General features: G+C 41.6%; 1 protein-coding gene across 2 annotated transcripts; it reads left to right on the forward strand.

Annotated features, from left to right (window-relative positions):
* Positions 1–57,935: 57,935 nt before the first annotated feature.
* On the forward strand, positions 57,936–121,183 carry Ccdc80 (coiled-coil domain containing 80). 2 transcript variants are annotated; one of them, XM_036203756.1, is made up of 9 exons: positions 57,936–58,201; positions 85,878–86,364; positions 86,783–88,668; positions 95,999–96,155; positions 108,979–109,115; positions 111,341–111,489; positions 116,467–116,570; positions 119,280–119,360; positions 120,309–121,183. In XM_036203756.1, exons 3-9 carry the CDS (start codon positions 86,794–86,796, stop codon positions 120,653–120,655), a joined length of 2,850 nt encoding a protein of 949 aa, XP_036059649.1. In that variant the 5' UTR covers positions 57,936–58,201; positions 85,878–86,364; positions 86,783–86,793; the 3' UTR covers positions 120,656–121,183. The 2 variants fall into 2 exon arrangements, with proteins under 2 accessions (XP_036059649.1, XP_036059651.1); XM_036203758.1 differs by lacking the exon at positions 57,936–58,201 and having other exon boundaries at positions 85,868–86,364.
* Positions 121,184–121,896: the final 713 nt, after the last annotated feature.

Genomic DNA, 121,896 nt, shown 5'->3' on the forward strand with positions numbered 1-121,896 from the left:
ATGTAGGAGTGAACATAGTTCATCCATAGTTAATTCTGTGGCTACATGGGTTTCAAGGTATAATTCAACAGGACATTTTTTAATGAGAAACGCCCAGTGACTACATGAAGTTATCTTCCCTCCCCTCCCTTCACCTCACCTCTGCTATCCTCTCCTCTTCTTCACACTCCCTTTGTGCTCATGACACAGCCAGAGATGGAGGGCTAGTAAGACAGGAGCACCTCCATCTGCTCAACTCTCAACTTCAGACTATTGACTTCTTACTAGCAGGCAGCCCAGACCTCAGACCAAGAGCAGATCATCTTCATAACTAATAGAATCAAACAATGTACACCAGAACTTTAAAAATCAGTTTCTTAATTTAAAAATTCCGTATAATAACATAATGGGATTCTGTTAATGATTCATGAATTGGGCAGCCTCATGTCCATAAAATACAAAAGCTCTCTAATGATCTGGCAGAACAGTTGGGTTTTTTGAGGGAGCCTGAATAATGATATTAAACAGCAGTAGATTGGTTAACATTAATTTGCCTTATGTAACTTTCCTTGTCAGGGTTGGAGCAAAGGGAACTTCCTTCTGCTGGCTTGTTTAGGGAGTTGGCAACGGCCTCTCTTCTAACTGCCCACAAATCTTATAAACATGTAGCCCAGGCTTCAGCCTGTGATCAGCATCTTAGATGCTGATTTTGAGTTAATCCATTTAAGGGCTGAGTTCAGGAGCTCAGTCCCAATCAATGATAATATGCCTTAGTTTTCTGTTGCTGTACCTAAATACTACACGATAGAATAAAGGGTCTGCCTGCTCATGTATCTGAAGGTTGAGTTGGTCAGTGTTGAGAGACAATACTCACTGAGGTCTTTTCTTGCTGTTGGAGACTCTGCAGGGTAGTGAGGTGTCACAGGACATCATATGAACAGGTGAGCACATCTACAAGAAATGGGGACAAACTGGCTTTTGTACCAATCTTGAGGTTCAGTCTCAAGGTAACTTATTAATTCATGAATGGACTCATCCATTCATGAGAGCAGAACCCTTATAGCCTAATGATGTCTTAAAGATTTCAACCTGCCCCATCTCTTAATACCTTGTAATGCAAATAAGATTTGTGCATGATCTTTGGATAGAGCATTCAAACCATAGCGGTCTTCTGCAAATTTAATTTGATAGCAGTGTTAAGGAGTATTATTTACTGTGTGCCAATTACATACATGTGTGCTTACCATGTGTCAACCACAGTGATAAATGATTTCTGTGTCTTCTCTCATTAGAAAACTACTTGTACATTTTTAGATAAACAGGTGACATTCAAATGGACCAAGGCCACACAGCCATAAAGCTGCATAACTTAAGATTCAAATTAGAGTTGACCTGGCCCAAGTTGGTTCCCTGAACATTCATATCATTGAGAAGATTCAGCCTTTGCATTAGCCTTTGGCCTGTGGTGGGAGCCCCACACCTATCTAGGACAGGGAGTCCACTAATCCTTGTTCCTTGATTGACTGGTCAATTTCTGAGTAACAAGTTCAAAAGAGCACATTCAAGGGGAGTGGTCTTTTGCAGCTTGTTCTGTGATGGGCTACAATCAGGCTTTTTTCTTTGAGAGATCTTTGCTGTCTCAAGCAGACCAATTCCTGTTCCTCCTTTCTCATGACCTTCCTACAGGCCCACTGCAGCTGTTTCCTGCTGGATTTGACCCTGTGCACTGCAAGGATGCACAGTGAGTAACCGATTCCTTGTGTGGCCCTGAACAGGGTGAACAGGGTGGAGAAGTGACTTCATGAATCCAACCTGGTGCCTGATAAGCAGAGAAAACATGAGGAGGGCTCTCTGAAACTGGGTAGGGATCCAGGCTGAAAAAGAAGAGGAAATTAAAAGTAATGATTTGTCATGATACAAAATGATTTTTTATTCCTACTGTACCAAGAGAGACACAAAGATCTGACCCTAGGCTTCCTGTAATGCAAACCACACACCAAACCACATGGGCGGAAGCAGGAAGCTCCTTGTAAATCCATTTCATAGTCACCTTGCTCATTACATGTTTGCAGAAAGAGTCCTTATGATATTAAGAAGGCCAGTGCAAGAAGGTCCATTTTATAGTTACATGAACTGAGCCTGAGGAGCCAATGGTTTGTCAACATTTAATCAGCCATTTAGGATAGCTGACCAGTGAGCAGAATTTGAGCCTGGAAATTTCATATATTTCATTACCTTATTGCTGGACTTTTCCATTTCTACAAAAAGGTTCATTAATATTGAAATCAAATGTCCTATGATAATTTTTTAGGTACTAGCCATGTTTTTTGCTCCTAGTTTGGGGGCAGATGAAAAAAATAGCTTTCAGGAAATAGATGAGAGTAAAGATGGGAGTATTTAAAATCTTTTTATTTAAAATTATTATTTAAAATCTGTCTTGAAATATGACAGAGCAGAAATCCTAAATATTCAGCTCAATGGACTTTCACAAAGAAAATAACAACATGAATCTTCTAGATCAGGAAACATGATTATTTGCATCTTGGCAGCCACTTTTATGCTAGCAACTAAGTGTGTTATAAAACAGACCAATGTTAAGATTAATAGCTACAAAATAAAGTTTTCAAGGGTAATAGAAGAAGGTTCATTGAGGGGAGCCCTTAGGTGAAGTAATGCAAATATGGCCTGGTACATGAAAATATTTAGGACAGTGTTGTGGCTGGGGAGGGGCTCAAGGGAGCAGGAAGGTGGCCCAAAGAACAAGGCAGAGTCTGCTGTTAGCTCCATAGGAGGGGAGGGGAGGAAATCTGGGGAGGGGATAGGAAGACCCATCGTCAGAAGGGCCCCTTAAGACTGTTGCTGCTTCTTACCAAATCTGCCTCTGAGCTGACAGTGGTGTCTCATTGTGAGGTTTCCCAAGTTATCCCCACATACACTATTGAGTTTTCTCCTACACTTTGTAAAGTTCCAATAGTGATGAGGAATGAGAGCATAGCAGATTACCCAGATGAGGGGAGTTAGAAGAGAATTCTATGGCTTTAGCTCAGCTATCCAACTCCAATCTGGCTGAGAGCGAAGCGGGTGAAGGAACCACGTACTCATTCCTTGCTCAATTTCAAGAGAACTGAGAAGTGGATGTGGTTGGAACAGAGCCTTCTTCTTTTTTCTTTTGTTGAAAATAGATTTTTTTCACATATAACATATCCTTAGTACAGTTTCCCCTCCCTCTGCTCCTCCCCATCTCCCCTCACATCTGGATCCACTCCCTTTCTGTCTCTCATTAGAAAAGAACAGGCTTCCAAGAGATAACAACCAAACATAACAAAATAAAATGTAATAAGATGAGACAAAAAGCATCACATCAAGGCTAGACAAAGCAACCCAACAGAAAGAAGAACCCCAAGAGAAGGCACAAGAATCAGAGACCCACTTGTCCACACACTCAGGAGTCCCATAAAAATACTAAGCTGAAAGCTACGATATATACACAGAGGACCTGGTGTAGACCCCTGCAGGCTCTGCACTTGCTGCTTCAGACTCTATGAGCACCTATGAGGCTTGCTTCATTGATTCAAAGGGTCTTGTTCTCCTGGTGTTCTCTCTCCTCTCTGGCTCTTACACTCTTTCCACCTCCTCTTTCATGGGGTTCCTTGAGCTCTGACAGGAGGGATTTGATGGAGGCATTCCATTTATAGATGTGTATTCCAAGGACACTCGCTCTGAATAATGTCTGGCTGTGAGGAAATAGACCCTTCTTTAAGAAATGTTGGTGTATTATTTGTAGTCAATGAGATATGGGTGGTATCAAAGCTGAAACTTCAACTTTCCTCATGTTTTAAATATCACTGCTTATTTAACTGAAAACTGAAGGTTTTGTCTATGTAAGATAGCCTTATTAAGATAAATATTTCAAAGCAGAAACTCTAAAAATATGAAGTTGTGCTACTAATGGGTAGATTAATTACCTTCTCATTAACTAGTAATTTAAGCCCAAGAAAGAAACTGAGGTCTTAGTTATCTGAACTGATGTTCCCCAAGGAGGTTCTTTCAGAACAAGGGAGCAGTCCATGACCATTAAACCAGAGGAAGCAATTGGGAAAATTTCAGTGGCAGGCAAATCCATATATAGGGTGCCGTGTGGTGGTAATGGTAGTGGTGGTGTGTACGAAAGTTTGACAGAGCTATGAAGAGAACTAGTCTGCCTTTGGTAATCACCAAACACCCATCTTGTCCATCATGGCCCTACTCTTCCCTCCCTGGCTCCTTCAAACCTCAAGTACCATCTAGTTCTTGCCTTGGGTCCAAATTCTTAACACAAAGATTGTCTTAGCCTTCCCAGGCAAATAAAATAAGGCACATTAGACTATGTCATTTTAAAGCAACAAAAATGTATTGTTCACAGGCATGGAAATTGAGCCATCCAAATAAAGGGGACCATGGATTGTTAAATGTTTGGTTGAGGTTGTCCTGCAAAGACGGCACCTTCTTTGTGATCTCTCTCAAAAGCTGTCTATCCTCTTTTTGTCTTTTTGTTATGAACCTAGCCTTTAATGGCTGATCCATCACTCTAGCCTCTCTTGGTTTTTAAGGACAACTATTCTATTCATGAGATTCGGTCTCTCATTATCTAATCATCTCTAAAGATCCCACCCTCTTAAACCATTGCATTCAGGCTTAGAGGTGGTCAACCGGTGAATTGGTTGCGGAACACAGATAATTCATGTTGTACTACAGTTGTTTCTTCATTCTTCTCCTTCTTCAGCTTCCTCTCCTCTCCCTTCCCATCCTCTTCCTTGTTTTTTTTTTTTTAATAATTTTGAAAAGATTTATTTATTTGTGTTTACTTGTATGAGTGTTTTGCCTGCATGTATGCATGCATATGAACCACATGTGCATGCCTGGTGCAAGCAGAGGTCAGAAGAGGATATCAGATTCCCTGCAACTAGAGTGAGAAATAGTTGTGAGATGCCAAGTAGGTGCTGGGAACCAAACCCAGGTCCTTTAGAAGAGCAGTCCATGCTCTTAGGTACACACTACAATTTTAAAACACATTTAAATCATTATTTAAGGAGATATTTTGCCTTGTGGTTATTTTAAAGTCTGTGAAGCAATATCCACCTGTACTGAAGCCAGTGCAAAGTCTAAGTAAGCCTAAATTGCTTTCACTTACCTGCTTTCTCACCAACTTCAGAGGTCCCATGGATAACAATATATTCTCATTAGTTCTGTTGTAGATATTGAGATGACCTAAGTTTTTCAAGAACTTCATCAGACTTAAAACCAGTTGAAAACACTCAGCCTTCATCTGGGTTCTATAAGAGTCTAATGGGTGACCATTTTGATATCTGTGGCCCCAGACTGTAGCTTCAGAGTGCAGTTACAGTGCTTTGAGGTGTCGTATAAACAGCCATATAAAGAACACTGGAATTTGATTGTTTCAGCACATACTGCTCCAGTTACCTTTCCTCATACCTCAGGTCACCAGACTCTACTTCCATTAATAGCCCTTTCCTCCAGCTTGACCCTCCCTCTTTCTCACTTTTGGCTGCCTTGTGAATAATGCTTTGGAGGCTGTGTGTGTGTGTGTGTGTGTGTGTGTGTGTGTGTGTGTGTGTGTGTTACCTTTTGCTGTTAAATCATTTTTCTGACTCCAAGAGCTAAGAGGTAGGGCTTGTGAACATAGGAATGATTTGCCCTCTTTCAAGATGGAGAGTGAGGCACTACAGGAATGGCAGAGGCCCAAAAAGGAGGTCTGTGAAGGAAAGTCTGGAACTACAACACAGAGAGTTGGAAGTCTGAATGGGAGAGCAAAATGAGAGACCCAGAAGTGTAAAGTTCACTCAGCCCATACCATCAAAAAGTACCAAAATATCATTAAAGATAAGCATTGACCCACAGCCCAGGAGCTATATGGAAAGCATCAGTGAATACTCTTCCAATTACTCTAAGATGTGAAAGTTATTAGATTTGTTGTTCCCATTTGGTAAGCATATAATCAAATTTAACAGTGTTGTACATGGTCACACACTTAGAATTGTACTTGAATCTAGCTCTCCTTCACTCAAATGGCCCCGTTCTTGTCACAAAATTCTACTAACTCCTAAAATTGTTTCCAAACCACCAGGACTCTAGCTAGGTGTGTTGCAATGGGATGTGAGTTCTTTAGCGCTATTTGGATGTCAACCACAAAGAGGCAAGCTGTAGCTCCTTTCCTGCCAGGAACTGAGAACTTCACATGCTGGTGCCCTCTGCTCTGAGCATTCTAGCTTTTTAAGTGCCAGTCTCCTAGAAACTATCAGTTTGTGTTACAGCTCTGAACTTAGAATGTCTGGACCCTCAACTCAGCATTGTATTTCCTTGGATGGCAGAACTAGTCATTTTGATGGCTTTCTAGTATACTCTTAGGGTTTGTAGCATTTCTGCCATCTCAGCTCTTAGTAATTTTTTTACTTTGTGAATCCTAAACTCTCCTCTGTATTTTCCCTTCTTGGCCTTAATTTGAGGTTCCCACAGTCTCTGCTCTTCAGCCATCTTCTAGCTATTGTTGGTTGTACTTGTGTGACTTTTAACCTAGGGGGCTGTCTGTTCTTCATGCTACCAGCTCAATCTGCTCCAGTAACAATATGGAACACAGTAGGCAATAAAGCCATTTGGGTGTGACATTATTGAGATATAATACTACAGCAGCACAGGAGGGTAATGTACAGGAGGGAGGTCTATAGGAATGACCACCTGGGGAAGAGAGAGCAAGGCTGATTATATAGACAGTCACACATACACATAGCCTCTCTCTTGCTGGCCATTTGTTTCTACTTCGTCACTCTGGTATGCAAGCACACTAGGCCCGCTGCCCTGGTGATCGATCACAAGCAGAGGAGGAATTGTTCCCTCACCGTATTGACACCTGTAGAAATCTTAAATGAGCAGTGAGTATGGTCATGTGGAGTAGTTACGGCTAAGGTAATATGGGAGCATTCTGAAACTTTAATGTGTGTGGAACTTATTAATTCTCCAAAGCTGTTGCAAGATGTCTGGGTGGTCACAACTGAAAAGCCACCCAAATGAGAGATGCTTGAGTAGCCTTGAGGGGTTTAAAGCAGCCATAGCTACCACGATGACAACTAGAATCCACCTGCTTGATTGACAGTTCTTATAGTCTGATGACAAAGAGTGTCACACAGCTCCAGGAAAGAGAGAGAAAACATATGCCTTCTTTGTTCTATCCACCCACACTGGAAGATCTTCTTACTTTGTGTCCTGACCCACACACCAGCATCCTTCGGAAACACACTCAATAGATCCTCCCACCAAGAAACACATTGCCAGTGCTTAGATATTCCTTAATCCACCCAAGTTTATTGCTTAAACATAACCATCAAAAGAGCCAAACTTTATAGCTTATTTAGATGTATTGCTATAAATTCTCCAGAGGAAGGAAATGACTAAAATGAAGGGGTCTTAATCATGGAGGTTAAACAATGGTCATCAAAACAGCAACTGAAGATCTGTGTACCAGAAGTACTGTAGCAATAAGATCTAAGAAAGTTCAGGGAGAAAAGGCTGCAAACACAGGGAAGCCAGGCTTAACGTCAGAACTCCCCTTCTTGGTCTTCTTTTCAACTGGCCTCAGTTCTTGGCTGTTTTCTTCATTCCTACCCTCTTTATATATGAATCGAAGTCACCGTCATCTTGTTCCAACCTTTGGCTGGGTGAGTCTTGAGCGACTGTGACTTCATGTTGGTCACATCTAAAGGTTAGCTAAGAAAAAAACTCCTCTGGATGCTCTAAAACTTACATTTTGAGTCAGACTCACTGATATGAAAATACTGGTATTGGGTAAAGCAAATGATACCAGGCTGGCACACATGAGCATGCTAATTTTGTTGTTGTTGTTCTGTGACAGAATTTCTCTGTGTAGCCCTGGCTGTCCTGGAACTCACTTTGTAGACCAGGCTGGCCCTGAACACAGAAATCCACCTGCCTCTGTCTCTCCAGTGCTGGGATTAAAGGAGTGCACCACCACTGCCTGGCCTGAGCACACTAAGTTTTGATGATCCAGTTCTATCCATACTATTCACACCGCCAACTTCTACCATTTTCTACTGTTCCACCAATGTTATATTTTATAGGTTGTCTTCAAATAATTTTATTCTGCCTGTGCTAGTTTGGCCTCCAATGTGCACTAGGTAAGGAAGTGATGACAGTCCCATTCTAGTATTTTGCTGAATGGTTCCTGCTATCATGAAGGAATGGCAATGGAGAGGATCATTTTGCCGTGATGCTCACTCGTTCTTCTAAAATTAAAGAGATCAAATGTAAAATCCTTATTCAGGTCAGGTCTAATGAAGGTGAAATTATTAAATCCAAGGAAAATATACAGAGTATCCTGACAATGCACAATGCTTGAGAATGTGTTGCCAAACTTTGTTAAGTAAATGTCAAATCTCCATGTCATCCACACAAGGAATACTGCTATAGTTTCAGGAGCAATGGAGATGTCTGGTGCATGCCTTACAGGGTATTTCTGACCTGGGTAAATAGCTCATGTTTTCCTGACCTTGAAGAAAAACAGTCCTAAGTAATGACTCTACAGGTGGTACCTTGGAAGCCTTCTGAGGTATGAAAGAAGGCCGAAGTAGAATGATTGGGATTAAGGAAGACTCAAGAAACTTACTTTAGAGACAAGAAGCGTTGCTTTAGAAATGAACACCACAATGGTAGCTTCCCCTCTGGACAATACAAGAATGAAAATCCCATGGAAGGAGGGATTCTTATGGAAAGGTATTTTGAGCTGGCAGAATTTGTGACCTAGAGATCAAATGCAGCTGACCAATTAAATGAGGAAGAGAACTGGAGGAATTTCGGTCCTGACAGCAGTAGGGGAAGCAAAGGAGAGGGCATCTTCCTGCAGCCTGGCATACAAGTTTAAGTCAGTTTCTGAACCAAGGCTGTAAACTGGTCTCACCCTTTGGTCCCTCCACCCTTATTCCACTCTTTGCAACCTATGGCCTTGACTTCTGCTGCAACTGAATTAGGCTGACACCAAGCTATCAGGTTCTCACTTCCTCACTTCATTTCCCTTCCCCTCTCTTTCCTTTTCTTTTTCTTCTTTTTCCTGCTGGGAATTCCCAAAGAGCAAGCCCTTGGCCTTGACCTAATTTTTTCCCCTGTGCCAGTAGCACAGCAGTAGAACCCCATTTCTCTTAAGCCTTGCTTTCAAGCTCTGTTCTTCTGGAAACACATGTAGTAAATCTATCCTGGTGTTTCTTGCAAAATTGGGGACCATGAAATTTTTTAATGAACAGCTTTCTTCTCCTTCTTTGTTCACCCCTTGGCTTTCAGAGGACACAGCACTGAGCCTGCATTGGACAGAATCTATTTATAAAATGGCTGCTAAAGGTTCAGAAAAATAGAGGAAAAACGCACAGGTGCAGCACCTGGAGAAAAAAATGAAGTATGGGGTGAGGGAGGGGATTTGAGGCATTTAAAAACCCCTCCTCTTAGGCACGGTTCATTTGGTGACTTTGATTTTTGTGAATCTGGGGAGTGTAAAGGTCTTGTTTTAGTGAATTATCCACTAAATTCACATTGGCAGAAAAAGGAGGCAAAATGTAGTGGCTTCTTCAGGTTAGAAGGTGGTGCTCTCAGGGAACTTGCAGGTATTTCTGGAGTAGGAACAGTGAGTGTTTGCTCAAGGCAGCACATTTCCCATCTTTGATCCTTCATTGCCTTTCAGGAAGCCTTGGGTTGCTGATTGCTCGCTACAGTGAAAGGCTTGTTTTGAGTTTCACATTCACTTCCCAGTGTCTGGCCACAGGAATCAAAGGGAGGTGGAAGCAGCCAAAACTCTGCTACATACCACATGGAATCATTTCAAAGAGTTAGGGTTGGCACTCCTTAACTCCTGTCAGCTTCCTGGACTGTCATCTTTCATACACTGAATTCACACCAAAGGCAAAGGAAATGATGGCATTTCCTTTAACTGTGGGATTTGCGGAAAGACTTTTTGTTGATGTTACAATTACTCATCTATGCTAAACACGTGAGTGTCCAACATCACGACAACATAAAGCCTGCTGCTGCACTGGTGCCTTTGATCAGTTGCTTATGAGCCAGCTATTAGATTCCAGTTTGGAGAGCAGCGCTGTAGCTCATCTGTTCTGATATCACTGGCTCCTGGCTGGGTTCCGGCATTATGACAGAAACTCAAATTTTCCCTAAATTTGTGATTAACTCCACCATTTTACTTAATTCTAGCATGTAACAAGTCTAAATCCAAACAAAGAAATTCAAGGGAGGTCCATGGTGTGGTGAGTAGTGCTCCTCCTTCCCCCAAAGATGTGTCCATGTCTCAAGGTCTGAACTTACAGATGTGCCTTTGTTTGGAAAAGTATCTTAGATATTATTAGGTTAGGATTTCTGAGGGCATCCTGTGTTATCCTTGGGCTCCAAAATTCAATAACACAAAGAGGAAGACAGAGGCTAGGCTGCAAATGATGATGCCTCTATACCATGACTGCCCCCACTGTCAAACAGATGCCTGGCACCAATTCCCCCTAGGACTTCCAGAAGAAACCAATATTGCTCATGTTTTAGTTTCAAAATTGTAGCTTTCAGAATGAATGGTGAAATAATGGATTTCTGTTGCTTCACATCATGGAGTTTGTGGTAATTAATTTTTCAAACCCCAGAATCAGGTATAAGATCTCTCTAAAAAAAAATATCCAGCAAAAGTAATTCTCAGTCCACCTTGTGTGGAGGACTAGGTGTATGGGGCAGGTGAAACATGGACCATAGCTAATGCGGAGTGATGCATTGTCCTGGAAGTTCACTGGACCAGGAATTCCTGCTTCAAATTCCAATAAAAGTCAGTATGGGTGAGTCCCTCTTTCTCCCCGGACTTCTGTTTTTCCATTATAAAAGAAAGATGTCCCCATATCCCTGCAGACAGAGTTGGAGGTAGTGAGCTTGGAGGAAGGTGAATGTGAGAGAGAATAACAGGAGTACGACAATGTAAAGTCTGACTGGTAGAGCAGGGTATAGCACAGGACTTAGAGATTCCGTGAGTCTGCAGTCCCTGTGTAGTTTAGAGTTGTGACACTCATATTCCAGATAGAATCAGACCAAAGCTTGTATGTCGTTAGATTTTTTTTTTTTTTTATGAGTACTTAACAATCTTCAGATGGTGACATAGCTGTGTGAGCTGAGTGGCTATAGATGAATCAGTATAAAATGTGACCGAGAACATTGTTAAGCTGGGAAGAAAAAAAAAAAAAAAAAAGATGTGTGCTGAAAGATAACAGCCCCAAGATGTGTGCTTATATGGAACCCAGACCTTTGCTATCAGCTCCATAAACTGAGTCATCCTTGGCATTCCACAGCTAGTTCTGGTCCACACAGCAGCCTTAAGATGTGGCTATAATGCTATATACAGTCCCTTTACCTCATTATAAAAGCTTATGTCAGAGGTGGCTCTGTCTGTTCAGTGTTGTGGATCAGCTGTTGAGATGGGATTCCCAACAGGGACACAGACTTATAAATGTCTAATACCCAGAGCAGACAATTCTGAGTCCCCAGGAGGGCTTTTTCCTAGTCTTGTCTGCGTGCCAGAAAGTTGTTCATTCTTCAGATAGCCTATGAAGATTCTGTTAGTAGATTTGATCCATGAGCAGACATTGCAAATGCACCAAAGCCCAAGAAGCAAGTGAGAATTATTTCGTAGTGCCCTTCCCTAGCTGAGGATCTAGTGTCTCTTTATCTGGGTTGGAATATGAGAACTGTCCTTACTTGCTGTGGAACTCTTTTTTTTAAAGTCTCAGACTTGAAAATTCTAAAATGAGTCTCAGTTTTCTCACTTGTTAAATGGATGTTAGGTTACATACAGCATCCATGTAAATTTAACAATTATAAGAAACTTAAAATATTTAACAAGTATAAAGGATCAATGGACAAACCAACATATAGCAGAAATTTTCAACTCTTAATTCCTTATCTCTAGACAAAAGAAAGCTCAATTAATAGAAGATCAGAATAACACTATGAACCACTTACTTAAGTGACATATATGAAGCACTACTTACAGCTAGAATAGCCACATGATTCTCAAGTGCACATGCTACAATCTATTGTTTGACAAAATTTTCAGTTACAGTCAAAGATGAAAGTACAAGGGAAATCAGAAAATATATTGACCTGAACAGAAACAAGAGCATAGAAGAAAACTACACTTTCAAATGCTTACATTACAAAATATGCAACTTCTGAAGATAGTTGCACACTTTCCAAGCTAAGGGGTCTCAGAAAACAAGAGCAAAGCAAACACAAAGTAAATTGAAGGAAAAAACAAAGCAATACAAAAAATGATAAAAACAAATCTCAATAAAAATAGACCGTATTAACAAGTAGACCCCAAGAACATAGAGAAAGACCTACTAGAGCATGGCTGAGGAGTTTTTGTCCTGGGAATGCAACTCTGATTTGGTATTCAAAAATAGAAATCAGGATCCTTTGCTGAAGAGAATAATAACATTCTTTCAATGCCCGCAGGTAAAATATTTGAAAAATTCAATGCTGTTTCACACACAAAAGCTAGAAATAGCTGTTGTACAGAATATTATTTTGTTGTGTTACTTTTGTCTTTGTTGCATTTGTTTAACTCTGTGAAGTTGTTTACTTTGCCTGTCTAAAACAACTGATGATCTTATAAAGAGCTGAACAGCCAATAGCGAGGCAGGAGAAAGGATAGGTGGGGCTAACAGGCAGAGAGAGAATAAATAGAAGGAGAAATCTGGGAGAGGAGGGAGAGCAGGAGCCAGAAAAGGAGGAGGACATCAGGGGCCAGCCACCCAATTACACAGCAAGATATGGAATAAGAAATAATAAAAGGTATATAGAAATAGAGAAAGGTAAAAGCCCAAAGGCAAAAGTGAGAGGGGATAATTTAAGAAAGCTGTCAAGAAACAAGCCAAGCTAAGGCTGGGCATTTGTAATTAAGAATAAGCCTCTGTGTGTGATTTATTTGGGAGCTGGGTGGCAGGCCCCCCAAAAGAGCAAAGACAAACAACAACAAATAGCAATAAAGTTACTTAAACTGATATAGAATGTCTTTATAAAGCACCTTATAAGTTCTTGGCCACTGAGCAGTGCCAGGGATGGGTTACAGCTAGTGGGGTGGGCCTTACTTTCAATAAGAGAGTGGTTGGTGACTCCTAGAACCATTGCACCAGCATATCCTGTAGGCAGGTCACCATTGTAGATCACTGGTAGCTAGCAGTAGGTACCTTCCAGTACCATGAACACTAGTCACTAGGGGGTGAAGGCTCTAGTTAGTACTAGCTTGACTTCTCTGTGTTCAATGAGATATGTAGGTGTTGTCTTCAGCAATAAGGCCTTACTATCAGTTTGTATATGAATGAAACCAATAATCTTGGCAATACCCTAAGATGCTTAAGGATTTCCATGGGGCTCCTTTGGCCAACAACTTGATTAGATGTAGCTCATTCCTGGCCCTGGAGGTTTCACCATGGGCTCAGGGTAAAACCAAATACTACTGTTCTGATAAAGGAATATATCAATGAAATGACTCCTAATTATATTCTGCTATATCCATAGATATGCTTATACTCATCATATTTACCCATATATGCCCATACTTGACTCATCCATTACCAGGTAAGCTTCTTCTTGTAGTAGATGAAAACTAACCCAGAGTCCCACAGCTGGACAATGTGCATAGAGTGAGAGACCTTAATGGGATGTCTCCACCAAACTCCTCCCCTCAGGGATCAGAGAACTGTGTGGAAGGGGAGGTGGAAAGATTGTAAGAGCCAGTAGGGATGGATGACTACAAGAAAATTGTCTTTTCCAGACACAACAGGATCAATGCCCATATGAAGTCACAGAGACTGTGGCAGCATGCTCATGACCTGCACAGGTTCAAGCTAGACAGGGTCCCAGCACTGAGAGGGGGAAATGGACATGGGCTCCCACCCCTATCTGACATGGGTCGAATGGCTACCATTGCTGCTTGACAAAGTTCCAGCATTGTGACATTACCGATCACAATCCCCCAGCAACCTTTTAACATTCATTTTTAATGATTCTCACTCTGTGTTATAGGAGCTCTCTTATGCCTTTTTCTTTGGGAAATTTTGTGTGCACTTTGGTGGAGGATGAGGATGTATATAATGGCCATTTCTTTAAACAAAATATTTCTTTGGAAGAAAATACCCACTGCTGTGGAACCATATAGTGTGAGAACTCTGCACACAAGAATCCTTATTCTGCCCCCCTTGATTATACCAAGCACAGAAAACTTAACATTTACTGACTGGACACACCCGGTCCCAAGGATGAAAACACACTGTCAAGGGAAACAATGGACCCAAATCCAGAGTCTGATAGCATAGAGGAATCACAACGGTATGGCATAATGGAAAAAGAGTAAGAATCAGGACCTTCCCTTTGGGAGCATATGAGGGGAACAGGCCGGAACAGTAAGACTAAGACACAAAGGAACACAATCAGGGACCAGCTCAACACAAAGGCTGCATCGTGCCCCTTGAGGGATGAAAATCACTCTCAGGAATCAGTGTCTGACACCTCCTGACCACAGAGGCTGAGACCGTGCAGGAGGAAGTGTAAGAGGACACCTGGTGGGATTACTGAACCTGAGAGAACAAAGGACATTTAAATCCTCATTGAACTTCTTGCTTTTTACCTCAGGAGAAATGCTGAAATACAGCTGATGACCACTTCATCCAGGAATCATAAAGTCAGTTGGCATGCAATCTTGCTGGTGGCTAAACTATTGTGCAATCCTAGAGTATAAAAGGTGTGGACTTTTTAAAATAAGGCAGCAGCCATCCTGATTCAACCTCAGATCATGTGTGTCTCCCTCCTTCGCCACCTCCACATGTCCTCTTTGGGACTGAACCCCACTGGAGCTGGACTCTGGCATCTAAGCAAGAAGCTGTCTCCAACTGACATCTGCTTACAAAGGAAAAATTAGTTTTTCCAATGGCGTCTCACTGGGTGTATTAACAACACTTAAGGGCAGGCCCCATGCCCAGTGGTAAATGGTTAACACAAAATAAACTCAATGGTATTTTATAGACTTTTTGTCTTATGTTGCTTTGTGCATTTTTCTTGTCTTAATGGCCTTTTTGTCTATATACTATGGTTTCCAATTTTATGTTTTTATGCTTTTTTTGATGGATGTGTGTGCACATGCATGTACATGTGTATGAATATCCAAACAAAACTTCATCATAACAGGAAGCATGGCAGACAGACACAGTGCTGGAGAAGTAGCTGAGAGTTCTACATACAGATCTGAAGACAGCAGGACAGTGAAGACAGTGAGCCTCTAGGCCTGGCTTGAGCTTCTGAAACTTCAAAGTATACCCCCAGTGACACACTTCCTCCAACAAGGCCACACCTCCTAACAGTGCCACTCCCTATGGGCCTAAGGGTGCCATTTTTATTCAAACCACCACACCAGCGTTTGAGGGGGGTGTACAAACCCTCATAATCCTAGAGTGTAGATTTTATCTTATAGAATAGAATCAGTTACATTGCAGTTTTGCCATGCCATCATCAATAGGAAGGGGCATTGTTTCTATCTTTTTTCCTTTTGACAGGAGGGGACAGAATTTCTCCAGGCTGGCCTTGAACTCACTTCTTGCCTTAAGCTCTGGCTTTTGTGCTCCTGGGTTAGAGGCACGTGGTATACCATCCTGTCTTGCTATGTGTAGTCCCCAAGCATAGAACAGTGAGAGGCAAGGGCTAGCAGTGTGATTTTGTGGTGGAGTGCTTGCCTAGGTTGTGTAAACCCCTAGGTTTAATCAACAAAACCATGAGCAGAGTAGAGTAGGGTAGTGCAGGGCAGTGCCTAGCTGCTGTTCAATGTGTGTTCATTGAGCTAGCCAATGAAATAATTTGTATGAATTCCCTTCATAGCTTCAATCTGCTCTTCAATATACACATGTGTGACTGTGTAGGAGACTTTACCTAATGATGTATGAAGTCAGGTGCCCCTGGCAATGTGAAACCAGAGGAGAAGAAATGATATAGTGAAGACTTTTTTAACACTTTTTTTTAATTAAAACAAAACTTAAATTAATTCCTGAAAGTTTTTTGAGACCCAGCAATATGATTTGACTATTACCCTTGGCTGCACCAGGCTGCAGAGGAAGTACACCTGACTGCTTCTTACATGGGTGACAATCACATGAGAAGTCAAGGCAACCTCCCCCCCACATCTTATTTTAGGATCCTTTAAATGATTATCTTCTCTTGTCCTACCCTTTATCCCCCACAGGCTTCTGTGACTCAAACTCTGTAAACAGCAGCAGTTCTAAGTTTATAAAGCCACCCTTGACCTAAAGGAGCTAGCTGTCTTCAAAGGTGTCTTATATATACCCACATGTTTTTATTCTTTTTTATTTTTTTAGTGAAAACTCACAAAAGCCTGAAAGTCCATGACAATAAAGCATATTAAAGTCAGATTTTTTTTGTACGTGTGTGTGTGTGTATGTGTGTGTGTGTGTGTGTGTGTGTGTGTGTGTGTGTGTGTGTGTAACAGCTTTTGAGTTAATGGAGGAGCAAATCAGTCAGCCAGTTGGATGTGTGTTCAATAGACTTCCAGCTGAGAAACACAGAAGCCAGGCTGTGTTTGGTAGTTTGGAAGAAGGGTTGAATTTCTCTTGGAAAATCTTTCTACAAAGAAGGACTGAATGTTCAAAACAGATAAGCACCCTGTCAGGCTGAGAATGGGGAGATGACAGTCTTTGGAGGCCAAAAGAACTGCAGATTACATTGTGCTTCATGAAGCCAGAGTCCAGATGTTCAGCGTTCCAGAGGGCTGAGCTGGCCCAGCCCTCGACTCAGCCTCCACTCTGTTTTCCTCTCATAGAGGGAAGAAATTCCGTCCCCATCATGGAAGACACTGGTTTGACACTGGGCTCTCTATATATGCTGCCTTCGCTTACCTAGCTAGCCAGCTTCATGTGAATTCATCTTCATCCATGTTCTGCGAGCCTACATTTTCACATTTCACAAACACTCTCTCCAACAGCAGGAGAAGTGAAATGGCTTATGGCTGGCTGCTTTGCTCTGTTTCTTAGAATCACCTTCCTTGTTTGATTTCTTGGGGGTACAGAGGTGTGAACATCTGAGGAAGCCTTCCTTTTATATGTTCATTATCACTTTAGATGTCATGGCAGATTGCAGATATTCCCAGCTACTCAGTAAGGATGATGAAAAATAGAGTCTCCAAGTGTTATTTTTATCCAGTTCTAATTCTGCAAATTCAATTTAAATAAACAAGTGTTCCAAATTCCGTTCTGTTGCTTTCTTTTCCCTTTAGGATGGTTCCAGATCTAAGTTTTTTAAGGATGTGAGGAGCTCTTTTGCAGACAGCTAGCAGTGCTTCAGTGCATCTTCTTTCTACGTTAGACCCTCCTGTGTCCTTTGACTCTTTAGTGTGTGTGGAAGTGTGGGTCCCTTTGGCTTAATGGTGGCCATAGTTACCTAGAAATTGGTAAGTCTTGAGTCCTGACATTGCTTCATCCTCTTGTTCCCAAATACACGCAAACATAGCTCATGCTGGGAGAGAATGGCACCCAGGAACAGGGTGCTGGAGGAAGACAGAGTGCACAGAGCAGCTAGGTGGCTCTCTCTATCCATGTCTTCCTTAATGCAGGGCAATGGGGCTGGAACAGGCAATCATGAAGTCCAGGAAGCCTGGAGAATCCTAAGACAGACAAAGGTGGGGAAGACTGAATGCATAAACATTCAGTATCTCCTTTCTGGTTGCCAATAGAAGAAAAATCTCAGCAGCAGCTTGTAGACTACTGATACCAGTCCTCTGGTTTGGAAAAAAGCCAGGAAATAAAAGATAACTTAAGAAAATACTTGTTCAGAACTTCTCCTTTTAATGAACTCTAAAAATCCAAATAAAACAAGAAAAACTTTCCTTAAACATTTCTCCAGAAAGCAGAGATTTCTTGTTTCCCACATCCAGTTCTAAGATCTAAGTTCTCCATGTTGCCGAACATTTGTGAAAGTGTTTGACTGACTATATGAGATTAAAAGTGTTTATTTTAGGATATTTTCTTTATTTATATAAACATGAATTTGAGGTCATCTGTGCAGTTTATTTTTTGGAATTTATACTGTACAAAATAAATCAGTCTCCTACAAAGTGAACTCTGTGGTCTGTAAGTTTGATCTATTGGCATGTTCTCTCTTCTTTTTCCTGGAATCCACATTTAATTTCTGTGCCATGCTCATCCCCATTGTGACAAGCTGTATTCTCCATCCTCTGCCCCAGCAGGATATACACCAGGGTTAGGAGCAGCAGCTTCTAACTGTTGTCACCATCTACTGTCCTGGTAGAATTCCAATATAGCCTTCTTTATTTATACTATAACCCTTCATCCACTGACTGAGCTCTTTTTAAGACTATTTTACATGCTTTGCTAGGTTGTGATGATACAATCGTCTAAAAGATAGGGAGGAGGTCATGTTGTCAAAATGTCTTCTAATTGTTTATGCTTGTACCAATAGATTTGTGCTGCTCTCAACTTTGGCGAGAAAGGCTTCTTTTTGCAATGCTAGTGGCGAACAAAGAGACTCATAACTGGTCAAAGTAGTGAGAGTGAATGATGGTGAGTGTTCAGCTCTAAGTGGGTCATCTATAGCAACCTCTCCTCATCCAGGCTCAGAGAACATAGCAGAATAGTGGCTAGAAAGAGGACAGGGAAAAGAGCCATGACACACTGTCATCTGGACATGATGTGATGGTTGTGAACTCGAATTCACACCAGCTATGGTTATCTCTACAAGACCAGCACAAAATCAAGCCAGTCAAAATTCTCGCATGGATAGTAGAGGGGTTTTCAAGGCCTGACTCCTAGCTGAGGTGCTATTGCAGCTGATTGCTGCTTATGAAGGAGAGATTGTCACTTTTCTCAAAAAATGTCATACTGGTAGGTTTGTTGCCCAGCACCCTGGATGGCCTCACACTCATGCACATATGAACAGCATTAATTAAACCCATGGTTTGTGTGTGTGTGTGTGTGTGTGTGTGTGTGTGTGTGTGTGTGTGTGTGTAGACAGTGTCTAACTATATCACCCTGGCTGGCCTGGAACTCATTGTATAGACTAGGTTGACCTTGAACTCACAGAGATCAACTTGCTTCTACTTCTCTCTCTCTGAATACCTTGATTAAAGGTGTGCTCTACCCTGTGCTCAGCTAGGGATTTGTTGATTTGAAAAAGAGAGAAAACATGAAGTTAGGAGGAAGATGCAGATAGGGACCCAAGAGGCAGCAGGGAATGGATATGATAAAACTCCATTGTATGTATGTATAAACATTCATAGACTAAATAAACAATTATTTAATTAATAAGAAAAATGAAGAAGGACCCTGTTCAAGTACTGCATATCACAGTATGATAAGGAAAAGTAGATGTTAAATAAAAATTTATTCTTCCTTTACAATGAAAATTGTGCTATGCAAGAAAGTCAGAAGCATAAAATGGCCACTTTACTGAACTGAGAATATATTGATAAATCATTCATGTTGACATCCCAGAGAAAATGGTCATTTCTTAGACTAAAGGAAGGTGAGGTCAAGACCTCCAACTAAAGATAGTGATGTGGGTGTAAGAATGGAATTGACAACACGTCTCACAAGATCTCTCATCAATAGTCCACTATTCTTCAGCTTCCTGTTACTACCACAAAATACCTGAGACTCTGAGGGCAGAAAGGTTTATTTTGTTTTGTGGTTTTGATATCTTAGTTCATGCCCCAAGCTGTTCCTTTATTTTTGGCTGGGAGCAAACATATTTTAATGGGAATGTTGTAACTTGGTAAAGTTATTCACCACATGCCTGGGGACTGAAAGAGAGAGATCATAAAGTCCAGGGGCCCTACTATCAGCTTTAAGAACATGCCCCTAATAACCAGATGACTCCTAGTAGGCCTTATACACTTAATATTACCACCCTCTTCCAATGCCACTAATTTTGAAGTTAGCAAATGGGCCTTCAGAGGTAATTTCCAATCAAAACTGCAGCAAGGAATGAATTTAAGCACAGACCTTCAGTTTCTAATCCCTATCAGCAGCTCTTCCAAAACTCAAATCTCAGGACACACTATACAAGCTATCAAACACAACAGCCCTGGAGCATTCATACCGGGAAACCTCCCAAGTTAATAATAACTCTCTCTAGGGGTTCCTACTATGGATATTAGTTTTTCCATATTCTTTATAGTAATCACATATTATTTTTATAATGCAATGGAATATTTTCTAACAATGAATTTTATTTTTAAAACAGTCCAGAGAAGAATGATGTCTACACTGTGTGGCTGCCTTGTGTATACTGATTGGCATATGATAAGCTGGTTGGAGTAATGCCTGGTACAGTGTAGGCTCTTAAATGTTTATTCCATTCTCTCAAATTCATCTCCAAATCCGTAGGACTGGGCATGATGCCTAGAATATTGCTCAATAAATATTTGTTGAATGAATCCATATGCAAACTTCCAACTAAAATTACAGAATTAATTACAAGGCTGTTTACCATGGAAGTTACTACCATTAAGAAAGAGACATCTTTTAGGTTCTATTTGCTCTTACTCAACTAGGCAGTGATATGGAAATGAGAAAGGCCAATTTCCTGTCTCAGACCAAATTTTAACCATGCCTCAATTAATTCAGGATCCACCAAGGTAAATATACACTGATAACTATGATCTTTGAATACTTGGAAAATCTTCATTAGGAAACGTGTTGGTTATCTTATAGAAAGACTCCTGGTCATAATGTTTGTATTACAGACTGAAACCTAAGTTTGTATTACAGACTGTTATCTGGTATAAATAACATCACAATAAACGCAGAAAACCTTTTTGGGACTATAATTCATGGTTTCATACCATCATCAATGATGGTATGATAAATTTATTCTCAGTCTTGGCTATGGAGACTGTTATGCACATTTGAAGCATCAGAGGAAGGGAGAGTAGGGTTGACTGAAATCCCAAGTACTCACATCTTTCTGTTTCCAAACTAGCCCTGGACCTTCACCAACAGTGCACAAATCCTTTTGTACCATGATAATCAAGAGTTCATTGTATAATTCACAGCACGAAAGTTCAAGTTCAAGAAACCTGGTCTTGCTTCTTTTCTTTCTGGATTCTTTCCCTTGGCCTAGGAAATAGAAAATAAATCTCACACCATCTCCCTCCATGTTCTCTGCTGTAGTTAAGTGTATTTTCTTTTAGGCTAGTGACTGCCCACAAGATACCACTTCTGTGTAAGGTGCCTCACCAAGCAACTCACCACTTCCTCCTTCTCTCACCCTGCTAGTCATACATGTGGCAATGAGCATTCTCTCATGACCCCAGGACCTACAAACCTCTCCCCTTTTCACCCCATGTCACCTCTCCATGCAAGTAATTAAGATCAAATGGTGTGAAGACTAACACATCCAACTCCAGGGCTGGTAGCATCTGGGGTTTTTATTAAGTCCAGACACAGTTTTTTAGGTCTTCAAGTTGAAAGAAGACTAACACAAAAGGACAGCTAATACTTTTTAAAATTCCCTTAAAATTTAAGATTGTGGGTGGTAGAAAACTGTATGACAGCATGGACTTGGAGAAATCCCCCAAACACTGAGAGGTTGTCGATTTTCTTGTTTTGGAATATATCTAGTTTTATTTGGGGGTTGTTTTGTTCTGGTTTTCCTCTGTATGGGCACAGAAAATTTAGTGCTTATGAACGATTATTATTATTTTTTTAAATCTAAGCTCTGCAAAAAGTTTATATCAGGATAGAGGTTTGACTTAATAGGCTGCTCAAGGGTTTGCAATCTAGAAACTTTGGGTGTAACTATAAAATTTAAAACAGCCAATCTGAGGAAAATGAGCTATACCTGTACTCTCAGACATCAGGAAGCTGAAGCAGGAGAATTGTTGTGAGTTTGAGGCCAGCCTGAGGGAGCTACGTATAAAGACCTTGTCTCAACAACACAAAATGAAGTAAATAATAAATACACCAATAGCTTTTAATAGTATTTATGGTCCTAAATTTTAGCTATATGCAAAATAGAAAAAAAAAAAAGCCATTCTGTCCCAGTCTTATTGAGGTACCCTATAGGGTCAAATTGAGAACAAGTGTGATTGTTTTCATGAGAATGGTCCCCATAGGTTCATATAGTTGAATGATTGATCCTCAGTTGGTGGAACTGTTTGGGAAGGATTTGGAGGTGTGGCCTTGGTGAAGGATGTGTGTCTCTGGGGGTGGGCTTGGAAAAACACACACCATTCCCAGTGAGCCCGCTCTCTGCCTTGTGCTTACAGCTTAAGATGTAAGCTCTCAACTATGGCTCTAGTGCCATGGCTGCCTGCTGCCATGCTCTCTTCCATGATGGTCATGAAATCACTCTCTAAAACTGTGAGCTCCCAGTACACCCTTTCTTCTACAAATTACTTTGTCATAGTGTTTTGTCACAACAATAGAAAAGTAACTAAGATAGCAGGCTTGATAAATTCCTTTACCAGTGTTAGAGTTAGTGGGCCAATGTATTGTTACAAAATTATTATGTTAAACATCGAGACTAGCTGCTATAAAGTGCTATGAGAAAAGCAATTATTTGTAAGCCATGGCTTTAGGAGGCAATACAGATCTTGCAAATTGCACTGAGATGCAATTTCTTGATGATAATGTGGTGATAATTTTGTATTCTTATATTATCTAACACTATCTAATGAGTCATCTTGTACTGTGCCTCTCTAAAATGTATAACTCTACATTTAGACCTGTAGGAAAAATGAAATCAACCATAAATGCCCAATTAGATTAAAGAGATTTCTTCCCAAAACTTCCCATATTTTCTGTCTTCCTTTGCAATTCCTCCCAAGGACCCACAAAAAAATGTAGTTATAGCCAGATAAAGATCCTCCAACTTGATGAGAGAGGGAGAGAGAGAGAGAGAGAGAGAGAGAGAGAGAGAGAGAGAGAGAGAACCATCCCGAGGAAGAACTAGTAGAAGGACAGTAGTTTTGCTTCTTCAAACATCCTAAGCTTTATCAACACAAGGGCAAGGGGAATCCACCATGTAGAAGAGGTAATGAAATACTGTTACCGTCTCAATCCTTTGGCATTTTCATAAATGAACTGCATGCCCTACTTTCTCCATAATCTCAATATGGCTAACATTGAGCTTCTTATGTTGACCATTCCACCAAAAGGCATGTGCATCCACTTTGAATCATGGCTGGTTCTTGAGACCCTACCTTTTCAGAGCCCTCATTTACCAGAACGCCCATGTAGTGCCAGTTGCTATATCCAGACGACTTTTACAGGCCTCCATGTCTTGCCCAGCCCCTGAATTGAAGCTGCAGCATGTTCTTTCAAGGCCTTTTGCTCAAGAGGCTGCACCCTGCAGTGTTTTCAGAGGTCTGATTGCTGTAAATCAGAATCAGTAGATAATCAGGAGATTTGAAACTTCTTCATTGGTTTCTTGTGTTTTCCTGTCTCACAACATGAGGAAGGCTAGCCCTGGATGATCAGAACATCTACTAAACAACTAAAACCACATTACCTGACAGGAAATTCTGCATTTCTCTCCAAACGTGTGAAGAGCACAACTGGGTGGCTATGGAAAACCTGCTGCAGGTTGGACTTTCATGTTGATTCACCATCATCATTTTGTGGAGATTTTGATGGGAGATAGGTTCCTGAAAAGTTGAATGGTTGCTTTATGTTTTTTTTATTTTTTTATTTTTTTTTATTTTCTAATTTACCAAGTTCTTGTCAGCTAGCTCTGATCACTTTGCTTCACTGTGTTTCTGAGGCCAGCAGTCTTCCAATGCCTAAGAGAGAAAGAAACACGATATTAATACGGCCGCATAAGGAGATCAATAAATGATTCATAGTGAGGTTTGCAAAACCTATATAACTATGAGCCTGTAATTATGAGTCATACATGAGCACATGAAAGAGAAAAGAATGGTGAGAAGAAAAGGGACGTTTCAATCTAGGTCAGGTTCTCTGACTAGAGACATAGAATGAAGCAATTTCATCTAGTTTTTACCCTAGGCTTCATGGAACCCTAAGGGTCTAATAGGGTTATCTTAGGAGCCATTGTGTGGGAAAGGGGGAAGCTGAACTGGGAACCAGAACACAATTGACATCCACTGCTTTGAACAATGGAACTCCATATGAAAGTTTGTTCAGGGAAAATTCCGACTCAAGTGAATTTGAAAATGTGAGCAGCACAAAACTCTACTGTTGGATTCAGCCAAGGAGATCCTATGTAACAAGGTAGTAAGGATAGAATTGTTAAGGTTGTATTGTTATGGGTCCAGCTTCCATGTGCCTTCAAAATAACTTGGTACCTGTTCTTGTTCATTAATTCTGCTGGTAGTGTGTGTGTGCGTGTGTGTGTGTGTGTGTGTGTGTGTGTGTGTGTCTGTCCATCCATCCCTAGATAGACTTTTTTCCTTTTGGGAGACACCATTTACTTGTAGTTTTAATAGACGCCTTTAAATAAGACAGGTAAACATTTCTGAACACTTGCCCTATTTTCTTATTCATTTGTTTTACTAAGTGATCATTTACTTCAGTTAAGAAAAGTTATGCTCAAAGATAGTAAGCAATTTCTGCATAGCCATCCACCCAGTCACTAGCCATTCAGTTTGCTCCTGAGCCCCTCCAGGTTATCAGCTCATCTGTGAGCCTTCAGATCGGGTGAGCTACCTCTGAGCTCAGCTGAATTGCCTATACAATGTAAACGCTGACATTTCTACTGTGCATGAACCAAGATTAAAATGAGCTGATAGATGATCATGATTTTCAAGGTAAACACCAACATTATCTTGGTAACAGGTGATGTGAGCTCTAAGAGTTTGAACTTGGTCCCTCACAGCTAATCAGCAGGTCAGAATCGATCATTTCATCACACAGTCACAGATCAAGAGCAAGGGGCAGCGTGATGCCTCCCAAACTTCTTCAGTTAAGAGCAAGCTACTTTTAAGTTGCCAGTTCTACAATCAAAAAAATAATACACCACCCTTCTCTATGCAAAGCTTCCAGACACAGTTATTGTAACACCCAGCTGGAAAAAAAATTGTAAATACAATTCTCAACCCTGTGCAAGGTCTTTAAGTGAAATGTAAATGACCATGCCAGTGGCTTACAAATGCTGTTTTTAAGGCTGAATAAGGATGTCTGCATTAATCAGAATTCAGTTCGGAGTTGACTTTGAACTGAAATATGGTACAAATCTGTACCACCAGTGAGCACACGAAGGAAAGAGAATGGGTTAGAAGGGGAAGGTACTTCATACTGGAGATCAGGCTCACTGTTTAGAGATCCAGGGAGGGAAATTTTTATCCACCAGTTACCCATGCTTTATACAGCGGAAATGGCCCAACCAAGAAGACCATCAACTTATGTCCACTACATTACATTTAAGTTAATCAGAAAACCCCCTCTATGCTTTAAGTAAAGATGAGATTAAAGCTGCCTCTATTTCCCCTGCATTGTGTAGAAGGTTGTATTAATATATATATTTTTTGGTGATAATATCATGTGCTTTCAAGATGGAAGCTGTGATGGGGTCTGGGCACCCTTATAAGCCAGCAAAACACCTCTGGGTGGGGATGCAGGGCCTTTGAGCTGCCTAAGTTTGGTTGAGAAACCATTCTTGTAACTCTGTACATATCTTTGTTATTGTTTACAACTTCCTGTAATGACTCTGCAGTCTTAGTTCTCTGTCTTCCCCCTGATATTTTAGGTGTCTCATAGTCCATAGGTGGACTTCCCTACTTGGTCAAGAGGTGGTATGTGGACTCACGGGTGCTGAACAGCTTTCTGAGTGAGGTACTTCATGCTATCTACTACAAGCAGTTCACTGCCCCTCACAGGGAATGAAAGCTCTAAAATATTTAAATGAAACATGTATTTTTGGTTCCCTGTGTTGCTATACCAGAAAGTTACAGTCAGTAGGTTTTGGAAGCATCTTTTTGGTGCTTTCTAGAGTGGAAAATTTGAATGAGTCTAGCAAGTCTAGCAGCATTTTTTTTTTTTTTTTAAACGCTGGAGGCTTGATAAAGCCTTGCGAGGATGGTCCTTTTAGAAGTAAGAGAAGTTTCTCAGAGGCCACATCCTGCCTTTGAGAGGCAGACATTGCCTTCCACCAGAGAACAACTCCTTCCTGCACTGGGCATCAGCATCATGAGTTTGGTTTCTGCTATGGCTTCTGCTTCATCATCATGACATTCATTGAAACACATGTTTTCTCTGACTGTCAGTCCTCAGGGTTACATGATGATGCATTGACATGCTGGCCAAGCATCGAGCAGGAATAGAGACTGAAAAAGAATCAACAAATTCTTACAGGACATATACCTGCCAGTATGGGACTCACCTGTGTGGCCTAGCACAGTACTCTTTGTACCTTGAAGCCAGCATCTGTCTTGATTGGCTGGTGCGTATGGCATTGCAGTTGTTCAGGGTTTTGTGTATCTGATGTATGTGCAAAGTCACCCTCTGAAGCTAAGCTGGTGAGATGCAAGTGACCACTATGAACGGACTTCAGAAATAACCCAACAGGATTCTGTAAATGTGACCCCTATAAAAAGTATGAAACCAACCAAGTTCAAGATGTAAACGGAAGACAGTAAAGCTGAAATGAGATCAGAAACAAGAAAGGGCATACCTACGCAAGCATGTGTGTGCATATGCATGTGTGTTCTTCCTATTAGGAATTGTGCACGCTAGTTTTTTGTCAAGTTGACACAAACCAGAGTAACTGGAAAAGAGGAAAACTCAGCTGAGAAAAGGCTCCGTTAAATTATCCTCTGGGCAAGTCTGTGGGGGTATTTTCTTAGTTGGTGACTCATGTGAGAGAGACTCACTGTGGTCTGTGACATCCCTGGGCAGGTGGGTCTGGGATGTATAAGAAAGCAAGCCAGCTGAGCAAGACATGGAGAGCAAGTCAGTAAGCAATATGGCCTCTGTTTCAGTTCCTGCCATCCGGTTCCTGCCTTAAGGTCCTGCCCTGACTTCTCTTCAGGATATGCTGTAAAGAAACCCTTTCTTTCCCTAGGTTGCTTCTGGTCAATGTTTTAACACAGCAACAGAAAAGAAACTAACACAGGAACATTGTTTAGTTATTAGCATATAGTTCAATACTTGAAATCCCCAAGCTATATGTAGTGGTTCTGCTTAAAAATTAACATCAGAGGATCCAGGCTCAGTTCCCAGCACCCACATGGCAGCTCACAGTCATTTGTAACCAGTTCCAGAATATCAGATGGCTTCTCTCTTCCATGAGGACCAGGCACATACATGGTGCACAAACATGCACACAGGCAAAACACTTTTAATATAAAAATAAAAATGAACAAATCTTTAACAAAAAGAAAATTTAACATCTGAGTTATATAAACTGATATCTTAAGGTATTAAAATATCCAACTTATAAAAATTTGGAATTTTCATAAAAATTTGGGCACAGTAATGAAATGGTTGGGCATGTTACATGCATCTAATCTAAGCATTCAGGAGATTACAGCAAGATGATTAACATGAGAACTAATGAGACCACAATGTGAATGCAGTGCTAGCCTTTGCTACAGATCAAGACTTTGTCAAAAAAAAAAAAAAAAAAACAAAACAAAACCAAAACCCTCAAGATTTATATCCTTGAAAGTGATAAACACCCTTGCCAAAAAAGCAATTCTCTGCTGAATTTTTTTAAAACATGGTTGCTTTTATTTTCAAGCAATTGATTAGTGAGTATAAATGTTAAACAAGTGTATATTTTAAATGGTGTGTTTTAAAAAACATATATGTGTATAAGTGTTTGCCTGCCCACATCTATGTGCACCACATGTATGCCTGGTGCACGAAGAGGCAGAAGAGGACATGAGATACTCTGGAACTGGAGTTACAGATGGTTGTGAACCTCCATGTAGGTGCTGGGAACTGAATTTAGGTAATCTGTAAGAATAGCAAGTTCTCTTTACTGATGAGCCATCTGTCCAGCCCCAACTATATTTTAAAAGTTATTTTTAAATGAGAAAGGGGTCAGTGTGTGAGGACCTATGGAACAATCTTGTTACAGCCACCTCTCTCCAAAATTCATTTGGGAAACAAGCATGGGGGGCAAAACCAGAAATTCACGTTTGCTTCTCTGAGTTTTTACCCTAAATTGCGGTAGTGTGCCTTGGTAAGCCAGACTAAGCAAGCAGAGGCTCCTGCTTCTATTAATAAAGCCCCCCATTGCCTCTGACGTCACTGTTGCGTCATGCTGATGGCAAGGAAGGGAGACACAAAAGCCTGCCTGCCAAGGAAAGGGGAGAGCCACCCTGCACCGTCGTAAGGTCTAAAGGACATTATTGTGTCTAAATTGTCCACTCAATCTGTGCTTGATCAGGGGAAGATAGGCCTCCGACAGGGGCAACTCCTGGCCATCGATGGTGCCTTATGTGTAGAAGAAAGATTTGTTCAAGAAACAAACAAACAAACAACCACCAGGAAAGAGACCACAGTCTTTGTGAAAGCCCTTCTTGGAGTGCCTGAGTGCTTGCTTGCCCAGGCTTGTGTGCTTAGATGAAGGGCGTGGCCGCAATGAGAAGGAACCAGAGGCCTGGAGCTCCCCCTAGAGGCTAAATCTATTCTACCCTGACTGACCCAAACTTGCTTGAGGTAGAAAGCTGTGGCTCAAGCCTAAAATCAAGTCAGAACCCCCCAGTGTTCTGCCAGCATTGCCCAGGGCGGGGAAAAGAGAGAAAGAGACTGAATTCAGTGGACAAAGCTGGGTTCTTGAAAAGAGGTGTGGGTCCAGAATGCTTTAACAGCACCTGGACTCAAAAGGCTGGCTGCAGAAGCTGTTTTGAGATTCACTGGACAGCACAATATTTTAGATTTCAAAATGTAATTTAGTTTATTTGTGTGAATATGTGCTTGTGTGTATTCATGTGAGTGTGTGTGTGCACGTGTATGAGCACTGATGCTCAGAAGAAGAAGAGGACATCAGACCCTCAGAGATCAAGTTGCACGCCTTTGCGGGAAGCCAAGCTTGTTGCATGCGTGCAGGGAACCTGTCACCAATATTAGACAGCAAGCGTTTGTAGATTCTGAGTCATCTCTCCAGCCCCTCAAATGCCTTACCCTCTCATTGCAAATATATTCGTGCTTTAGAATCACAAGATAGAGCCCAGTTTAACAACCGAAGAGCGTTATAAAATACAGTAATGTAGGCAAGTCATGATGCACACTTCTTACTAGCAGTGACGTACATTACATGACCTGCTCATTTCTCCAAAATACTAAACTTCTGAACTCTGTGCCCTGGCCCCAATCAGATAAGGACCTGGGTGCCTGTGTTTCATGATGCTTCCTGCCACACAGACCTCAGTGATGGTGCAACTATTCCTGGGCCATGCAACACTGAATACGTGATCTATTATCTCAGAGCTTTGGTTGGTGCTGTAGTAAAATGGTCATATGACACATAAAGCAATGTTGATCTCACTTGACAACAGCTGGACCGGTGACAGCAGCTGGACCGGTGGATGGCCCTTAAGAGCCATCTAACCACCAGCTATCAGGCCCTTCGATGCAAGGAAGCTGCAAGGAAGCTGGGGTATTAGAAACTGAAAATTAGCTTTTATGTAGCTGATGATTCACTTTATACCTGCATCTGGGCATTTTTAAACCTACCCAATCCCTTGAGTACCTAAAACTAAAAAACAGAAACAAAAACAAAAAACAAAAAAAACCCAAAACAACAACAACAAAAACCAAAAAAAAAAAAAAAAAAAAAAAAACCAAACCAAAACAACAACAACAACAACAAAAACTGGAACAGCTTCACTTTCAAACAGAGCTGTATATCTACAACCCAACTGAATGCTCAGATTCTAGTCCCGGGCAACTAAGAGCATTTTGAAGTTGGAAAGTTACATCAAAAGAATTAAGACAATAAGTGTCTTTCCTGATATGACCCCTGTAATGTATGAGGGTCTTGGCTATTAATTTGTCAACAGTTTATAAGGATTCTAGCATTAGATTTTTCTAAAGAATATTTACATCCCAAACCGGCACCATGACGGATTTCGTAAATTAAATATCTCCTCTGTTTATTTTAAATTAAACCTTCCCTTCAGGGAACGTTTTTTTAAAACCACAAAACCATTGTTAGCTGGAGTATACCATGAAGAAATCATTCCAGCTCCTGGTGACTGATGTGTGGTTCTCAGATGCTGAGTGATTCCAAGGCCGTTAAAACCAACTTTTAAACGGCAAAACCAATGCACCCTTGTGACTCCAGTACTCCAGGAAACACAGGAGGATTTCTGCAAGTGTGAGGGTAACCTGGTCATACTAAGTTTTAGGCTAGTTTTAGGCATGGTCAATTGGCAATGCAGAAACTGGATACACTCATTTGTGCAGGACTGTTTTGTAGGTACCAGACAATGAAATGTAATAAAACCATCTTTTCTACAGTAAAATTCAAACAAACAATTTAATCCCTAAGCTGCTGAGCACGAGGGGATGTGGACCTCTGGACTCAAGTTTGACTCTCTGAGGACCGGGCTTAGGAATTTGTTGTTGTTAAATATGTTGTTTTTATTAATTCTTTAAGAATTCATACATTCATACAATGCATTTTGATCATACACACCCTCCCTTCTGACCTACCTCTTCCTAGGTACATACTCCACCCTCCTAACTTCACTTAAAAAAAATAAATAACCCACAGAGTTCAGTTTGTGCTCATGGGCCATCTACTCTAGTGTGGTCAACCCATCAAGGGCCACACCTTTAAAGAAAACTGACTATTTAAACGTGAAAAAAAAAATAAGGTTTTAAAGCTTAAAGATGGAATTAAGTTTACTAATCCATCGACCTCAAGATAAAATTTTCTTGGGTTATCCAGGAGGACCCAGTGTGAAGTATGGAAGTTTTGATTTCACTTTTTTCCCTCTGAGGTTTTGATAATTTGAGTCTGTAAGGTGATAAATGCATTAAGGAAGAACATACAAACTTATTATACACTAAACATGGGAGCCATGCAAGTTCAGTACAAGACCCAAGAAAGGAGGGGCACAATGGCTGAATCTGATGCTGAGCTAAGCTTAGGCCATAGGGCAGTGGAGATCACCTGAGACTGCAAGGGTGGAATGGAGTGTGCATGGAGAGCAGAGGGGTCTCCATCTACAGATGAAATCTCCCAGAGCCAAAGTGAGATCCCCAGTCTCCAAAGGTCTTCTCTGAACAGAAAGGAAACTTTAAAAAAATGCATCTATTACATCTCTGACTGTTTACTGGTATGCAGTTTCTCTGACTAGCCATCCTAATATAAGGCAAAGATATGTATATTGGGAGATATATTTAGGGATTTCATGATATCTATGAAGGCCTTTCAATATGGAAGATGGGTCAGAGGTGGCCTCAGATAGAGATAGGTAGATAAATGATAGATAGATAGATAGATAGATAGATGATAGATAGATAGATAGATAGATAGATAGACAGGTGATAGATTTATTGATTTGAGAGATTTGAACTTGTTGCACTTCTGGCTCTGGATATGGAGAAAGAGAACACAAGCCAAGAAATGCCAGTGGCCTCTAGAAGCAAGAAAATGGGTTTGCCCTACTTAATTTTAGCCTAAAAGACCCATTGTAGTAGACCTCTGTCATTCAGAGGTATAAGGCAATATATTTATGCTACTTCATTCTACTCTGTTTGCAATGTTAGGGCCTAGAAAACTCAGCACCAAGGTCCTTTGAACTAAAGGGAAATGGAAGGGCTTCAAGGTCACTCTGGCCTCTCTACCCCCAGGTCTGGCCATAAAGAAATTCTCTGAAATCCCCTTGAAAATAGGCCATTTGAAGCTCATTCCAGAGGGGTTCTTCCCTACATATTGGGAGGAAATAATATATTCAAGGGAGGGAAAATGGCTTCCTTACACCTTTCCACGTTTGTTGACCAGGGTACAAGCTAAATTGACAAGCGATCAGAGGAGAAAACCTTTTAGTTGCCTACATACATGCAAGAGACCTACAAAATATGGGATTTGAAGACATGTTGGATGATGGAAGCTGAGCTATAGAGAGAAGTAGTTTTGTGTGTTGGAGGAGGCTCTTCTGAGGATTGTGGTCATGAGTTATAAGAGAGTGGGGGAGGGGATGGGTAGTAGAAGAGTTATGCAGGATAAAAGATATTTTAGGTAATAACAGAATAGGTATTGTTATGGTATCAACCTCTAGTTTTTCTGCCTGCTACCCAAGTTCATCTTCACTGACAAGTGTGAAGGTTTGGACAGAGAATTCATGACAGTTGAGTGCATTTAGGGGGCAGTTCTCTCCAAGCAGATAAGAGGAGTTTGGAGAAAATTCTTTCTGTGTATGGTGTCCCCCAAAATAATCACTGTACCAGTGCCACAAAGTGTGGGGTGGCATCATCTGAACTCCTTCCCAATACAAAGAGGACAAGATTCACAGCAGTCTGGCTGAGTTTCCCTCAGTGTGTCACCATTTGTCACAGCCTGTCTTTGAATTACCCTTCTATACCGCTACCCATTCTTCAGTGAATCTAAGCACAGAAATTTATGAAAGGTGCTGTGCTCCTGAAGACTGGTTGGGGGATGGAGAGATGGTGGCTCTGCAGGTAAAAACACTTGCTCCTTTTGCAGAGGACCTGAGCTGGCTTCCCAGCACTCACTTGGGCAGCTCACAATCACCTGAAACACCAGTTCCAGGAGATTTGACATCCTTTTCTGTTCTACATGGAACACATACAGACACGTAGGAGCATACATACACACATATTTCTTTTACTCTTTTGATGAATTAAATTCATCATGCTTTTCTCTGACTAGCCTGCCTTTTGTTATAGGGATGTTGTGTGATAGGTGAGTAATAGCCCCACATCTCCTACATGTACAGTGATCATTTGCCACAGTAAGGCATGCTAGAAATTAGGGAGAATCAAGGCAACATGAGAAAAGAAAAGAGCCCATCTTGCCTCTAGATCGTAAGTCTTTTGTTGGCTAAGAGCCAAGAATTTCAACAGGGCTGATGAAATTTTCTGCAAAGTGCTATCCTCTTTTTCTCTGAGAAAGTTGCACAAACAAGGTTCTGGCTACGTTAGTTACCAAACATATGTCTTGACTCTTGGAAGATCTGTGAGTAGTAAGAACTCCTTTGACCTTTTGGAGTGAGGTTTTATCTTATCAGCCCTCCCCTCTTATCTGGAAATTTAAGCAATGCAGGCAATCAATTGCCTTTATAATCTCATTTATAAGAAAACCCCACCTTCCTTAGATAAGCATTTTTTTTTTTTTTACTTAATCCTTTATGTTTAGTTGTAGACTAGGTGTTTTTTTTTTTAAACAGTGCAACTCAAAAGCCAAACGTCCTATTGCAAAATACACACAACCATTGTTAAGACATAGCTCATTCTCTTTGCCTCTGCAGAAGCTATACCTACCCTTTGTGTGCACACTCTTGTCCTTTACTTTAAACATCTTGAACTGCTGGTGTGTGTGTGTGTGTGTATGTGTGTGTGTGTGTGTGTGTGTGTGTGTGTGTGTGTGTGTGTGAAGATCCTGGCCACACCTGAGTGGTAGTTCCAGAAGGAGCTGTGCAGGCTGCAGAGCTGGCAAAGTGGAGTTGTGTTTCCTGCTGCTGCTGACGACCGACTGAGGAGAAAATGAGCAGTGGCATGAAGTAACCTGCCTGACCATTTGAAAGTGTTTAACTCCCTGCTGCCCCATCCGAGAAAGTTCCAAATGTCATAAAGTAGCACATTTTACAAAAGTAAAGATGTAAAATCTATGTTTTCCTTTCAGTGTTTACAATTGATTACGTGTAATAGTTGATGTTCATAAAGGAACTTAAATTGTTCACAAATAAGGCAGTGGCAAGCTTAGAAAAGAGAAATATTAAAAATGCTTGAGTAAAGCCGTGAGAAAAATCTAGAAATTTCCTTGGACTCTAACAGTTGCAGGGGTTTATTGCTTTCACGGTGAACATTGTGATCATACCATAGATGCCTGAGGCCCAGGGCCAGATCCTGGGGTTAAGCTTATTGCTTAGACCAGGTCCCTAAGGAGTTTCTACGCTGAATTCTATTTTTTAATTTTTTCTGTCTATAAATCGGTAGGATTTTGGTTGTTACACAAGTTACCACCAAACTTCAGAAGCAGGTGAGGTTTTACCAGATGGGATTTCACTAGATGTGATTTACTGTAGGCCTTACTTAGCTTGCAAGTAATTGTCCTACCCATTGCTTGAGGCAGGGTTTTCCCTGCCTGGCTTTGTAATAAATAGTAGAGTCTCCCACAGGAAAGTGTCTCAAGTACTGATGGGACATATCCCTACTGTGTTCTTCCTTCCTGGGTGGCTTAGTTGGAAATGGTTGCTGCAGAGACAAGCCACCTCAGAAATCCCTAAATTCAAAGTTTGCTCTTGAGACACCTGCTTGACCTCCATTTCTTGTCCTGGTGTGGTGGTTTGAATAATAATGATCCCAATAGGCTCATATATTTGAATGCTTTGTCACCAGGGAGTGGAAGGAAATCTTTGAATGGATTAGAAGGGTTAAGAAGTGTAGCCTTGCTAGAGGAAGTGTGTCACTGAGAGTGGGGCCTCTCTCCCCCCCACTCCCTTGCACATCCCCTCCCACCATGGATCAGGATGTAGAACTCTCAGCTCCTTCTCCAGTACCATGTCTGCCTGCATGCCACCATTCTTCCCACCAGGATGATAACTCTGAAGCTGTAAGCAAACCTCTGGTTAAAGGCTTCCTTTTATAAGAGTTGTCTTGGTCATGGTGTCTCTTCACAGCAACAGAGCATTGACTAAGACACCTGGTGGGTGACAGGCATCAGGAGAAGGCTAAACAAGGAATGTTCTGCAGTAGACATGGAAACAGAACCTGTTGCTGCTGTGATCTGGGTACCCAGGTAGTCTCTGTTTTGAATGTAGAATTCTCTACGAGTGAAGATTTGAGAGGAAATGGTGGAGGAGGCATCTTTCTGCAAAGTTTGGGAAGTCAGAGCAGAAGATAAAGCAATATCCTTATGTGGATGAATGAGTGAATTTTCCTGGGCACAGCCCTAGGATGTCAACCACACCATTGGGCTGTGTGGAAACATAGCAGTTAGTCTTGTAGGACAGGAGCAATGATTTCCTATTTTGCCATATTTGATTTCCTTCAAAAGTTGGCAACTTAAGAAGCTTTGTATAATTCCCTTATGACACCAGAAAGCACTGATGTTAGTTTAGTGGGCAGTATACTTTTATTACTTAACTCTTAGATGCTCTCTAGCCAATCAAGCAGACAGAGAAACATAGAAGCATGCTCATTGGTTATTATGTGGGGTAAGATGCAGAAGTGGTTGCATATTTGTAGGACCAATTGCAGCCAAACTTTTAGGGAGAAAATTATCATATTCCAGTCAAGTTTTACTTGTAGTTTCCTTTTAAAAATACTTTTTAATTTATGGTTTGACAATCTCACACATGCGTGTATAGAACATTTTGATCACATCCATCATCTGTTACCTTTTCCTATCCCACTCTCACTTCCTCTGAATCCTTCTTTCCATCATATCACCTCCTACTTTCATATCTTTTATTTTCTTTCTTAATGACTCCCTGAGTTTTGTTAGCACTGTTTGCATATTCACAGGTGGGTGAGGGGTGATTTACTGAATCACAGGCGACTTGACTTACCCGGTGGGGTGGCTACACTGTTGAAGAAAACGACTCCTCCCCCAACAGCCATTGATGGCCAATAGCTCCTTCTTTAGGGGTGGGGCTTCATATGCCCCTCCCCCATCCATGCTAGACTATTGACAGGCTAGATCTTGGGCATTATCTGAAATTTTTAACATCTGATGAACATAATGAGCTCTTGAGCAATTCAGAGAGATAATGCAAGGCAGATGTGGACAAAGTAGGGGCTCTTTTCCTATGTCTAAGACTATTGATCCCTGATAGCATGGGGTGGAAAAGAAACATCTGTGTGGACTCACTTGATGGTATAATAACCTTGAACTTGATTTGATGAGAGTCAATCAATCAATTGATTGATAGGAATTAATTTTCTGCTGTCACCACAAATAAGGACTCAAAATCACAAAATTTATGCTAAGTTAAAGAACAAACTGTTTTCATACTCCTGAGTTAGGTGGCCAGGTGTGGTAGAGAAACTTCACACATGCTTCAACAACAAAAAAAAAAACAACCACCCAGGGAAGGAGTTTAAAAGAGAAATCCCAAGAAACAAAATGGAATAGAAGCCAATGTCAAGTTATTAATGTGTAGAGAAAGTGACTCAGAGGAAAGGGTGATGGAATCTTCTATAAAAGAAGCAACAACTGACTCCTCAAACCCACTAACTACTGGTTGTTTTGATGATCTCTTTGGGAATTAATAATACACCAGCCAAAGAAATCTGGAGAGCATTGCCAGTGGATTTGAAATCAGGCTACAAGTTGAAGGCTTTGGAAGAGCAAAGTGCACCAGGGAAGTGAACCATTAGCTGCAGAAATGGTATTAAAGTGTTTCAGATCATGACTTCTATGCCAAAACTTCAAAACTATGGCAAAGGAGAAGGTGTAGTCCATGAGAATAAACTGACAGAAGAATTCCTAACCTCTTCAAAAGGGGTTTAATCTGAAACATGAAAGAGAATAAGAGGGGGGAAATACAAAGATAAAGCTCTAAGGTAAGTTTGGTTAGTAACTGATGCAACATTGGGAAAAATTATTACAAAGAGAGGAAGCACCTAGTCCAATAAGAAAATATCAGGGAAGGAATGGGCATGCACATTCATGGCCCATCCTACTGTATGTCCTTTCACACAGAAGATGGGTACACAAGAACTGAACTTGACTTAAACATAGGTGGTAGCAGGGATTTGGTGAAAATCATTGTGAAAACAAAAGGATGAGGTTTATGGTGTGAAACAGAGAGTTAAAATAAGACTGCTTTGGCCTGTTCTAACATACTGGAGAGGAAAGTGACAACTCTCAGTTATGTTTGTTATGTGTGTGTCAACACCCAGAAATGAGGCTTTGGGGTATCTATCTCAGCGAGAGCAAAACACAATAGTTAGAACTAACATGGAAGTAGACATAACTTCATGTATGGGTGGAGCTGTAGATGATAGTGAAACATAACAAGCAAGACATTAGATGAAATATGGATAGTGTGAGATCAATTATATTCTTCTAAAAATGTATCCACATGGGAAATCACGCAGATTTGGAAAGTACACTTATTAATGCGTACTTAAATCCGCTAGGCATGTGAGAATATGAAATCTGTCCTATTCCATTCCTTAACATAGGACTCTTTTCTCTTGGATATCAGCTTGCTTGTTTTATTTGTAAGTACTAGTATAGTTTTTAGTGGCTTCAGTCAGCTCTGCATATGACTCTCTCTACCATACCCACAGGCTAGGCTAAACCACAGGGGAAAGCTGGGTTTTAATCAGAAGCATCTGGACCATGGAAGGGAGGGGCTGGCCAAAGCAACCCATTTCTCAGGTTCATTTTGTTTGCTCAGTGTTGGTTTGTTTGTGTCTCTGAAACAAGAAGAAAAAGAAAAAGAAATCCTCCTTTCAGGATTCCAAATTCAACAGAGGAAAGTGATTAAGTGACTGGATGGTGATTTGCTGCAGAGGGAGGTCTCTTTGTTGGCAGCCTCGGTCTGACAGCAATGTCTCTCAGTGTTGGCTCAGGACTTTGGGGAGGAAAACACCTCACTTCTGGGCTGAGGGAAGACAATCATTTGAGCATTTGTTAGGGGCTGGTTTGGCACCAGATTTGATGGATAGCAAAAGATGTAAAGCCTTATGTTTTCTCTCACTTAGGGTTCTAAATTTGCCATTGCATCATAAGTCAGAGGGCAGGCTTAATTTTGACAGCCTTATTACATTCCTCTTCAGATCTTTGTTTGTGTATTTATTTGTGTGTGCCTTGTGTGTATGTGTGTGCGCGTGTGTGTTGTGTGGGTGAAGATGCCCTTAGAGGCCAGAAAAGGGTACCAGATTTCTTGGAGCTACAGTTAAAGACTATGTGTTGCTTAATAGAGGTCTCGTGGAGGAGTAAGAAGTACTCTTAACCATTGCCTCCAGATTTTGTACTTAATTTTTTTATATCTGTTTATTTATTTTGTTTGTTATTTGTTATTTGTATGTGTGTATGAATGTGTATGGGCACATGTGGAGGTCAGGGGACAACTTGTGGAAGTCAGTTCTCTCCTTCCACCGTGTGGGTACTGGGGATCCAGCTCAGGTTGTCCGTCTTAGTGGCAAACACCTTCTCCCACTGAGCCATCACCAACACCCAGATTTGGGGGCTTTTAAAATTGTTCTTATTCCACATTTTGTAACTTGTCAGGAAGTGTCAAATCTTTCATCTCTTTCTCTCCTTCCCCTCCCCTCTACTCTCCCCCTCACCTCCCTTCATTTCCCCTATCCTCATCCTCCTCTTCCTCCTTCTCTCCCTCCTCCCGCTTCTCACCTCCCCCAACATCTCATTTCAATTACTTGTCTCCTGCATTTCAAGTTTGTTGAGGATGTGTTTTCTACTTTCTTACCTCTCTCGTCCTTCATCTGCCTTTGTAACAAGGTATTCTGCATACCACTTTTCTCAATAAAATTTGGTAAGTTGACACATACATCTGGATACATCTATTAGGCAGCCATGATCATTAATCTGTTTCTTGGTAAAATAGTAGAGAAAAGCCATTGCCTCAGTTGCCAAGAGAGGGGAACAATTAAATAGAACTACCCAGCTGCAACAATCATGAGCCATGACAATTACCAGCAAGGCAAGATATGCACCAAGTTGGAATAATTGGCACTTACACACTGGTGGCTACCAACAGCTGTCTAAGTGGATTGAAGATCTACTCAGCAGGAGGGAAATAGTGTCTGGTATTGGAAATCTAGCCAGCTTTCCAGGGCTAGTGAGGTCATGGGCCTTAGAAAACCATCTGCTATTACCACTTTGCTAGGCCAGCATAATTCTTTACTACATCCTAGATCCTATCTTATACCTACTGATAAGTGTAGCTACCATCCTTAACCAAAGAAGATTTACAGCAAATGGAGACATCACAGAAAACCACAACGGGACTCAAGACATCAAAAGACCATGCGGAGCCCAGCCTCCAGGGGTTACATCTACCTCACAGCTCCGGCATCTATGGCTCAAGGAACATCTCAGAAAAGGCAGGAAAAATAATGTAAGAGCCAGAATATCAGGAGGTCTGCTATGAAATAGTCTGTCCTAGAAATCACAGAATGAACAAGACCAGGAAAATGGCAATATCGATGGACGTATTATTACTATGAAAGTGGGAAATTTTTGAGGGCTCCCACCACTAGACAAAAAAAAATGTGTTAGGGTTCAAACCCTGTGCCTGTTTAACATACCAAAGCTGACCTGGCTGCCAGGTTCTCCCTGCATCCCTCAGCCCCTACTAGTTACAGGGTCCTCCTGGCTGGCATAACCTGCCCCTACCCTAAACTCTCCAGCCCAAGGGACTGGGATGCTCTTCCCTATATAATCCAACCATTTTGGTTACCAGCTGTCTTTGTATTTTGGGGCCTCCTTGCTGCTGCACCTGATTCCCTCTCTCCCCACATGGCCCTGCTCAGTCTGGTCATTACCACTCTGGACTTTCTCAGATGTCCCTGTCCCTGGCTATGCTCTCCCAAATATCTACCATAAACCTTCTATTCCGCCATACCTAGGAGCGGTCATATTTCCTTTGCATTTCTTTTTTTCATGCAAATAATGATTCCTTGGAAATAGACAAATAGCATTGCAGGGATGAAATCCCTTCCTTATTGGTTGTCCAACAGGCATCAGCCTGGTAATCATATGTGTACACAAAAGCAACAAAAATGGACTCAGCTGGTTATATGTGTGTGTGTACATCTTTATAACCTGTGCATACATGTACATATATATGTATATGTAACAGCAATAATGATGAAAAGAGACCAGCAACCTTGAGTGGTCAGGAGAAGGGTTCCCGGCAGAGTATCTGGGATTGGCTACAGAGAAAAGAGGGGAAAAGTGATACAATTCTATTTCAATTAAAAACACACTTTTTTAAAAAAGGCCATTGTCTCTGGTTATTGCATAGTTCGATATTATTTCATGATTGTTTTTTCCATTCTCTGAAAGATGTCTCTGAGATCTGTTATGTAAGGCTGAAAATTCTTTCTCCAATTGTGATAGATCAGAATGTCTTTTACTTAATTCATTTAACAAAATTATTTATTATGATGGGTTCTCACTATATAGCCCAGACTGGCCCCCACCTCAGCCTCAGGAATGTTGGGGTTATAGAGCTGTGTCTTCATGCCTGTCTTTTCTCCAAGAAGAACTTTATTCTTTCCCTCATCTTTTTTTTCTGATTTTTAAAAAAAATTTTGTGTGAGCTTCAGCTGTCTGTGTTTCAAAGAAATGAAATAGCTAATTTCAGTAAGATATATCCAGATTATCAGTAACTTTAATGTAATATGGGTCTTTCTCACTTATTTATTGGACCAACCATTTTTCTTTAGCAATGACTGTCTAGGCTAGATTTGATTTGTTTTTATTGGCACTGAGATAAAATGTTCTTCCCTTTTAATTAGGGTAGAAGTTGGATGGGGTGGGGCCAATTGTAGGGATGAGGGGAGCCAGCCTTGGCTCCAGGAGATGGGTTTGGTGCCAGTTGGTGGAAACTTGAGCAGTTTTAGTTCTGTTCAATGTGATTGCATAGTACGGAGAAAAATGTGTAAACTAGGTAGCAGAGAAATGCTTTCTTTCACACTATATAACAAAACAAACAAGACAAAAAGACTTCAAGAAGCATTTTGCCTTTTACCACAGAACTGAATACAACTTTCAAAGGTTTGGATACACTCATGGGAACTCACTGAAACTTAGATGATCCTTAAAAAATGTGCAAAATGGGTATGACCTCATGCATGTTCAGATACAAAAGTGCTTATGCTTCCAGTGAGAGTCTAGACAGCATCATTTATCAGACAAAATGTTTTTGCACTAACCTAGGAGCTATCTTTGAAACTATAACCAGTAAGTGGATGACAATTCCTATTCCTGTACTTTTTCTGGGTGTGAATCTCCTCAGCGCAGGCACATGTCTGTAGATTTCTCCAAAAGTGCATCTTGGTCTCCTTTGCATTCTAGGCTACACATTTCATAAATGTTCATCTTTTTGGAATGTGTTTGGGGCTGGACAGCCTCAAGGAATGCTCACTCATCCCAGTTTCATACTCACCCTGCATGTATTCAGCATTCTTGAAGGTCACCAGAACGTTTTGCATGCTTCTGGTTCTTGGCTAGCAAATTTCTCCACCTGGGACCATGGCATCTAACACTGTATAGCATTAACATTTTACTTTAGGAGGCCTGAATAGAGTGAGTAAGTTAGCTGTGAAGAAAGATGTTAGAATGGTGTGTTTCTGCCTCCAACAATATGTAGAATACCCTGCATGTTTCTACTGGACTTTCTTAAGTTTTTAGTATGATTTTGGGGGGGGGGACAGGGAGGAGAGCAACTATACCTCTTAGATTCCACATTGCCTATCTCCACTTATTAGACTTCATTTTCTTCCTGGACACATCACTGGATTTCATTTTCCAGCTCCTTCGTGTGGTGGTATTGTGTTCCCCAAAATATTGTGCACCCTAATAAATTCATCTGGGGTCAGAGAACAGACAGCCACTACATACAAAACCAAAAATAGTGGCTAGAAAATGGGTCAGAAGCTGGGCAGTGGTGGTACATGCCTTTAATCCCAGCACTTGGGAGGCAGATCCAGGTGGATCTCTATGTATTCAAGGATACAGCAAGCATGGTAACACACGCCTTTAATCCCAGGGAGTGGAGGCAGAAAGGAAAAGATTACATAAGACGTGAAGACCAGAAACTAGAAGCATTTGGCTGGTTTAGCATTTAGGCTTTGGAGCAACACAGTTCAGCTGAGACCCATTCTGGATGAGGACTCAGAAGCTTCCAGCCTGAGGAAAAAGGATCACCTGAGGAACAAGCAAGGTGAGGTAGCTGTGGCTTGTTCTGCTTCTCTGATCTTCCAGCATTCACCCCAATAACTGGCCTCAGGTTTGATTTCATTAATAAGAACTTTTAAGATTCCAAATACACCTTTGCCGTTACGTGTGACTATTTCATTGAATTCTGGCCCATAAAGTTGGGGTACAGTTATCTGATCACTCTTTATACTAGACTCTATGACCTTTGAAGTCTTCATTTGAACTAATGTTCTTAGATGCAGGGCAGTTTTGATATCCTCTCCCTTCCCATCCCCAGGAAATTATGACTGTCACAACTGGGAGATGGCTACTGGTATCTATTGAATGGAAACCAAGGTTACTGCTAAATATCTCATAGTGAAAATAAAGAATGATTCAGCCCCAAACATAAATGTTAGTCAAGTTTCTCCATGGAAATAGAGCTCCCATCAGATAGGCACAGATAGATGCAGGGAAGAGGAGATTTAAAGGGGAGTGGCTTACTTCGTCTAGACTGAGAAGTCTCACAAACACTAGGTGTTTCGTGGGAACTCAGCAATTGTGGGCATGACTCAGCCCAGCTCTGAAGACCTGAAAACCAGAACGGTTGCTGAAACACTGAGAATGAGGAAAGGGCTCAGACAGCAGAGGATGGGTGACTCAACTCAAAGAGGGAAGGGAGAGGAAAAGAGCGTGGAATGGTGGGGGAGCGAGGGAAGGAGAGGATGAATTTACATCTCTACCAAGTTGTCCTGTTTTGGGCCCTCAGGCATGTTGCAACCCTAGTTGGGTGGTTGTCTGAGGACCACCCACACTGAGGAGGGTGGATCTTCTTCACTCAGCCTGCAAATTCAAGAGCTAATCTTTCCCAGGAACATGCTCACTGGCACTCCCAGAAACACTGTGTTACCAACTATCCGAGACTCCTTTATCCCAGTCAAGTTGACATATAAAATTAGTCATCACAAATACTGAAGTCGAGAAATGTTGCTTCATACCATTACTCTGCCTGCTGCTTAGATACAAAATACCCACAAGAGAATTCTGAGAACCTCAAAGTTGACTGAGACACTGGGTGGAAGGTTCCTGGAGCACTTAAGACCTGCACGGTGATTTTTACTGAACATCCGCTAGCCCCTGTCTTTAAAACAGAGATACTTTTCTCTGTGTTAAGCCACTGAAATTTGAGAGCTATTTGCAAAGCCATTAAAAAATTAACATTGACAAACAGCAACTCAGTTCTTAGATAAATTATCTAATCTATCTTAATTTCCTCATCTACTAATGAAAATAATAATATCCCCTACTTCATTGGGTTCTGTGAGGATTGAGTAGATTGGTATCTATATAACACTTAGAATAACATTGATCTAACTGCTTAGTTATTTAGCCCCATTTCTCTTCATTCTACCATACATTTTATACAGTGAACCAATTACCACATGAAGAATATTGAGTTCTGTGTTCAGGTCATGGAATTAGCTATATTACAGAGACCAGTTCAATGGATCCCTGTGAAGTACTGTTACTGTCATTGTCTTTAATAAGAAATTGGTTCCTGGCTGAATTTTCTCAGCCGGTTCTGTGTAAGACAGAAATTTGAGTACATTTTAACTCCCACACCAATGCCTTTTGTGTCATTCCATTATACTTGGGAGGCAGAGAACTCTATGCATTCAAGGCCAGCCTGGTCTGCATAGTGAGTTCCAGAACAGTCGGCACTATGTAGAGAAACCTTGTCTCAGAAAAACAAACAAACAAACAAAGAAGAGAATTATGGTTTGTGGTGCTCCATTTTTCCAAGGGAAATTCACTTAAAAGTCACAGAGTCCTAACAAAAGTGGGAGACTGAAATCAAAGACTATATAATGGATTATAAGTCATTTCTTGACAGCTCTATTAAACAGAACTTTCTGTATTCATAGACTATGTATGGTCTATGTCTAAACTGACTAGTGCAGTGCTTAGGACAAGTGCCAAATATGGCCACACCATTTTGTAAAACTCCTCCTCTTTAATAAGACCCCAAACTTCCAGAATTTAAGTAACTGCTTTCTCTCCATTCTTGCCTTATGTGCCATGGGAGCTCAGAAAGGTTTCCTAGTGAGATCTAAGCTTGCTTTGCACAGCAGGGCTGCATTAGGAGATGGCTTGATCACGTGCATGGTCACCAGGTGTCTGAAATGGTCTGCACTTGTCTGCGCTGGGGGGAGGTCTTTTGCTCCATCCCTAGGCATTCCTTTAAAAACCCTTTAGTAGAGCCAGAAGGGCCTGGTGGGTTTGGACCCAGGCCCTCCTGAGGCTATCCTGTGTTTTCTGTCTCTCTCCTCTATATTTTCTCTCTATATATATTCTTTATTTCTCCCTGTTCACGAGTACCCTGGGGGAAAAAGGAGCAAGCAGATCTCCCTCACTCTACCCCCATTGATTCACCCCCTACCTCAACCATAGACAGTCAGAAGAGACCTATGAATCACTGAACATTCTTTAACTTACCACTCTCTGGACACCCCTAGCAAGGACCATCTATGATCCACAAAACAAAACATTTTAATTTCCTTCGAACCAGCCTCCTGCCCTGATTCTACTCCATACTGCAATCAGACACTGGGCTCTGATTCTCAGAGCCCCCTTCTCCTGAATAAAGACCTCTACTGTCATCCAGTTGCTCATTTTCCAGTTGCTGTATTTCCTTCTTATCTGTCTTATAACATGCAGCTATTGAGGACTTAAAATATGGCTAGTTCAGTGGGGCTAAAATTTAGATTTCATTTCTAATCTGTTTAAACAGCTGTACATTGCACCAAACAGCATGGTTCTATCACATAAATACCACTAGGCTGGATAGACATTTTGGTTTGTTTATTGTGTCCTAAGTGCTCTGAAATATTCCCAAGACGTAAGCTGCTCAATTGAAACATTGTAAATCATTTTGGTCCATGAGGAGATTGTTCTTAAGGAGCCATATACATATATAATGTAATAAAAGCAAAACTATTAATGTGTGTATAAACCACAATTCGTTTCTACTTAGCCTGTGGAAGTGTGCCCGACGCATGTTATTTAATCGCTGTTCAGGATACATAGAGTGTTCCACCTAACATGGGTGTATCCAAACAAAGCTATACTCTACTTACTACCATGTATGAGCCCCTTCATCCAATGGGCTATGCTGGGGATAGGTTCCACTAACCTGTTTCTTTCCACCATGGTACCCCAACATCAGGGTCAAGGAGATAATGAAAGCATACTCATCGTTTCCCAGCAAGAAGCTTTCTGGTTCAACCTGAGCAGCCTCCATGAAGTTAGCTGGCCTCATCTAACACCAGTAGAAATCCAGACTATAGTCACTTGTCTATATTTGCCTGTAGCATTAGGGGTAAAGCAACCTATGACTACACAGAAAGCTCTGAAACTCAGGTTAATATGTGGAAGTAATGGAGGCATTGGGATGACTTCGATATAGGTAGTTCAAGCCCAGGCTGCCCATCCAGCTCTTAGTGGAGAGCACATGCATTTCCTTTTCTTGTCTGTGAATGCTGAGTTTCTAGGTTGCCTCTGAGTATGCCGGGAAGGCTGTGTCTCTGCCTCAAGAATGACAGCAGAGCACGCAGTCCCCCAGATATAAATGCATAAGGTAAATGAGTGTCTGTGGCAATGGTCCAAAATGCCCATCTGATCAGAGCAAGCCAGAATGGAGGAGATGAGTTCAGCATCTCTATCCTATAGAAAGCAAGTGTAGAAGCAACGGCCCCGAGGAGAAAGGCTAGTCATGAAGCTGCCTCCACTCTCCTCCCTCCTGAGCCTCGACACCATTCCATCAGCTCTCATGGGTTTTGCCATTTCATACACCCATGGCACCAATAGTTTCTTTCATTCTTCAAGACAAGCTTCTCTGGGACAGTAGCCTTTATCCAAATCCCATTGCGTTCCTTCTCTGAAATTTTGAAGGATTCTGATGCCAAAGCCAAACCAAGAGAAGCCATTCCAGCTCCTCATTTTAGTGAGAACCTCACTGTGTCTTCAAAAACCCTGGAAACTTTATAAAGGCAAAGATACCCAAGCTGTATCTCCCAAAGCTTGGGATCGACTGGTCACATGTCAAGCCAGGCTTCAAACTACTAGTATTGACTCTATAAATATAACCAGACAGACAATCAAAAGTCACTTACTGTTTAGAAATATCAACAGCAAGGGAGATATATAAAAAGAGGTTAACTAAACTCTTAATAAACAAAAAAGTTTGGAACTGACAGGTCATTAAAGTATACACATAGGGGCTAGGGAGGTGGCTCAGTCAATAAAGGGCTTGTTGTGCTTGATCCCTGGGGCCTGCTGGCTAGCCAGTATAGCTAAATTAGTGAGCTCTAAGTTCACTGAGAGAGCCTGTCTCAGAAAATAAAGGGAAGGCACTGTAAAGATGTGAGACCAAGTGACTCATGTTTTGTTTCTGAAAGCAATATGATCTTTAGAACAGAAACTAAACTACTGTATTACTTTCTAATCACATATGAGGTAAACTCTAGCCACCCTGCTAGGTGAGGGATGTTGAGCCAAACTATTTATCTCAATGCCTCTTTTTTCTGGGTAGTTTCAGGAAGTGGAATTGCCCAATTCCACCAGGGCAATTTTGATATGCTTTTCAGTCAGATCATTCATGAGATTGGCTCACTTGGAGATCAGTGATTTTTCACATGCAAAGTCTGAGAAATACATTCATCTTTTAAATCCAAGTTCTAACTAATAACCTGTAGATATGCATTTGGACAGAGAAATGTAGATGACTGCTGGATTGCTCATGTAGATAAGTAGATAAGAAGGGTCCCATTCTTTTCAGCTACTTTGGAACATTCTTCTATGTGTTCTTCCCTGTGCCCTCCTTAATGCAAATTTTTGTTTTTCACAGGTTCACTTGTATCTCCCTGTGTATTGTTATTCAAAAGAAGGATGGGAGAGAAGATAAAAATCTATGGTACTCCAATCTTTTCTTAAAAAAAAAAAATAGAGAGAATTGGATGCTCTTGCAATAGACCCCATTCAATTCCCAGCACCCACATAGTGCTCACAAACATCTGTAACTCTAGTCCAGGGAGAATCTGATGCCCTCTTCTGGCCTCCATGGCCACTGCAGCCATGTGGTGCACATACATACATACAGGCAAAATATCCACATACATAAGACAAATAAAGTAAATAAAGTAAGGTGGGGAATAATCAGGCAGATATCTGACAAGTTCTGGCCCCCACATACTTGTGTACAAACCTACATGGCCACTTGTATGCATATTCATGTACATGAACTTAAATGCACATACAGATGTACAAATATATACAAATATATGCCTTGGTGTATAGACTGCACACATGATGATAAAATTATGTTTCCTAGTGAAGTGATGTTCCTGCTGTCTTAGTTTCTGTCAGTTCACTCTGTAATGTTCAGATAACATAAAAAAATTGCCTAAAGACCAACTTCTCAGAATTGATCTTTGTACAACTCTACCTAAGTATCTGTTTATTTTCCAGATTTACTTGAGAATTCTGAGACACCATAACATCTGTGAGTTAATAAATGATGCCATATGAGAGGGAAAAAAAACATTTGTTTTTAATACTTAGAACCTTTGATTTGTTATTGTTGTTGTTGTTGCTGCTGTTATTGTTAAACACCTCATGTCCTCTGACCCAGTGCTTTTCAACCTTAGTATTTACATTGTGGGATCCAGTAAGTCTGTTCATTGGAAGATGATAGAAGAAGCATCCCTGGTGATCATGAACTGCACACTAGTAGCCCTGTCTCCTTCCAGTTGTGACAAATAAAAGTCCTTCTTCTAAACTTTGCCAAATACACCTTAAAGTGGACAAGCATCCCTGGTTGAAAATTATGGCTTTGCTCCAAGAAGAGTGGGGTATTTAAAAGAGAGACTCTGAAAGAAGATATCCAATTGAACTAGTTAACTACCTGGAGAGACGCGTGGTGATCTTGCTCATCAACATCTCTGACAACTTGCCTTCATCTAAGTTATAGTCTTAGGTTATACAATTCCTAAAACAGAAAGATACTTTCTGATAGAGATAACAGTAATGGATACTGAGGAGTTGCTTACCTAGTACATCAGAAATTGATTAATATTTTGACTAGATACTTAGATTAAAAAAAAAAAAAACTCAGTACAACTTAATACAGTCGTTCTCAACCTATGGGTCACAATCTCTTTGGGGTCAAATGACCCTTTCACATATTTATCAGATATCCTCACACACACATACACATACATCAGTGGTTCTTAACCTATGGGTTGAGACTCCATATCAGATATTTACATTACAATTAATAACAGTAGCAAAATTACTGTTATGAAGTAGCAATGAAATAATTTTATGGTTGGGGGTTACCACAACATGAGGGACTGTATTGAAGGGTCGCAGTGGTAGAAAGGTTGAGAACCACTGACTTCATACAACAACTAACCAACCGAGTATTATTTTTGTTATGTCGCATGCAAGCACACTGAGGCACAGGGCCAGTGAGAAATTTGACCAAGGTGAGACAATCAGTCCAAGAGCTGCGGTGAAAGGCCAGGTGGTCTGTCTCCAGGGTTGGCAAGCAGTGTGTGCAACGCCTTTCCTAAAGGACTAATTCTAATGTCTGGGCCTGAAAGTCAACAGTGGAATAGAGACTGAGGTGGTTGGTACTCTCTGTGCCCCTCCAGCCACATCAGAACAAGTTTCGCCCACCCTAGTAATGCCTTGGGGAGAGCATACCTGAAGAAATGCGTAGGAAAGCCTGGACTCACATCAATCTACCCATTACTTTTGGGTCATTCTCCTATAAGAAGCGTCATCCAGACCCAGAACATGAAAAACCCATCCAGTGTTAGTGAGAACCATGAGAAAGAATGGCTTATCATCACTGAAACAGCGAATTAAGCGTGACATAAAACATTCAATTCTGAGCCCACTTTCTGCTATACCTTGGGGGCCATAGAGAGCAAGCATAACAGAGCTGTGGCGCGTGTACAGCATCAAGCAGAGCGTCAACTGTATCAAGCCATGGGAGCTATGCTAGTTGTCAAAAGGCCCTTCCTCACTAACCCACCTCTGCAACTGTGCTTTCACGCTGCTGCTTTGAACTCTGGCTTTGGCTATAACTTCTTTTTGACCTATGTTTGTGGCCTTAACATCTGTTCTACAGTTTTATGTACCAAATAGAGTCACTTGTCTCTTTTGCTCAAACCACATTTGGGGCCCTTGTATCCTGAGGTTTTCCTGTGCCTCATATGACCCAAGTCTTGTTGGCCTTACAGTTCGAGTTTTGGTGCCTGAATCAGTGGACTTGTTTCTAGAGGGGTGGCTGCTAAGCTTGGACAATTCGGATGCTAAGGAGTGGGAAAGGGAAGGTGTAGGTCAAACTTATTTTAACAAGCTGAAGAATGGATACTTGCAGGATCAGAAAGTCACAGAAGGAAAGCAGAAAATCCACTGATGTAGTAACAACAAAGGCTGCATGAGTAGGTGAGAAAATAAACCAAGGGTTTTCTTCCTACACAGTCGTCTGTGCTCAGTGCTGGAGGGAAACCACCATAGGTCAGGGACCTTGAGCGAGTATAGAGTCCACACCAAAGGAACCCTTTGAAGCATGGTAAGCTTTTGTGACCAGAGAATAAACTGCTTGCCCACTGTGGGCAAGAACCTGCAGCACGGCCGGGGACAAACCCTCCTCTCTAGCTGTGTTGGCCTTCCTGCCAATACCAACATGCAAATGATCTTAGAGAAAAATCCACCCATCTCAGGTTGCTTTTGCAGCCTTTAACTACCATCTGTGGGAATAAAATTGAACCTCTTCCTCCATACAGTGGTGAGCTGGTGGGCTGAGGGCTTTGAAAGAGAACAGGAGACTCAGAGAGACAGCTATTGAATGTTTTCTCCCATGAGCAGAATCAGCCTATCACCTACCTATACCTACCTATCTATTACCTATCTATAATCTGTTGAAAGTAGAAGGGGACCATGAGAGGGAAGGAAAAGGTCTAAACAAAAGAAAGAACGGTATGTGGGCGGAGGTAATGAAATATGAGTATCATGAAAGCAGAAGTTGAGCAGCTACTTGGATCAAGAAAGAAGACCAGCAAGGTGGGTAGGGGAGATGGGGGCGCATAATGGTATACATGTGTGAAAATATTACTATGAAACCCATTTCGGGCGGGAGAGATGGCTCAGTGGTTAAGAGTACTGACTGCTCTTTCAAAGGTCCAGTTCAATACCCAGCAACCACATGGTGGCTCACAACCATCTGTAATGAGATCTGGTGCTCTCTTCTGGCCTGCAGCCATATATGCAGGCAGAACATTGTATACATAATAAATTTAAAAAAAGAAACACATTTCTCTGCATGCTAATCAGCAACATAATTTCAAAATTATTAATGAAAAACAGAAGGCTCAGAATGTTTCCTTTGATGGAAAGTACTTGGTAAGAAGCTCTTACACCACAAAGGTTGCAAAAGAAAAGCATCATCAAGGCTACCAATAGAAAAGCCAGAGATGAACACTCTGTACCACCCCGAGGCCTATGTACTGACCCTTTGCTTTATTGCATTGATACACAAAACCAATGTGTTTAGTTTGTACACATCGTATAAGAGTAAAACACTAGTTTTATTGATGGGTATGAACTGAATTGCTGCCACTAGTCTCCAAACACAAAGAAACAGCTTCCTGCCTTCTCTGCTCCCAGAGAGCCTGTGAATAGAGAGAAATCCTGGAGAGAGGGAGGCAAATGAGGGGCTCTAACAAATACAGAAGTGTCTGGTGTCAGGCCCAAAAGGCTACCGGCGGTGTCTATTAGGAAATCAAAGTGCGTGCTAGCCTCCAGGCTGACTCAATTGTTTGTGGCTCTTCTCAGCTCTTCTCATCCCACCCTCTACCCTGACTTCTCCAGCTCATAGGCTCCCTTCCCTCAGCTTCTCAGCCCTATATGACCTTGACATTTCGGCCATGTGCTCCCTTAGCCCTTTGCCCTCTCTCTCTCTTTTGTCTTCCTCTTTTCTATTTCTCTCTTGCCCCTCCCCCTCTCCTCTCATGGCCCACTTCAGTCTACTGGCCATGTCCAGTGTACTACTTTCTCTCCCTGCTCTGGACTCTTGCAGATGCCTCTGCCTGTACTCTCCCTCATATCTACAATAAAAACCTTTCCCTTAACCCTACCTTGGAGAGGTCATGTCCTCACTTTATACATCTGGCTATCAAGCCTGAACTTGCATGCCTTCTGTGTTTCACAGGATAGCTCTTGGTATAACATGAAAGAAACCTTCATGTTTCAGCTTGGCTGGGGTCAAGTTGATGTACTGCCCAGCATAGGCAATCCCAGGAGGAAGACATGTACAGAATTCCTCTGCTCCCGACTTGCCTCCTTCATTAGTTTAACCCCATCCTGGTTCCTGATTTGTAACCTTCCTTGGATGTCTGGTTCATCTTGGTTTCATTTCTATTCTTGTCATAGTCAATTTGATGTATTCACTGTATTCTTTCCTTTAGCTCCAACAAGTCACCTTGTGATGGAAGAAGACATGGGGGCGGGGTGGGAGGTAGGTGGGAGGGGTGGTCAGGACAAGCAGAGAGAAGCTCACAACTGTGTTTACTAAACAAAATCCTGCTGAGTCTTTATTATATGTCAGCAGCTAAGACTCCAGATGAGCTGTAAATAGCTTCCCACTCTCACATGTGTTTGGGTTCTGTCTACCGAGTTATTATTGTTTGCCAGGCATGGTACAATGACCTTCATTTTACTAATTCTCACAGCAGGCCTGTAAGGAGGAAAATTATCCATGCTACTCTAGAAATTTAAATTCAAGACATTAAGTACTTCTCCAGGCTTACAGAGCCCAAAGTATAAAACCAGCATTTTACTCGAAGGCTAACTCCTGCACCCTGGCCTTGACCTTCCAGGCTGTATTCTTCTGGTCTCTGGAGCATTGAACTCTGTCACACTGAATGAGTGTAGAACAGGATTGTTTGTTCTGGGAAGCAAGGCAGCCCTAGCTTTGTGAGTGAGAAGTGTGGAATGGTTCCTGATGACATGATGGATTACTCCTATCCCAGGATTCTGCCTCTGGGTGTTAGTGTAGGAGGTGACTAATTCGTTTCTTTTACTGGTCTCTTTCACAGAGTAAATAACTCAGCAGGATAGATAGAGGTCACATTTAGGTGTGACTATTGTGCAATGAACAAATCCCCTTGGGGGTGGGATTTTGCAAAGTATTTAGAAAGTTTCAAGGGACAGTCTCAGTCTGTCTCCTGTTGCCAGTTAGAGCCCAGGGCTGGTCCCAAAGAGGTTAGATTCATATCTTACTTGAAACCAACTAACTGCTTGTGGGACATTATATTTGGCCAGGCCTCTATCTCAGTTTGCAGCATATTCTCTGGCCATTACTCAGCATCTCTGGAAAACTTTCCATCCATCTGAGTTTGCAATAATCTCTTGTTTGGTAGAATTGCCAATCAAAACATCATACTTCCTGGACCAATTTTTATTTCCAGAAAAAAAAAAATAAAAAGAAAGAAAAACATGGTAAAGTCATTAGTATGGGACCATGTAGGAGATGAGGAAGACAGAAGATTATGATAAGCCAAGCAAGCTATCCTTGGAACACTGGTAGGACACTTGCTCTCTGTGTTGGAAATTCATTCCTGTCAAGGAAAGGCACAACCCAGTGAAGCAAAGACCTGGACAATTGTTTTCCCAGTTATTTTCTTGTTTAAGTCTGCAAGAGTAAGGATGGTTGCTCTAGGAGAGTGCACTTGAAATTCAGCTATTGTCTTGACACCTGAGCCCCACAAGTTTTGTTTGGTTTATAGCTCCCGGGCTATGGAGCTTCTGTCAGTCAATCCCTACGCAGACATGGCTCTCTCTGGTTTACAGAGAAGGCAGGTCTTCACTGCTGTGTTCTGACATTGTTTGAGCTGATGAAGATCCCTGGGAGGAGGAACATATATGTTTGACCTATAATCTACTTTCTTGAGCAGACCCAAAGGGTAGAGAGGAAGGGATGCCATAGTAACAGCAACTACTGTGCCAGTATTCTACAGAAAATTATTCTGAGACATGCATGGAGTCTGCTTAACGGGTAAAGGACTTTATTAGGAGGCAGACTCACTACAGCACAGAAGATTTATTGTAGGGTCCTGGATAGATGAGGTACAATCTTCCTCCTAGCTGTTCTTCCTCCTGAGTCTGTCCCAGCATCCAAGCCCATGAGGGAGAGAAGAGAGCCGGAGGAGTGAATCTCAGGTCTTAAAGGTAGTCTAGAGGCCACAATCCAGGGGCAGATACTTCAACGTCATAGGTAGGTACAATTACCTGCTACATCTCTAGGGGCAGTGCTTCAAGGTCATAGGTAGAACAGATATCCACTACAGAAAATAATTTCAGGATGTAAGTTATTCCAGGTGCCATTTAGACCCCTAAACTGCTTTAGGTTAAAAGCAAGTAATTGTGAACAAAAATGATCATAAAAAATACGCTGTTACCAAAAAATGTAAAAAAAAATCTCTGAAACATATAAGTTAGTGGAACATTGGTAAGAATCGTTCCAAAGAGTCAACACACTTAGAATGTATGTGCATTGTTTATAATACACTGTGTTTAGTAATAGGCTTGAATTTCTTGTGGCAGGGCAAGAAAAGAGATATCTAATTTGGTATTAAACAGTAAAGTAAGATACAAAATACTCAATTCACAGATATGTATATAAGGAATTAATGTATAATTTTGCTTAATGTTCTATTAAGCTCTTGTGTGTGTGTGTGTGTGTGTGTGTGTGTGTGTGTGTGTGTGTATGTGTGTGTCTATGACACACATACAGAGGACAGATATTGACATTCGTTATATCTCTTATCTGTTCTCCATCTTACTTTTGAGGCAAAGTCTCTCACTGGACTTCAGACTCAAAGCTTTTGCTAGACTAGCATTCAGAGAGACCCCAAAATTCTGGCTTGCCTCTGAAAGCTGGAATTACAGGTGTATGCCTTCATGGCAGTTTTTTACGTGATGCTTGGGATCTGTACTCAGGTCCCCATGCTTACATAATAATCACTTTAACCACTGAGAAATTTTCCCAGGCCCTCAAATGTGCTTTGAACGAATCTGAAGAGAAGGTTCAGCACTGACAGAAGCAAAGTACTATGTGGTTTTTGTTCGTTTTTTTTTTTTTTTTTTAAATGTGGCTGGGCCTAAATGTCATGCCATCATTAGAAAGGAAAGAGCGGAGAAATATGTCCATAGTCATGGTATAATATGGGTCCATGTCAGTGCTCTCTTTCAGCCAATGATGAGGGGGGGGGAACTCCTATCAGAAATTATCTTTAGAGCTAATTACAGTTATTAAGGAATCAAGATACTTTGCTTCCTAATGAGATAGAAAAAGAAATTTCTGAATCTAGAAAGGAAGTGGTGGGGTTCATTTTGATGTCTGAGACCTTGACCAGAGTTGGAGAGCATCAAGTGGTGACTGTAATTGTTGCATTTTGTGATAACCAGTAGTCTAGATGGTGTTCGAGATACACAATTTTAAAAGTCCTGATTATGCATACAATTTTTCTTGTATACATCTTATAATTGGATGCTGATTCCCTTAAATTGATTTTTAACACAAAGTTAAAATTTTCTTTTCTTTTTTTTTCCGAGACAGGGTTTCTCTGTCCTGGCTGTCATGGAACTGGTTTTGTAAATCAGGCTGGCCTTGAGCTCACAGAGATCCACCTGCCTCTGCTTCCCAAGTGCTGGGATTAAAGGTGTTCACCACCACTGCCCAGCAAGTTAAACTTTTCAAAGGAAAAGTTGAGCCAGGGAAATAACAGTCAAAGACAATCATCACTCTGGCAACCTCACCTGTAGACTATGGCAAGGAGAAGCCATGAAAGGAAAATGGAATCTGCTTATTCGTGGTGAATATCATGGGGAACTCGGCATCTGATTTAATTTTCTTGTTTCCATAGGGTGAAAACAGAATCTCTGTGAGTTCTTCGACCTGATCATGATCACACAGCTTGTCAAAGGAGGAACTTACAGACTAGTCTATGCACCAGCAGGCTCTGCTTATGTATTCTATTTCCCCTCTCACTGCAGAATCCTGATCCGTCTTTAACTTCAATGGCTTGGCTTAGACATTTCCTCAGGTGGCTGTAGATCAAGCTTTGAGTCAGATGCACCTGATGATGATTGGGTATACCACTTTATGAACCCCTGCATCTAAAGTAAAGGGAAAACCATTGTAAAACATCTAAAGGGGTTTACAGAGGCCAGGGAACAGGATCCTACTAGGGGGCAGAGTTGAGACTTCAGAGGGAAAAGGAAGCTTTATTGTTTGATTTGCTAGTGAAATTGGGATCTGCTGGATGTCATATAATGAAAGGAAAACTGTAAAGAAAAAACACACAGCCCTCCACCGTTAGAAATGCAACCACCTCTTCCTAGCTGATTTGAATTTTGTAAAGCAGCCTCTGAGAAGTAATGTAAGTATAAACATAGCATTCCCATCAACCTACAAAGTTCGCCTGCCTGGGACTGGGGTTCCTTTCACTTTAACAGAGATGTGAATGCAGTCTCCAAATTACCAGAGTTAAACTGTTTGTGGTCTTGGGCAGGAAGCTCCTAGAAGAACCAAGCTCACCCCTCTCTTGCTACACAAATCCTTTTAGCTTCAAAAGAATTTCCAATCCACCCAGAAGGAAACTTGACAGAAGCCAGAGTCAACTTGCACTTAGGCCTGGCATGCTCAGTGTGTCACGATCAATAAACTTGCAAATGTTGTAAATAAAATGAAATGCATTTCCTAATATACCCTTATGAATGGGATTAAGAGAGTGGGGGATCAATATGATCAAAATGCATTATGTCCATGTATAAAGATATCATGAAGAAACCCACCATGAATAAGTAATATATGCTAATAAATTATTTCAATAGAGAAGTGAGGGGGCTCATTTGCTCCTCCTACTTTGCTAGGACTCAACAAGAAATGAGAAGGTTTCTCTCTTCCCTAACCCTCTTCTCTTCCAATCCTTCATTTCTCCTACCACCATTGACGCTGACTCATCAGATTATTATGAAAACAAAAATGAACTGATATTCTAGAACACCTTTAGACAGAGCCCGCACAGGTAAGTGCAACTCTGTTGCTCCCCTGTCTAGCCACGTTGGCTTCTTCAACTCTGCTCACACAAGACATATTTCCATTTACCCTACCATCCTTGGAAATCCACTTGGTGTCTATCTCAGGCTGAGATAGACACCCACTGGGTTTTTTTTTTTTTTCTCTCAGCTCATTAATCTTACCAGTATTCCCAGATGAATTAAAAATTTAAGAAAAAAAAATCAGAATGGTCCCAAGCAAATCAATCCAAGCCAAACAAAAAAGACGGCCAGAAAGAAATGAAGACTGTTGATTGAATGCCTAAAGGAAAGAGGTGGAAAAGGTGAGACTGTCTCAAAATTCAGTTAAAATGTAGTATGAAGAGAGACCAAAACACCAATAAAGAGTATCAGAGGAAAAGTGGGAAATACTTTTTCCTCCAATACAGTGTGATTTTGTTCTCTCTAGGAAATCAGTAGCACACCTATAGTACAAATAAGACATCAATTAACCCAGGAGGCCAGTTCTTGGTACTGTGTTTCTGACTGAATGCCCCAAACAAGCTGGTCATCAGAAAACCTTCCTGACCTTTGCCGAATTCTTCTTCCTCTTCTAGACCTGGCAGGGCCTTCTCACCTGGTCATGTGACCATATGACTCTCTTACCTTTTTCTATGTCAGGCAGAGACATGCCCATCACCAAGTCTTTCCTGCTTCAGCAGCCAATCATGGCACACACCTGGCTCACCAAAAACCCTGCTCCCTCTACATCTTCATCCTTCCCAGAGCATCCCTAGGTCCTTTGAACCCTTCCCTTCTGAGAAGGATCTCACTGCACCTATTTCTACTTGCGATACCAGACATTATTGTTTCCATCCATTCATCCATCAGCAAAAAATTACTTGAAGCAATTAAATACCTATTTTTTTCCAGAGAACTCTAAGCAGGCTTGACTTTCCTTATTTTCTAGAGCATTCTAAACAATTATCAAGTGAGACTTCACTACGAATAAATAAATAACACATATTAGGAGACAAGGAAAAGATGCATGAGGGACACTATCCAATTTCTCCTCTTGTTTCAAGGAAAGGAGGTCATATGTAGGTAGTCTGAAAATTATTCAAAACTCTTGGACAACACTATTCTTAGCCTTGGCCATTTGGGGGTCGTGACACTGACAAACTGTATAGGGGGGCCTTGTCCAAAGATTAAGTGTGTGGGGGGAGATGTTATATCCCACTCCTGGAAAAATTCTGCTTCCCTGTGTTAAGCTGAAGAGGTAAAGTTAGAGCCGACTTCACCAAATTGGAATCAGAAGTACATAAGTTTCCAAAGAAATGAAAATGAATGTCATATGATTACAAGGTTTGAAAAAATAATAAACTCCGTGTGGGTGGAGGAACAAAAAATACAAGACAACCCCCCCCCCCTGCCAACTCTCTAACTAGAACTGTGGATTCTGTTTGATGTTGTTTGAACTGGAGCCAGAAGAGGAGTGGAGAAAACAGTGACTCTTTTCTTGGAAACTTATTTTTTTTAAGGGATTTATGGAACTCAGATGATGATTCTTCTTCTCTCTTTTCAGGAAGCTTGTCTGATGCAGTCCTCCCCCACGTCCAGTTGGCTCCTGCAGATGAGATCATTGTTTTCCTAACATGTCTTGGGATGGGAAAGCGTTCTGTGAATTGTCTCCAGGAGAGATGGTGTCCGTTTGATGGAGGATCACTCTCACGCCAGTTCTCCTCCCCCACGCGGCTCCATCCTTCATCATTTCCCTCTGTCCCTGAGGCTGACAGCAGTGCTCTGTGACCAGCATGCGGAGCAGCTGAGCTGGCTCCACACCTCCACCCACTCAGGACCCCAGTGAGCCCAGAGATGAGCCGGTGCAGCATGACCACCTACCCCTGCCTGCCTCTGACTGTTGCAGAAGGAGGAAGAACCCAGAAACAGCACTGAGGAGAAGGGTCAGTTCTGAGACCAGGTATGACATTCATGAATTTTTGAAATTAAAGTGGATGTTCACACACAAATTTCAAAACGACAGCCACAAATTTCAGAGAGCATCCAATTTGTACATTTTCACAATTAAAAAATCATATCATAATTAAATTGGATGGTCACTCTTGCAGCTTTCTTGTTTCCCATTAACTCTAGTCCAGCTGTGTCTTAGTTAAGGTTTCTATTGCTGTGAAGAAACACCATGACCATGGCAACTCTTATAAAGGAAAACATTTCATTGAGGTGGTGGCTTACAGTTCAGAGGTTTAGTCCATTACTGTCATGATGGGGAGCATGGCAGGATGCAGGCAGACATGTTACTGAAGAAGGAGCTGAGGATTCTATACCTTGATCCAAAGGCAACAAGAAGTGAATGGAGATATTGTGCGTAGCTTGAGCACATATGAGACCTCAAAGCCCACCTCCACGGTGACATACTTCCTCCAACAAAGCCATTCTTCTTAATAGTGCCACTCCTTTGGGGCCATTTTTTTAAACCACCACAAGCTGCAACCTGTGACAGTGAGACTGCATTGTTTGAGTTTTGATGTTTACAAATATATGTATGTCTGTAAGTAGAAACTTGTCTTTTATACAAAATTGGGAGGGGTGAAGGATACCAATTGGATCTAGGAGAAGTTAGAGGAAGAATGGAGAATGAGTATGATCCAAATACATTGTATGCATGTATGAAATTCTTAAAGTGTTAATAAAAATATTATATTTTTTTAAGAAAATGAAAATAAATTGTTTTAAAACTCAGAGGTGAATTCCCTTCAAGTTAACAACTGCGTTGAGAACACCAGGGTCTTGGAACATTTCTGTGTATGTTCCTTCCATTCAGATTTCACCTTTTGCCCATGTCCACCCATGCCTGACTCTACTCTCTGCTTCTCTGCTGCTGCCCCTGCAGGAGGCTTGGCTGCTATTCACATGTTCTATGATATTTAGGATTGAAGAGTTAACACCACACACTGGTGGTAAACTTCTGGAGATCATTATCATGGGTGCTTCTTAGCTGTGTGGCTCTGTGTAAATGGGTGTTTCCTGTTCTGACCACCCGGTCCCAAATAATTGACTTAGAGGCTAAATGTGAATTGTAAATGCTCAGCCAGTAGCTCAGGCTTATTACTCACTAGCTCTTACACTTAAATTAACCCATATTTCTATTTATGCTTTGCCATGTGGCTCATGGTTTGTTACCTCATTTTCTACACATCCTTCTTGCTCGGTGGCTGGCTGAAGTATCTCCTGACTCTGCCCTTCTCCTTCCCAGCATTCTTAGTGTGGTCACCCTGCTTATACTTCCAGCCTGGCTATTGGCCAATCAGCATTTTATTAAACCAATTCAACTGACAAATCTTTACAGTACAGTACAGCAGCTCTGGTTAAGTTTCTAGTCTCCAAAATAAGGGATAATTAATACTCAAAAGAATATTGCAAGAAATGAAATAAATTAAGGTGCATAACTTGCCTGGCTGTGCTGCCTACAGCTAAGTATTGTTATTTTCCAATTCTAGGGTTTACAGTATTCTTCTGGGGCCTCTTCAGGGTTGTTCCTTATCATTTGGATGTGGCTTGAATGTGTCTCTCAAAGGTGTTTTGAAAGTTTGTTCCCCAATGGGGTAGTTTTGATAGATGATGTTAAGCCTCTAAAGATGGGACCTGTGGGATGTAATTAGGTAATTGAGGTTTCTGCTTTTCAAAGGACTTGAGGCAACTTCCATGGGAACCTGGTTATTTCTTACAAAAATGAAAAGATTAAACATGACCTTTGACTTCCTTGGCTTCTTCTCTTAACATATAAACTCTACATCTCATCAACGCCCCTAGACAGTATCATCTACTGCCAGACATTCACCTGAGCAGAGGCAATACCCTTGAGCCTCCAGAACTAGCAGTCAAGCTAACCTCTTATCTTTTTAAGATATCCAGTTTCATTACAACAAAAAACTTGCTAATACATTTTTTCTCTGATAATTTAATCCTTCCCTGTCCTTTTAATATCAGATAAATATCCTCTTTCCTGTAAAACCCGTGTACCATGTATACCATGTACTTAAAGTGTAGTATGTTCTAGTTTATTGTATTATTTCTTTCCCTTGCTTGCCTTTTATGTGCTTCCATCAGACTGACATGGAAAGGACAATGTGTTCTTATACACTTTATAAAGAATAGGGGCTCATGGAGACTGAAGTGTAATCATGGAGCCTGCCTGGGTCTGCACTGTGTCCTCTGCATATATGCTATGATTTAGCTTGAGGTTTTTGGGTCTCCTAACAGTGGGGATAGGGGTGTCTTTGACTCTTCTGCCTTCTCTTGGGACCTTTGTCTTCCTACTGGGTTACCTCACCCAACCTTAATATGAGAGTTTGTGCCTAGTCTTAGTGCATCTTGTTGTTCTATACTCAGTTGATATCACTGGGAGGCCTACTTTTTTCTGAAGGGAAGTGGAAGAGCAGTGGATCTGGGGGAGAGGGAGGTGGAGGAGTGGCCGGGAGGAGAGTGGGGAGGAGAAATAGTGGTTGGGATGTAATATATGAGGGATGCTGAAGTAGGCATGTATTATATAAGAGAAGAATAAATAAAAAGACAAGAGAAAAAGATAAAAATAAAATAAAAATCTACTAATCCAAATTTGAAAAAGTAAATAAATAAAAAGAAAAGGGAAAAGAAAAAAAAGAATACATGAGTTATGCAGTGCTTTGGCAGCAATAATAATCAAGTATGGCTTTGTTATTTGGAATAATAAAGACAGAGGAAAGAATTTGAATAGAACATGGGAAAATTAGGAAAAGTCTTTAGAAGTAGAGAAGGTGGCTTAGCAAGTAAAGATGTTTGTCAGTAAGTGTGATGACCTAGAACCCACATGGTAGAAGGATACAGCCAACTCCTGCAAGTTGTCCTCTGACCTCCACACACACACAGTGGTACATGCTTCATACACACACACACACACACACACACACACACACACACACACACACAGTGGTACATGCTTCACACACACACACACACACACACACACACACACACACACACACACACACACACAAGATAAGTGAATGCTTTAAAAACCCCTTTCAGGTTCTGTTCATTCCTTTTCTAACATTGGATTCCAGACAATCTACAAAAGTAGGAAGGAAGAATTTCTGCCCTCTAAGTTAGTGAGACCACATGAATTATGTCGATATTCTGTGGAATGCTGCTACAAACTATATGGGAATTTTCATTTATCCTCATTGTCTGATAAGGAAAGAAACTGACATCTTTCAGGTGTACATTTTGTACTTCTTTCAGAATGAGAATGACCCTTTATAGGGTCCTGTATTTGAATGTTTGCTTCCCAAGTGATGGATTGTTTAGGAAAGATTAGGAGATGTGGCCTTGTTGGAGGAAGTGTGTCACTGGGGGCAGGCTTTAAGGTTGCAAAAGCCCACAACAAACTGGGAGTTGTGGTACACGTCTTTAATCCCAGCATTTAGGAGGCAGAAGCAGGTGGATCTTTGTGGATTTCAAGCTAGTCTGATCTACACAGAAAGTTCCAAGACAGCCAAGGCTACATAGAGAGATCTTGTCTCAAAACAAGCAAACAAAGAAACAAAACAAATAAAAAATACTCAAGTGCTATTATTTTCATGCCCAGTAGTTTTCTTTCTTTCTTTCTTTCTTTCTTTCTTTCTTTCTTTCTTTCTTTCTTTCTTCCTTCCTTCCTTTCTCTCTCTCTCCCTCTCTCTCTCTCTCTCTCTCTCTCTCTCTCTCTCTCTCTCTCCCCCTCCCTCCCTCCTTCCCTCCCTCTCTCTCTCTCTCTCTCCATCTTGCAGATTGGATATAAGCTCTCAGCTACCGCTCCAGAGCCATGCCTGCCTGTTGACGTGCTTCCCGACATAATGATCGAGGTCTAAACCTCTGAAACTGTAAGCAAGCCCCCAATGAAATGCTTTCTTCTGGAAGTTGCCTCATGGTTTCTCTTCACAGCAATGGAACAGTAACTAAGATAGTCTGCTATCTCTCTGCGGAAATATCTGCATGGCTCTGGTGCAAGAGCTCTCAGTGAGAGGCTCTCCCTATTCTCCACAGCTAGCTGTCCCGGAACAACCAAAATGGGAAGTCTAGCTATTGATAAGGGCTCTGTGGGGAGAAGTAATAGCGCTTGAGTATTTTTTATTCATTTTGTTTTGTTTTGTTTGGATGTGTGTGTGTGTGTGTGTGTGTGTGTGTGTGTGTGTGTGTATGTGTGTGTGTGTTTGTTTTTGAGACAGGGTTTCTCTGTTTAGTTTCAGTGCCTGTCCTGGATCTTGCTCTATGGAATAGGCTGGCCTTGAACTCACAGAGATCCACCTGGCTCTGCCTTTCGAGTGCTGGGTTTAAAGGTGTGCGCCACCACCACCTGGTGAATATTTTTAAATAAAGAATGAGGGAGGGAGTGATTGAACGTGCAGATTCAAGAGATTCAAATTTGATTCTAGGTCCCCAAATCTGAGAGATGTGAAAGGAATCTTATTAACGGGCCTCATTTGAGCTGTAGGAAAAAAAAATGTCCTTGAGTTATAGAGATTTTCTTCTCATGGCTCTAAGCCATTTCCGATCCTCTCATCCATTCTTTAAGTCCTCTAAGACAAAATTTGATTTTGTTGGTACTGGAGGTACTACTACACCTGATGTCAAGTTGTGTTACAGAGCCACCGTGATGAAAGCCACATGATATAGGCACAAAAGTAGAGACATAGGTCGGTGGAGTAGAAAGAAGACTCTATCAGTGGAGTGGAATAGAATATTCAAGTACAAGTCTACATAACCATGAGCACCTAGGTTTTTGTTTGTTTTTACTTCTTTTATTTGTTTTTTAACCAAGATGCCAAGAAAACACACAGGAGGAAAAAAAATCCAGCATCTTAAAAAAATAGTGCTAGGAAAACTGGATATTTACATGAAAAAAAAAAAAAGAAAAGAAACTAGATCACTATCTCTTACTCTGCACAAAAACAAATCAACTCTAAATGGATCAAAGAATTTAGCAAAAAACCTAAACTCTGAGACGGCTAGGTGAAAAGAGATGATGCATGCTACCAGATCCAGAATAGTAAGTAAGAACTACAGTCAGTCACTCGGGAAATAATTCCAGCGATTGGCAAATGGGACCTCATGAAATCAAACAGCTTTTCTAAAGCAAAGGAAGTTCTCTATTGGGTGATTTGGCAGCCTACAAAAATGGGGGTAAGGTCTTTGCCAGTTATACAACTGATAGAAGATTTATAACTAGATTATGCAAAAACTAAAAGAAACAAAAACAAAAAGACCCAAAACCAAAATCTAAACATTAAGAGGACAAACAACCCAATTAAAAATAGTCAATGAATCTGAGCAAGGAGTTCTCAAAACAAGAAATACAAATGGCTAATCATTTTAAAGACCAATTATCATGGAAAGGTAAATTAAAACAAGTTGGAAATTGCATCTCACCTCAATCAGAATGGCAATCATCAAGAAAACAAATAACAACAAATGCCATCAAGACACCAGGTAGGAGGAACTCTTATTTACTGTCCTTAGGACCATAAACTGCGCTGCCACTATGGAACTCAGTATGGAGGTTTCTCAAAAAGCTAAAACCACATATACACAAGAGAAAAGAAAGAAAAAGGAGTCAAGTTGAGGCCTGCTACCTCTCAAAAGAAGTACTTTCAAACTTGGCTTCCTAAGTACAAGTTTCGAAGTCAGAGAAATATATATGTATATATTACCCATGTTCTGCTTATTTACGCATGTGTGTTATGTGCATACATATGTGCATGGAACATGTGTACCATAGTATGAGTGTGAAATTCAGAGAGAAATTTGTAGGAGTTTGTCCTCTCTTTTTATTGTGTAGATCCCAAGGATCCAGTTTGACATTGAGCATCTTTACCCACTGAACCATCTTGCCTCTATTGTTAATCATAAAAAGCAAACCCAGCTAACTAAGATAACAAGTAGACACTAAATGTTTAATTCTTACTTTTGAATGGTTTGTTAACCAAACACCAAATTTGAAGTCTAGTGACTCAGCAACCAACCACAATGTGAAAGCACTACAAAAGAACAGGTAGAAATATACAATGTTCCAGTTGCTGGAGGAGAAGGGAAGTTCCCCAAGTTTCACTTAAGGAAAGTATTTTAGTAACTCAAAGATAAGTTAAATTTTTTATTTGAACTTTAACAGATAACATGTAAAATTTGCTTAGGATAAAAGTTAGGTCCTTGCTTTGTCTTTTCTTCTTTTTTATTTTTTAATCTTTATTTATTTAGTTTTTTGGAGACTGCATCTCACATTATGACTTTGGCTGGCTTAAAACTCATGACAGTCTTCCTGCCTTGGCCTGTGTGCCTAGTTCTTTTTAAAAATTAAGTTTTCTTCATTTTTGTTTTATGTGTATGAGTGCTTTGCCTACAAGCAAATAATTTAAATGTATTGTGAATATACCTGCAAGGTGCCCGTGGAGGCACTGGATCCCCTGGAACTGGAGTTGCGAGCTGCCATGTGGGTGCTGAGAATCAAACCTGGGTCCTCTGCAAGAGTAGACAGTGCTCTTAACTTCCAGGCTATCGCTCAGCTCCTGCCTAGCTCACTTTTATTCAACAGAGGTGAGTAAGACTATCGACCCCTCATGTTCCTTCCCTTAAATAAAGTCTTGGTTTGATGGAATTGCTTCACATTTTCTTCCTGTCCTTTAAAACTAAGGAACAGGAAAAGTGTAATGACGGGTTGACGGGTATTCTAGGTGACAGAGCACAAAATAAATTGAGATGGAAACTTAACTATTATCTACTCTTAGATGAAAATCATTTCTTATAGAGAAAAACAATGAACATTAGTAGAAAGATGATGCCCCCTCCTTTAAGAGTACACTGCTTCTCCCACTGCACAATAATGCTCTCGAATATGATTTTGGTAACTATAAACTACCACTTTTCATTTGCTTGGTTGTCTCAAGTGAACAGGGAGAAATATTTAGATTGATTTAAGAGAGCTCTCGGGCAGTTTTTTTGTTCTTGTTGTGTTTTTACTTTTTGTAGAATTGTAGCAACTAGAGTTATACACAACAAAAGCAAAAGGGGAATCTGGTGGTGCAATGAGAAAATACATGGCATCTCTGATCCTGAGAGCTGGGTTTCCATGAGAGAGAGAGAGAGAGAGAGAGAGAGAGAGAGAGAGAGAGAGAGAAGCACCATGTGCCTTGGAAACATTTCTTTAGTTGTGAAATAAAGATGGTATAATGGGTGAGATTCCACTAGTGCATTGAGCTACTGCCTGCTTCATAGCCCTAATTCACTCACTCATAAACACTGGAAATACAATAGTAAAAAATGAACATGGCTCCTTCCTCCATAGACATGACCAGTACAGCAGATGAGGTATGCAATAATAATGAGGCAATTGATTTCATCTAAAGAGCTATTTCCCCTTTTTGTCACCTTGTCACAAAAAGAATACCCTTTTTATGGGACTTAAGTAAAGAGTATAGGTCTGCTTTGTATATCTACCTCTCTCTGCAAATATTTGTGACCGTGTTGTGTTTATAAATGGGCTTACCAAATGCATACTATTTAGATGGGTTTTAGAGAAAGTAGAAAGAGGAACTAGACAGGCCCTGCTTACCCGTGATGAGGGAAGACGGGAAAGGGGACACCATAAGTTGTTGTTCTGGGTAAAAATACCAGCGAGTGCTTTGGGAAAGCTGTGAGAAAGGAACTGGAAATTTGGAGGAGGCCAAGAGTGGCTCAGTATGAAGTGCTCAGGGAGGACTTTCATGTAGCAGACACCTTTGAACTGGGTCTGGACAATCAGGGTGCATTTGGAATTGGAATCAGTGGCAAAGAACAGCGATGGTGATATTAAATTAGTGCACTACTTGCTCATGCATAAACTGTCAACACAGATATCGGAGAACAAATAGCAAAGAGAATCCATGAGTGGTTGCACTTGAGTTAGCCTACACGAAGGAGGCATTGAGAACGACAGTAGCTGGCTATCAGAGTTCGAGGACAAACTACAGAGGCTCTTGAACGCTGGGCTAATGACTGTGAGCTGTTTTCAACAGCTGTGAGCTTCAGTGGTGATTGAGGGTGACAACACCACTAGTCAAACTGTAGGTCAGGAAGAGGACTCTACAACTGGGTGTTGGAGGGGCTGCTGTATATAACCCCCACTACCACCCTGAGCAAGAGTTTCCACATAGTGAACTCTTAGTGTTATACCTTGCCCTGCTCTGTCTCCCCCACCATCCTGTCTCCCCCACCCTCTTGCCCCCATGCAAGCCAGGGTCAAAAACTGCCACAGTTGTGGTGTTCTTGGGAACTTGGGGGAGTTTTGAATTTAGGGGTACTGAGACATGCAGAAGACAAACTCCCTCTTCCAAAGAATATGAAACTCTTCAACTGGATCCAAATTTTATTTTCCTTGGTGAAAATAAAGCACCTCACAGCTGCAGCACGGTCCAGTTTATCTTTAGTTTCAGATCACAGAAATGGGGAAGGAAGAAAAACAGTTTCTACAAACACTAATCTGCTATGACTCAAAGCCCCAGTAGGTGCAAGCCAGACCCTCTAACTGCTTCTCACCCACTCAGGGCTAGGCCTTTACCATTTGGTAACAGCCGATCAGAGCAAATTTGTGTAATATTGGTGCTCCCGGAACTCCCAAGGGCTGGATAGAACAAGCTGATCCAGACCCTTTCCCCTTCCAGGAGCTCTGAGAAACAACAGCAACAACAAAGGCTGTGGGGAGATGAGTGGCAGCTGGTGAACCAATGGACAAGTAGCTGATGGATTGCGGGCGTCGGGGATGACTCACAGAGCTGCTGAAGAAAGCCAAGTGGCCCTGCCCAGCTGTTCTAGAGCTTCAAAAAGAAAAGAGGAAAACCAGATGTTCATTTTTAAAAAAGTGAAAAACCAACTACAAATGCAAAACATAATTTTACTACACAAATGCATACCAGAGAGTACTTGCAGAATCAGAGCACATTTTTACCAGCCCCCACAGCGTGTTTGAATGACAAATATAGAGAAAAGGGGTACATGTTTCTCATTTCCCTTATTCTTCCATGCTGCACTCCAGGGAGTATGAGACATGGTCTTGGTATGTCCCACAAGGCACCTCTTAGTGTTGGGGCATCATTTGTTTGGAGACAGGAGCAGACATAGGAATGGTCTACCTACTCCCAAGGCAAGGAGAACTAATTAAGTAAGAGCAAGAGAAGTAGCTAAAGACTTTGTCCTATTACTTCATGGTAGAATCATCACATAAAAACAAGCAAACAAATAAACAGAATAAAGAAAAACTAACCTGGCATGAATTTACCAACATAGAGGAAAATCCTAGGAAGCCATCCAGATAAACTTTAGAAATATTCCAGGCACAGGGTTTTAAGTTGTCTTCATCCAAATAATCAACCAGCTCCTTGGTCTGGGCCTTCAGGTATGAACGCAGTAAGCGGAGACAGCCAGAGGTTGAACCCTTTCTCCACTGATGAACAAGTAAGTGAGAAGAATGTACCTCAGGGCTTTTCTTCAAATCTTTGCTCTGCTGCCTCATCATAAAGGCAGGTAGTCAAGATCTGAGATCATAAATTCTATAAAGGATAAGGAAGGTGCTAGAAAGGTCCAGATGGGGCTGTTTGGCATCTAGGGATTACCTTTAGGCTCTGTGCTACACCCTGGCTCTGTCTTACCTAAACTGCCTCCAAAGTTCTCAACTCAACTATTAATGAATATAACCCACTCAGTCTAAAACTTCTTGACCTCCGGGTTCTTTCCTGAGAAATCACTCTATGATTGGAGAAAGAGTAGATGGAGGTTAAGTGAATCCAGGGCACCTTTTTCAATCCACTCTTAAGATGGTCAGATGAGATTTGCCTTAAGACAACCCTAGGTGAGAACTCTGTGGATTTCAAGAGTGGACCTGGACTCAGAAGCCTTCAGGCTCATGTGCTAGATGCCAAAATGTTGGAAGAAGGTCAAGAGCCAGAGTCGGATTTATGAAGCAGACATCACTCTCAAGCTGGAACAGTAGCTCAGGAGCAAACACCAGAGTCATGGTACATCAAATCTCCTAAAACTCTGACCCATATTCATCCAAAAATTACAGCCAATGACCAGCTTCTTGGAATCCTGGCCAATAAGCAGATAATACCCTGGTCCGCCTTGCATCTTGATGTCATCCTATATTCCTGTTCCCTTTAATAAAAGGACTCCTCCCCCTTCATGCTCTTTCTCTTCCCCATCTCGCCACGCCATGAGGTAGCCCATACCTCCCTCTTCCCTTCTCTCTCTTTCTCTCCCTGTCTCTCTATTTCCCTCTTCCCCTCTCTTCCCCCTACCAAATAAAACTCTCCACTAGCACTGTCTGCATGACATCTTTGTCTCTTACCCGCCATGGGCACCTTGGCTCCACCAGCCAAGGCCTCTCTCTTGCCGTATCTCTCTCTCTCTCTCTCTCTCTCTCTCTCTCTTTCTCTCTCTCTCTCTCTCTCTCTCTCTCTCTCTCTCTCTCTCTCTCACACACACACACACACACACACACACACACATATATAGGCAAAACATTCATACACATAAAATAAATCTTGATTTTTTTAAAAAAATATTTATATTCTTTCTCTGTGGTTTTAAACAGTTTTTATTTTCTATGTCATTCAATATCTGTTGTGATGCATTGTTTATAGAGTCCTTCCTTCAGGATTAATTTCTTTTGAGTAATAAAACTTTCTGTATTTTCCAAAGAAGCAGATTGTTTCCTCAAAACGATCTGAAAAGAAATATGTAAAATGGCAGGCATTATAGTGTTGGAACATGGTCCAAGAAAGGAGTCATGGGAGGAGACTTCTGAGTACTTGTGAGAAAACTCTAATAAACCAAGACTTAAGTCTTGTGACCTCAGTTTCTTCAAAAACACAGAATTGTCTTGGGAATGTGTTTCTGTGTCCCTCCCAGGTGTAACAGATAGGAGTGAGTTTACTTCAATCTGAAGTAAAACTGGCTATTGATATTTGTTTATATGCCTCTATGGAAAAACACGTTTTTGCCACATGTGGCTTGTCTCCACTATTAGCTTACCCTTGTAATTTAACATTTTACTCATGTGACTCCTCTTAACCCTTACAGTATAAATTGTCTGATGCTCTGAAAAAAGTTGGCTATTGTATGAGACTTTAGCCCACCTCAATCATGGGCCCCACTCTGCCAGGTCCTCTAGAGTGGTAAACATTGTTGTTAGGTCACAAACCCAGGACAAATGGCTGAGGTGCCTTTTTAACATACCAAATCAGATGCTGGCACAAGGTTAGTTCTCCCAGCATCCTTCAGTCCTACCTGTTACAGGGTCTACCTGGCTGAATACCCTGTCCCGTTTTGTAATTTTTAAGAAATGATGACCACAACACACACATAGACACACATGCATTGCTCTCTGGGCTAGACACAAAGAAGAGCACATAATTTAAAATTAAAGCAATGCATTAATTTAGGATGTAAAAGCTGATTATATGGAAATCCAAGGCAAGTAAAGTTGGTTGTTTCATTGTTCTCTTAAAACAGTGGTTCTCAACCTGTGGGTCATGCCCCCTTTGAGGAGGTTAAATGACCCTTTCACAAAGGTTGGCTAAGACCATTAGAAAACACAGATATTTGTGCTACAATTTATAACAGTAGCAAAATTACAGTTATGAAGTAGCGATGAAAATAATTTTATGGTTAGAGTCCCCACAACATGAAGAGCTCTATTAAAGGGTCACAGCATTGGGAAGGCTGAGAACCACTGTCCTAAAGGAAGTTTAAACAAATAGTCTGAGTATACAGCAGGATATCTGGTTAATTACATAGTCTTAAGTGACCTTCAGGTGTATTATTAACTTATCTGTGAGGTGTGACAAAAGTTCTACTCTCTTAGAATGTAAAAGGTATTTTCACATAAATAGTATCACTACACCAGATCACCACGAGTAGATGCCCATGTGGTATGTGTCTCAAAATGTCATCTGTTTTGAGAAACCATCAAGTTAAAAATAAAATTGAGGCCACAGTCTTTTCTAAATAAGTTATTTTGTTTTTAAAAATAGAAATTTAAACCACAGTCTTCTTCCTGATTGAAAACATAAATTATTCATTCTTAAAAATAAAATTTTAACCAGAATCTTCTTCCTGCCCTAAACAACCAAAGCAATAAGCAAACAAGCTTTATGTATAGCAGATTAACTTAGGACCAACACAGCAATAACAAATTCTTTCCACTTTATTGCAAGTTTAGGCTCATGCAAAGTTTTTTACAATCATGTTAAAAATCCTTTATCAAGGGCATCTTTGCTACTCAGTTTCCATATCATCCTATTTAGCTCTGTGATATGCTTTCCCTTCATATGTGGGCATAGTCACTATTCTATATTTTGTATAGACTATATATTGTTGTGGAATATTCTTTTACACTGTGTGAAGATGTGTCGCTGTGATTGGTTTAATGAAGAGCTGAATGGTCAATAGCTAGACAGGAAGAGGTTAGGTGGGGCTTCTGCAGACAGAGAGGACTGGGGAAGGGGAAGAAAGGCAGAGAAAGCAGAATGAGCACTACGAAGAGATGAAGCAACAAGCGGTGGAACAGAATATAGATTAAAATTAATGAGTTAGTTTAAGTTACATGAGCTAGTGGGACAAGCCTAAGCTAAGACCAGCCTTTTATAATTAACAATAAGTCTCCGCGTCATTATTTGGGAGCTGGTGGTACAATTGCAACAATATAGAAAATATATAATTTTATATGCAGGAGACATTTATATTTTTAATACTGCTCATAATTTTACTTTATGGTTTTTAACATGTTATGCAATTGTTCACTGCAGATACTCTGCAATGGGGCTGAAGAGGTGGGTCAGAGGTTTAGAGAATGGCTTGGTCTTCCAGAGGACTTGGGTCTGATTCTCAGAACCTATTAAGTGACACATCTGTAACTCCAGTTCCACTCTTGGCCTCTGAGGGCAATAGGCATACATATGGTACCCATATCCATAAAGGGAAGTTATGCAAATCCCAGGAAGAGAAAATGAGAAACACAGGAAAGAACACATAATTGGATTCAACTTTTGAATCTCACTTGCTCAAATTGTTGGACAAAGTATCTTGGCCATTTTAGTTTTCTAAACCCTTTACAGAATGTGTGAAACATACATAATAAAATCTACCTGTAACAAAATAAATAATTTATGCAAAGTACTTAGTCCAGTTGCTTAGGACATAGACTTTTATAAAACCTGTTATACTGTATGATAAATGTATGCTAATAAAAGTTTGCATTTAGACACATAATATACTTTGGCCGTATTTACTCACTAATACTCTCTCTTATCTTTTTTTCTTATTCCCTTGTCCCATTCTCTTTACTAATGGTCTTCTTTCCTCATCTTCTTAAATTTTAATTTTCACATATGAGAGAAAACAAGTGATATTTATTTCATTGGGTATGAATTAATTTGATTATGATTATTTTCAGTCTCATACATTTTCTTGCAAATACGTGATTTTTCTTCTTTATTATAAATTAATATACATTTGCATATATTCTACATTTTTTGTCATATTTTCTGTTGATGGGCACAACTCTGATACTACAGCTCCATAGTTATGAACAGCACCTTAATAAACATGATGTTACAGAGTAGTCAGGTGGTGCAGCCTGTAACCCTAGTTACTCAGGAAGCTGAGGTAGCAGGACCACAGATTTAATACTTACCTGGACTACAAGGTAAGTTTGGGGCAATTTAACAAAATCCTGGGCAACTAAGCAAAATCCTGTGTGTTTTTTTTTAATAGTAATAATTAAATTAATAAAAAAGACTGTGTGTATGGTTCAGTGTTAAGAGTTCTTACCTAGGTAGCTGCTAAAAGTGTTGATTGGAACTAGAAACAAGTGAAGACAGAGCTGGCAGACATACTGCTAAGGTGGTCCACATGATGTGCTGCTACTCCTGGATCTTGAAGGGAAGCCTCATTTCTCTAGCCTAGGGAGCTGGCCCTGGGGCCACCTGTTTTCCCAGGACATTGAGCAGTTGGCTTCTTCTGGAGCAAATTATTTAAGAGAAGGAAAACAGGAAGTTTGCAATGTCTTGTATTATATGGCCTCACTCAGGAAATCATGCTACTCCATTTTACATCTAATTGGTTACATGATGGATAGCCGAAAGACATGGGAAAATGGCCACAGAGTAAAAAAAAAATCCTGTTGTAGGTATGCATTAAGGAGGAAAACTTTTTTTAAAAGTTTGAAAAAACTATTCAAGTATCACTATGTGTGTGTACACATACATATATGTGTGTGTTCATATATATCTTTGAGTGCATACATTTAAAATCTGAGTTGCATAGACATAAAATATATTTAAATGAGACTAACTTTGAAAGAAGTTACCAAATTCAAATACTTAGATATAATCAGAGATTCTCATACACACATTGGGTAATTGTCAATTATTGTCTTCATTTCTGATTAAAGTAGAAAACAAATTTTGGTTCATTTTGAAATATTGTTTTGGATGAGAAGCCTATGAATTTTTATGTTTTTGTTACTTCGCTTATTCATTCAGCAGGTTTTAAATGAAACTTTATTGACCTAGAGCCTAAACTTTGTGGAATTTCTTAGTGTTTATGGTAAGGGGACATGGAGCTGAGAGCTAACACAAGACAAGAGTGTCATCTGCTCTGCTTACGACCTACATGACAAATAGGCATTGTAGAACTTCATAGGAAAGTATCATGTTTTCTAACTATTTATCTTTGTGTTTGGTACTCAGCTCCTCTGCCAGTTTCCTTCCCATACTTTTGCTTTAGGCTCCTCGTGAGTGAACTGTTATGTGGCTATTTTCCAAGTGGCTGCGTTTTTTAGCATGCTTGCGGGCCTATTTTTCATACAATAAATATAACTGCTCCCAGTGAAATTTGAAGGTACAAAAAGCAGTGTAGTTCTTATTGGACACTACAGGGGAGAGGCAGGAGTTAGTGTTTAATGGGCCAGACTTTCAGGTTGTGATAATGAAAAACTCTGGAGATAAGCAGCCATGATGGGTGCACCACAAGGCCAGTGCACTGTGTGATGCTAACTATATGAGTAAACGATTAATCGGTAGATTTTACAACATATATATGTTAACTGTATTAAGAGCAAAACCAAAATAGAGCTTCTATGACAAATCTACCCAAGAGTGAAACATCTGAGTCTGGTAAACTGACAAATTCCTGATTGCTTACTCCAGTTAGATGGTTTTTTGTTTTTTTTTTTTTTTTTTTCTGTTTTTCAAACCATTCTGTACTCTAAGAAAACATCTCTAGTGGAAAAAAAAAATAGCTTTACTGCTTCTGTAAAGCTTTCTTTTTCTTTTTCCTTTCTTTGAGATAGAGGCTCACTATGTAGCCCTGGTTAACCTCAAACTTGTGATGACCTTACTTCCTGGGCTTCCCAAGCCCTTTGGATTACAGATGTGGACTACCACATCTGATGAAAACATCATATTTTTAGAGATGAATAAATTGGGAGTCAGGGATGTTGACAAAACATGTACTGCTTCCTCATAGACAACATAAATCCCAGCCAATAAATGAATGCGTTCTCTAAATAGGAATGGGATCTTTAAATTTGAGGACAGGGGCTCTCTAGTTAGGACTTTGTTTTTCAATATAATTTGTTTCTCTTCTCTTTGGTGAAGTTATTTATGTTTATTGGCACCAACTTTGAATTTTTCCAATAGTTTATGCATTCTGATGATCATATTATATTTGATCTTTATTCTGAAATTTTTTGCAATAGATTTTGCCAAAAAGCATTTTAAGTTAGAATATAATGCGGGTTTTCCAGCAAAACCCTATTAGCTGTGATTATTAGCCAGTGTGACCTTAAGAAAACAACAGAGCCTGACTTCAAAGCAGCCATTTCAAGAGACTATGTGGAGATAGTGATGTTCAAAGTATTCATTTGCTGGGCCACTTATCCTGTGGCAGAAACTCAAAGCATATTTGAAATTCCTTCCAAGCATTTTCTCCAATGCTAGTTAAGGAACTATGTAGGAAACTTATTATTAAATAATCATATATTGACCCCAAACAGAACTAAACAATTTGATCATTTTCCTCATTTGTAAGATTTGGCTTCCAGAGGTTTCAGAAAATGGCTGAAAGGCAACTCAAACTTTAAAGACCAACAACCAAATTCACAGAACCTGCCCAAAGATCCTCCTGCAAGCTAGATGTTAGTCGGCTTCCTATCACTGGGCGAACTATCCAAGATGATCACCCTATAAAAAGGAAAGATTTAGTTGGGTTCACAGTCCTAGATGTTTCAACCTGAGGCCACTTGGCCCTGTTGCTTTGGGCCTGTGGGCTGTAGAATATCATGGTTAGGAATGTGATAGAACAAAGCTGTCCCCATCATGGCCAGCAAACAAATAAAAAAACAGAGCAAAGATCTGAGGTCCCAACATATTCTTCAAGGCAAACTCCATTGACCTACCTCCTCAAACTAGGCCCCGCAGCCTAAAGTTTCTACCATTTCCCGATAGTGATATCAGCTGGGGATTGAGTCTTCAACACAGGAACGTTTGGGAAACATTAGAGATTTGAGGTGTAACATGGTGTATGTGTGTGGACAGAGATAGCCCTGGATAGTATCCACTCCTGCCCCTTTCTCCTTTTACATTTCCGAGTTGTACTTGCTTTGCTTCAGAGTGCTCATCAGTACCTGCCACTCACGGGTCTCTCTCATTAAGGAATGCATTTTCACCAGAGCACAGCCTCCGTCCACTTATTGTGTCTATATTCAAAACACTAGAATAAAGCCCAGTGCATAATTAGTCTTTGAATGCACAATGCATGGGAAAAATCAAAACTTACATTGCTTTCCTGAAGTGTTTTGTTTCAGTTTCATAATTCCTGCAGTGAAACTATTCACCTTAGGGGCTGAGGAGTTAGTTCAGTTGTAGATTACTATCTGGTCATTCAGAGGGTCAGGGTTCCATTACTAGCACCCAACATGGTTGTTCACAACTGTACGTGACTCCAGTTTGAGGATCTAACATCCTCTTCTGTCCTCTGCGGAAAACAGGTTTGAGCATGATGCACATACACACACACACACACACATACACACATACACACATACACACACACACACACACACACACACATACACACATACACACATACACACATTCACACATATGCAGTAAAAATAAATAAAACTTTCTTTAGAGGCTAGGTAACAAGGAGGGCCCAAAGAAGGATGCATGGATTTCCCTGGGAAGGGGAAATAGAAGCGATCTTCTGGGAGTAGGTGGGATGGGAACTTGAGGGATAGGGTGAGGGGTGGGATAGAGGGGGAAAGTAATGAAAGAGACAACTTGATGGGGGTCATTTCAGGGTCAGATAGAAACCTGGTGCAAGGGAAACTCCCAAGAATCTACAAGGATGATCCCAGCTTAGCCTCCTAGAAACAGCAGATAGGTGGCCTGAACTAGCCATCTCCTGTAATCAGATTGGTGACTACCCTAAATGTCATTACAGAGCCTTCATTCACTAAGTGATGGAAGCATGTGCAGAGATCCACAGCCAAGCACTGAGCCGAGCTCTGGTAATCCTGTTGAAGAGAGGGAGGAGGGATTATATGAGCAAGGAGGTTCAAGATCATGACAGGGAAACCCACAGAGACAGCTGACCTGAGCTCGTAGGAGCTCATGGACTCTAGACCGACAGCTAGGGAGCCTGCACGGGACTGACCTAGGCCCTTCACATATGTGTGACAGTTGTATAGCTTGTTCTACTTGTGAGACTCCTAGCAATGGAGGCAGGGCCTGTCCCTGAAGCATTGGCAGGCTTTTGGGAACCTATTCCTCATACTGGGTTGCTTTGCCCAGCCTTAATACAAAGCAAAGAGCTTAGTACAACCTCAACTTGATGTGCCATGCTTTGTTGACATCCATGGGAGGCCTGCCCCTTTCTGAACAGACACAGAGGAGGAGTGGATGGGGTGGGGGACAGTGGATGGAGGTGAGGGGAGGTAATGGGAGGAGAAGAGGGAAGAGAAACTACAGTAGAAGTGTAAAAAATGAATAAATCTAATTAATAAAAAGAAATAAACTGTACAAAGCAATAAATAAATCAAACTTTCTTTAAAAGAAAATATCCACTTTAATTTTGATGATTGGCAATACTGTGTCTTCTGTATTTGTCACTGTTGTTTAACATATATGGAGATAAAGGGACCCTATGTTTCAACAGTAGTCCAAATGTTTTTCTTCTCTTCAGTTTTTCTTTAAACTGACCAATCATAGTTTGTCTTCTGGGGTTTGCCGTCTTCCTGCAACTGTATTTGATTGGCAGAAACTTACAACGTTAGTACCGGGGCTCTATGGCAGAGCGATAAGAATGATACAAATCAATGGAAGGGTATTTCATGTCCCCGGAAGTTAAATATCTGCTATGGAAGGACAGGGGAATGCAGAAGCTTCAACTCAGTGGCAGAGTACAAGCTCAGCATGCTTGAAGTTCTGTGTTCAGTCTCCAGTGGAGGGAGAGAGAGAGAGAGAGACAGAGACAGACACAGACAGAGAGAGAGTGAGAGACAGAGAGAGAGAGACAGAGAGACAGAGAACTAGGTAAGTGGGGAGCCTTGGAAGGCCTCTCAGAGAAGGAAGAGTCCAGGGAGGAGCTTCTGGGAAATGCTGAAGGAAGTTGATCCAAGGCCTAGACACAGATGCTCAGCTGGAGGTGGACACATGTAATAGAAATCCGAGAGAAAGCCCAAGAGGTGATGTGTCTAAACTGTGGGCCTCTGAGAACATGAAATGGTCCTGCCTTTCCCCTGCCGTGGTTGGTGCTCTATGCTTCTCCTCATCGTGAAAGTTGCGCATGATAGAGGTCTGTCTTCATGTCCACCTGTACTCATTCCTCAAGTGATGCTTTTCTAGTTTTGTGATTGAAATAGCATCCTAGCTTTGTGATATCAGCCCCAGTCCTTCTTGAAATACAGACTCCTGCCTCCAGCTGTTTACTTAACCAAGGTTTCGGCTGGAAATTCAGATATGATATTTGCTTTTCTCTGTTCCCTCAAGTGCTCTTGTCAGCCCTGTTTTCAAAATATACGCCACAGTAAGATGATTTTCTGTAATGACCTGCTGTGAGCACCCTAGTTTGAGTGATCACGTCTTTCACTTGTGCCAGTACAGCACCCTCCTAATGGTCTCCCTGTTAGAATTCTGCCCTCACTCCAGCTACATGACTGCACATGCACAGTCTTGCATCTTATGTCATCAGTGGGTGCTGGCGACTACTTATGTGGTGTGCTCATACAATCTGCACCTTAAAAAGCCGGATGCAGACTCCGCTCTTTCTCTGTTCTCTCTGCTCTGATCCCCCCCCCCATCTTTTTCTCTTTCCAAGCCTGGCTCTCCTATCTCCCCTCTCCACTTTCCCTCCTAATAAAGCTCTGAAAACTAACACTGGGTTCTGTTGTGACCGTGACTGTGACCTTTCCACGAGGTAACCAGCACCATTTATCAGACCTTTCACTCCCAAGACGTGGGGTTTCTTTGACCTCCATACTCATCACTCATTCATAAACACTTCTATAAGTCCCATAGTAGCACTGTCATGCCTTTGTTGAAAGATCCTTCACCACCGTTCTTCTAGGACACACCTGTGAAATACCCCCTGTCTTAGCGGCTGTGCAATGCTACTTCTCCACCTAGAATGTTCTTTTCCTTCCCGCTGCAGGAGTGACTTCTTCCTACTGTCTCTAGGTCCATTACCCTTGTCCTCATCTCGAATGACCTCCCTCCCTTTACTACCTTTTGCTCCCTTTCCTCTCCATGTCTCTCTTTCAAGCACATATATAGGTATACTGCAGCCACCTCTCATCTTTGGGGAATATGTTTGAGACCCTCAGTGTATGCCGTTAGCCAAAGACAATAGTGGACCCTGAATGTTCCTTTTTTTTTCATACACACACACACACACACACACACACACACACACACACACACACAGGTTTAATGCCTTTTCCATACCAATTGAGCATTTGTGCATAATGCCCAGACCTTTTATAGTTTGACATGGGACAACAATACCAGCATGAAGTTTTTTTCCTTATGATTTCAAAAGGAATCATTCTTACTGTAGTCTTGTCCATTTCCACATACATGATTTTTGGTCTTTATTGTCCCAGTTTGCTTCTCTTTTACTTATATAGAACATTGACCAAAAGCAACAGGAGGAAGAAAGACTTTGTTTGTCTTAAAAGTCTATCATTGAGAGACGCCATGACAGGAACCTAAAAGCAGGAACTGAAGCAGAGGTCATGGAGAAACACTGCTGACTGACTTTCTACTCCTAGGTTACTCAGCTTGCTCTTTATACAACCCAGGACCTCCCACTCAGGGGTGGCACTGCCTGTAGTGGGATAGGCCCTTCCCACATCAACCATCAGTCAAGCAAATGTCCTGATTAATAGACTTGCCTACAAGCTAATCAGATGTAAGCATTTTCTCAATTGAGATTCCCTTTTCCCTGATGGCTTTACATTGTGTCACATTGACAAAACAAATCAGCACGTTTATCAAGTCAGAAACCTTCATCTTCGTATTAAAGGAAGCATTTTGTGACCCCTCTTTGATAGCGGGTATCACCACCCGTGCCCTCTGAGTATATTGAGTAAAATGTGAATTAGATGAATGTAAGTACTGTGGGACTGAGAGCACCAAACTGATCGCCGCCATGGCTCCAGGGAGGATAGTGTTTAGCATGGGAGATACACTGGATAAAGAGTCGATTCTTCCCCATGAAGAAAGAGCAGGAGAATGTAAAACTTAATCCAGTTACTCAGAATAGAATGGGATTTAAACTTTATATGTATCTTTGCTTTCAAACTTTGCTTGCCCACAGGTAACCAAGACACAAGAAATCAAAACCTCATGTAAGAGAGGACTGCCATACTTACTTTCATTCTTATGAGCCATTTGTCTCCCATGAATGTGTAAAAGCTCACATCTGTACTTCCAACGATGACAACAATGCCTGGCACTGTGAAAATACATGTAGAAGAAAGAAATTGTTATTTTGTTGGTTCCACTTTCTGGTGAGATGATAATCGGAGGTCTTTCGAACAAAATGTCCAAGATGTGATCAGTCCAGTGCAGTAACCAAAAAATGATGGGGTCATTCCTGCCTAGAAGAGCAGGTGACAGAGGCCGATCTAAGCTGAAGACTGGAGGAATGATAACAGGACAAGCAGGCAGTCCAACACAGCCTGCCAGGTATCTGGAACTCTCACATACTCTATGGCCAACAGAACACAGCAAGCAAGATGGACCAGATGCAATGTGGATGTCCCTTGAGGTCCCTGTGGAAAACCTGTTCCAGGAAACAAAGAAGCAACGCCTGTCACAGAAGTGGACACTGCAGTTGGCTGCAGCCATCATTGGCACTGAAATTATGAGGAGGAAGTTGGCAATGATGCTATGGAGACGGTGGTGTTTGCCTATCTTCTCTGACAGGCTGTAAGCTTCTAGGGGAGGATGCTGTCTGGTTGATTATTAATCTTGGTGCAAAATCTGCTCAATAGGAAAAAGAAAAAGAAAGAGAAAACAAACAAAAAAACCAACCAAACCCAAAACCCAAAACCAAACCAAACAAAGAACTGAGAAAGAAACTGGATCTTTTCCATCTTGAATATACCTGTGGGGATGGAAAAAGAAACAACCAGAATGTTCCCCTTCAAATGTGGTTGACAGAGTATTTTGTTTGCACTAAATAGCTAGTGATAAAGGTTTTGCAACCTTATCCCCATGACCCTGGTATGGATCCCCCCAAGAAGCAGATTCATACTCAGGCTCATTCCTTTCACACAGGACAGTAAAGATTTGAACTTTAGATCACCAGTTATGGGGATTTAAAGAGTTATTAGGGGCTGGAGAGATGGCTCAGTGCTTAAGAGCACTTGCTATTCTTGCAGAACACCCAGATTTTAGGTCCCAAGATCAACACAGCAGCTCACAACTGTCTATAACTCTAATTCCTGGAAATCCAACCCCCCCCCCCTTTCTGGACTCTGAAGTCACTTGGCACACATATGCATATACATACATGCAGACAAACACGCATACCCTTCAAACAAAAATAAATAAACCCAAACAAATAAATATGAGGAGCCAATCTCTTTAATTTATACTAGGGTAAGATCCTTCAGTGTTTTCTAATTGTAAGATCAATATATTCCTAATTAAACAACCTTCCAAAGTGCCTTTAAACATCCCCTAACAAACTCTTAAGTACTTATGTCAACTTTAAGAAAAAGAAAACCAGTAACAGTTCTTGAGAATTTTGGCCATTATCTCATCAGGTAACTTTAAATGTATCCCCCCTCCAACCCCTCCTATGTGCCTGCCTGCCTTGATTTGTCTTCTTAAAATCATGACCTCTTTTTCTTTAATTTTTACTACATACATAAGCATATATTTCACACACACACACACACACACACACACACACACACACACACACACACAAATATGCCTAACTATAAATATAACCTTTTCAATCTCTTTGGTTTTAATGTATGTATGTACATGTATGTACATGAGGTCAGGGCTGACCACTTGCTCCTGGATAACCAACTAGGGGTCTCATCCTTGGGGAAGGCCGCTTCAACTGCTCCCAGCATCCCTTGGTTGCCTATAGTTCTTTGTCTAGTGATGGGGCACTGTGAGATTTCCCACCTTTCATATCAGCATGTCTATTGATAATGTACTTCTTCAGGTCTTCTTTAGGTAGCCATTTATTTTTTGAAAAAGCATTTTCAAGTTTAAATTAGGTATGTGGCATTCGGTTGGTAGTTTGAGATCAGTTTCAAATATTTATTTGCTGTGGGGTTATCTTTTTCTCAGAACCTTTCTGGGTTTCCTCAGCACCCTGAGTTAATGGCATGATGGGGTTTCCCCTTGACCTTTTATCTATTTTTTTTTTTATTTCCACTTTAGTTCCTCTCATACTGTGAATAACAAGAAAGAGTTCATTTGCATGCTGAAGAACATAAATGTGGCCAAAGAAGAACATTTGATTAAGGTCTGAGGGTGGAAAGAAAAACCACAGCAACATCCACTGTGTGAACATTCAGTGTCTACCTCAGGGGACAATGAGATGGCTCTGCTAGCCTTCCTGCTGGAGAGAATGGAGTCCTGGGGCAGGCAGCTGGCTCCCCTGTCCTGTGATGCTGAAATACCAGCTTGGTTTTCTTTCCCTCTTCTCCCTGTTCCATGACATTGAAATGTTGGGCTGTTTCCTGCCCGCCCCCCACCCCGGCCCCTTGTTTCCTGTTTCCTTCTAAGCAGGTGATTTTCTAGGCAATAGGAGGGTGTTTTGAATTCAGTTCGGTGGCATCTACTGAATGTTACTTTATGCAAGCGTGATGGGCAGCTGCTCAGTCTGCAGGTGATGGGCAGCCTGGGTTCTTTAGTGTGCTTGGGACAGCACATTTCTATGAATGTGGGTCCAGCCAGCTAGTGGTCACCTTTCTGGATGTCTGTCTCTTTATGTCCACTTTGACTTTCATCAGATAGCCATCTCCCACCCTCATTACTCTAAAGCAATCCTAATGACCCACCCCACCCTCCCCACCCCCCACCCCCCCCCCCCACCTCAATTGCTATGCCATCAACACCAGGTAATTTCCTGTCACATAATCTCCAAGTTAGCATTTATGACATTTACTCTTGGCTAGGATGTGGTGATGCACACACCTTTAATCCCTGCACTCAGGAGGCAGAGGCAGACACAGCTCTATGAGTTCAAGGTCAGCCTTGTCTGTCTAGTGAGTTTCAGGACACCTAAGGCAATGTGGAGAGACCCTGTCTCAAACAAAACAAAACAATCCCCCTCAAATTAATTTATAAGTCACTTTACCTTTGGCTGAATATACATCAGTTCGGCTCCAGTCTCTCCTCTAGATCTGCCTCATCCCCTAAATTATTTCTTTCTCAGGTTGCAGTGAAAGGACCAAGCAGAGGCCATAACAGGCTGCTCAGTCTCCTCTCAGAGATCAGGCCTCAATTTCAGTTTCCTGAGACTTGAGCAAACAGTTTCTGGGAGGGCCGTGAACAAAAGACATAGTCCTTGCAGTAGCTCCCTTTCTGCATGTACTCTGACTGCTCAAGGTTCAGCCAACTGTCGGGACCCCTCACCAACTTAGAGCTAACATGCATGGCCAGCGCCAGCCTCCATGGCAGCTCAAGGACAAAGCCTGGTACTTGTCCAGGCCTGCCCAAAAATGATAACAGTAACCCCCAACCAGTAAATCCAAAGGTTATACACCCTCACCCAATCATATGATGCAAAGGCTTGTACCACCCTATTTGTGGTTTTTCCCTTTAAAAACTCCTCACTCTGAGAGCTTAGGGCTCTCCTCCTCCACTCTCTGTGTCCAAGTGTTGGACATGGACCAAGCCCAGGCTTGCTTGTTATCAATAAACCCCTGTGTGGGGTATCGGCTCTGTGGTGATCTTGCTCGGGGGTCTTGTGATGCAGGAACAACACTGGGATACGGATTGGTCTAAATGGGGAACTTGAAAAATTCAGATCCTTGCAAGCCACAAATCATTGTAAGTCTCCCTATAAAGGAATGGATGTGAACTTGTCTCTTAACTTGCTAGATGCATGAATCCCAGACATCCCTGAAGAGCTTTTCTGAGGTCCCGATGTAGGTTTAGACCTCAAGATGGAAAAAACCAAAGCTTCAAGAGAAATCCTACTTGGTGCACCGTCTGGTCTGCTCCTGCTCATGTGTTTAGTGCGCCATCTACTGACCCAGTGTCACAGAAGGAAGGCTAGCCTGAGATTCCAGGAAGAGAAAGGCAGCTCTGCTGGGGTTGAGGTGGTTTCTCTCTGGGCACCACCACCAGCTCACTCATGTAACTGTATCTCAGCTTCAACATAGGGTGGGGGCTGGGTGGGAGGATGGGGGTGTTGGCGGCACAGGTTTCCAATGTTGTGCACATGGTTGGGGAGTTTGTGGAATACATGAGAATTCAGAAAAATGAATGAGATTTGAAAGGACCTACTGAGAAAGGCAAAAGGTAAGCTGCACCATTATTTCAGAAAGCAGAACTCTAAAACGGTAAGTGCTCCAGCTGAACAAGTGGAAGCTCTTTTGTGGAAAAGAGAAACAACAAAGGAATTGAGAGACTATGTTACAAAGGAGAACAAAGGGCAGAAAATGAAAAAGGAAGGTAGGACGCCACCCTGCAGGACACCTGGTCTGAACTTCTGCTCCGCCACTCTTAATTATTTCTGCGATGACAAGAGATTCATTGAAACATCCCTCTGTCCAGCTAGAAATTAGGGGATCCTCCTATTACCTCCCAGGTGTGTTAACTAAAAGACTATATGGAAGCGCCAAAGACCGAGAAAATGCCTGGTGATCTGGTAGCTGTTGTCGGTGGGGGAAAAGAGAGGAAAAGAACAACCACAAACAAGAGGAGGGGGAATGTTCGGGGAGGGTGGTGTGGACCACATCTGGAAATAATGCAAACGCACCTAGACTCTTTCACTGGGCCTGAGGCACTGATGCACTTTACAGTTTGAACCGAAGCTAGCTCTGACTTTTATGGACTCACAGTGGTGCATCTTCCTGCTTGGTACTCACTGCACTCTACACCATGAGATAAGAAGAGTGAGTGGTACATCCAACGCCCCTACAGGGATTTCCTCAACTCTCTGCTCAGAGCTTTATGTGCAAGGAAGGCACATGTAACTGGGAGAGATGGAGCTGACCTAGGGATGCAACTAGGAATGATGTTTTTACCCATTGAGAGAAACTACTAGTAAGGCTTAGTTCACAAGGCTTTGGTGGCCTCTGGGTTGCCACTGTTGGTGGCAGTTAATAGTGAATTGGAGAGGTTGGGAAAAATGCCCACAGAGTCTGATGTCTTCCCTTCTCACTCAAAGCTGAGTCCACACAGAAGACCCAGGAGATGGAAGCCAAAAGCTGCTACAGTCTCTCCTGTAGAGACTGGTCCAACTATTTCTTTGTGTCTGTGCATATGTGTGTGTTTCGCGTGTGCATGTGCATATTCATATGTGTGCATACACATAGCGGGGAGTGGAGGCTTGGAGGCTAATGTCAGTTATATTCCTCAGCTGCTCTCCACATTATTTATTTAATGTGTATAAATATTTTCCCTGCGTGTGTGAGTGTGAGTGTGTGTGTGAGTGTGAGTGTGTGTGTGTGTGTGTGTGTGTGTGTGTGTGTGTGTGTGCCATGTGCATGCCTGCTGAGGTCAGAAAGGTACATATCAATTGGAACTGTAGTTGTGGATAGTTGTGAGCCACCATGTGGGTGCTGGAAGTGAAACCCAAGTTCTTTGCAAGAGCAACTAGTGCTCTTAACCAGTGAATCTGCCCAGCCCCTCCCCCTTACTTCTTTGAGACAGGGACTCTCACTGCCCCTGGAGCATGTTGATTCAGGTAGACTGGCTGGCCAGTGAGCTTCAGGGATCCAAATGCCTCTGCTGCTCTCCCCAGTGGTAGGGTTACCACTTCGGTGCTCAGCTTTTATGTGAGTGCTGGGAATCTGAACTCAGGTCCTCATACTTGAGAAGCAAAGACTACTAAAGACTGCGCCATCTTCCCAGCCCCCATTCCCCCCACATAACTACTTCTAGGGACTATAAAAGATTCTAGATTCCTAGAACATCTGGAGAGCTGACTATTGTCACACACACACACACACACACACACACACACACACACACACACACGCTGTGTTCACCATCTCTACAGAAACCGGGAGCCAGAATGCCCATTCCCTGATGTAATGTCCCTGCAGTCTCAGGAGACAGCAGCCTTTGCCTGCCTTGCTAACCTTTTACCAGCTTCCATGCATCCCCAGGAAAAATAAGGACCGAGCCTACAGTAACTTGAGCCCCAATTAGCATAACATAAAAACAACTTAGTCATGTTTTCCATGAGCTTTTCCAGCCCCAAACTCAAAGCATAAAGCAGGCAGAAAGAGATAAAAATACACGCGTGGAACTATAAATAGATGCATGCTGTCTGGATATGCACCACCGAGGTCTGTGGCCCCAGTGAGTGGCTGTCTCCAAGAAAACCAGTCAGGTGGAGAAACCTGAGGATTTCTCCCCTTTCAAACCGTATTGAGAATCGTCAGGAAGGGAGACTGCCCTTATGGCTCGGTACAGAAGGGGTTAAGTCCTCAGTCATCCTATTCTGAAGTGATTTACGGTGATGTGTAGAGTTTCAAAACTTTTCCCAGCCCGGGCACAGCCCTTTCCCTTCTCACCGGGTTCACTGACTCTCCCTGTACTGAAATGGGAAGGAGGCGTGTTTTGCTGATCTGTTAAATTCTTAGTGAAGTTTTCTTGATTTCCAGTGGCTGCTGTTGTTTGAGTTTGGTTTGGAGCAAACCTGAAGTAGTCCTGACATTTCTGGAATGGAATCCAGATGAGGAAGAAGAAATAGAAGAAGAGGGAAAAAAAGAAGAGAAAAAAAGTGGGGAGAAAGAAAGAGAGGAGAGACGGAAGGAAAGGGGGAAAATTGTCCTTTTTTTTTTTTTTTCACATTCACATTCCTCTGTTTTCCCTCAGCCTGGAAAATATATTAATCCCAGTGCTTTTACGATCAGAAACAAAGGGACAGCCAGACTGTGGAGAAAGGGTGATAAGAAAGAACTTGGAACTTCACAGAGGGCAAGAGTGAGATTCAGAAAGCATTAGGACTTCACTTACAGGACAATCCCAGTGGCAGCGGAGGACCAGCTCCACAGACCCAGGAGAAACTGCAGACAAATGGAGACAGGGACAGTCCCACGAACAGCAACGTTCACCTCATCTCACCGGACCAGAAGGTAAGAAGACAGAGCCAGAAAGAGAAGGAATCAGCCCAGCTCCACAGACTGAGCTTCCCGGGGCTGCTTTCCCAAACAGGAGCTGCCTCCCACCCCTTTTGTATTGCTCACCCTCCTCGAGGAGACAGAGGGACACAAGGAAACGATTTCATCTAGGAAACTGTCCTAGGGACCAACCTTTCCATCTCTTTTGAAGGCCTCTGCATTCCATCTCCATGAACCACCATGTAAGTGTGCAGTCTTTGCTTTTTGCTGTTTGCTTCACTGTTGCTTGTTGGAAGAAATGAAGTGTGAATGTTGTCTTAATTACAAGGCTCAATTTACATGGTCTCTGGTGCATCCAGAGTACAGCTGAGGCAGTCCAAGCATGCCTGCCAGCCGCCTGTGAAGCAAGGTTGGATTTCCTGCTTACCGACTGACTGCTAAGCACCGACAATCAATCACAGCAGCTTGAAAGCAACCCGCTCTCACCCTGTTTTGTCTCCGCTGCCCTCCCTCCTTCTTCTCTAGCTACCTACCCCTTCCCCTTGGCCAAGATAGAGAAAGAGATAATGCCCAGCTCTGTTTGCAATTGCAATTAATGATTTTTTTCTCTTCCCTCTCTCTCCCTCCCCCACCCCATTATGATCTTTCTGCATTCCCAAGTGGATAACACAATGATGTGGAAGATGGGACCTCATTTCGCCATACTGTTGGCCATGTGGCTGGTGTGTGGATCAGAATCTCATTCCCCTGTCTTGGGTAGAGACAGGCACATGGGGCGCAAAGTACCTTTGGCCTCTCCAATCAGCACTAGGTTGGCTCGATATCTGAGGCACACCGGGAAGTCTGGTGGAACTGAGAAATCTACCCAGGAAGAAGCAAATCTTCAGCCTCCCCCAAGGAGGAAGAGTGTACCAGTGTTGAGACTAGCTCACCCGACCACGAGGCCAACCCCCTTAGGTATCAACGGAGTGCCAGTTAGACCTGAGTCGAGACCAATAGCTAGGAGCTCTCCACGTGAGATGGTCCGAGATGAGGGGTCCTCTGCTAGATCCAGAGTGTTGCGTTTCCCGTCTGGGTCCAGCTCTCCCAATATTCTGGCCAGTTTTGCAGGGAAGAACAGGGTGTGGGTCATCTCAGCCCCGCACGCCTCGGAGGGCTACTATCGCCTGATGATGAGCCTCCTGAAGGATGATGTGTATTGTGAACTGGCAGAGAGACACATCCAACAGATTGTGCTCTTCCACCAGGCAGGTGAGGAAGGGGGCAAGGTACGGAGGATCACCAATGAAGGCCAGATCCTGGAGCAGCCCCTGGACCCCAGTCTCATCCCAAAGCTGATGAGCTTCCTGAAACTGGAGAAGGGCAAGTTTAGCATGGTGCTGTTAAAGAAGACTCTCCAGGTGGAGGAGCGCTACCCTTATCCGGTCAGGCTGGAGGCCATGTATGAGGTCATTGATCAAGGCCCCATCCGCAGGATCGAGAAGATCAGACAGAAGGGTTTTGTCCAAAAGTGTAAGGCCTCGGGCGTAGAGGGCCACGTGGTCCAGGAAGGGAACAATGGTGGCGGGGGAGCAGGAAACACAGTCCCGGGCAGTGAGAAGAAAGAGGACGCAAGAAGAGTACAAATCCACCCCACCAGAGAGCCTCAGAGAAAGCTGGCCACCACCAAGGCAGCCACTCCCCAGCCTCCTCCAACCCCGAGGGCCACCACCCTTCCTCCTGCTCCAGTCACAACGGCCACTCGGGCCACATCCCGAGTGGTGATAGTCGCTGCCAGACCTACAACCACGACTGTCTTTCCAAGCACCCAGAGGCCCTGGACAGCCCGGCTGCATCCCTTCTCAGACTCCTACAGGCCCTCTGCCACAGCTGAGGTGACCACCGCCAGGGGCACTTCCATTTCAGAGCAGCTCCACCACCCTCTACCTCGGAAGGAACAACAGAGAGAGAAGTCGCAGGCCACCAGGAGGCCCAGTAAAGCCACCAACTATGGGAGCTTCACAGCAGCTCCACCCACCACCCTCTGGGAGGGCAGCACAAGAGTCGTGGGCACAAGTCGTTTCCGCGACAACCGGACAGACAGACGAGACCATGGCCATCAGGACCCAAACGTGGTGCCGGGTCCTCACAAGCCAGCAAAGGGGAAACTGCCCAAAAAGAAGGACAAAATTCTCAGCAATGAGTACGAAGCTAAGTACGACCTCAGCCGGCCCACGGCCTCGCAAGGGGAGGAGGAGTTGCAGGTGGACAAGATGCCCTCCCAGAACGCGAAGGAGTCAAGAAAACACGAGAAGCTCGGGAAACCTGAGAAGGAGAAGAAAAAAAAAGGGAAGAGCGCGAAGCCAGACAAGTTACTCAAGAGTGAAAAGCAGACGAAGAAAGCCGAGAAAAAGAGCAAGCAGGACAAAGAAAAGCATAAGAAGAAAAAGGCGGGTAAGACGGATCAGGATGGCTATGAGAAGCCCACAGCAAAACAACTCACTCCAAGTCCCACGAAGTCAGTGACTGACCTGCTGGGGTCATTTGAAGGCAAACGAAGACTCTTGGTAAGTAATGTGTTGGGCACTTTACCACCCCACCCTGCCCTGTGCTCTGAGGTGGGGCACTGACGTGTTTGTCATGTATGTTACAAACTCACATCTTGGGTGACAGAGTGAGGCTGAGGCTGCGTCATGTTCAGAAAGGCTGGAGGCAGGATGCGGGGCATCCTTTGGCGGGGCAGATGGATTTCTGGAGTTCCAGGTCAGTCTGGTCTACATGGCGAGTTGACTGTTGTCACAGACACTTTTTAAACTCGTAGGCAGATGTCTTCTCTCCAGGAAGGCTGCCTCCTCCATTACTGTCCCAATTACTAGAAAGAGCAGGAAGAATCCCAGGATGGTACGTGGCCTGAGTTATTTGCTCTGATTTCTAGAGCCTCAGAGGTGTGTATGAGTTTGGAGTCACATAGGAGTTTCTTCTGAGGCTGTGTTGGAAATGGGTATGTGTGCTCACGTTGAGAAAAGGAGATAAGCAATCCACACTTCTGTTTCGCCTGCCGTTAAGTGTATACATCCCATCCCAGGAAATTTCTCTTTGAGCATTACTTGCCACTATCTGTAAAATGGTAAAAGGATTTAGATAAATCGAAAGAAGGCTTTGGGCAGGAACGAGCCAAGACTAAATGGAAGGTCTTTTCTCATCAGGAATAGGACATGACTCCTCTTGTTTATGACTCTTTCTGTGTGCACCCATGTTTCAGAACTCCTCCAAGATTTTTACCCTAACTCTGGCTTCTTAATACCATGATTTTACCCCAGGTTGCCAAGTAGGAGTTTAATAGGTTACACAGTAAAAGACCTGTGAGTTCATATTGAGTGAGGCAAGTCATATCTAAGAAAAGTTCTTAGATACCGGTTGAGCGAGCCATGTCCGGCCATTGTGACCATGCCCATCCTTCCTGAACACAGGATCTGACTCCTGGCCTGCATTCATCTTGCATGCCAGACAGGCACCCTTCTCTAAAGCATTTCTCGAGAGGCCTTCGGTTTGTTCAAAGTGGCCTAAATTTGGATTAATGATCTGAGCAGAGAGACTCTGATGACCGTGAATGTATCTTAAATGATTTAAAACATTTTAAATGCACATTTGAAGTGTTAACCAGAGCAGAGGTGTTTGTGGTATTTGTTCTGGGTGGAGCATGTCTTGAATTTTCTTTTCATTTCCATCAATAGTGGTGCTAGGGATTAGAACAAAACCTAAGGTCTGGCTGATTTTGAGAGAAGGGGGGAAGAGAGAGAGAGAGAGAGAGAGAGAGAGAGAGAGAGAGAGAGAGACTCCTCTCTGTTGCTTTCTGTAAGTTGATGACATTTTAAACAGATTTTTCAAGTGACTGTACAAATTTAGGCAGTCAGATGATAGACTATTTGTAAAGTAGTTTAACAGCTGCTTGTATATTCCCAGAATCCATAAACTGAAATGTTCCAATTAAGGCCTTATACAAGAATCACTGATTTAAAGTAGAACTTGATCCAGTACCTGAATGTTTGTCCAGGATCCATGGAGCCAAGTTGCTCTCTTGGGGGCGTGGGAAAGCATTACCACTTGGGCTGCTTTGCTCAATGAGTACCTGGGACTTTGCCCAGCCCACTAAAGCACCCTCTCACCCAATTCTGTCCATTTAGACAACAAGGCAGGCAGAGTGCTCCTCATGGCTAGATTTTTAACACAGAAAGAAGTAATCAAGGGTAAAATGTCAGAATTATAATTGTGCACCCGCCTGACAAATCCTCTCATTGCCCCAAGTCAAAAGAAAGAGGTTTTCATACTCCATCCCTGGAGTTAGCTGTGCCTTCAATTTCTCTTGCTTGCTCCCTGCTCTCTGTGTTAGGGATGGGAATGCCCAGCTGGGACTTTTCTGCTTTTAACAGGATCCCTGGTCATAAATCGTTATCAAATGAAGCTCAAAGGACAGCTTCTGCTGATGTCCTATGAGGCAAAGCAGAGACCAGCTGGAATCGCTTCTGCCTATGTTGGCTCTTTGGAGCTAGCCAGAGAATAAGGTTTGTTATTAGAAAGAAAATCCCAACAGGACACAGTTCAGTCTGTCAGTCCCGTGTGTGTGACCAGCTGATCATATCTCTACTGTGTTTTCTGGAGTGCTAATGATGTATGAAGAAAGAATGGAGTGAAAAAGAGGAGATGGGGCTGTCCTGATATGAAAACAATGCTTCTGAGTGAAAGGCATTACTGGCGCCTAACTCCTTTCCCACTCACTTTTTCCATCAAACTCTGCTCATGTTATTCAGGAAGTGTGGGGATTCAATTAGCATCCATTAAGGCCGAGCAGTTTGGAGCTGTTAAAGTCTGACAGAGAACGTTTAATTCTACTCTCAACTAAACCTGGTATGCTCAACCCATGGATGGGTTCACATTCAAGAAATGGTGTGGACTTTCTGGCTCATTTCTCTAGCTGTTCAGTAACCAGATCCCTGACTCTAATTTATTGTAAAACCCCTGGTGCTTTGTATTCATTCACACCATTTTTTAGATGTGAAAACATCCCATAACTGCTCCTTATCCAATTGGTTAGGGAAACCTTAGCAGCAACTGTGTAAGTTGTGGTTGAGTGACTGGCTTCTTCCGGGTCTTCAAGAACATTGTAGGTAGATCCAGGACTGCTTTTAAATCAGAGCACAACTCTTGAAGCCCTCTGCCTCTCAGTTTGTTAAAAAGAGCAGATTCGACATGTAAGATGTTTGCTGAAACTTCATGGTTTTGTTCTCACAATTCCTACAAGGAATGACTTATTAACAGTCTTTACCAGATGAGAAAGCACAAGTTTAGATTCCTTGAGAAATTCACCCAAGGTATGTAGCTATTATGTAAAAAAGACTGTGTGTCTGTTCAACTTCAAAGTCAGTCCACACTCCAACCTCCCTTCCATTGGGTGTGAGCCTTGGGAGGTATATGCCACAAAGAAAATGGGAAATTGAGGAATAAAACTATTCCTTAATAAGTATGAACATTTAATGCTTCATGTTGGGGTAAGTGAGATGGCTGAGCAGGTAAAAGTGCCTGCTACCAGGCATAACAACCCAAGTTCAATCCCCAGGAACCACACGGTGGAGAGAACCATCTCCCATCTGACCTCGACATGCGTCACACACCCACTCGGCCCACATACCATAGATAAATAATATAGCTTTTGAAACTACATTTTGACCTTTGAGTTTTCAAGACAAGTGAAGGAGCAGTCACATTTTTATAGTAAGTGCAAATGTGGAGTTACTGCCTTTCCTACACAGCTCAACTCTGGCTTTCCAGGCAGTTGGTGAAGAACAGTTGATTGAACCCATTTTTCTCTTCCTTCCGTCTGCTTGACGTGCGTTTGGGGTTGGCTACAGAGATGGTGCACAGCTGTTTATCGCTAAACCATTGGTCCTTGTGGAGGATATCTAGCGATCATTTGGTGGCTCTGAGATTCACCTAATTGTCAGCTCACAGGGAGCTTTAATGTGCTGGATTGCACAAATTCAAGCTCAGGTCTCTGATTTCTTTGGCAATCAAATCCCCTACAGTCCATGTGGGTTAATATTTCAACTCTGCTTCTGAGACTTGGGTCCTGAGATAACAATCTACTTACTTGGTTTTAGTTTTGGAAAAGGATTTAAAGTTCTGTTTTACAAGGCAGAAAGTTAGTTTATGGAATCCTTAAAAAAAAAAAAAAAAATCTAGTGTTTTGAGCCTCACACAGTACTGAGACTAAGCGAAGACAGAAAGTATTTCAAATCTTTCCCAGCATCTTCTGGTTCATGCTTGCCCCCTTTACTTGTACAACCAGGTTTCATTCTCCTCTGGGACTCATTGACTCAACACACCATTGGAATAAAAACCCAGACAAGATCACAGCACAACTGTAAATTCAGGACACATGCCCTGAGATACTGCCATCAAACTGGCAAGAGGGTAAACAACATGGCCATTCACGGAGGAGTACTGTGGTACTCCTTCTAGGAAGAGAAAACTGGAAACAGTTTCCATTTGAAGCCCTGTTAGAAATGCTGCCAAACTAGAAAATGGATGTGACAGGGGTGTCAATACTCAGGGAAAAAGCTCTGACATGTCAGGTGACCAGCTGCCCCCATTTCCCTGTGCAAACTCCATCCACAGATCAAGTGTAAGGAGAAGCCCATTTGGCTTATGGGCTCTGCCTAGATACATTCATAGTCAAGGATCCTCATGTTTCCAAGTTCCCCTTGCCCCTAATGTGGATGGACTGATCTCTAGCTCGTGGAATGTGGACCAGCAAGCATGGATCACAGGAAAACTTCAGGGTCTGAGATATCAGTGCCTTAAAGAATTTGACATCAACGTAAATATATATACATAAAAGAGACACAAAATTTCCATGTGAGCTGTTCAGGCAAGTAGAACTGTAATTAAAAGGAGTACGTGTTTGAGATATGGTAGTAGGGTAGGATGTGGGAGGTTGGAGGACAGATGGTAGGGGAGTTGGTGAACTAGTTAGAGGCAGTAGACATGTCTGTGTTTGGACACATAGCCCCATACAATAATCTACGTATATTGTTCAATTCCTGAGACTTTATGAAGCTTGCATAGAGATTGTTCCACGGTAAAGAAGACAAAGGTAAAAGGTTGCAGTCTACCCCGGGGTTGGAGTAAGACAAAAATGCCAGACCTCCCACTTTGATGGTGGATGTCACCCTTTCCTCTGTGCCACTCTGCCTAAAAGTTGCTTTTATTTCATGGTTGAGAGTGGTCTGATAACAGGGATAAAGAGGGCACATAAGCCTGGGCAGAGAGCCTGCAAGGCCAGAAGCCAGAAGGTGAATCATGCAACACAAACATCACCTCCCTGTGAGTTAAAGCATCTCTGGGCAAAAGCTCCTGGTTAAGATAAGCCAGGAAGGGTTTTCTTCCTCTGAGATTCCTACTGGACACCCATGACCTGATATCACTGTGTACATATGTGGGAGAAACTGGCATGCAGGGGAGAAAGGGCATCTCTGAGATTATATATTATCTGAAATTCTTAATTATACATGCCCATGAGGAAAAGACTGGAGGAACCATTGAGAATTCCTAAAATATGGCCCTGAACCACAGGGCTCCATGACAAAGACGGAGGCAATGAAATGAGCCCTGGGTATGGATATGAAGGGAGAGAACAGTAGTCATCATTCATCTAGTGTCTGGGAAGCTGTGCCTCGGAACTTCTTGGAATATATCTAAATATGGGCAAGGAGTTCAAAATCACGAAATTTTTCTTAGTTCATCATTTTAAGTAGACATGTTTCAGATCATTTTTGATTTTGTGTTTCATGTCTGTTTATATGGACAGAGTGGCCAGTGAATATGTTTTAAAAGATGTAATCTCCATGAGGAGAAGCATCAAAATTCCACATCTATCTAAAATTTATTCATTGATTCAGACTTAGCCTTAAGGGAAAAAAAATTGCATGGTTCTTAAAAGATACATTGATCATATTTCCAGATGTTAGTTTGATTTTAATTAGCTATATGTGTTTTGATATGGAAGGAAGAATTTAGAAATTTTATTTTAACTAGACATATTCTAGATTTTTCTTTTTGGGCTTGTCTTTGCTCATAAAGAGAACATTTTGGAATGCACAAGATGTTTAAGTGACGAACTAAGAAAAATTTCTTAAAAAGCAACTCCAAAACCCTTTGCAAATGTCCCACTCACAGACTTCCAGAAGCATTTTAATTTCCCGGAGGGAGTGTTTTGGAAAGCACAGAGATTTCAACCAAGAAAGCTTATAGGCATCAATAAACAACCCTGATGGAGAAAAAAAATCAACCAACAGCAAGATCAATCTGGGGCCAAATTTACTGGCCATTTTTGATCAAAATAGTTGACAAAGGTTGACAACATGGTAACTTCTCCCACCCAAAATGCTAACCTGGTAGACATAAAACTTTGGAAAGAATTTATAATGTCTGGTTGGGTGAATAGAAAAGTGGCTGTTAAATTTGAACATGGCCGAATGAAGAAAATTTTTACATAAATAAATCAATAAATCAATATAGGGGCTTGCTTCCAAGCCCTCTGGTAAGACAACAAATGGTGTCTGCATGGGGGTCACTGTAGATACCTGCCACATGAGTTCTGGTTCCAGAGGTCAACAAGAACCTGGTCATCATCAGAATACAACTTCATGTCCTCCCACTTCCAGGACAAGCAAAGAATTGCTGCCCATTCTCAGCATGTAGAAAACAGTTTTGGTTTCAGCTTGGAAAAATCTACAACATTAGAGAAGGTTCCAAAAAAAAAAATCAACTAAAATGATCAAAGGATCAGAGAAGCCTCCTGATAGGGTAGATTCAAAACATTGAGACATTCTTAGAAAACACAAAAGAACCTAGATAATTAGCTAAACACACACACATATACATAAGCATACATACATACACAAACAAACAAACATGCATACATTCATACATAGACTTGCCAAAGCATGTTCATTTTAACCAAAACAAATGAAATACAGCTCCCCAGATGGCTGGAGATCAAAATATCTCTGCTGTATCTTTTCTTCAGAAGTCAAGAATCATAAAACATGGATGAAACTCCAGATCTGGTTTGGAGAAAAGGCTAAAATGAGATAATTAAGACCATCCTGATAGGGCAGGGCTGGGCTCTAGTATCAAAATCCCCATCTTTGGACTGAGTGTGACAACAAATATCATCTGTGTGGCAAAAAAGTAGCCCCAAAAGGCATCCTAAAAACTGTCTGCAAGGTTGCCTAATAAAAATTCTGTTTCACAGTGTGCTGGTCTGGGCATGAAACTCTTTCAACATTAAGGAAGTGGAAAAAAAAAATGATTGAATTAGCCTGATTAGTTAGTTAGGATAATGAAGGTTAAAGTGAAGGAAGGCAGATAATTATTGCATGTCAGATATTCATGGAATGTGACAGACTTGAAGAATAAGTATTTCTGTGTGCCCACAAATCAGAAAGCCATAGCACAGATGAAATGAAGGCAAATTAGAGAACTAAATAGAGACATCTAAACTATCTGGACTTGCTTTTAGTTTACTTTAAAAAGAAAAGAAAAAAAGAATAGAATAAAAGGAAGAAAAAAGAAAAAGAGAGAGGGAGAGAGAGGGAGGAGAGAGAGGAGAGAGGAGAGAGAGGGAGGAGAGAGAGAGAGAGAGAGAGAGAGAGAGAGAGAGAGAGAGAGAGAGAGAGAGAGAGACTGTCTAAATGGTCATTTGGGTCTTGTTTATGCAACTGTCTAACAAAGCAGTTTACAGTTTAGATGCTCTCTGCTCCCACTTGTCTCTGGATTTGGCCTCATCATGATTTGAGCGCTGAGAACTAATACTTGCTTGTCCTCCCCTGCCCCCAGCTGATCACCACTCCCAAGGCTGAGAACAACATGTACATCCAACAGCGGGATGAGTATCTGGAGAGCTTCTGCAAGATGGCCACCAGGAGGATCTCTGTGGTCACCATCTTCGGTCCTGTCAACAACAGCACCTTGAAAATTGACCACTTCCAGCTAGGTGCTCTTAAGCATTTTATAGTTTTTTGTTTGTCTCTTCTGTTGGTTTTGTTTTTATCCCTTATCTGTGGTGGGCCCACTATTATGGGAGAGGTCTTGGGTGGGGGTTGGAGGAGATCAGAAGAAACTGAGATGTCTGAAGCGTCCTCTGGTTGTGATGACAGAGATGATGTCTATCCATCCATCCATCCATCTATCCATCCATCCATCCATCCATCCATCCATCTATCCATCCATCCATCTATCTATCTATGCAGGCAGGGACACTCTGTCTTAAGATGTCAGCATTTTAGCTGGGCAGTGGTGGTGCACACCTTTAATCCCAGCACTCGGGAGATAGAGGCAGGCGGATCTCTGTGAGTTCGAGGCCAGCCTGGTCTCCAAATCGAGTTCCAAGAAAGGTGCAAAGCTACACAGAGAAACTCTGTCTCAAAATAATAATTAATAAATAAATAAATAAATAAATAAATAAAATAAATAAATAAATAAAAACCAAACAAACAAAAAGTCATCATTTTAAAACAAAGACATGGAGTACTCTTTTTTTTTTTTTTTTTAGTCAGAAAAGTGGTGGGAAATGAGAAAAGTATTACATAATTGGGGGGAATGAGAGAATATGTGGCTCCTTCCCCTTGGGTCCTGGTTCCTCTTGTCTGTGAGCAGCACCAGTCAATATATGCCTACAGGCTTTATGCTACAAGTGTTTCATCATTCCTGGGGACCTGCCAGATCCTTGGATGCTGGCAAGCCTGGAGAGGGAATTAGCGAGAGTTAGAAACTGTTAGCCTAAATGAAAGGTCGCTGAAAATGTGGACTGAACTTCACCCAAATCCTTTTGGAGAGCAGAAGAATTTGGCTGAGCTTTAGAGTTTGCACAACTTTTCATAAATGATGATGATGTGTATGAGGTTCATGGGTCACAGCTCGCCTCAGGCAGCTGAGTTCTAGTTCACAGCAGTTCCCATGGGCATGTTGCGAGAGTCACTGATTAAGCCTCACACTCAGAAGGCTGAAACCAGAGGCAATGGTTTCCACAAAACATTTTATGTAACAGTTTCGTGTGTGTGTGTGTGTGTGTGTGTGTGTGTGTGTGTGTGTGTGTGTGTAATTTTGGTCATTTTACCCCAATTACTCTCTCTCATACTCCTCCCTCTCCCACTGAAATTCTTCTTCCTGACAAAAGTTTTATCTTTTGGAAAACCTTTCTTAAACATTATTAATTCACTACTTTTGTTGATTAGCTATAATTAAAGTTCTTTGGATTCATTCTTTATATTTCATTATCCTCTATATTTTTCATAAGTATATTTCTTCTGTAAGTATATGAAAATGTTTTTCCAATTAGCACAAAATAACATAACATAGCTCAGGTTTTTTTCTGAGGCAGGATCACAATACAAATGCCACCCACATCTGTCCTAATTATGATGTCAACTTGATTTGCATATGGACCAGTTTTCTAAGCTATGCACTTTTGATTGTGATAACAACAGTTAACGTAAGATTGATTGTCTTAACAAATGTTTTGATGTAAAATATAGTAGTCTTAGTAGTATAGGCACAATGCTACCCAATGGCTCTCTTGAACTTAGCTGCACATTTTCAGCTATGCATTCTCTTTAATTGGCTCCCCATTGCCTGAGGTGGCTACAGAGGACAAATAAAGAACATCCTTCTTGGTGTCCCATCATAAATCACCATGGGTCAGTAACTGATTTGTGAACTCTATCCCTCTGTTATGCATTTGTTTGGTGATTAATGTCCTCAATCAACAACAACAGCCAGATATGATGCTTTAATCCCAGCACTTGGGAGGCAGAGGCAGATGTGTCTTTGTGAGTCTGAGGGCAGTCTGGTCTGCATGGTGAGACTCTGCCTCAAAATACTAAGGACACCAACAATCAGGTAAAACCAAGAGACAAAGAAGTAGCTCTGGAAGCCAGCAGGTCCACATCCAGAGTTACAATTTATTTGTCATGTGATCTTGGGCAGGTCAGCTCTTAAGTCTTTAAAGAAATCAAACCCACTTTGCAGGCTGTGGTGATGAAATAAGAGTGTGTGTACACCCCCCTGCTGATAATAGGCATTATTCTTGTGGCCATCCTTACCCTCACCATTGGGTCAGGTGGTAGTTTGGCGATCAAAGGAGCCGTCACAGTCGCCACCAGGAAAACAATTGCTGCTGTTTTCCACTAATTACAGAATGGTGACTTGCAACCGTTCTTTCCGGTCAGATTGTCATTAGGACTCTTGATAAATGAGAAGCCCAAGAGAATAACAACATAAAGGCATAGTTAGTGGTTAACCGGGATTCAAACTATTTGTTTCCTGGAGTTTCATGTAGTCGCTTGAGCCAGCAGGCTTCATGATACTCCAGATGTCTGGAGAGGAAATAGGCTTTCAATCTAGCACAGACCGGTGCTGGCAGATGATGAAAAGTCTCCTCAGCCAGGTGATCTCAGTGTCAAACATGCTACCTACCAAGTCTTCCACAAAGTGTTCCCATTCCTTAGTTCAGAGGCATTTGGAGAAGTCATTACATCTTTGACTTCAATCTTGGTATGATCATATTATAAGCATCTGGTGCTGCCTTGGAACATTTTTAGCATTATTCTGGTGTTTTCTAGAAATCTGGATTGAGTGTGAACTGTAGGGGACTGAGGGTTTTTTTGTTTGTTTCTTTGTTTGTTTTCTGAGTTATTGGAAGTCAGGTCTTGTAGTTTACTGTAGCATGAATCTTAAAATGTCTTAAGAACAAACTCAAAGCCACGTATCTGGGTGAATGCTGAAATCTGTGTTTCTTATTTAATAAGACTGTTCATCTACAGTTTACCTCTCTGTTCAAAGAGTAACAGTACCAGCCTGATTTGGAGGTAGGGGAGGTTCTCTAACCTAATTCCTGGAGGCCCTCCCCTCCCTGTGTTGTGACCCAGGTTACCCTTATGAGAAAGGCTTGTAGCTCTTTCAGCCAAGACTGGGAGTCGGTTATGGGAAAATAAAACTTGGCGTGAGCCATAGTCTCAGTGAACCGAATCTCAGCTTTGTCTGATTTTCAGCTGGAAGTCTGTCCAGTGGCTTTACTTCTCCTTAAATGGGAAGCAAGTACTGTGTATTTCTCCAGAGTTTTCCTAGGCCTTGAAAGCAGACACTGACAACCAGACACAGTGTAGGCTGCCCTCACCAGCTGGCCCATCTTGCCAAGGGTAGTTGTAACATCTGGTGGGCCTGCAAACACTAGGAAACTTAAGGTTTCAGACATTAGTCTAAAAAAAGTCATGAGGCTTGGGCAAATTCCAATGCCCTTATGGGTTTGCCAGCAGAGAGGATATTATGTATGAGATGCTAAAATGGATTCACATATAAAGTAATTCTTTTTGTTAGTATGTAAAAATGTCACTGTAACATAAGAATATTGGTGTATATGTTGAGTGGAAAGATCATAGACAGAATTGGTCAGATAGGAAGAAGTCGCTGGGTAATGGTTCTTAACTAAAGGATAAAACAAGGAAGTAGAATCCAGCAGGTGGGGATTTTTTTTTCCTAGAAAACTATAAACTTGAAAAATATTTTGGTATTGGTATTGGATCCCCAAATATTAAGGGATATAACACAAGAAATACTTTAAATTCCCTCCTTCCTATCTCCTTCCCTCCCTCCTTCTCTCTTCCTTTCCCCTCTCCTGTGTGTGTTACATGAAGATGTCTGACCTTTCCTGGGAGTGTGACTACATTCAGAGGCCATTGGGAGACATCTGATGTCTTCCTCTATCACTCTCCACCTTATTCCTTTGAGACAGGGTCTCTCTCAGAATGTGAGCATATCGTTTCTATTAGAGGTCCTGGTATATGCCCATTTCTACCCACTAATGCTGGAGTTGCAGGTCTTTACAAGGCTGCTAAGGATATGAACATATATCTTCATGCTTGTGCAGCAAGTGCTCTTGCCTGCCGGGCTGTCTCACCAGCACTGATAGTTCTTCTGAAGGAATGAGTGTTTAAGGAGAATTAATAAACGGAGGTTAAAAAAAAGTGATAGGTGTGGAATACAATAATAAGAAGAGACAAAGCATAAAGTGTTCATCCAAATAAGGACTACACACTGATGAATTTTAAACTCAGTTTTACAAATAAGGATGACTGAATACAATTTGTCTTCAATTTTATTGGAGAATTATGTTATATGGTGAAGTTCACAATCATCAGTATCCATAACGATCCCCAAATCCTGCTCTCCTTTTGAGGCAGTCCAGAAAAATTGATCCTCTGACACCAACTGTTGTTTTCATCTGTGGTTATAGTGTCTGGCAACCACCTTCTCTGGACCTCACCACTCTTAGTAAGGCAGAGTCTGGGTGAGTGTGTTTCCACAGTGTCTAGTTGATTCCTGTGTGTTCATGCAGTCTCTAATTATCAATAGTATCTAGATAGACTACAAAGCCTAGCACCCATTCACTCACCTTATTCCACCATTCTCGGCCTTTAAGATCAAATGGACCAGTGTTTAGGTCAACAAGGGGGATAGAAGAGGTCAAGTGTGTGAAAAACAAGTCACTGGAGAATGTGGTCTAAAGATAAGTGATTCCCTGTCAAAAGATGAGCAGATAAAGAAAACGTGGTATATAAACCCAAAGAAATTTTTGTAACCATTAAGAAAAATGAAATTTGTGGAAAAATGGATGCAACTAGAAATCATGCTAAGCAAAATAAGCCAGACTCAGAAATACAACTAAATATTTTCTCTCATATGCAGAAGCTAAATTTAAACTTTTATGTGAATATGTGTACGTATATACATAAAAATTAGGCTTAGATGTAAAACTGCTATAATCAGAGATAATATCATAAATGGTAGAAAAATTTTAAATATTTGGTTTATTAATGGAGAAACCTTAGGAAATCAAATTTATACCATTTTCATTTGGGAAACTGAGGTATTTTATCTTTAACTTTTGAAGGAGTTGATACATTTTATATATTTATATAAGAAGTTATACATAGATGGTTCTTGAATCTGTGCCTGATCCTTTCGCCCTATAACTCTGTGCCCTCTGCAGGCAACTGTATATATACATATGTAAAGACAGATATACACATATGTATATGTATATATGGAGAGAGAGAGAGAGAGAGAGAGAGAGAGAGAGAGAGAGAGAGAGAGAGTCACTAAGTTGCCTAGAGTAGCCTGGAACTTACTCTCTAGTCCAGATTGGCCTTGAACTTACTATCCTCCTGCCTCAACTTCCTGGGATTCCAGATGTGCATCATCAATGTGTTGAGAGAAGCCATAGTTCTGATATTGAAATAGAGAGCTGGAATATAGTGCATGAAGGAGGTCTTTATTTTTTGTTTTTATTTTTATCTTTTATTTTTTGAGATAGGGTTTTTCTGTGTAATAATCCTAGCTGTCCTGAAACTCACTTTGTAGACCAGGCTGGCCTCAAATTCACAGAGATCCCCCTGCCTCTACCTCCTAAATGCTGGGATTAAAGGCATGTGCTGCCACCGCCCAGCTGGAGGAAGTCTTAATAGATATATTAGTTAAATGACACCGGATCCATAACATTAATACATTAATGGCTTTATATGCTATCATAAGAATTCAGGTTTTCTTCTGTGAGATAGTAGCTTTCTGTCCTTTGAGTACATTATACTTAGCTAGGAAACCTGTTAAGTGTAGCTCATTTGGCCTTACTATGAGGAATTCTAATTTGATTGGTCTGGATACAAAGGTTGAAATGGTAAACTTCCAGGGACTATGATGAAAGTGGGCAATCCATTCCACATACTAGAGAAACAGCTGGTGAAGACAGGAAAGTGCCATGGCCACAATAGAAAGTGAAATGGTTCTGGTGTTGGTGAATGGCTTTATAGATAGAGTGCAGTTCTTACCTCCAAGGAAATAATGGAGTTCGTGATGGCATAAATATGAGAATCATGGCCTGTGAACATAAATTCAGGTCACCTTGAATGGCTTGCTCTAATGTGGAAGAGGTTATGTGAACTTTCATAGTGATAGAACAAAAGAAAACTTGTACATAGATGTGTTAATTAAATACATTGGTGGTAAGATCTTGTTAGTAGTTACGGCAGATCAGAGCAATCTACAGGTTTCAGGGGTGTATGTGTGTGTGTGTGTGTGTGTGTGTGTGTGTGTGTGTGTGTGTGTTCTAATGTGTGTCAATGTATATAGCAATCAGAGGTTGATGTCAGATTTCTTCTTTACTCTTCATCCCCCTTTTACTCCTTTACTTTTTTTCTTTTTAAGACAGGGGCTCCCCACTGTGTAGCCTTGGCTGGCCAGACACTCTATATATAGACCAGGCATTTTTGAGACAGATTCTCCCACTGAACCTTGCTTGCTGATTGGCTGGCTAGCTAGTACACCCCTATGCTCAGCCTTTTACATGAGGACTAAAGATCCAAACTAAAGTCCTTAGGCTTGCTTGCGTGGCATATGAGTCATCTCCTCAGCACCAGATGTTATCTTTTAACATTCTTAGCTTTAGGGTTGGTGGAAGTCAGAGATCTGCTGAGTAATACATTCCAAAAGCTTTACTAAGAGTCAGAAAGATGCTAGGTCAAATAATTTGGGGAAGAAGTGGATATGAAGGAAACTAAAGATAGCCGGAAACAATTTTGTCTCTTAATCTGTAACATTCCATCTCTCTACAACTACAACATTGTAGTCAGTCATCAGTCATTCAGAGTCTGTGCACTCTTCAGCACAGATATGGCTTCCTTGAAAAACTTCAGTTTACAACTTGAACTTAGGGAAAGGTGAGAAGAAAAGAAACCATGGATGCCACAGAGAGGAAGCAGTCACAGGCTGCGGTTGTGGACCATTTGGGCCATAATGCCAAGTACACAATTCCTTAATAGCTTATAATTGAAGCTAATTGTTTTGAGTTCTACTGTGCTGTCTATAGTCAATCAAATACATGAAGAAACTTACTATAACACAACCTGAATTGGGCCCCTGGCTTTTGGGATCAGAATTCTTAAGGGATGAGGAACCAGGCAAACATCCCATTACTAGGCTACTGGTAATAGTGAGAAACAGTTCACCTCCTCAGGCTGGTCCTTCCCTTGAAAATCCTAGTCCAAATGTCATGAAACAGACTTGGATCTGTGAGTCATTTTAGCTGGACTAGGAGAATGTGAATGGTTTACAGGACTTTCTTAAAGAATGGCGACTTGGAGGTCTCACAGCACTTCTCAAGAACAAGCATGCTTAGATAGAAGCGGACAACCTTAAGCATCTGTACTTTTCATGCTGCTTCCCCAACTGAAGCGCACACATTCATCCTGCTCTGATTTGCACAGAAGGCAAGAATAGCAGAGACCGTGGCTAGAGCAGGCAGCCAGAGAGAGGAGGTGGCCTCATATGCACCTTCCTCAGAATTTGGCTTGGAGTGGCTTCTGCCCTGCTGTATACTTGCCTCCATCCTCCTTCAATCCAGTGTTGATCAGAGCCTTCACTGTTTTCCTTGGGCAGATTTTTTTTTTTCCCTCAGGCCAAACATGTAGACATTTCAGTAGCCTGAGAGTGCAAAATGTTTTGTTTCTAATGTTTGGCTGGATTATTTCTGAAAACATTTTGCTTGAGAGGAGAAACCAGATTGTGAAACCGGCTTCTTGCCAGTTAGAACAAAGTTTGTCTTAGATCTTGAAGCAGGGTCCTCTTTTTGGATGATTGTGAGGTGTGTGTGTGTAGCACAGAGTGGGCTACATGGGAATAAGTTGTGTTGTCCGTGTCCTGCCCTCATTTTCCTTCTAGTTATCAGTGTGAACTTGAGCAAGTCAGTCCTCTTTTCTTTCTCAGAGTCTGTTACAGTTGTGGTCCCTGAGAAAGAGACCCTGACACTCTCAATGTAAGGAGGTTAATGGGGAGTTAATTCCTTTCCTCCATTCCTGTGAGAGAAAGGAATGCAAGGATAGACAAATGGCCATTTTGAGCTCTAATGTGGTTGACACTTAGGGCTGCCAGTTTTGAGGTGAAGGGAATGCCTTTTATACCTACGATCTCCACCCAACCTCACACCCACCATTGAACTCGAGCTGTATGCAACTGGGGAAAAGGTGGCTCTTTGTTAAGAAGAGCAACTCTGAGGGAGGGGAATCCAGCTACAAATATAGGAAACTCAGCTCTGAAAGTAGGTGGAGCTGAACAGCATCCACTACAGTTCCCTAGATTCATCCTCAATGATGTAATGGAGCTAAGACTCACAAACCTCAGCAGCATATTTTGTAAAAAATCCACCCAATAACAAATGCTTAGCTATAGGATTCAGCTGGTCTAGGTTGGTTAGGTTTGTGTATGTACCTGTACTCAGCCATAAGTCAGCTGCATGAGTCTGTGGACCTCATCTGAGAGTCTTTGATCCTCAGGGTGAAGGAAAAAAACTCTAGGATGATCTGGCATGGCCTTGGTTAAAATGGTACCAGGCTGTGTTGCTTAATTTACACTCAGCAGCCTAGTGTGACACATGTCCATGGTAGAGGTGAGAACCAGCAAATACATAGCTTCTTTCACACTGGATGTATTAACAGTCTACTAGTACGAATGAGCTCACATTCTCAAGGCAAGGGTAGTTCAAGCCATTCACCACAAGGATGAAGGGGGTCACAGTCTGGGCAAGGATATAGGTAGGTATAGAGAGGGTAAAGGATTGGGATCATTACATCTGTTACATTCTGTACCTTTCTTCCTTTGGAGCCACTCACTTCTTTTGTGACTTTACCTGTTAGGAATTAATGTTCTAATTTTGGTACTAATTGGAGCTTAGACTCCCAAACTCTACCTAAGCTACTGACCCCTAAACCCAGCACCAACATAGGAACAGCTCAGACACTGTTAAATATTTTATTGGATAAATAAAACCAAAAAGGAACATATGTAAAGGGTCAAACCAGTGAAATGGCTCAGCATGCAAAGGCTCTTGCCACTCAAAGACTGATTAAACCTGAATTTAATCCCCACAGCCCATGGAAAGGTGGAAATAGAGAACAAATTTTACAACCTTGTCCTCTGACTTCCAAATATGCACCACGATATATGCACCCACTTGCACATATCATAGACACACACACACACACACACACACACACACATACACAAACAAACAATAATAATAACAATAATAAACTTTTAAAAAGAGTTCAAGGCCATCTTCAGCTATAGAATGAATTCAAGACCAAGCCTAGGCTACTTGCGACCCTATTATAAAAATAAACAACACAAATTATCAGCAAAACCCCTCAAAATTAGTTTTTACATGAAGATAAAACTTGTTTATAAAGATTTAGAATATTAACCACAAAGGACATTTTTATTTTTCATAGTTTTATTAACATATTAATTATGCATAATAATTGGTGTGTGTCCCAATTAGTTTCATTAGTGCTCTTTACAGATAAATGGATGAGAGTTTGTTTATAGAAACATGGGGATTTTATCAGTGTCTCACTGAAGAAAACAGTCTCTCCCTTCACCCTCAACTGTTAACTACAATAAAGCTTGATAGAACATCAGAGCCCTATAATCCTTTCTCCTTTCAGTGACTAGGTGTTGATGGGTGCCATCTTGTATAGACATTCATGCTGGCATTTTTCTTTTGCCTTAATTTTAACCAAGAATATCATATTACACATTTAATTCTGCCACTTACTTTCTATGCTGAAGAAGATAATGCTTTTGTACACTGGTTTAATAAAATGCTGATTGGCCAGTAGCCAGGCAGGAAGTATAGGCAGGGTGAGCAGACTAAAGGAATGCTGGGAAGAGTCAGGATTTGCCATCCAGACACAGAGGAAGAAAGATGTGAAGGCAGAACTGAGAAAAAGTACCAAGCCATGTGGCTAAACATAAATAAGAATTATGGGTTAATTTAAGTGTAAGAGCTAGTCAGTAATAAGCCTGACCTAATGGCCAAGCAGTTATAATTAATATAAGCCTCTGTATGTTTTCTTGGATCTGAGTGGCTGCAGACCATGGGGCCACAGGAGCTGGCCAGGACCAGGAAAATTTTCAGCTACAGATATACTAAAAACAAACAAAACTAGTACATCAACATAACAATTTTTAATTAGTATATATTTTGTCAACAACAGCAAACTGTACAATTGAAAAAATAGCTGGGCGATGGTGGCACACGCCCTTAATCCCAGCACTTGGGAGGCAGAGCCATGCGGATCTCTGTGAGTTCAAGGCCAGCCTGGTCTACAAAGTGAGTTCCAGGAAAGGCACAAAGCTACACAGAGAAACCCTGTCTCAAAAAAACAGGAAAAGAAAAAAGAAAAAAATAGATATGTAATCTGCATAATATGTCCTATCATATCCTTTTTCATTTTTCAGACAGTGCTTGGTCCTCATACAGCTTTTTAGGTCCTATGTCTGTGGACTGCTTCCATGAAGCACTTTTACAACTCTGGAAAAGAAAATAGATTTCTTTTTACTTGCACTTTGTCTTGGAGAAATCAAGCTACTTGTCTATATTTTTTTCAGGTAGCCTAATCAAATGACTCAAAGTAATAGTTTAACTGTAATCATCCTCTTACCAGGAAAGTAATGGATATTATGTTCAGCTTTAATCTCGTATTTGCAAAATATCCTCTAACATAGCATAGCACTTTGGTACTGCTCACTGGTGTCCACCTTGATAACTCAGACTCTTTGTGCTAATATTTATGTTGTTACATATTCAACAATTTTATTTTTCCAGATTTATCCTTAAATAGGAGGGATTATTTTGAAGATACAATTTTAAGCAGAGTCGAGGGAAACACTAATCTATTTTGAAGAGAAAGTAAATATAGATATCTTTTAATTTACCCTGTGTTAAATTAATTAAACCCATGGTGACCTGGAATATTATAATACAGACACACATTTAGAGCCTGCAAAGTGGCCCGGCAGATTGAGATTCTTGTATGAAGATTGTATGGCTGGAATACAATTCCTTGATCCCACAAGTGGCAGGAGGGAACTGACTCTTGTGAGAAACAACTTCTGAGAGTGGTCTGTGCTGTGGCATGCACATAGGGCACCTGTACATTCTCTCTCTCTCTCTCTCTCTCTCTCTCTCTCTCTCTCTCTCTCTCACTCACACACACACACACACACACACACACACACATACAAATTAAAAATAAGAAATTCATTTAACCTACCAATTTTCTAACCTCTGAGGCACAGCACAGTAATACGTTATGCTACATGTTCAGCTCTTACCCATGATCCAATGGGTTCTGGAGCCTTGACATCGTGAAAGAATATTAGGAAAAGATAAAATTCAAAGCACAGCTTGACTGAGTGGGTATCACTTCCACTCTATCACCAAGTGGAAAAAACTTGAAGTCAAACCACAAGTTAGGGACAGTCTGTAAAGCTGCCCTGTTCTTAGAAATGTTTAGATACTTTCCAGATATGCAACTTGCACGTTAAGCCACAGACACCTTGGGTCTCGTGCTTTGGCTGGTTTTATGTCATCTTGACACAGGCTAGAGTCATTTTGGAAGAGTGAATCTCAACTGAGAGAATGCCCTTACCAGATTGCATATGGGCAACCCTGTGATACAGCTTCCTGATTGATGATTGATGTGAGTGGCACTACTGTGGTCCTGCTAGTGCTGCCCCTAGCCTGGTGGTCCTGGGTGCTATAAGGGAGTAGGCAGAACAAGCCAGGAAGAGCAAGCTAGTAAACAGCATTCTTCCATGGCTTCTGCATTAGTTCCTGTCTCTATATTCCTACCCTGTTTGAGTTCCTGTCCTGACTTCTCTCAGTTATAGACTGTGCTGTGGAACTGTAAACTGAAATCAACCCTCTCCTACCTAAGCTGCTTTTGGTCACAGTGGGTTTTTTTTTTTTTCCCCAGCAATAGAAACTCTAACTAAGTAAGACACTGATTTTCATGTTTCCCATTGACTCAAGAACTATTCTGAATTATAATGGTTTCTTTGACTGAAAACTTGCATGGTGATAGTCTTCCAAAGACTCTTAAATTTTACTTGAGATTGTGTTCATTTGTGAAATTTGTATAGTGAAGAGTTTAACTTCTTCTAGAGTCAAAAGGAACCTGGGACTGGTTTGGAGCATAAACTCTTCATTTTTCTCTATGGTGCATGTTTACTAAACTCCAAAGTTAATTATATGCTAAAAAAGGAACAGACACAGACTTCAGACTCAGAATTATCTATAGTGGAAGTGAACCTTAACAAAACTGTCTGGTCTAGTTTACTGGCAATTTAAGTGAAGACTCATACTTTGGCAGGATGGACAGTTTTCTAGGAATGCTAGGCAGCCTTAATGCTAACACTTCTGATTCACGTGAATAGGGTGGGTAGAGATGGGTTTGCCATTTTTTTGTTTTTGTTTTTGTTTTTTTGGTTTTTTGTTTGTTTGTTTGTTTGTTTTTGTTTGTTTGTTTTGGTTTTTTCTAGACAGGGTTTCTCTGTGTAGCTTTGTGCCTTTCCTGGAACTCACTTGGTAGCCCAGGCTGGCCTCGAACTCACAGAGATCCGCCTCCTTCTACCTCCCGAGTGCTGAGATTAAAGGCGTGCGCCACCACCGCCCGGCGGGTGGTTTGCCATTCTTAGAAGAGTGGTTTTCAATATTATTTTACATATTCATTTGGTTGTTTATATCTATCAATTCACTATAGAACTGGTTTAATTAGTATTGTTTGCACATATTGGGAGTTAAGTATATATAACTAGGAAGTATTGTCTTACTTGATCTGGTTGGAAGTTCAGTGTCTCCACTCATCTCTCCTCAATGTTTTCTGTTTTGCCATACTCATTTTTATTCACATTTTGTTTGCCTTAAGATAATGAGAAACCTATGCATGTGGTGGATGATGAGGACTTGGTAGACCAACATCTCATCGGCGAGCTGAGGAAAGAGTATGGAATGACCTACAATGACTTCTTCATGGTGCTGACAGATGTGGATCTGAGAGTCAAGGTATGGGCTCTTGCTGTGAGTGATGTGATGCAGTTCCTTGGAATATAAACTATGGTTCCTAGTGGTCAATGAGTTCACTAGATGTATAATTCAGCATAAACTATGCCATAGTAGTAAGGTTTTGAAATGGTCCTGGTATTTCAGTTGTATTACAAATTTGCATTCAGAAATGATCTCTTAGAAAAAGATTAGAGGTATCTTTGTGGATTTCTGGGGACCTCCCTAGCACTTTACTTCTTCCTATTCCCATGGGGTCTTCAATTATCATGGTCTCTTTTTCCTTGTTCTCCCTTTCCGCTCTTGAACCAGCTGGGATTTCCCACTCCCCTAAGCTCTCTTTCCCTTGAACTTTGCCCTTCATTACCCCCCTTCATGTCCACTTTGCTCATGTAGATCTCATCCGTTTCTCTGTCATTGGGTGATCCCTGTGTCTTTCTTAGGGTCCTGTTTTCTAGGTAGCCTCCCTGGAGTTGTGAGTAGCAGTCTAGTCATCCTTTGTTTTACACCTAGTGTCCTCCTATGAGTGAGTACATACCATGTTTGTCTTTCTGAGTCTGGTTACCTCCTCATTTAGGATGATTTTTTTCTAGATCCATCCATTTGCCTGCAAACCTCATGATGTCATTGTTTTTCTCTGCTGAGTAGTACTACATTGTGTATATGTACCACATTTTCTTTATCCATTCTTCAGTTGAAGGGCATCTAGGTTGTTTCCAGGTTCTGGCTGTTACAAACAATGCTGTTATGAACATAGCTGAGCATGTGCCCTTGTGGTATGATTGAGCATTCCTTGGGTATATGCCCAAGAGTGGTATAGCTGGGTCTTAGGGGAGATGGATTCCCAATTTTCTAAGAAAGCACCATATTGATTTCCAAAGTGGCAGTACAAGCTTGCATTCCCACAAACAGTGGAGGAGAGTTCTCCTTGCTCCACATCCTCTCCAGCATAAGATTAGGTTGAGCTGAACTTAGCCCAGTTATGTGACTCAGACTGAATCCTTCCATCACACAATGCTGTGAACTTATCAGACACTAGTTAAATGACTGTAGTAATCTAATCCCTGGGAATAAAAGAGAAGGAGGAATGCCTTCCTTCAAAAACCCTGTACCTACCACAGATCCCATTGTGGAAAGTCCTGATTTAAGATTAAAAAAGACTGCAAGGATTTTCCATCGACTTTCTTTCCATAGGGACAAAGTTTCTAACCCATCAAAAACTGAGTTATGCAGTCATAATAATAATAAAAAAATAGCTAGCTTTTATCACCACTTTCCTTGCACCAAGCACCTTGCTCAAACCTACGCAATCCTTGTCTTAAAGATATAAATTAAGTACCAGTATCTTGTTTCACAGAGAGAAAAAAAAACATAGTCCCAGAATGGGTAAGTGCCTTGTCCAAGTTGATCTGGCTAGAATTAGATTTCATCCCTACTGAAGCTATACAGACCTCATTGTCTTCATCATTCCAGGATGCTGACATTATGAGAAGATGTTGGGGGAGGGGTGCTGTCTGCATCATCAGATCAACTGGCTTGAGCTGCAGTATTAATGTGGTCCTGCAGAGAGATCACTCCATTAACGTGTTCCACTTATGTTGTCTCATCTCTCACAGGAAAAGTTGGACTAGGTGATCTCTAAAATGAAACTCCATTGAGGCCAAGTTGTAAGCCACACTCAGATGGCCCCTCATATTGGTTCTGCTGAGCAGGGCCCATATCCACATCAGGTGACTTTTAAAAGTACAAGTATCTGGGATCCAAGGAAATGAACTTCCTTGTCTTTAAGTTGGATCCCAACCTGTGTCTGAGAACATGTGAGCAAACACGTCCGAATGTTAAATGACTCAATAAAACAGGATTTGATGGAAAAGTCAAGTTAAAAATTCTAGCATGCCACGTCATTAGTTTCTCTATATTAGTATACTGTTATCACTTCTTTGGTTGTATCATAAACAGGAACCAGATTAGTGCTAGGCATATGGGAGTGAATGTAGAGTTTGTATGGTAGGGAAGATATGGATTGTTTTTAGTAAAAGAAATCAAGAATAATTCTTTATAAATATACCAATTGCTTCTCAATGTCCTGATTTCAAGCAATTGGCAGAGAGTACTATTGTAAAAAGAGCATTTATAAATCATCAAACCCTCTAGTCTCCAAATCAAAAAGTTTCCTCAGACCTCACTGGAAGGTATAAATGATATGAACCCCATGCTTTCTTAAATAGCAATACTATGAAGTGCCAATCACGATGAAGTCTGTGTTCGATCTGATCGATACTTTCCAATCCCGAATCAAAGACATGGAGAAGCAGAAGAAGGAGGGCATTTCCTGCAAGGAGGACAAGAAGCAGTCCCTGGAGAATTTCCTATCCAGGTACATCATCTTTGCATTCTCAGGAGAGGCTAGCGCCATTTTGCCTGGAATGAGCTCAGAACCAAAGAAACCTGGCACTTTGCCTGTGCTTATGGGAGTGTGCTCGCCTATGCGTGAGCACTCTGTCTGCTGGGCTTAGTCGTGAGTGTCTGGAAATGGTTCTAGTTGCAAGGCTCCAACTATGACGGTTGGTTTGGTGATATTGGATGGGTCTCTTCTGTTCCTTTTTTTGGCACAGAGCAAATTCAAAACTTCCATGAGGATTGCTTCATACAGTCAGTGAATCTAAGATGCTGTGAACATCTTTTCTTCATGAGTCTACTTCTGTTTCCAAATGGGATTTGATATACTGTGCTTGATTTGCCACATCCTTACAACAAGACAATGAAAGTCTCACTAGAACCCTAGAAGTAGAACTCCTCTTGACCTAGCTCCAGAATCCCCTGGGGAGTATTGTGAACTCACAGCCCTTTGACAGCAAGGAGTAGGAGCATCCCCCAGAGAAGAGAGTAAGAAAAGCAAAATGACCATTTTTTTTTTTCTTTGCTCCATGCCTTTCCCAATGTTGGGTGAAAATTTCATGGGGACTTGGAGGCCCTAAGAGAGACGATATTGAAAAATACACTCGCAACAAATAAAAATCACAGAGACCTCAATATAAACACCATACCAGCTGCACTTCATGCCTGAGAGTCTCCCGAAATGAAGCAAACATTTGCTGGAGGCTCAGTGTGAAATGTGTGTCATATGGGCTGAATCTTTACACATTGCCTTATGTTAGTCAGGGTCTCAGGAATTCAAGGAATAGGAAGCGAATAACTTGAATTCCTGCAGACCCAGGAGACTTGTGGCCCTTAGGGCATAGTGTCTCATCTAAAGAAGGTATGATTTATCATTCATATGAGGATTCTCTCAGTAACACATCCATTATGTTGACCCTGTGCTTCTCAACTCATCTGCTTTAAAAATCTTTCCACTATAAAATGAAAATAATGGTAGAAGGGGCCCCTCCTCCACCTGGAGTTGCTGTATACTCATCCATGTTGGTACTAAGAACTTCACCTGGTATACATTCAGATGTAAAATGTTGCCCATAGGTTCTCGTGTTTGAATATTTTCAAATGCTCCCCCCCACACACAATTGTGTTCACTTAGATTTCAACTTGTGCTGTACTTCCTAATTATTCAATTACACAACCTCATTGTAGTTGCAAGATTGTCATTACACCAAATTCTTTTAACATTTACAAGAATGTGTGTGTGTGTGTGTGTGTGTGTGTGTGTGTGTGTATACATGTTTACTTCCAGGTCTTGTGCATGGTGTCATAATCTCTACAGGTCTGTATTACAACTGCTCTGTCGTGTCTAGAAAACTTACCTTGATGTTAACCCCCTCCTCTGAACTTAAAATCTCCCTGCACCCTCTCTCATGGTAGACAAAAAAAATCCCACTAACTAGCTGAAGAGAGGTTGACACTTCATGGCTGCTTGGAGAATGAGACTCAGTGGTTTTTAATGGTGACCCTTGATGGGTCAACCAGACTCCTGGGCAGGCCCCACTACTAAAAGTAGCTGGACAATGCAAATTGCACTTAATGGCTTAAAAAAAAATATACTGGAAGTTGACTGGGTAGGAAGTTATGGGTGGGAGGGTAAACCTGGAAGAGTTGGAGGGTAGAGAATATGATCAAAATATACTATATGAAATATTCAGAGAATTAATAAAATATCTTAAAAATTTAAACAGAGTAAAGCATTTCTCAATGGCAGAATAAAATAACCCTATGTTGAAATTCTGCCTTTCCCCATTCCTTACTCTTTGATCATGAGATATTGGGCTGATTTTTTAACTGCCTTGGGCTTCAGTTTTCTAATTTGCAAAATGATAATAATAAGTGTTCTTGTTCTTAAAATCACTGTGAAAAAGGTCATTGAATACTAAAAGTAACAAGGGGCTGGAACCTAGCACAAAGCAAGTAACCAAAAAATGCTAGCTATTACAGTATTCCTGCATGTTGTTCAGGCCCTGTACCACACATAGTCATCAAGAGAAACTCTGTAGACCATTCGGAATTGCAACTTAGGCAAAGAGAAAAAGGAAAAAGAAAAAACCCTGAAACCGTGTGTGTGTGTGTGTGTGTGTGTGTGTGTGTGTGTGTGTGTGTGTGGAGTTCTTTGACTAAGCCAGTCCCTAAATGGCAATTTTCCTTGAGTTTGCTGACTTGTTGGTGAGATGTCACAGTCTGGTTTCAACTGACCAGCCCCTGAAACCAGTCTGGTCTTTAGCACTATACTTTATGCTATAATTACCCTTCCCTGAGACAGAAGCCCCAAAGAGTGGGCAAATGCATACTACTTTGGTATGCCAGTTAAAAGAAGCAAACACATGCAGACTGTGTAGGGTTTCATTGACTGAGAAGCTGAAGTGACAGAAGAACAATTTGCCCCCAAATGGGGACCTAAGCAGGGTCACAACTCTTGTCACAGACAGGCCTTGGATATTATTTCCTTTAGTGCCTTGGGCTGGTGCCTTGGATCCCTGTGCTCAAAGTCCTATCATTCCCGATGGGAAGCAACCTTCTCTGGGTTGTGTCTGAGACAGGGCGTCTCATCCCTCTCCCATCAAAACCTCATTCAGTGGCACATACAGGTAAACAAGTCAAAACAGACCTCACTAAAATAGCTCAATGGCTCCATGGAGGCAGGAGAGGCTGGCCTGGTTAGATCCTGGCTGGGGGCCAGCTCTGGTCTGGCACTCCTCCTAAGGAAGCAGGGAAATCCAGAGACCAACCATGCTGGAGATGCAGCCGCCGCCGCCGCCGCCACTGTCCCTTTCCCAGGGACCTCTGGACTGTCTCATATGCTCCTTTCCCTCTGTCTGTGCCAAAACATTCATCTCCTTATCCTCAGTGGAGACTTGTTTTTCTTTCCCTTTGAAGAAAAACAAGCAGAGGAAGCGAATGTAATGTCACAGCAAGCAATTCTTGGCAAGGCTTGGGAGACAGGCATCCATTCAGAGCTTGTATTTCATTAGACTATTATTTCCCCTCATTCACCAAAACCACTGTTCCCTTCAAGGGGCCATTCTCTTTGGGGTCGAAAACTCTCATGTTCACGCTGAAGCTAGACAGGGTGTAGGGCGAGAAACTATGGGCTCAGGGATTGTGAATGCCTGCTGGTTGCCGGCACCTGAGGCAGAAAGCAACACCCCTCCCCCCAAACCTTTCCAGTTTGAGACAACTCCATTCAGCTTTTCCTTGGAAGCATACTTCACACCACACTGGGGGCCCTGAGAGCATGACTAAAGCATCATCATCCTTAAGCCTAAACTTCGGTGCCACCTTAGATTTACTAGTTGGGCAAATCAGTCCTTTCTTGATGTCTCTCCCATCATTCCGAAACCGGGGGGGAAATAAAGCTTGCTTTTTTGAGCCTTAGTGAAGAACACTCACTGAGGAGTGAAAGTGGGCTTTAAGATGACACACTGACACAAGGATCAGATCGATTGTCATGTGGCACAGTGATGTCCAAGGTATGTGAATGACAGGCTTTTAAACTGGGAGCTACAAATGAAGACACCATTTCCCAGATCCATGCCATTGCATGGATAACATACTGACAGGTTTTGTAATTTAATTTCGTAACACCCCTTTGAAGTAGACACTGATATTTTCGATTCCAGAAATAAGGGGAAAGGGAGGGTTAGTTCAGTTGTGTGACACGCACAAAGATATCCAAAAGTTAGTGATGACAAACTTGAATTCAAGTTACCACATATAAGATAAAAGCTCTATTAGTGCGCCACGACAGCCGTACTAACAGCAGAAGCTGGGTTGGCCAAAAATCCCACGGCTTTCCACCTCCTAGGGGCAGTTGCATTGGCTTTTATTAATGATAATGAGACAGAGATGAGGCCTTACATTTACCTCTAGAGTAACAACTGGCTGCTAAGGAGAGGACACAGGCTTCTGTTTTTCTGAAACCATCTTTAACTCTTTTAATGGCTTTCCTGTTCTTTTTGCTGCCACAGGCATCCACTTAAAATTTAGCAGTATTCTTCTAGCCTTTTCTTGTTTGCATTCTTGTAGCACGAATCTTAAAGAGTCTTATTAATAAAATCAAACCTGAGGCCAGGTATTGGGGTGAACGCTAGAAGATCAGAGAGACAGAACAAGCCTCAGCTTCCTCACCTCGCTGTTCCTCAGCTGGTCTTATTTCCTCAGACTGGAAGCCTCTGAGTCCTCATCCACATGAATCTCAGCTGAACTGTGCTGCTCCAAAGCCTAAAAGCTTAACCAGCCAAATGCTGCTAGTTTCTGGTCTTCACGCCTTTATATCTTTCTCTTTCTGCTGTCATTCCCTGGGATTAAAGGCGTGTGTCTCCATGCTGGCCGCATCCTTGAACACACAGAGATCCTCCTAGCTCTGCCTCCCAAGTGCTGGGATTAAAGGCATGCGCCACCACCGCCCAGCTTCTGCTATGGCTTGCTCTGACCCATTTTCTAGCCACCATTTTTGGCTCTGTAACTGGTGGCTGTCTGTCCTCTGACCCCAGATAAATTTATTAGGGTGCACAATATTTTGGGGATCACAATACCACCACACATTCTCATCTCCCAGTGCCTGCCTGCTGAACTCCACAGGCACTCTGCTGGGATCTCCCAGTGCCTGCTGAACTCCACAGACACTCTGCTGGGATCTCCCATTCTCTTCAGCACTCCTGTGTCGTCTTGGTTTAGCTGCTTCCCCCACAGTTTTGACTAGTCTTCCTTGTAACTGAGAGCTTCACTTTACCCTAAGTGACCTCGTATTGACCATGACCCAACACACCATGCAGGCATACTGTGGGAGGGTTCTATGGGCCAGGGATTTTTATTCTGGGAATGGAAAAAAACCTAACAGCCAATGTCGCTCTCCTTTCTTACACTGGCCTCTGTTGTCCGAAGCTGTCACAGCAGCCTTGTACATCTTTTCCAGGTTCCGATGGAGGAGGCGGTTGCTGGTGATCTCTGCCCCTAATGATGAAGACTGGGCCTATTCACAACAGCTCTCTGCCCTCAGTGGTCAAGCATGCAATTTTGGTGAGAAGGAGGCACCTCCTTTCTGCTTTCCCGTACCACTCTCTTTCTGGATAATTCTAAACTGAAACAGAGCCTTGGCTCATCCAAATATACGGCAATCCAGATGTAGATGCACAGACATGTATTCTATCTATTAAATGTGGAGTTGCTTTCAAAGGACTGTTTTAGTCAACTATAGGTCCCCTCACCTTCTTTGCATGGTCTACACTGGAAGTATCTATTGCTTTTCTTTAATTATTTTTCATTTCCTTTTAAACATGTCTCAAGATGATGATATACAGGCACTGATAGGTAAATGGCGCTGGTGGCAGCTCTGGTTACTGGCAGAAAAGTCACGAGCCACAGCTACAACTACCAGAGTTACAGAGTGCTTTATTAGAAGGAAAAGGAAGGGGGAGGGAGAGAGAGGGGAGCCAGGTCTGAGGGGAGGGAGCAGAGCAGGGTACAGAGAGAGAGCAGAGAGGGAACAGAGAGGGTGAGGTCTGCATCCAGCTTTCTAAGGCACACATTGCAGATTGCATGACCACATATTTGCCAGCACCCCCTGATGACATAAGGTGCAAGACCCACAGGAGTGAGGGTTAGGATCCTAACAGGCACCATCGTTTATCTGATACTTGAGTACTGGCTACTAACACTGGGTGCTTCTCCATAAATTGATCTTGTTCTGGGAATTAATGAAACAGAACTTTTTTTTTTTTTAAGAGACAAAATGTCACTATGTAACTTCAAATCTTCCTTCCATGTTCTCCTCTGTGCTAGAATTATGGGGGTTCTGAACCCTATTAAGTCAAGTCAAGAAGAAAAAAGAAATGTTTCTTTTCTCCTTGTTGCAAATCCCTCAATGTTTTGAAAAGTAATATGGCACCTTACTTACTAAACATTAGGGTAACTGAAAGCACTAGTATTGTTTTTAATCCGGCACAGAAACATATGCACAGTCCATAGAACTTATTACTAGGTTCAGTGTGAAATGGGATGATGGTGAAGTCAATAGTGCCAATGTGCAGCTGTGGAGAGAACACCCTGAGTCATTAGAGGTATAAAGGGTTGGCTTGGTCATTGATTTAAAAATGCATCATTACAACATTCCAAATCAGGACAGTTTTGATTCTTCCAGTGGGAAGAATCATATCTACAATCATGGTGCAGCTATAAAATTGCACTTGATTTTTGAAGGCAGGGTCTTCATGTGATTTGTGAAGCATTATCAGGACCTGGCTCTGTGATATGGCCCAGTGCCTCTAAATTATAAGCACTTTTCAATAGTAAGATCTGAAGTAACTCAAAAAGAAAGCAAAAAGACAATTCAAGAACTTCTCACTTATCCTCCATTCATCCAGGCTAATAATTTACAACTATTAACATAGAATATTTGATTATATCAATATTCTGAATTGTGTTTTAAATGAGTCGGAGTCATCAAAGGTACTAGTTGTGAAAGATGTTCTTAGGGCAGCCAAGGATTCATCACAGTAAAAATGTAAATCAAAATGAATCCCACTTTGGTGGCCCATATCTACAATCTCAACATCAGGAGGCTCAGGCCAGGGGTTTGTGAGTTCCAGGCCAGCCTGGGCTGTGGAGTACCACCCATATCAAAATACCAATGATAGCAAACAAACTCATGGCTTGCTCCCTTTCCATAGATGCCTTTTCAAGAGCTGAGAGGTGGCTTGTCTGGTTTTGATTCTGGCACAGAAAGCCTGTGCCACTTGAGTGCAAGCAAAACCTTTTGTTACTCACAGGAAATGTGAACAAATCATGCTTTCCAGGAGTCATTAGATTCATGATCATCCCTTCTGAAAACATGACTCACTGGTGTTTGGAATAGAATGCTTCATCTTTCTGGGGGTGGGGGGGAGATAAAGGTGGAAAACCAAACAAAACTGTGGGAAACAGCATTTTGCCTTGATTTTTGGCTCCTCCTTATGGGAGCCCTCCCACGTAGAAGCTTTTCATTTTCTCCCCGGGCAACAACATACTCCACCGATAGATCTATCGTTAGCTCCAAGCTATTACCCCTGCTAGCCGCTTCATCCTGATGTTTTCTTTCTGAATCCCTTCGCATGCTTTTCATCTTCAAAAGAATTCCAACAGGCTATCAAGGCATGACCTTCCCTCCCTTGCTGAAACCTTAGCTGAAGATGGGAAGCAAGTTGTGTTTGCCTGGGGTTCCCCTAGGCATGCTGTGTGTGAGTAAGAACGTCCAGTCAAGTGAAGTACCAATCCTGAGACTGAGTCTTTAAACATCATGCACCTGGTTTATGTGGCTTTTCTGAGGGCAAGTTATCCATAAAAGGTGTCAAAACTTCAGGTTTAAGGTTTTTTTTTGTTTTTGCTTTTTCAGAATATCAGTCATTGTGCTGAGCTCATGTTAGGTATTTTACTACCAAGAGTTTCGTATTTGGGTATTTTATAGAGAGAGTCATTTTAACAGCAAATTCTTCTGTTTCAGCCCACCTGCCTCACATGCAAAACCACCTGATTCTTGCTAATCTTAAAATCTGTAACTGGTCTTTTCAGTTTTAAAAACGTTTCCTATCTTTGGGAAACATCGAAAACAGATTATTCTACTTGGCATTTCTTGTTCTGTATTCTTTTCAAACTTTAATTGACTTGAAAACTCACCAGTTGTCATGTTGTGGGAAGTAAAAGCTCTTTTCAGATCGTCTCCTCTAATTTTGTGGCTTTCTTCTCCTGTGTCAGGTCTGCGTCACATAACCATTCTGAAACTTTTGGGCGTTGGAGAGGAAGTTGGAGGTGTTTTAGAACTGTTCCCAATTAATGGTAATGTTTCATTATTTTAAAGCATTATGAATTAGCATTAATTTTAGTTAAATCATGTTAAGCTATATGCAAGCAGAAGGTGTACCTCAAAGGACAGTGTGTGTGCACAAATGTGCTTGTGTCAGGGCCGGGACTAAGGACTAATCTTAGTTTTGATACAAAATTATTCAAACTAACAGTAAAAAATATCTATTTTTATAATTAAAATCATGCTTTTTGTCTATAATGAGTTTAAAGGTTTCAAAGTGTTTTATATCATTTAATCTCATGATTGTTTGATGAGGCTGTATCTACTTGATTTCCTTTCAAGAGATAAGGAAATGCAATAAAAGGCTCAAAGAAGCTAAAGAAAATGACTACAGACTGAAGGTTGCAGAAGGGGTAGCCAGCCACTCCTTCCTCCTACTGAAACAAATGCTAGCGTATGAAATAGTCGGCACAGTGACAGAGTAGACCCCCGAGATAGCCTCAGCTCCCCTCTCCTCTTTTTTCTTTTCACACATACTACTAATTTAGTTTCAGTCACTGGTTTCCAATACAATTGGCATTTTTCACCCTGGACAACAAAACAAGCTTTCCGCTGTTTCTTGAAAGGAACATGGGAATGCCAAGAAGTAAGTTAATTGGAAGTGCATGTAGAAATAGAAACATCATTGTTTGTCAGTGACAGATTGTAAAGATGATGTTGCAGGGTTAAATTAAGGCCTGGGTTCTGTGTTTTGCAACATTCTCAAAAGAGATGCCTCATGTTTCATAGTTTGACACTAACAACCTTGCACAACATGGCATGTAATTTCTAGTTGGACGCTCCCAGCAGACAACTGGATTTTGAGTTAAAGAGAGCAGGTTCGTGGGTCTTCTGCTCTCACAGTGGTTTCCTCTGGCTTTGTTACATCTATGAGCTCTTGACTCTTTAATCCACTAACAACCATTCCAATGCTTTTACAGGGAGCTCCACTGTTGAGCGGGAAGATGTGCCAGCCCACTTGGTGAAAGACATTCGCAACTATTTCCAAGTGAGCCCTGAGTACTTCTCCATGCTTCTGGTTGGAAAAGATGGGAATGTTAAGTCTTGGTATCCTTCTCCTATGTGGTCGATGGTCATCGTGTATGACTTAATTGATTCCATGCAACTTCGGAGACAGGAAATGGCCATTCAGCAGTCATTGGGTATGCGTTGCCCAGAGGATGAGTATGCAGGATATGGTTACCACAGTTACCACCAAGGATACCAGGATGGCTACCAGGATGACTACCGTCATCATGAAAGTTACCACCATGGATACCCTTACTGAACAGAAATATGTAACCCTATTCCCAGCCAGTTTCCCCTTCATCTGGTAAAGCTGCGTGTGGCCAGCTACATAAGGGAAGTCATGCATACTCTACATTCTCTGCCCTTGTCTTTCAATGTGCTTTCAAGATTAAAGAAACAGTAAACTTTCCCTTACTCATGAGCTGTTATTAAGACATTTAAAAGAATTCTCTAACTTGAGAAAGGGAAATCTGGTGCTAAATAATTGTACTGAAAAGGAAAATAGGTACTATTTCTGTCTTCTCTTATAATAGCTATATGTGATATGCAAATTTCTATAAAGTGTTTATACATTTTTCATCATTTTGTAAGTAAAAACTATGCTAAAGAAAACAAAGATCACAGTATAGATGTTTAAAGAAAACATCTGCATAGACACAGAAAACAGCAGATGGCTTTTTTTTTTTTGTTCCTTTTGAGACAGGGTCTCTCTGGGCAGCTCTGACTGATCTAGAATTCACCATGTAGATCAGGCTGGCCTCAAACTCACAAGGCCCATTTGCCTCTGCCTTCCAAATGTTGGGATTAAAGACATGAGTCACCATGTCTGACTACAGATGGCTTCTTAACACTTGAAATGTCAGCCTAAAAATATTTACAATAGTTCTTTGCCATATGAAGTTCTTTTCTGAAACATGGTAACATTAGAGTAGTGATATTGGCCGTCTACTGTAAACCAATGTTTGTTATAAAAAGGCAATTTGTAAATTCCTGTCTAACTCTGTGACATTTATGATCTTTTCAGCTTTGGGGGTATAATACTAGAAGCAAAGGTTCTGTATTGATATTGATTCTCTGAGAGTGACTGCAGCCTTTCTTGGCTCTGGTGGCCTTCGTCTAGGGGACAAAGGTGCCAGATGGCCATCAGAGTCACCACTCAAATTTGCTGAAAGGAGTGAGTAAAATGAAAAATTTATTTAGAAAAAGTGAGAAAGATTCCTGAGAGTGGGAAGGAGTTCCAAAAGACAGAAAGTGGCTTTGGCTGTATGGAATACTGTTAATGGCAACTCTGAAAATTCACTTTAAGAAATAAAGTTTATTATTAAAAAAATATTGAGCTGTGTTTAGGGACTTTTTAAAGGTCTTGGGGCAGAAACTAGGCAAAACCTGAGCATACTGTGGCTGGGCCAATGGGAGCTCATACGCTCTGTTGACCTGGGACATGATCAAGCACTGTTTGCCCAATCAGAGGAACATCATGAGTTTCATCCCCCTCTAATC

Source organism: Onychomys torridus, chromosome 12 (genome assembly GCF_903995425.1).
Source record: "Onychomys torridus chromosome 12, mOncTor1.1, whole genome shotgun sequence".
NCBI lineage: Eukaryota > Metazoa > Chordata > Mammalia > Rodentia > Cricetidae > Onychomys > Onychomys torridus.

Coding starts and splice junctions, on each gene's coding strand:
- Ccdc80 (XM_036203756.1), top strand. CDS start 86,794: ATGATGTGGAAGATGGGACCTCATTTCGCCATACTGTTGGCCATGTGG. Junction 88,669..95,998: donor AAGGCAAACGAAGACTCTTG/GTAAGTAATGTG, acceptor CCCTGCCCCCAG/CTGATCACCACTCCCAAGGC. Junction 96,156..108,978: donor AATTGACCACTTCCAGCTAG/GTGCTCTTAAGC, acceptor GTTTGCCTTAAG/ATAATGAGAAACCTATGCAT.